Source organism: Nilaparvata lugens, chromosome 3, assembly GCF_014356525.2.
Source record: "Nilaparvata lugens isolate BPH chromosome 3, ASM1435652v1, whole genome shotgun sequence".
NCBI classification, from domain to species: Eukaryota; Metazoa; Arthropoda; class Insecta; order Hemiptera; family Delphacidae; genus Nilaparvata; species Nilaparvata lugens.
In genome coordinates this window covers 60,992,732-61,136,910 of record NC_052506.1, presented here as the reverse complement: position 1 = coordinate 61,136,910, position 144,179 = coordinate 60,992,732, and the positions used below count along the sequence as shown (strand labels likewise).

The 144,179-nt window shown below is 35.7% G+C and overlaps 1 protein-coding gene across 1 annotated transcript; it reads left to right on the top strand.

Annotated features, from left to right (window-relative positions):
- Positions 1–46,591: 46,591 nt before the first annotated feature.
- LOC111046344 (T-box transcription factor TBX20) lies at positions 46,592–134,037 on the top strand. Its single transcript, XM_022331870.2, has 6 exons — positions 46,592–46,747; positions 63,073–63,418; positions 113,591–113,864; positions 121,550–121,708; positions 122,037–122,113; positions 131,805–134,037. Exons 1-6 carry the CDS (start codon positions 46,627–46,629, stop codon positions 132,268–132,270), a joined length of 1,443 nt encoding a protein of 480 aa, XP_022187562.1. The 5' UTR covers positions 46,592–46,626; the 3' UTR covers positions 132,271–134,037.
- Positions 134,038–144,179: the final 10,142 nt, after the last annotated feature.

Sequence of the window (144,179 nt, the reverse complement as noted above, 5' to 3'; positions counted from 1 at the left end):
AAGGGGTTACAAAATTATTTAAAAATGACTTTTGCTTTATAAGAGCATCACAAAGTCTTATAAGAAATTTAGTAATTCAATTTAACTTTAAGTTATTACAAGATATAGCAAGGTATTACGCTCTATCATTTTTAGTGACCTCTCATGGTGGCAGTTGGCAGGCGAGTGTTGTTCTCGTTTCTCAATTTTACAATTCTCATTTCCGATTTTCAAATTTGCATAAAATTTGAATATTTTGGTCCTCCGCCATTCAAGGCTCAAATAGACCGTGCTAAAATATTAAATTATTACTTATGTTATATATATAATAATTTCTTTGCCTTCGGGCCATATCCAAAACATAGACTATATAACAATTTTTTTATAAATTCTATTTATTTGTAGAAATATATACAAATATTTTTGAATCGGCTCACCATTGCCGCCTATCAATTGCCATTATTTGATTGGTGCATGCAAATTATTACAGTATTCATGCGCCCGGTAACCTCCTACTTCCTTAATACATTTAATTATTTTTATTGGGTTTTTAAATATGATCTCTACATGCTAAGTAATTTTTTATAGGTTATTATTTGTTTCATACCTCATAATAATTAGCCACGTGAGACCTTTAGTTCCTCAAATTACATACCGTTTTGCCACAATAAATTTCTGCCAAGGTGTTTGGTCAGATTCTACGTTGTATGGCTCGGTCGATCGTTAGGTCGCCGATCACTAAATCTTTATGCCTAACCTCAATTTTCAATATTTTATATAATATTATATATTAGCAAAAATTATTTCCATCCCTCTTAGGCTGTTGTACAGTTTAGCCAGGACGTCTGATATTATCTAATCTTTATGTTATCTCTTTGGCGATATTAGCCAATTACTTCACTTAGACCTATAAATATTTCAGCTAGGGATTTTTATTTATCAATCCAAATTAAATATGTTACAAAGTATAAAAAAGTATAAGCTCAACCTGCTCCATAAAAACATAATCTTTTACTTTCCTTGCCCTATTACCATAGGTAAGGAAAGTATTGCTTTCCAAAAAAATTTAAGGTACCCTAATTTAAATGTGTGTGTGTGTGTGTGTGTGTGTGTGTGTGTGTGTGTGTGTGTGTGTGTGTGTTGTGTGTGTGTGTGTGTGTGGTGTGTGTGTGTGTGTGTGTGTGTGTGTGTGTGTGTGTGTGTGTGTGTGTGTGTGTGTGTGTGCGTGTGTGTATACGATATCTCATCTCCCAATTAACGGAACGACTTGAAATTTGATACTTAAGGTTTTATACTATAAGGATCCGACACGAACAATTTCGATCAAATGCAATTCAAGATGGCGGCTAAAATGGCAAAAATTTTGTCAAAAACAGGGTTTTTCGCGATTTTCTCGAAAACGGCTCCAACGATTTCGATCAATTTTATACCTAAAATAGTCATTGATAAGCTCTATCAACTGCCACAAGTCTTATATCTGCAAAAATTTCAGGAGCTCCTCCTCATCTATGCAAAGTTTGATTTTAGATTCCCAATTATCAGGCTTCTGATACAATTTAAACAAAAAAATTCGTGAGGAAAAGATTGATCATAAAAATCTCTACAAATAATATTCAGTAACATTTTCACCTAAAATTGAAAATAAGCTCGAAATTGGAGAAAATGTGATTATCCAATTATTACAAACTGTTGGCAACTGTTGATTCTATTAAATGATTCACTATGAAGAGATAGCAGACCTGGTGTGTCTCCAGCATTATTGCCCTGTCACCAGCTGGCTCAAATCTTTGAATAGTAGACTTGAGATGCGCGTGTACACTAGCGTCAGGTGATCAATTTTCATAACGGCAAGAAAGTTGTGTGAGTTCAGTTCAGTTCAGTTCAGTCAGATCAGTTCGGTTCAGTTTCAGTTCTTCGCCACAGTCAATTGACCGGGGAATTGTCAAGTTTTATTATTTATCTCAATATCAAAATTTGATATAAATAAAAAAATATTTATTTATTTTTAATATAAATAATCTAATTGTCAAATCTTAATAGTTTATTTTCGCAAGTGCTGTAAAGTATGCTCCTCTGTGTATTCAGAAACTGCATAATATGGCCTTACAATCAAGTATTTTTTTAATTCTGAGACAAATAATTTTTTGCTCTCAATAGTTTTGAGATTTAGCGGGAGAAGGTTGAAGAATCGTGATCCCCTCCAGGTGCGCCACACCAGACTTTTAGGTTATGTAGACAGATTGAAATCCACCCAATCTGAGATTCTCTTCCTGTCGTGGTCAACGACGGCATTTACGCATAAAGGAAAACCCAGCTTTAGGCTAAACACACCTGAGGAGGCGCGGATTGGTGGTACAAAGTGTTGATCATATGGAGATTGCCTTATCTCACCGTTCCACGCCATGCTCGACTCAGTGTGTATGAGTTCTTCCATTTTAATCAATAAGCTAGAATCACCGGGATGTAGAATGCTGCATCGCGCCTCCTCAGGTGTGCATCCAGCTAAAGTTTGTCATGAGATGCATTAACTATTTGGCGGTACGAAGTTCGCCGGGCCAGCTAGTTACATATAAAACTGACGGGAAAAATTCTTTCGGGGCTGTTTCCTGAAAAATGACCATTTGACTGGTCTGATCTTTCAGAGCGAAAGAGAAAAACATAAAAAGAATGCTTAGATCTATCTCCGATAGACAGAACAATTTATTGTACGTAAAGTTACCAATACGAGCTATTCTTTGGAAAATGTATGAGAATGTATTTGAATCTATCTACATTCTGATGAAATTCCCTTGAAACAACTCATTTTCCATACAAATCTATTCTCATACATTTTCCAAAGAGAAGCTCGTATTGGTAACTTTACGTACAATAACTTTTTCTGAGGTACAGTACACCTATGTGAAGTGATTGCGTTTCTATAATAATCTTCTTAACTCAAGATTTTGCTTCGTTCAAATGCTTGGTTCGAGCAGCTCTTGAAGTTCACAATAAAATAATAAAAAGCAATACATCCACTTATTCCCGTTCTATGAGTTACTGGGAGAACATTTCAAATCCTATTATATGATTGAAAAAATATAAAAAATCACAGTAAGTCTATATGAGTGCCATTTTGTCATTTTATCGATAAGCTTGCAGTCTAGTGAGAGCTTTTTAAATTTGATTAGTGACTGCATCACCTGTGTGAATGGAATATATTGAAAATTGAAGACTTCTTTTATTATGGGCCTCCATTCATCTTTCACAATAAATATTATGAAATAGGACTGCAAACTAACGCATTTTTATGTAGAAGCTGATCACCTGGCTCCGGCTTACAAGTTACATTTAGTTAGTTTGGTGATTATGTTCTATGATTATCAATTCAATACAACTACTCTTCAATAAATTAATAATCAATAATTCTATATGAATTTAGTCAGGAATTTATTGCAGTAAGACTGGCGATTAAAGTGGAATAAATGAATTCGTAATTAATTGAAACAAGTTAGTAGGATACAATGGGGAGAAAGCGCAATGATTTATTATTGGTGTGACCTATAGACCCAACTTATTGGCCCAGCTTTGTGCTTCCTGTGCACTATTGTGTTTAATTTGAATTTATATTCACACTTTTGATTCCGCTGCAAAAATGGTACGCCACAAATGCAAGCATGTGGAGGAACAGGTAATATTCAGGTAATATTCGCGGTGGTGACCACTTGCAATTGAAAAAATAGAAACAAACCATGAAGTGTTCGATATTAATTAGTCTTGAATCGATTATGATTCAGAAAAATGGATGTATGATATCCTGTTGGAGGATTCCGTTCTCTTATTTCCATTCCGACGCCCAGTGCTTGAATTGTTACGTTGGAGGTGGTTCAATTATTCTCGAGAGGGAGATCTCCCTCACTATAATTAAAATCGCTGATCATCAAAAACAAAATGGCCGATTCGTTTCACCTCCTAACTTAAAACAGTAATCCGGCTGAGAAAGCATATAGATATGGACGGCATGAACGTGAACTTACTTCCTATAGTAATACTTACTTCCGTGATTGGTCGAGAGGGTATTAGGAACGCAAAGAAGAGCCGAAGGATGAATTCAATAGAGAGGGAAAGGTGCTAGCGAAAAAATAAATTGCTTTCTAATGAACGGTTTTCGTAACCTAAATCATGTTTTATTATTCGTCGGCTGATCTGTTCTGCGAGGAGGGAAAAATCGACGGAGAAATTGAGAATCTGCTGTGTGTGCAAGTCGGCCTCCGATACATGGAGTAGTCTAATTCCATTAAAATAACTGTTTTGTGCTGCCTCCATTAGCCTACTCGAATGTGGCGGCGGTTCTGTATTACTATTTCATAATGGAGATTGGACCTTTCTGGACGCCGACTCCATTAATTTCGTTACGCGCCAAAATGTAGTTGAACTTGTTTATAATAATTATTTATCAATTGACAGGGAACGCCTAAATCAAGCATCTGAGCCGACAATTGGGTTGGCCTGCAAGTGAGAGCCTGCTCCATTACCGCCCACTCGCTGCCCTCCACATTTGTTGCCACTTATTTCACACTTCTAAGTCGCAAATTGAAATAACACGCTCTCTGAAAAGCAAAATTATTCAACCAATATTGCTAGATTTTGTGTACATAGAACTGCAGTCAAATAATTCTTTTCAATCAGAAAATACTTCTTGGTAGTTACTTACCAGCAGAATAGTAGTATCATTCTGATATTTCTCATGACAAACTGATGTTACTAATTCCAATGCATATATAACTCTGCTTCTACTTTTCCAGGAACTATCTCCTATATTCATTTTGTTCAATCATACTACAAAAATTAGACCCAGCCGGACGCTGAAGTAGGAGTATACTAGATAGCATTGGAAATAATCATTTTATTTTCACTAATAGAGAATTTATTCACTGGTCAAAGAAGGAACCCCTCTTATTGAAGGAACTTATTGAATAATGAGTATTTGATTATGAGAATCAAATTTGATCATGGTAGGCATAGTTGCACAATTATGACCCATTCACTGGGTTATACAATTAATAATATTTGAAGACATTTTTCTATCGCACTCTCTCATTTCATTCCAAATCAACAAAATTGTATTACAAAACTATATGATAAGATTTCTACTATCTCTGTTGAAACGTATTTCATGATGAATTTATAGCAAATAATACTTAGTTGTTATTGTCTCATATCACGTTGCTCTTTCTTTTGTTGATCGAACAAAATGAATTAAAATTTGATTTTAATCATGAAAATGGATTGCTAGAATTATTCTCATTTTTTCTGGTACTGTCCTAAATCTTCTTAATGAATTATTGCCTTCCAAGCATATGTGTGTAATATTCTGTTTGGTGTGTTTTTGGACTCCCATATTAAGCTTTTAAAATCCAATTTAAAAATGTATGTAGTGTTTTGTTTCATTGTGGAAATTAGTGAAGAATTTAAAAGTCTTACATAAACTTTATTTGGATAATTCATCCTATGAGATTGGAATAAAAAGAAGTTTTGGTTTTAGTCTGTTTATAAATAAGCTAATGGAATACGATTCCTTCCAACTTTTCAATTTTTTCAAAACTTCGAACGTTTCACTCCAACTTATCTCATTATTACTTACATGAATTATAATTTTAATATATTTGCTGAATGTGACCCGCTTCATGAATTCGCTACTGGTGAGAACTGAGTACAGCTACAGGGCGGTGGCGGTGACTGAGCATACTCAGTCAGTGGTGGCGGCGGCTTCCTTTGTTCTATCCGTGGTAGCCGTCGGCTTAACAGACGTTAATTATATATTTTATCGAGTTTATAATTGTCAACACATTAGCTTGCAGATGAGCAGAGGTTATTAGAGGATGTTACAAGTGTAGACAACTTGAAATATTCTCCACCGCCGTCTTCGCTAATGGAGGGTGCGAGCAGGAGCGAAAGTGAGTGAGGAACTTTTTGGATTTAATATACATGTATTTAGTACATATTATATATCCTAGATAGGGTACGGCCAGAGATCTGGCTACTCATGTGTCAGGGCAACGAAAATGAGAATAATAAAAAGTATCCGAACAGACGTCAATCAAAAGACCAGTTTGGGCTGAGTCAGCATTAAAGCGGTAGCCTTTGGTCAGTATGAGCGTCAGAGGCTAATAAGCATTAGCATCAGCATCATCGACTCTTGACTACTTGCCAGCTTATGATAGTTGGCTGACTAAATACAGCCGCTAATGACTGCTGTCAAATACTCTTGCCTGATTGTTGATTCCGAACATTAATTATCGAAACATGTGTCGACCATAACTGAAATCACCATTGATTGGCCACTACTACCTCATATCGATATCAATGACACTAGGAAGCATCTTTCAGCGGTGATATTGATCGATTTATTGTTGGTTAATTATCATTGATGAGAGTGACTGAATGAATGGCTGTATTTTGTGAGTTCATTTCTTCACTGTAACTGAAAACGATTGACGCTTTTGAAAGAGTAGGCTAACTACCTACTACTACTATCCTTCTAGCCAATAGTTCAACCTGTGATTGCAGGAGGATGACTGAATAGTAGGTGCACTTCGAAGTATTGAAGACAACTCTATATAGAGGTGATTTATGCTACTTATCTAGAGTATTCTAACTAATGAAGAATATGTTTCAGAGAATCATCAAGTTCTAATGAGAATCAATCTCAAGTTTATGACATGAAATAAATGGATATGTAATTACACTGGAAAATGGCGAAAAATAGAGCTCGAGATAAATCTCTATCTTCAAGTCATGTAAGAATTTAAAATGTAACTGGACACTGATTTTTACTGGAGGTATCGCTCGCATGGCTTTTGAGTAACCGAATAAAGGAATGATTATGAAATATCAATTCACAAATAGTTTTAGAATGGCTTAAATCATGAAAAAATTATTTTGAAAGAACTAGCTTTGCGGTGCTTTTGAAAAAGCGGTCATCTATACAAAATTTGTACAAGACGCTTGTCACTTTGTAATCTGATCGATAGATACAAACAAAATACAAGAGATTTCTTGAAATAATTATACAATTAAACACCAGTTGAGATCTAGATCCTCTTCTACTAAGTTTTAGTAGGATTATTCTTTCAGAATTGTTATTATGCTGCTTTTTCAGTAGCTCATTGCACGATGATGTCATCGTTGTAGCATCTAGGTGTCAAGGATGAATTTGCATGCAACATTTCTGTCACAGGCAGTATGAAATTTGCTGTGAAGTGTTTGACCGTGAGCAGGAGTGCTGATATTTATGTGTCCAGGGATTATGGTGACAGTTATATATGGAGGAGCCGCGTCGTCGCCATCATATGGACCAGTAGCCTACTGTTGACGTACAACAGTGCAACTGCACAGTGCACTGCACATATCCCCCTGTGTACGCAACTCGCATAAATAATTCCTAGTAATATGATGACACGCTAAAATATATAGTTCAGGTGTTATGTGTTCACGTATAGGTATGGTATAGAATGGGAAGTTCTGGTCGTGACATATCCTCCTATAGCATCAAAGCTTCTAGGTTCCAATGGAATCATCATTTAGTAGTGGGTTAACTGTTATGGGCCCATTGGGTGCATAATATGTGTTCAATATCATAATATTCACACATTTTCTGTAGGGTAAAACTGTTGTCAACTCTTTTTGGGTAAATGAACCCACTTTCGACTCAAGGCTCAAAATCGTTGTACGTCTGTTTGTTTGTACTAAAATTAGGTTCGAATGCAGCTTCAAATTTGAAACACATATTTCTTTGAACCTTTTTATGAATCAAGTTTGTTGGGCAAAAAATTCACCGACTCCATCGTTTTTTTCAGACAAAGTACGATAGGCTCGTATACTTTATACATTATTTACTAGCGGAATCATCATTTAGCTCATCCTCATTGCTATTAACCAATAAACTCAAATTATATTAATCAAAATAAATATTTAATTTGTGATTTGAAGTTTACGTAACTATAAAAGCCCAACCAAACAGGGCTTTCTCCAAGTGACTTCGTACTTCGTAGGTTGGTTGGTAGCGCGCGCGATTCATGAATCAAAGATTGCGGTTTCGAGACCTATCAAACTCATTAATGCTGAAAATGTTTAACTCTTATCCAGATTATCCATGCAATTTTAACAAAATAATGAATAATTATTCTATTTGTTCATGTTTCCTGGACATAAGGAGATTGCATTTTACAACACTAAATTCTCCCCGGTGCAAAGCACGGGTTACCTGCTAGTATAATAGTTGTATTTCTAATTGAGACCAACCAGACATTTCAAAAGAAAAGCTGTTAGAATATCAGCTTCATTTTAGAAAATTATTAAGCGAGATTTTCTCAGTCAAGAAAATGATACATTTTCAAAAATGGACAACAGATGATAGAAGGCGGCAATCTCCGACTTTTTGGAGGTTGACCCTTGGTGTGTATGCTACATCATCCTTGGTCAGAGTGTATGCAGTGTCCATCATACACTGATTGAAATTCACAACGAATTTAGGTCTGAAATGATTGAAAGAAAAATGAAAGTAATTGGAAAAGACAGGATTTATCAGGTAAAGTAATTATTGTAGTAAAACACACTGTAGAAAATATTAGTATAGAATAACAACAACAATGTAGGTAATACGAATCATTATTTTTCACAATAATATAATTGGAAGAAGACAAGAGGCATAGTACAAAACTGTCCTTCTCTCAAATTTTGATGAAAAGAAGTTTCGAAAAAAGAATGAGGAGATTGTCTGCACTATGTACTCAGTATAAATAAAAGAATATTCTTTGGCGAATATTCTAACATCTCTTTGCTATATAGCTGAATGGTCTTTGGAGAATATTCATAGATGGAATAGTGTAAGAGGAATACTCCTATTGAACCGAATTGTGACATTACTATTTCCATGATGTTCGAAAAATATGCATTTATGATGTTAAGGAATGACATTGCTAGAATCTGGCTTGGAACTCCAAGTATGCGGAAATATCCTTACTTATGCATCTAATGGACAAGTATGTATTTCTGCTACTTGCAGATAGTTAATAGTTGTGGCACGTAAGCCATTTTGAAAGAGACGCCATCTGGAATGTGATCATGGCTACTTGTGTGCAGCAGGGCCAGGGCACTTTCTTCCGCGCAAGATAACGACTGCCACGAATGTAAGTAAAGCCTAACAACAGCAATTCGTGTGTCTTGGAATGGGGATGGGATGGAACAGGGGTTGGCACCCTCACAAGGCGTGGCTAGCCGTCGAAGAGTCCCCTGGATCGTGAAAATAGCCGCATAATGAGCGAGCCCCCGATGTTGGCCCGGGGGCAAATGGTGTGAAAAGAAATTAGACGGAAGTAATCAAGAGGGCAATTAGAGAGGCAAATGGCCGCCTCCCTCTCCTCAGCCAGCCGAGACTGTTTCTCTATGCAAATTTAATTTACTTTTCAACTCCCTGCCCGCACAAAACTCTAATGGCTTTTTTCGGATGCAAGCATTCTTTCCTTCATTTTTTTAAATTGCTAAAAAGCAATTCCAGCAGAATTTCCAATTAGATGTCCCTGCGTTGTTTCTGTTGAAATTACCTTATTCCCTTCCAATTGCCAACCAACGAAAGTGCAGCACAGCAGCAGTCGGTGGTTGGACGTGTTATTCCACCCGATAGTGCTGCAATCACTACTGAAGCAATAGTGGTGCACAGTGCACAGTGCACAGCTCTACAACACAAGCATGCTCTCTCAGCCCACCCCACATTCTCTCTCAGAGGGGAATAACCACAGCACTTGAGAGAACTTTGCTCAATTCAAACCTATTTCTAAGACAGTTCATTCCATTCAATTCCGAAGGCTCTGACAATCTGAAAAGATGTTCATCTATCTCAATTATAATGAGTTTTGTGATGATAAAAATAGCTGTGCTTGAACATTGTGATACTATCATACAATCACAATACAACAAGGAAAAGAGATGCTTTCTCAAACACCATTGAGACGTTTCATTTGTAGCTTCGAATGGATTAGTAAACTAGATTTAAAATCTAATCTAGTTTTGAAAATAGGCTTTAGTTCTGAAATTTTATTCAATTACTTGATAATGAGGAATCTGTACATGTTTTAGTGTCTCTTTTCATGTTTTTCCTGTTTCTACATTAGTCCTTAAACGTTGAATAATTACTTTCAATGACCACATTAAAATTAAGTGATTTAATTAGGTGATTTTAATTAAGTCACGTTAAATTCCTTCACACTGATCTCGGAAATAATAGGAAAATATTTCTACAAACATTCTTAATAATTAAAAAATTATGTGAATTATTTTCATTAACAGTTAATTTTTTTAGTTACTAAAAAAATCGATTGTATTTATTATAGTAGTAGAATTCGATAGTTAATTTATATGAGGATCATTACTGATCTATCTCAATCTATATATATAAGCGAAATGGCACTCACTCACTCACTGAATGACTGACTCACTCACTCACTCACTCGCAGAACTAAAAATCTACCGGACCAAAAACTTTCAAATTTGGTAGGTATGTTCAGTTGGCCCTTTAGAGGCGCACTATGAACGGATTTATAAAAATTTCCAAAGATACGCCCAAAATCTGCGTTTTTAAGCGTTTTCTCAGCTTTATCGAACGAACAAGAAAATGTTTAAATTCAGTACAGAAGCTCAGCTAGGGTGTAATAATGTTGTATTAGAAGGGATTTGTAAAAACGTCAAAGATACGCCCAAAATTAGCGTTTTTACAGCGTTTCTCAGCTTTATCGAGAACAAATGAACAGAAAAAGTTCAAATTTAGTACAGGAGCTAAGCTAGGGTGTAGACTAATAATGTTGTGTTGGAAGGAATTTGAAATAACGCCAAAGATACGCCCAAAATCTGTTTTTTCCAGCGTTTTTCGCTTTCTCAGCTTTGACTTTCCAGTGGAATGAAGCATGCTCAAATGAAAAATGCAGGCGAGTGAAGCGAGCCCGCTGATCTCATTTTTGGACGATCCCGTCAGTGGTCCAGGGGGCGGAGCCCCCTGTCTAGACGAATATGGCTAGTAGGTAGTATAATTTCCATGCGTTGCTGGCATCTAACTTGATTTTTGAAACACTGTTATTATGTTTAATTGATTTTTATTCCAATGTCAGTCAACTCAAATGTGCCCTGAATGTAACTATGAGTAAAATGTCACTGTTCCTGTCACTGTCACTGTCCCTGTCACTGTCCCTGTCACTGTCCCTGTCACTGTCCCTGTCACTGTCCCTGGCACTGAGAGTGTAACATGGGGGAGCTGCTTATATTTTGATTACACTACTTTACAAAACAAAGAGTAGGAATTGAAGGATCTGTGAAACCTCATAATTGGGTGTGAGTTGAATATGTTTACGATACGGTACGCTAATTCATTCTATGATTGACCATCGTCCGAAGATCGAGAATATTTTCCAATTTCCCAATTTCCTGTTACAATAAAACATTGGACGTTTCTCCTTTCAAATTCAACTCACCGACTTAGCTCAATGCATTTTCAGTTGATGCCTCATTTACAAAAATAGAACACTAATATCCAATTTGTTTGAATTGATTTCAAATTTTCCGTGAGATATAGCAATATTGGATGTGGACTTTATTATTTTAGACACGCCAATACTACTGATTTGAGTGACTATCTATGTAGGATATTTGGTCTGCAATCATAATAACGACGCATTTAGAGCAATAAGGAAGTATGAATTGATTTCGGCTGGAGGAGAGCAGTTTCTGTGATGCCTGATAAGTGGGTGTGCGATGAATCCTTTTCAACGGATAATGTGTACCGGTTATGAACCGGTATGACGGTAAAGGTTTTTGCGGGCGCATTTTTTAGACGCAGGGTTTTACGAGTCGACAAATGGTGACTTCTGATGGGGAGAACGGAGCTTATTCATTAGCTGGTTCATTGTGATAGCAGGCAAGGTGTCGCGAGGCGCGAGCCTACCCGTTTCAACAAAGGACTCACTCGTAAACCGTAAATCTTGCTTTTGTGTCACTCGTGATAATGACGATCTCCTCTAAACAAAAACGAATTCGAATCGGAGGATCGTTGCAGGCAGAGAGACCCGAAGACAAATGGGCAGTGGACCACCTACCGCAGAGTGCACGCTCGCGGTTCACTGCAAGAACTGTTAATCTGCTGGCCCTTTTGATGAGTGACGAGCACGTGATAAATACCTTGTTTACATTGTATGATTAATCATCGTTCTGGTGAAAGGAGATGGTTAGAGCTATTGTGTGCTGTTCAGCCCACACACTCAGGCGTTCGTCCTCAGCCACAATAATGTTCTTCCGAGGGAGTCAAATCGACTCTGCTTACAACCACAGGAATGCCAGGGACCCATCCTCGTTTGGATCGAGATAAATATCTCATTACACCTATTCATCAGGTGTCTTCGGATGGTGCTCGCTCGGCCAAGAACGGTAGTTCGAATCGGTCTTCATCATTATCTCATTATCAATATGGCTACTTAACGCCATTGAAACCAAGTATCCACAGTTCCCTAGGTACATTTACGAATATGGTCACATCAATCATTCCTGAATCATTCGCTTTTGACGTCGCTTTGTTGTAACAGTAACAGTATCAATGGACTGATGGAATATGGGTGTGTTATAAATATATGTTGTGCTACTGCATGAGATTGTGCATTGAATATTAATGAAAACACGTATATTTTCTAATATAAACCCAATAAATATGTCAATAAGTATAAGTCTGTAATGGTACCATGGAATGATATAATAACCATAGTTTATTACAGCAGGAAAATGACCTTAAATTATTGTCAAGAAACTTGTGATGTTAACCTCATCACCAAAACGTATGGGGAAGTTGAATAGTATATAAATATTGTCATTTTTTCAAATCTGTAATGCACATGCCAGTACTATACTGGGAGAATATTTTTAGGAGCTAAACACACTATTCCTTTTCTTTAGTTGTATGTGCAAATTGATTTGACAAAGAGCTTTAAAAGGAAAACTATTTTGTAATTGGATATATTCTCTATATTTATTCCAATTACATTGGAATTACAAGTAGGCCCACTTTAAAAATTGCTGAACCGATTGATGGATTATGTACCATGGAATGATACAATAACCAGAGTTTATTACAGCAGGAAAATGACCTTAAATTATTCTTAAGATACTTCTATATTATATAGATTATATGATGAAACTATATTAAAATAGGTAATAGAGTTCAGTTAACATAACGAGAAAATGTCTTGTTAGTTTATTCAGTATGTCTACTACTTCTTCTTGAGTATGTTTCCAGTAATGTCTTAAGTATTGGTTTTCTTAAATATTATGATTGTTAGTCCAGTTGCATTGTACTACCGCGCAACATTCAATAATTATCAGCTACATCGCAAACATTGAGTCCATGACCTCATGCAATTACAAACTAAGAAGGCCGAGACTTGGATCTTGATAGCCACATGAAATCGATTAAAAGCAAGTTCGTACATTTATAGAGAGAAATCTCAGATCTTAAAGTTTTTATGCTTGACTTTCATGATCAGTACTCACTCCACACACATTAGTGAGAACCGCTATTGAGTTATTATTCACCATTAGGACGATTCTTGGACCTCAGTTTCAAACGGTGGAAGTTACAAAAATTACAAAGAATGTCGAATGAAGAATTTTAAATTCTTTTTAGAAAAATCAACTCATTCCATTCACATCTTATTTAAAGAGTTATTACATCCCATTCTGTACTGAACAACGATTCGAATTTATCGCAATGTAATAGAACACATAGTAACAATCTATTTGTTAGATGATACTTCAATTCATTGCAAATAATAATATGGAAAGATTCATCTAATTATAATCTTCAAAATTGTATATTGTTAATTTTCATTTCTTGCAAAGACAGGTGAGATTAGAAGAAGTCAGGTAGAATCAGAAAAAGACAGGTCTAGAATTATTGAAATGTTCAGAAGATAGATTACATATGAGTTATAGAATTTACAAGTTTGGTGTATTAAATATAATATGAAACTCCTCATCCGAGTGATAAATCGAAATGTTATATAACATTGATTAGAATCCACATGACTCATTAATGAGATGTGTGGGATGGGAACAGCAATACGTTATCATTGAAGCTATGAAGTTTCAATAAATTCTCTTCTGTTGCAAATAAACGAGAAAAGAGATAAGTGGGAATGATTGTTTGTGCTTCCCATTATCGGTGATGAGTAAGGGTCAGCCACGAGTTATCGTTGAGGCTGAAGTCTTTCTAGTGGAGAAATGGATTTTCTCCTGAGCAGGCGTTTTTCATTTAGTGCAATAAGCGCGTGTTTTGGCAAGAGAGAAAAAAGCAATCGACGTCTTGCGAAAAATAAAAAAGGGGGAATAAAGTTTGGGCGTCAGGCTGAAGGGTGGAAAACGTCTTTACCAAATTTGAAGGAGAGCTATTAGGGTGGTACGAAGAAGGAGGATTATCATTTTGCAAGAGCGGCTGGGCTGGCTGCCACAAGGGGCAAACAAATAATGACTGTGTTGTCTGAGGCATTATTAAAATGTGAGATCCGGGATTTGTCAGGGCAAATGGGCTTCGATCGGGGCCGAGTCGCTTGCCGCAGCTTGTTTTAAAACCGAAATTGCTTCGGCGACGAGGAGGTATTGTGAGGCTTTTTTCAGCAGCGCCCATATTGACTTTATTATAATCCCAGCCTCTCACCCCTTAATTCATCCGTCCCTTCTCGGGACATGTCACACGAAGAGCTTAGTTTGCAGCACTCTTTTATGCATACAAAACACCCAAGTGAAGGCCCACAGCCTACTCCCGCTCCTTCAGCCTGGCCAGGGTGCTTCTGCTGTCAGAAGGGTGACAAAGAACGGCCACTGACAGTGATTGAGGTGATCACCTGGGCGTACACCACTCCAACACGCACCACCACCACCACCACCACCACCACCACCACCACCACCACCACCACCACCTCCATCTAACCAACTGTATCAACGTTTTTCTCATTTCTTCGCTTTCAAAGTATTCAACACAGACGACTAATCTCAAATTTATATCTGTCGTTCAATCAACTGAATCCAATTTCTACAGAGATCTCGGAAAAGTTTGGATTAATAACGCATTTAGGAAATCGTGACCGAATCGCTGGGGAAGGAATTCTGTATCTTTCCACTTTTTTTCTGTTTATTTACATTCAACTCGATTCAATTACTCATCAATCAGCAATAGATTCTTGAATGGGAACATTTTTAATGTATTTTTTGTTAGATTTTCCTGGTTCTGAAGTACGTATCTTCTACGTTACTTTTGCATGTCACGATTGAATCTCTCTTCTCGCTATACTATTTTCGATTAGATAGGATAATAAGAATGTTCATGAATTGGGTATAGTAGTAAACCAAAAATTTAAAAATCGCTACTAAAGGGCTCTTCTGTATTACTATTTTGAGTTCATTTTCATCAATAAAATGCAATAGTTCCATAATGTTGACTATTATGAGAGGTAACACATACTATTGGTGAGGGAACTTGCATATAAGGAGATCTATCACAAGATTTTATGAGTTTGAGGAATCCTATATTTTCTTCTGTGAAGAGCCTTGTGGCATCTATAACAGAAGCTAGCAATTTCGTGCAGCAAGTGTAGGTCTATATTTGTGCCAACTGCCATACCCATTTGAATGGGAATCGTTGGTCAGCCTTTTCTTACTCTCATAGAGCAGAGCAATAGAAAGCAACTGACGCCAAAGCAACCCTTGCCTTGCTCGCTCGTTCGCTCATTTCGCCTGCTGCTTATTCTTGTCACGTGGACAACTTCTCCACAACCCACATAGCCTACACAAACAAAGCGTCCAAGACTAGCGTTCCAGAATATCTTTCACACTGGACCCTCTTAATGAACATGTTCTTCTGAGCGGCACTCCCATTGTGTTATTACTGAATTGCTAATTCAATAAGCTCACAAGACACAGAATCAGCCTCTATCTGACCCCAAAGCTCCGTTGTTGTTGGTGATTATAATCAAATTGGTTATTTATGCATGAGAGAACGTGCTGGAAGAACCTTCTGAAGATCTCGATGAAATTAACTTGGGATTTGTTTCTTGAGTGAGAGATATTGTATCACACTGAATTGGTGACTTTTCACATAAAGTTCTTCTTCCTTCTGATACAAAAAACCCACTTATAATGTAATAATGTTTCCATTCTCAGTTATTACTAGTAAAATTATGATTTTTTATTGTGCAAGCTCCCATTTGGTCAATTATTTATTCAAAAAATACCTGACATTCAACGATAAGAGACGATCACTTTCTCCTGAAAATCCCTTTCTATAATCATAGTACTATAGTAGTATTTATAAATTACCTACTGTTTTCATAGAAATTTACCGCTATTAGAATAGTATCATTGAAGATGCATAATTAATGTTGTTGAAAACTCTAGAGGTTACAATCAAGTGAAGAAGGTTAAAATTCACAAATTAACTAGTTAGTACTTACATTGCTATCTTTCTCTTTCTACAGTGATACTTTTCCATCTCAGACAGTCGACCCGAAAATTTATTCCTTCCAGAGTAAAATTAAGCCTAACGGTGAAGTTGCGCTAGAATGAGAGAACCATCTTTTAATTCTGATTAGATTGGGGTGCGAGAGAAGTGTCTGTTATCTTCTTTTTTTCTGAGAAGGGTAAAATATTTAATAAGTTGACTGCTTAACTCGACGTTTATTTGGGGAAAGGAAAAGGAGCGAAAAGAAACGGAAGTGCCATGAAATAAAGAAGGAAGTGGAAAAAAGAAAGGGGGTTTGATAATGGCGGCGAACACTGTTGGTGATGGCTGTACACATGGACTTGCCTCAATTAGGAGCAAGCAGCACCAGAGCCACCCTTGTCATCCCCAAAGCAGTTTTGTTGGCATTTATTTGTTGTTTTCTTTTCACAATTCGGCTTCCACTGTGTAAACTCAAGTTCCCTCTCTTTTTCACGTACCGTTAAAGTCAACCCCTACTCCATCTGTCCTAATTCTGGCACTTTCGGCTCCACAGTTTTCCCTTCTCGACGTGGACCAACCAATTTTCTTTAAATCCTCTCCGTCACTCTTTATATCTCTCTTCCTTACTCAATTCTTCTTACCTTATTTGCATTTTTTCTGACAGTCACCCGTTCCTGTGTGTATTCTTTGATCTTCCTCCTGTCTACCAAATTATAATTTCCATTTCCAACTCTTCATGACTTCGATTCTCTTCACATCAAGTCATGCCTCATTCCTTAATGTTCCATTTTTTCTTCGATAATGATAGATTCATGCTGACGCGTAATGTTCATTCCATAATTTCGCTAACGATAATACACTTATAAGCTCGAAGCTTAGAATTTTATTGACCTACAGTTTGAGTTGGATACCGAACCACCTAGGAGTAACTTGAAACTTTATAACTGTATCAATGTTTGGCTATAAGGCAGAGCTGCCCTCAATTAGACACCTTTCCAACCGGAAAACTGAAAGCCTTCATTATTATCGCAATGCTGAAGGCTCTGCCTTCCAGAACTACCACTTCTCCAGTTCTTTCCATCAATATTTATTTTTCATTTTTTTGAATAAATAAATATTCCAGAAGTCTTCTATTATGCTCGTGGTTTTGTACATTGATCATCGAGTACGATTGATCAATTTTTACGATTCATTTACTTAAAACAATCAATCGTTTTTGTCCATTTGACTTTTGTCATTGAGGAGTTTATTCCATATGACATCCTTAAAAGTAAGGCGTGATGTTAGAACGCTTATGTTCCTCTTTGGAATCTCAAATAATGAAATTGACTCACCATATTTACTATCCAAAATGAATATATATATTTCACCAGTGACTCGGCGCTCTGAGTTTTCTTTTTCGGTTCCTCGATCAAGAACCCTTGAAAATTACAACTCCCCTCTTAATAGAGTACAAAGAAGTTATAACAGTTTGTCTGGGCACCTGCATGTCTTCTGGTTTTCTCGCGCTAAATTCCGGAAAGCGTTATATCATAATTTTGTGTAAAATTCTGGTGTATTAATGTGGATATGCACATGGTTTGGGACGTCGTTCAGATAGGAATGTTATTTATTCTATTGATAGTATATTCTTTGAATTTTTGTTTTCATTTTTATTTCTTATTATTATTATTTGTTAATATATCCTTCAATTCCTATTTTTAGCAAAATAAGTTTTGAAATGTTTGAACTCTTAATATTTTTTATTTTTACTTTTCTCCATTAGTATTTGAAATTTTTGTATCTCTTGAGTTGGGTACTATTTTTGTGATATGTACTATATCTTTTTACATAAGTATTATTTCTTTCATTTGTATTTTTTCATCATTTTTTCATTTGTATTTGTAAGATTTTTATTGTAAAGAAGACATATTTGGGGAAACCCGTTGTCTCCATTGTGAATAAATAAATAAATGAAAGTATTGCTTTACAGGTTCTCAATTGCTCTTTAAATTTAATATTGTATTGGAGGAAGAGTGGAAGATGAGTTGGTTTCCTGAATTGATTGGGTATAACTTCCATTTGCCACATTTTTCTTACTCTGAATAATCATCAGAATACCCGTTAAAGAAATTTGTTTTCTATAAAATGTTTCATCAAAAATATACTACTTCTGTAAGACAGTGATAACAAACTCCACCAAAAGCAACTGAAATGTAAGCTGCTCATCTCAAAAATCTTAAGTATTTTCCCCATAAAACAGAGTTGTCTTCAAGCATGGAATCTGACCTATTATTGTGAATTTCTTGTCAAATAAAGCCGTTTCACGTGAGGGAATGAGAGCTCCTTCGCTCCTTCGCTCCTTCCATGGATGTCTATCTACACTCGAACAGCGAGATGAAATAAATCATGCCAGTAATTTCTTTTCGTACTGTTGAAAAAGGAATATCGTACGGCCTGCTACATACACGTTCTTGCTTTTGAGATTGAAGTATGCCGACGATTTCAACTCTTGTAATAAATACAATGAGCGATAAATCACAGAGAAATGGATGGGAGGTACACACACCGAGAAAGAACGCACACCATAAGAAAACGTTTAGTTACGAGTCATATTTACAGCTGGGTGTACGTGAGATGGAGAAGGGAGTCTGCAAGGGAATCTGGCAATAAGCAATAAAGTTGGTTCGGGGGTCTCAGTCACTCTGTATTCACCGTTTGCCGCTTAATATGGCGGTGAATGTCTCCTTGGTTATATGTTTGCATCTTGAGACAAGTCCAGCAGATGGTCCAGTGATTCTATGGCAACCGTCTCATAGGCTTTGCTGTCGTTTTTCTAGCAACGATCAGCGCTTGAATACAAATTCGCCCTGCAAAACCAACAGCAACTGGCTGCACTTTATTTATTGGCTCACTCATCTGAGTTTGCATTTCTCCTTACTTCTGTATCGATTGCCCCATTCATATCTGGCCACTGCCACAAGGGTTTTCACCCTCTTCCATCTTGTTCCTTTTCCACCTATCGCACTGCTCCACGTTATCTATCACCACAACGTGGCTCCGTTATTCAAATGTCCGCACCATAAGCTTGGAAGAACTTGGATAAAGAAGTTGTTATTCTAAGATGAGAGGGACATTCGTCTTGAAACTCTTTCATTGATGAATTTGATTGAAAAATTCAAAATCCACTAGGTGTATTCAAAGAAATATCAGGACTGTTCAGTTTATGACTAGAAGTATATAATTATACATCTACAAAAAAATCATACATTTGATGGGTTTTAGAATATCCTCTGAGATAAGTGTATTTGAAACAAAACTAGAGACATAATGAGTACCAATAATAGATTATAATAACTAGCTAGAGTTGAAATATTATTGGTGTTTCCAAATTTAGAGGCTAGGAAAATGTGGATTAAAAGTCAATAATGATCTGTGGAGATTTCTCAAGATAATGTCTTCATGAGTGTCAAACACATCAAACTGAAGATAACCAATGTGTTATAATAATTAGCTCAAGTTCAACTATTATTATGACGTTTTGATGACTATTTTTACCCGATTCGACTCCTATTCAAACTATTTTTCTACTCCTCGTACTACTGATATGTCCATAAAAGGAATCCAAACTGAAGGAATCTAGTATTGAATAAATAGAAGATTGATTTGTTTTTCCCCAGTGATGGCAAAACTGCAAAGTTGTACAAACTCTGTGTTGATAATATTGTCTTATTTCTAAGCAAAAAGTGTGGAATGATATTCTAGATTTAATCCAACCCACTGATCTACTGATGTAGCATAGAAGATGTTGTTACACCATTCAGGCATGCTGAAAAATTTTGAATATTTTATTGATAATTTCACTTTTACCGTACAGTCAATATCAACAACATATCTACAATAATCATACAAGGTATTAAATTATTAATTACTAGGTGAGCCATGCTCCGCAAGCATCTATTGAAAGACTTGACCTTTTGAAATCTTGAAAAAATCAAAATAGGCCTATAACCATCCTAGGTGAACTAAGAATCTATATGCAAAATTCAAATTGATTAGTTCAGTACTTCAGACGTGAAGATGCGTCATTCGTGAATTTGCTATCCCCTACTCGTATAAGCCGATTCTCTCCTTTATTATATTATAGGTGATGTTTACACTATTAGTTGACTAACTGCCGAATGCGACTGATATTTTTATTCTGTCACTTTGCCATTCAGATTTAAAAAAAAACGAGAGTGTAGTCATGAGCCAATCTACTCGTATGCAGACAAAGAACCAGGAACAATTGTTTAGTTATGCTGGACCAATAATTCTATTCAGGAATTGTCTTCAACTGATATGAAACAATAATATAGCTACTGTCTTGCAACTTTACTATTGTGTTATCAACTAGGATAGCCTGAGGAAACGAATATTCCAAGCGAGACAATAACATTTTAATGCCTGATTTATTAGGTTGTATAGTGTTTCATAACATTCAAACCGTGCTGAAAGCTCTTTCAGTCTGTTAATATAGGTTGATAGGGTTGTAAATAAGCCACTTCGTGTTTTATTGCGGATAAATTACTTCGTAATAACCACTTTTCGCATCGGAACCGTGAATATGAAGAGCAGATACCAGATAACTCGAGGTTGATATTGTGATGCTAGAACCGCTCTCAATAATTAATCGACTCATTTTCATGCGTGTAGACTCGAATTGAGTAATCAAAACAGCGCAGCTAGTAATTTTATAAGTTTTTATAGATGAGTTTCATCTTGTGAGAGTAATGCTTTCCATCCGCAAGATGAAAAGTGATAACCTTTTCAAGGTTGAGCTATCATGGAATTCTAGGTGATTACTTTTGCTGTAAAGTGTACAGATAAGGTAGGATCATTTTAAACAGAATCTTAACAACAATTTGTTATTATCCAACCTTTAATGATAATATTTATTTTTGCCAGCTTGTCAGGAAAGCTGGTAAACTAATAATAAATTATGGGTTATGTACACTTTACAAGAAACTATACTCTTTGTTAAAAGAGAAACTAGACTACATTTGGATAGACAGCAAAAAGATGACATACACTCTCAACTCATTCTTTGAGTCAATTTATTATTCTCAACACAAATCTACTGTTTTGGAAAAATCTTCACATTTTTTATACTGTGTATTATATCATCAAAATCATTTCAGAAAAATATAATAATAATCATCCATCTACAAATCTCTCGACCTTATCAGAGGAGAGATAAAGCAAAATAAAGGTTGTCTACCCACCTGTCCAGCTCCTATCATCCTCATCTGGCAAAAGGCTTTACATGTCATTGAATGCTCAGGATTTTTTGCCGAAGCTAAAGCTATCGCTCTCGTCTCGTTTATCTTTTTCCTCTAAAGTTTTCATTTCTCACAATGAGACGAACCACATCCCATTCACCAGTATTGTAGTCAAGTTTTGTTTTGGTGCAATAGAAAGGTGGGTGGTCACGGTCATCTCACAGAAAGCCTTGAGTCGGTCAACAGCTCTGCATGTCATCGGTCAGTTCAAATTTTGTTCGCTCAGTGCTTTCCTTTTGAACCAGATAAGATGAAAAACCCTCACTTGATGTGGCTTTGTGGAACAAGAGAACTCCATGTGGTGAGACAACAACGAAGTTTCAAGCTAGCACTGAATTCGCTACGGAAATCCAATTATTTTATGGTTTTTATTGGTATTCAACATTCGACAATATTATTCCTAGCTGTGACACTATGTTCACTATGTACACATCACCCACAGGGAGAGAGAAAGAAAATTATTTTTCGCAGAAGAGGATATTGTGCATCTGAGCTGGAGTTTAGGTTTGGAAGTAACATCATCAAGTGGAGTATAAAACATATAATACAATATCGTGGAAACGATATGAGAAAACGGTGAGAAAAGTGATATGATGAGTGTCATACACTTCTCAAAGTTAATCTCTCCATATTCTACAAATAACATTAAACATTCATCTAAAAAGAACATTTAAATAGCATTAAGAACATTGAGAATAATCAAATTGTTAAGAACAATTAAATACATTAATAAAATTGAGAACATTCAAATAGCAGTAGCTAACTCCTGTCAGTTACTATATTATTATCCTCAACAATTATCTTCAACACATACCGCTTTGGTTTGAAAACGAACACAGAACGCTCTGTGTGAGATATTATTAGCTAGGAGTGAGCCAATATTATATTTATGGTACTTTGTTATCGTCTACACGATTAATGTTGAACTGATACAACAAACCTTATTATTTGAATCATTATGTTCAACATTACTTGATTCATACATATTTGGTGATTGCAAATTTTATCTTCAGCCAATATTGTATGATCCTGCTCTCACGAATGAAAGTATCATTTTCTTGTGTTATCAGCATCATTAGATAGTTTTCAAATCAGTAGCATCATTTAAATTAAGTTCATTGGTTCAATTCTATGCATCTTTTCTGAAACCTACAAATCGGTACAATTAGTTACTGAGTTCTAAGTGACGAAACTAGATGCAGTACTACATATTCGAAGTTGTGACGATCCGTTTGACACAATAAAATAATAAAATTCAGAAAAAAAGCAAACTATCTTTAATAGAATTATGAAATTGAAAGAACAATTAGCATAGTCAAGATAACACTCTAATAAAATCGAATCTTCTTTTTGATAAGAAGCAGTCATACTATCTATAAAGCGATAAAAGAACAATGGAAAATATAATTATGCACTAGTTTGAATTCTTTGGCAGAAATAAAATCATAAAGTGACTTAGTTATTTATTGGCAGATTATAAAAAAAAATCATTTGCATGATTTGAGGTTAGAATTCTTTGTTTTGATTTTAGCATGTCACATGATCTTAGATCAGCCAACAATTTATTGATTTATTATGCGAGCAAATCAGCTGACTGATCACTCGACTATTATGAATATATTTTATCTGGATAATAATTATTAAATATTATATGTTAAAGAAAGGTTTATGTAATGGAAAAGCAATGATCATTATGTTATTTTGAATATTTATTGGTATCTAAAAACATATGAAAAAACAAGAGTGGACAAAGCTCACATAAAAAGTAAATGTATTTATTATTATATTAGCATATATTAAGATTTATTTAATTGAAATGCTTATGGTCTATTATATAATTTATTTAAGTAGGGTACAATCTCATTTATTATTGTATAACAAAAGCTAAGGAAACCCTGAATCTTAAATAGCCAATCACATCACGTCTTACAAAGACTAGAAAACCAATCAGATAAGTCTTACAAATTTTAGAGGAAGAGATGAAAATTTTTCCAAGAAATATTTCGACCAATATGGCAGCACATGAGGATAGGGTTCTTTTTTAATTATTAAATAAAAAGCATCAAGCCAGCCCCATTTTAAATTTTCAAGTATTTGTAATTAATGTTTGATTGTTTATGAACTCAGTGGATATTGAAGAGTTCTTAATTGTAAAATATTCCCATATACATTTAATACTGATAGAGAATTGCAAGCAATCTGGATAGATTAACTCCATCCTGACCCCGCCATACCTGACCCCAGCAGAGTCGAAAGGATTCAACTAATTAATTATTGGAGATAATTAATTATTCTACAAGAACTTCAGCGAACGTCATTTGAGTGAGTGTTAGGTTTTAATGAGCTCATCAAACTAAGGCCTTTTTAGTGAATTGGGGAATTATTCAAATCGCTATATAAATTTGATTCAAGTTTGAAAATTTCGCAACATGTCGAACACTATAATATATTTAGTAAGAACTTTTTTTATGAATTTATTTGAATAACATAGAAAGCTTATTTCCGTGCATGGCATGAATCCCATACCCTGAGATTTTAAATGATTATTTTGTTAAATATTAATTATTGATTGAAATATATTCTATTCAACCTATAGACTGAACAGGTTCCAATTTGTCAAATTCTGAATCGGCCTGAAGTTTTATATACCAGTACCGGTATTAATAAAAAAATATATATAACTAGCAGGTAACCCGTGCTTCGCAAGGGTCTTTCTTAAAACTTGGCTTAATGAAATCTAGGAGAATTCAAAATAGGCCTATAAGAATCCTCGGTTGATTAAGAATTTATATGCTGCATTTCAAGTAAATCAGTATGACCACCTTTCAATTGAAAAAAGAAGTTGGATTCAAAATGGCGGAAAAGATTTGGGTGTGATGGAAAACCTGTTTTTATCATTCGAAAAGGTTTCCCAATCATACCTTTCTTCTAATTTCCCTTTGAAGGAAATCTTCTGCTGCTTCCCTACAAACTGGAAGCGTGACAAATAATTGAAAACTTGACAAACTGAAAACTTGATGTAATCAAATCTTGAAGAATTTAAAATTAGCAAGAATCTATATGCAAAATTTCAAGTTAATCAGTCCAGTAGTTCTGACGTGATAATGCGTCAAACATAATTCCCCTATACTTTACACCTGTATAAGCTACGTTTATAATCCAGTTCTTTCCTTTATTATAGTATAGAAGCTGATACATGGATGGATGATCATTGTTATTTTACTAAAAGATAGAATAAGTTGAATAGTTTCCCTTCCAGAGGGAGTTTTGACAACCCACAAAACTCATTTTTCATTTTAAGATATAACAAAAAGGTGCATGTGACCTTAATTTTTCGCTCAGCTTGCCAAAATACCCCTCATTCCAATATTAAAATTTTCGACTGACTGTACTGACAGTAAGTCAGTCATTTTATCAGGGCTCAAATAATTTTGAAATTTTAATTAAATAAAAATGGAAGAATATGATTTCTCTATGTAAATAATAACAACACCTTCATTCAAAGACATATTAACTGCATGCGTTTTCATATTGCCGATACAGCATTGATGAAACTGTAGAAGTTTATTTAGCACTTTGTCTCAAAAATTGTTCTATCTGAAAAATTAATAATCCATGCCACGTGTATAGTGAGGTCCACTTTATAATGGCAGTGGATAAAGATAGGAGAATAGCGATGCCGATTCTCTGCATTAATTAATTATCTTTCTAAACTGTCAAAAACATAATTGGCATCGTTGTGGAGCTAGAAAACGATAGTACCACCGGCTTTGTCGAATGATAGACAAGGATAGCAATTATTCCAAAGTTGAACAACTACTCTCATTATAACGTGGACCTCACTATAGGCCTAAACATTACATAAGGAAAACGAAGTTTCAAAACTATGTCTTTCAGGTAGAAAGCAATATAGAAACAGATGTTCATTTTTTTAATTTCGACCATATGATTTGGTGATTTTTTAATGAAATCGAATGTACCATTAATGAAATTTAAACATTAATTCTGAAAAATCTAGAAGGAAAATAAAAATTTGGGCTTTCAGGTGCACGAGATTTATATTTTTTGAATCTATGTGCAAAATTTGGAGATCTAAATCATTCCCGTTTTTCCGGTATGCAATCCACAAGTTGACATGTTTTGATGCAAACAAACGAACACATTAACAAACACAACCCTACTCTCCCTTATTATATAGATAGCTCACAGTATTGTGAATGCTAACTACTCCTGTGATACCAGAGATATTAAAGAATTTACTTATATGGAATTATATTTATAAAAATTTATATTTATATTTTTATGGGAATATATTTATGTTTTTTGTCAGCATACAAAATATTAGAAGTTTTTATTATTTTCCTGATTCATCTCGCGATATACAGTTTGAGCTGTCTTGGTACCAAGCATTTTATTTTGCAGTACATATACAATTAGTGAATTATTCAAGATTGATCTTATTCAGAGCAACTATTACTCATCATCCTTTGATAATAGTCATATTATTGTTATGTATTCATGATGAGCGTTTTGAAACTCAATTAGAAGAATAATAGTTGATTTTTATTATTCTTGATTGAATATATGGTTACTGATAATCAGTCACTGACTATCTTTTTGATTTCCTTACTGGTATTCTTCAATATCTTCAAGAGAGCGGCGGTAAGAATTATTAATTATCAGTTATTTAAACCCATGGTGGTTCATTATGGTGGAAATATTCATGCATCTATCACTGGGCTAAAGCTGTGGTCAGAACCCCAGTATATTTGCGAGCCAGACGGCCTTAACTTTTTGCAAATTTATTTGCAAGCTAGGGATAATAGCAACAATACTGGTACATCCAAATGCAACATCAGAAAGTATATATGTGATAATTCGACATAGTGTAAGTTTTTTTAAGTCAGGGTTTAAAAAGTTTGATTCTCAATAATATTAAGAAATATAATTTTCTTAAAATACACTGTTCGTATATACAGTAGAATGAAAACCATTGAGATCAAATGATGGTTTTCAGTTGAATACTGTGCGATGATGAACTTGCCCGCACCCCACAACCCTGATACTACGCGCCAGGTGTGATTGCTTCAGACCAGGTAGCGATCTATGGATAATACCATCACTGGCTGCCGACTCCCGGTGAGAGGCCCGGCACTCTAATACATAAATTGCAGCAGCCCGCAGTACACCCTGCACCACACACCACCACACAGTTTGTTTTCATTACCAGATAAATAGCGAGGTGAATCGACCTTTGCAAGTTGACACACTTTGTCATGGAAATGACACACACGGGCACGGGCATGTTGTGACAACCCCAAGCCCTCCAAGCTAAGGAGCTCCCGCTGACTCACAACACACCCTATCGATTTCTCTCTACATCTCTTATCCTCACTTTATTTCTCTCGTTCACTCTCTCTCACTCTCTCTCTCTCCCTCCCTCTCTCTCGTCCATACATCTCTTATCTCTCCACTCTCTTCCTTTTCCTATATCTTTCTTCCTCTCGCTCTGCTGTCCATCTCCACTCTCTCTTTTCTCTCTTTTCCTTTCTCTTTCCCTCTGTCTTTTATCTCTCTCACTCTCTCTCTTTCTGCTCTCCATCTCCGCTCTCTCCGCTCAATCATCTAGCTCTCTCTCCACACACACTACATCTTTCCTTTGTATCTCTCTCTTTCACACGTTGTAATAGAGAGGTTCAAAATTAAGGTTTAAAACTAGTTTTAAAATAAAGGGTCAAAGCTTGGTTTTAAATTAAGGCAGCAATTCAATTCTCTCTTCTTCTCTCTTACTCTTGTCTCTTTCATACATCTCTTGTCTCATTCATCTCTTTGGTAGAGAGTTAGTGGGGAGGATATTTTTAATATTCTTTCCGAAGAATGGACATTGATATGTCCAAACCTCCGCCAATTTATGTAGATGCATAACAATATAATTATTATCTACAGTTATTATATTACAAATTGCTTTTTTCATATCATATACAGTTCAACAATTATTTTCTTAGTCTATATAATGTAAATTCATCTATAACTTTGCTGTATTGTAAGCTATTGTATATAAGCGTACAAGCCTGTATAAATTGTGACATGCACGAATAAAGTAATTCAATCAATCAATCTTCCTAACCCTATCCATCTATTCATATCTACGTGTATCCTTATTCATCTCTCATTGCTTTTCTTTCTATCTCTCTCATTACTTCTCAATTTCACCCTCTCTTTCTCAGAAGTCATTCATGATTTTCTCGTCCTATCTCTCACAGCCTCATAGCCTCTCATCTCCGATTCTCGACAAGGAATCTGTCCTCCTCACCAGCATATAATTTATCTCTTGTATCTTTCTGCTTCATGATGAAGGGAGGGAGCCAGCAGCAGAAGCAGCAGCAGCAGCAGAAGCCTCTAACATGGTGGTCGATTCACAACTCAGGTGAGCATAGCATAGAGGTGGCAATCACCGAAGGATACAGTATATACTATCAGCAGTATAGTATATAGCCTTGGTGATCACCTCCCACATCGGATACAGATATCAACCAGGTTCCCTGATAATGTAGGTGAGAGGTGACACACATATCATTTCCAAGTGGTGTGGCAATAAATTTCATGGTGGAAATAAGAGGTAGGTGGGTCACATCCAGTGGATGAATCAGATTTCCTAGAATGATTATCTCCTTCTGCTTGGGTTCCTGGATACTTCCAATTTTGTTGAGCTTCCAGATGAGGTTATTTGTTGTTATGCTACTTACCCTTACATCCACTAGAATCAAACGTAATTTAGATACATTATTTAAGGAATTGTTGATCGAATGACATTGGCCTACTTTATTTCTCGAAACATCAATTCACGAGAAATTTGTTCCATTTTTCAATACTAGGTTACTTGAAATAACTGAAATTTCTTTATTTAAAAAAATGCATTCTATCTCTCAAGAATTTATATTTTGACTAACCAAATACATAATTGATAATTATAAAACTGAGGAATGTGTTCTCAGTATCCCATTAATCTATTCGAAAATGCTACCAATTCTGAATTATACTTATTTCGAAGATTTCAAATCTGGGCGTTCATATCTCAAAAAGTGAAAATGATAAAACATTTTCCTTGAAAATAATTTCTATTTTGGCAACATTAATAGTATCCAAATAGTAAAACTTTGAAAAATAATGTCATCAGTGAAGGCGATAATAAAAAGCCTGGTGCACAACCTCAATTTATCCAATCAAACACATTTATTTCAACAAACTACTTTAAATGATATTGTTTACCGCGTGCCAGCTCACAATTAATCGATGTTAAAAGAACAATTATTACTATTTATAATTTCCATTTCGAAGTAATATTATCAATTCAATAGAATCATCAATCAATCAATATTCATTGCGGCCTGCAATCGAAATAGAACAGTGAAGAGAACCAGCTCAGTGGGGAATTGGAATGCAGGTGCACTGCACTGTGCACTGTGCACTCTTCCGCAACACGAATTGTTTTCAAATTTGAATTTCAAATTGACTCATTAATTTGATGTCAGAATTGCATTGCAGCAATGCACCATCTGCTCATCAAAACTTTCCTAGGTTCTACGTAATAGATTAGAAATTAAATGCATCCACGTAATACATCGCCTTTGAAATCTATCCATTGTTTTAATTTAGCATAGCCTACTTTATTGCGATGATTAGTTTTAAATATCTCATTCGTAAGACAATTGTAAAACATTGTGTACGACAGAAAATGAAGCGATAGGCTACTATTTCCTTGACAAGAGAACTAAATTGGATGTCTAAATAGTGGATTTTGTGTACCCTATCAGTGGATTCTTACAGGTTCCTATATTCTCATGGTAGTCCGATAACACCAAAAATGGCAGTATCCATTTGAAAAAATCATGAATCTATTGAACTCTCTAATATGCCAGGTTATTCAGTCTCATTTAATTGTGAAGGTAATTCCATGAACGAGTGTGTGAGTTATTGAAATAACTTAATGAGCAATGATGATTGATTATGAATATTGATATAGTTACAGTCCTAGGTGCATTCCTACTTCCGATTCACAAAGAAGATTTTTAAAAAGTAACTAAGAAACATGACCCGGTGTGCGAATGTTTTCACCAGTTTAGCTAATCAAATCACACATTATGGTTCGATTCAAAAAATCAACCTAAAGAGAATGAATTTCTATATCTGAATGTTAATTTCAATAAAAATATAGAATCAATTTCTACTTATCTATAAGAGTCAATCCTCGAGCTTCCTCTTCCGAGGAAGTAGTTACTAATCTTTTATCTAGTGAACTGGTTTCATTTTCACAGTCTACATTTTACAGACTATTGATTTCTCTCAAAGGTTATGAGGAATAAATAAATGAATAGGCCACTCTGGCCCTACTCAAAATCATATAGGCTAGGTGAATTGTATTGTGAAACTACCATGCATTGTATCTTTTATAGCCTGTTTGAATCTCATTCCCAAATATCTTCTAGTAATTTTCACAATAGTCGAGACTTTATTGAGTTGTCTCCAGGAGAGTTGAACAAGTTTCTCACAATCGAGCTGGAAATTACCATTTTCCATTGTAACTTGGAACTGACCTTCTTGTCCATCACAATATTTGTTACTTCCGTTGTGCATTTTGTCGTCTCTTCACACCTTGCTTCGACCTACGAGAAGACACCTCCGTCCCACGCCTATCGGAAAATTATATTGAGTGAAAATATTGCCGGACGTCTCTCTCATGGTAGTATACTTGAGAGGAGGCGGACTCATAACCAATAAACGTACAACAAATTTACATTTCAAATCACACAAAGGTGATAAATTGAATAGCGATTCTATATGCTACAATAATAGCGCGTTATTGTTGTAATGAGTCATCGCATTTGAAATAATGGAGAAGGCTAATAGGTTGTAATGGTGATTAGAATCATTGATTAGAATGCTCCCATTTCGAGGTATCGTACGCTATTGGATATTTCAGCGTGGGACTTTGGTGCCACATTAAAATAATTATAAAAAATAGTGAAACATTGAATGGGAACAGTGATATTGTGACAAAGGCAACACATGCTCCCCACGAGAAATCAGTTGAGTCATGATGTGAGGGCACAGGGCGCTGGCGGCTCCCAAACAATTTAATGCATTTTATCAATTTGCATGTCCGTAAACAGCCTACTCATTCCACTTGTCGCATTCGGCATTGTGCTCTGTGCAAATGTTTATTGAAAACTGCCATTTAATTCAGTATTGTTCTCAATCGATTTTCGCATTTGTTTATTTTTATATGACGTTCTAAACGGTCCACTTCACTTCATCCTGATAATAATGATCTTTTGTGAACGTATCCAATAATTGTTCAGATTCAATCATTAGAATTCAATATTGTAAGTAACAAATCCTGTATTATCCAATAATTGCTCAAATCCAATTATTAGAATTCGATATTGTAGCCAACAATATTGTAAGTAACAAATCCTCTATTCAAATTTGGTGCAGCATTGTTAATTTTTGGCCTACTACTTCGAAAGCTATTGATTTTCAACGACATTTACATTCATTATTCCATCACACAGAAGTACCTATTCGAGATTGGAGTAGAAATCGATACTGCAAATCAGTAATTTCATTGATTATGCTGAAAATGCCATTCAGCTAGGCTGAAATAGAGAGAACGATCAATGTTGTATTTCCATTTTTAATGAAAGTAGCACTTGACAGTGGAATGTATAAAAAATTCCCATGTTGGCTCCCGTCCCGCAAAAGAAGTTTCCTGTTCATCCACCCAAGTACGATTTCAATCCTAACTAAATATAAGTAATTATTCTTCGTATGCATTACCTATTGAGATTCGAAACTCAATAATACGATTATGTACCAGTTTTACTTTTGACAGATCTGGGAAGTTTCATGAGATGCAAAACTAGATAAACTTTAAGATTTTTTTATTTCAAGAACTTTAGTCCACTACACAATACGAGATTTTAATCACTTTAAAGTCTGCGATACAATACGAGAGATTTTTACTCGTTGCAATGTTTATAATAATTATTGTGATGTTTATATTATGATTGACACATAGACTTGACTACTTTTGGTTAATTGAAGATTGAAAACTGTTGAAACTGCTTACAATAATAATAGGCCTACTTTGTAGTTTTCATCTTGATGAAGGTTTTCATTGTCTCTATTGTCCAGGGAAGAATGGATTCAAGCAGAATGAGGAACATAGCATTCATAAAATAGTGTGAAATTGAGTGTATTGGTTCTGGAAATTGTCGAAGAATGGAGAAAGATATACCTTTTTGTGTTCTTCCCACTGGGACAAGGCTCCCACGATTATAATTTACAAGCTGTTGATTTCCTCCTCACAAAGGTTCGAAAGTAGATGATCCCTTACAGTGCTGTCCACACAAATTCACTAACAATACTGACTTTTTTCAAGTTGAACAGTTCTTTTTTCGTGTACCGTTACGTTTCCAGATGAGATGTGAACTATACCACCCACCTAACTGACGGAATGATCTCGAAAAATCCTTTGTCAATGATGCTACTGTCATTTTTCTTTTAATCCTTTCATCTCCGCCTGCAGATATGTAGATCTTTTCTGTCCATATTGAGGGTTGTCACTTCTCATTCATCCTTTTATTAGCTGCCGGAGACCAGAAACATGTATCAGTTGGAACAAATACATGCTGGTAGGCTAAGCTCCAGGCGGAGCTGTATCTGCTACGAGATCTCTCAAGTCTCAAGAATGATTCTCTTTTCTACATTCTACAACATCTGATAACTCAATACTCACCTTCATTCATCTTCATGCGAGGTGGATGGTGAGTGGGAGGAGTGATTCAATAAGCATGATATGGTTGATGAGTAGTTATTCTCCTATTTATTTCTGATGTATATAGAATGCATTTTTTCTCTATAAAAATAATGAAAAATTCACAAATAGTGAATGATAGTTATTTATCAAATCGAACTTCAATTTCTACAACATTGAATTATTCCATGATATTTGTATCTCAATAAGTGGTTCACATTCAAATTCACCCGATATTCCGGCCTCAATGTTTTTTTTTTTTTTAGTTTTGCAATATCTTCAAAATCTAGAGCTAGAGCTTCCGGTTAAGATTCTATCCACCAAAAACTAATTATTTGAATTATATTAATGAATGATCATTGATCTTGCAATTAATTTGCACATTTTAAATGAATAACACGGAAAATATCAAACACATTGGAAAAGTAAACTATTCACTCATAGAGCATCATAGTAGCAGCAGATAGCGCATCCTTGATATTCAAGGATCAAGTTAGCGCGACTAACAATCAATCAATTATTATGAATAATTGGAAATATAACAATGATTGAAAATTATTTTCAAAATTCTGATGATAACCTGAGTTGCATGGTTATGAAGGTTAGCATGGGACATGGGGAGAACACCAGATTGTTATTCATCTCATCTCCATGGGTATGAGTTATACAATAGTTATCAACTATTGTGAATGTCACAATTATTTTCAATACATTCAGGCTCAAGGGGTTTGAATATGTGCTCAATTTATATAGACCACCTAAAAAAGCGACGATAACTGGAAAAAGTTATGTTATTTACAAAAATCTCCAACAGGTGTGAATGATTTGAAATCCTCAAAAGACTTCTCAACAGAAAATCGTTTGTGGAATTTATTCACAAAGCAAGTCTATCCTGAAATGGATGTGACACGGGTTGTGTAACACCTTTATGTTTTATTATGAAGGGGAGGGGAGGCCTGCCAACCAGGTCTGACTTCCACAACTAATCCCTTTATTGATGGCTTATCATGGTATAATGTGGTCGATTTTAGGCCATGTTGTAGTGCGACAATGATTATAAACTACAACGAACAATGCACCCGAAAATGTATCCATTCACATCTGTTGACATTCACAATTCGCTCCAAATTGTTGGTTCAGTCACAATAGCATTGTATTGTATCGTTTTTCTGCTTCAACCCTTTTACCATTTTCAAGCCTCAGTAATAGTGGTTTTTTCGTTGCTCGAACAACCCAACTGAAGTTCGAGACCATACTTTTGTATAATGATAATAATATTCGTGAAATACCTTTTCAACTATTTCCAGCTTGGAGATATTGTGATACGCTTCACATTTTAAACAAACGCAAATGTTTTCACATTACTTTCAATCTCACTATGGTTCATGAAAAATGTTATTATTAATTATTATTATTCATAATATCTGATTTGGGATTGCAGACAAGACTTATCAACCAGTAGCCCACTATAATGCCCACGTATAATATTCACTAGTAGTTCTGTGAACAGTAGACCTCGCGCAGCTATAAACCGCAGCCTCCTCTTATAATACTGTCCATCAGAGTAAATCCTCTCTGTATGTCGTGTCGGCGAGATATCGATGTGAAAACGGCTAATGGCTGTTGGGGTCGGTGTATCAAAAAAGCTAACATCAAAAGCTAATCTCCTTCAAGACATACTGGCAACAGGACAGCCCGAGTTCAAAGCAGAGAAAGTTCGAGAGACAACACTATGTTATTTTAGTTATCAATTGCATGCGTTATTGCACGCAATCAATAGTTCATTTATTTATTTATTCACAATGCAGACAATGGGTTTCCCCAAATATGACTCCTCAACAATAAAAAATGTACATATACAAATGAAAAAAGAAAGATAATGATAAAAATAATACAAACTTATGCAATAATAAAAAATACCACATAATTCAAAAATTAAAAATACAAAGATTTCAAATACTTATGAAAAAAGTAAAAATAAAATAAATTGAGAATTCAAAATTCCAAAACTTATAAGAATTAAATAATATAATAACAATTAATGAACACAAATTTTATCAATAGAATAAATAACATTATTTGTAACTGAACGACGTCCCAAACCATATGCACATCCACACTGATACACCAACTATTTATTTGATCAGATCATGCTTACACAAGATTCAATTATGATATTATAACGCTTTCCGGAATTTAGCGCGAGAAAACCAGAAGACATCTAGGCGCCCAGACAAGCTGTTGTAAGTTCTTTGCATCCTATTTAATAGTGCATAAAAATTACATGCAATTTATAGTCTACACAGCTGCTGATTTTTTACCAAGTTACATTGAGATATTGATTGCATGCGTCATGGCTTGCGATTTATAATACACTCGATAGCTGATTCATTATGAATAATTCTATAGTCTGATTTTTATTCTAATATTGGCGTATGGAGGAGGCTCCTTTTTCCTTTTATATTATCCTTGAAATGCAAAATTTCCAAAAATACCTTGTATATACGTCGACGCGCAATTTGAAAAGGAACATACCTGTCAAATTTCATGAAAATCTATTACCGCGTTTCGCCGTAAATGCGCAACATATAAACATTCAATCATTCAAACAATCAAACATTCAAACATTCAAACATTCAAACATTCAAACATTCAAACATTCAAACATTCAAACATTCAAACATTCAAACATTCAAACATTCAAACATTCAACATTCAAACATTCAAACATCCAAACATTCAAACATTCAAACATTCAAACATTCAAACATTCAAACATTCAAACATTCAAACATTCAAACATTCAAACATTAAGAGAAATGCCAAACCGTCGACTTGAATCTTAGACCTCACTTCGCTCGGTCAATAAGCTTCCTTAAAAGTAGGTTATAAAGCTTATAAGTTCCACCTGTCTTCCATCATCTCACAACTAACATCCATCTATTTGTCCAGAAATTAGCCTATTCACGTTTGGGAAACATCATTCTTACAATTTTCCTCATACCTTCCCTGATTTCATATTTTCAGAGAAAGTCTATCAATCTGCTTGTATATATTTATTAATTGGAAATCTGTTTGTTACTTAGAGCTCAGTTCTTCATTTTGCAATCTCCCTATTGGATCTCAATTTATCAGCGTTACTCTGTTTTTAATAGTAATTAAACTCTGTGTTTATAATGTAATTTTGATTATAACGTTTCATTCTTTCTAATACGTTCAATCAACCCAATTTTATCAGCTTATTATCTTGTATATACGATCGGAATAATCCAATTAGAAATTCTGTATATGTATGATTTTCTTAAAAAAAATATTCTGAAAAACACAAACGGTTGGACCCTTATAAACCTCCTGGGTAAAACACAACCTGCTGGAACACATCCTAGCCTCTTATTACATAGGCCTACCTTGATAAAGTATTCACCAGGACATCGAAGAGTATACAGTAAACACAGATCTGATTTGGATGCTAATAAATTCGGATTTGCTCCAATTTTCTTTGTCAGGTAACATCACAAATCGAACGGTGCATTTCCTAATGCAGCTTGCATGACCGAAATTCGGATCAAGGTGATTATGAACAATAAACAAGAAAACAAATGAGTGGCAGAGTGAATAAATTGCATTGCGAAATTTCACTTGCAAATACAATATTGAATAGGTGACGCTTACACAGCACTGGTATATTAATTATTCTTCTTCGACAAAATTATTGCCATAAAGATGGGCATTGCATCATGTCAATACAATCTTGCAATACATTGCGGATTTAAGAATCATAATGAATCATGTGAAAGATAATAAAATATTTTCTATTTCAAAACTCGTTTCATTGCAAGCAACAATTGTGTAATTTCTATCTTCAGTACAAGTGCAGTATCAGTATAAAATGCTTAATACTTTATAAATGCAGCAGCTACTGAGCTCTAGTTGTAGAGTGCACATGGTCATAAACGCACTTGTCTTGATGAAAAAAAAATCGTCAAGTGAATCGGGTGCAGAAGTGCTACGTATTCCAGCAAAGGGTAGTTACAGAACAATGTAGCCGGTCGTAGCCAGGAAATAATAATGATAATGTCACCCCACGTCAGCATCCCTTCTGTGAAATAAACGGAATATGAGGCTGGGAATCACTCGCGTAATGTTGAAATGGAGCCAAACTTACATACGTAATTGGCTGACATATTCTGTCATGTCGTTCGGCACCCCACATTGTGTTGAGTGAATGTTTCTCACGCTTTCTTGCTTCATGGAAAGCATTCTCACTTTGAATCCAATCCAATATTCTCACAGATATCGGTTCGTCTCATTTCAATTTCCCTGCTGCGTTGGGCGGCGACTCCCAAGTGTATAGGCTACTTCCGATGGGATTAACGACTGGCGGAGTCGGTGCGCTCACAATTCAACTTACCAACTCCAATTTGTGCAATGAGAGGGTTTCAATGGCCAGCATATTGCCCTGCTAGCAAGAGAAAAATAGGCAGAATAAAGGAATAGACGGAATAAAGAAATTAAGTTTCTGTGATACAGTTTTTCTTTATACCCCTTCACCTTTATTATCTTAGAATTGATAACATTTATCATTGGTTCTAGGAGAGTGCATGCTAACATGAAAGTATAATGTACATTTTCAATCTTATCGTTACAATCATATTGTTCGTCTCACTGGTCAATTATTAGCTGACTGTAAGACTATATTGAACTAGTAGAGAAAACTGTTCTCAACATAAACTCTAGAAAGGTATTCTAGTATTACTTCATGGATTCTTGAGATACTACTTTATAAATACTGGAAATGACTTGCTACGTTTTACTACACTGCTACCATCGCTTCACTAACTTTACCTCTTGATCGGAAGCTTGTATTGGAAGAGTTTTGAAATAACGCAAGATGTTTTTGAGCGTTTTTCCTGCGTTTTCCAGTTTTTTCAATAACTAATTGACAGAAAATATTCAAATTTGATACAGAAGTTTAGATGGGGTCGAGCTATCTTGTCTTGAGAGGACTTCAGAGTTACGGTTTTACTACGTTTTCTCAGATTCTTCAAAAACTAAATAAGATAGAAATGTTAAAATTTGCTTCAGAGTTTCAACTAGGATCTAGAAATTCTGTCTTCAGAAGACTTATAAATTACGCCAAAGATACACTCAAAATCGGGGATTTCCAGCGTTCATTAGCGTTTTCTCAGCTCTATCAAGAGCATCAGAAAATGTTCAAATTTGAAACATATTTTCAGCTAGGTTCTTGAAATTCCATGTTAGAATGGCTTCAAAATTTGTCCGACGAATCGGCATTATGAATATAATAATGAATTTTATTTCCACCATAAAAAACAAAGAAATTTCACAAATTTTTTTGGAAATTAACTGACCACTACATTAAGTAAGTATTACCAGTGTACTTGAGCTATTGTAATTTGGATAACACAAAATAGTTTGAGTCTAGTTCGCATAACTGTACATAACATAGATACTGCATGCAGCGCAACACAATTAATAAATTTGAAATGAAGCAATAGAACAAAAACACATAACTATTACCATTATTCTATCTTAATATATTTCTCAAAATCCAAGTGTCGTTTATTTCAAAAAGCCATTCCTTAGTTCCTCTGCAGAAAAGAGTTGGCGAAGAACATGTCCTTAGGTCATAATATGGTAGTTTTTTAAGAATGTAAGACCCTAAATACAATAATGAGTGTCTAAAAAGATCTTTATTGACTTTTGGGGCTCTATACTGCAGTCTATACAGTCAGCTTCTCAAAGTTGTCTGTCCCAATGTTCCCACTTTTCAGTTAAAATAGTTTTAGAACCTTAAAAACAAAAATAAATTTTAGATAGGCATAATCTTCAACTGGCAATATAAGGGAAAAAACGTTCTCTACGATCCTTGCTTAATATCATTCTAAAGAATCAATTTTGCGAAACTCGTAGTCTATTTATTAGTCTTGAAGGTCCCACTCCAACATAATAGCCCATATTGTAATCTCAAATGAATTAAAGCTGAAAAGTTGATAAGCTAAGGAGCTGAAAAACTAAAATCAAAGTTGATAAATTTTTGATAACTAGACATCTACCTTCATTTTGTTTTTGAAGCACGATTCCAGTAGTATATCCAGATCATGCAATAACTTATGCAATTTTTATAGCTTCTTTATTTTTATTGGAATAAAAATAAAGGCAATGTCAGGCAGAGTAAAAGCTTGGATTTGGCCTCTAAATTTTTTCTCTAGCGAATTATTAATTAATATGATAAAAAAATAAATTGCTGAGGAAACGGAACCCTGGAGTACCCCCACAGTGACCGGGAGGTGCTGACAGAGCACTGATGCAGTTGCCCGCCCGCACTCTCTGTATTCTGTTAGAAAGGAAGTTTTTAGAAATAAATAGTGTACAGAACTTGAGAAAATTCATTCCATCCTTTCAAATTCCAATCAATTTGAAAAATATAGAAGAATGCATTGAAAAACTGTAGAAAAAGAGCCCTCACCCTCAAAAGTAGCATCGCCAGAGCCCAAAATTAACCTATAAATCGACTTTAAACTTTCGAATTCAGTCATCCCTGGAAAATATTTGCAAAATCTTGAAGCTCTCTTTACACAATCTCTGTAGACTCTGGCTGAACCTCTGTAGAACCTCTGTTCTTGGAAACAGATCTCAACGTTTTCTGATTTGTTCTCGAAAAAGCAGTAAGTATATTCTAAGCAGTAAGTAACTATCAAAAAGCAAAAGTAGGAAGTATCTTTGGCGTCATTTCTAAGCGCTCTCCATACAACATTTGTGTCCTTTAGTTAAACTACTGCACCAAATTCCAAACTTCTCTGTCACTCGCTTCTCATAAAACTGAAAAAAACAGAATAATAGACCTACAGTATTTTTGAAAATACTTTAGAAACGCTCGTCAACGCTATAAAAACTTTTCATGTTTATTTTTATTTTACGAGAAGTACTAGTCAACGCTGATACTTGTGATAGTATTGTTAATAGTATTACTACAACTACTATTCATTGTAATGTATCAAAAAAAGAACCATTCGAGTTGATTTAGGTTATAGTCCAGTCAATATAGACATAAAAAGGGGGTGTGCTTGCAATTTATATTGTAGTTCTGATTTTTTAATATATTATTAGGGTACATAAGAGAAGTCCAGAACCAATTTCATCATGCAAAATTTCCTTGTGCTAGATACAGAGTGGCCCAAAAACCTCGTATTTTCGGCTCATTTTCCAGTTTTCAACTACTTATGCCAAATCTCGTAATCAGACAGAAAAGTTTACTCTCGCCTTTTTTCTAGATTATGAAATTCTGAATAAGATGTGATCATTCGGAACTCTCTATTTCAAATGAGTACTGAGTTATGATTTTTCAAAAATGAGTGAAATTTGAAGAAAAAATCAATTTTGATGAATTTTAGTTTTTGATCAACAACATCTTCCGATTGTTATCATTTAGATGTATAATTCGAAATCCCTCTGGGCGTATTTTTGTGCTCTACAATCTGAGATTAGATAGAGCGCTCTATCTCATATGGATTTCCAGGTACACCTGACAACAATACTCCTTGTATTGTGAAAAACACCTAATTGATATTTCGCACAATGACATAAGTTCATGAGATTATGTTCTATGAGAATCACCCGTTAGATGCACTTCATTTCAGTATTTCCTAGTGGAGAGGCGCCCTTAAGGACACCTCAGGGATCAAAATTTCAAACACTTCTGACACAATGCTCAGATTTCTACACTTCATTCTCCTCGGCTCGTCAAGGCGGTTCAAAATCATGCATCATAGGTCAAATTCGGTGGAAAAATAGAAAATTTATTGTTGAGTGTGCTTAAGCCCATATTCCAATACACAAAAAATGGCCAATTTCTATATTCAAAGCTATGTATCTCGGTAACCCCTCATTATAAAAGTCATTACTTGATCTCGAAATTTACAATAGAATTTTCTCTCTCATCATGAAAAAATATGTTCGTAAAGTGAGTTTTGATTATTGAAAAAAATCCGGAAATTGTAGATATTTTTATCATATTGACGATTTTTGCAGTACTATGGTAGGGAATAGTGATTCAAGATGGATTTTAGACAACTGAGCTTGTAGAGGATGAATTTATCTACAATTGAGAATCAATCGTGAGTTTCAATGATGTATCAGACTCGTTTTGGAAACTCTTGATCAACAGTGAAATCACGGAAAAAATGTAAAAACTGAAATCGCCATTTTTGAAATCTTCTGTAACTTCGGAATGGTATTGGAATTGAAAGTATTATTTATTGGAGTGGGTAGAGGGGGACAATTTTCACATCCTCACTGTATTTGAGAATTTTATCAGAAGTATTTCAAAAGACATGCAGCTTTGAATATAGAAATTGGCCATTTTTTGTGTATTGGAATATGGGCTCTAGTACACTCAACAATACATTTTCCACTTTTCGACCGAATTTAACTCATGATGCATGATTTTTGACCGCCTTGACGAGCCGAGAAGAATGAAGTGTAGTACGTTGAAATCTGAGCATTGTGTCAGAAGTTATAAGTGTTTGAAATTTTGATCCCTGAGGTGTCCTTAAGCGCGCCTCTCCACTAGGAAATACTGAAATGAAGTGCATCTAACGGGTGATTCTCATAGAACATAATCTCATGAACTTATGTCATTGTGCGAAATATCAATGTGAAGACTATGTAGTTGGTGATGATGGTTGAAGCTGAAAATTAGGTGTTTTTCACAATAAATGGTAACAATCGGAAGATGTTGTTGATCAAAAACTAAAATTCATCAAAATTGATTTTTTCTTCAAATTTCACTCATTTTTGAAAAATTATAACTCAGTACTCATTGGAGATAGAGAGTTCCGAATGATCTCATCTTATTCAGAATTTCATAATCTAGAAAGAAGGCGAGAGTAAATTTTTCTGTCCGAGTACGAGATTTGGCAGAAATAGCTGAAAACTGGAAAATGAGCTGAAAATACGAGGTTTTTGGGCCACTCTGTATCTAGCACAAGGAAATTTTGCATGAAGAAATTGGTTCTGGACTTCTCTTATGTACCCAAATAATATATTGAAAAATCAGAACTACAATATAAATTGCACCAATGTATATAGTGACTGGACTATTACAGATATCGGGAGTTACAGGTATCTCTCGTTGGTAATAACAAAGAACCTAATGATGTAAAATAAATCTTCTCATAAAAGGTTTATATCAGAAATATATGGTTTTGATAATTGAACAAATTTCTGCTGGATTTTGATTAGAATAAAATAGGCGAAAAAATCGAATACATCCACATTTTCTTTTTCAATAATAGCGTACAACGTATACAATCAGAAAACTATATCAAGCTTTCAAACTCAACTTCACTTGACATCCGATCAAAGCTTGCTTTGAAATTCTTACTCATCTAGATTCTAGAATAATGACATGGCAATTCACAGGAATTTGCAGTGTTAGTGGAGAGTAGATGTTTTTAGAAAACAATAGCCAAGCCTTAATTGAGCTCCTAAGTGGTTGGCCGCACTAAGCGACCTGCACCGAGTATGTAATTGCTTCCTAATTACACACGGCAAGCGGAGAACAGTGTCAAGCCAGCTAATATTTTCAGCCGATGGGATGAGAGGAGGAAAATCGTCGACGTGAAAAGGCCAGAGGGAAATTTCCAAGTCGATAAGAGGAAAAGCAGCAGTGGATATCGTCGCTTTGGTTAGACGATTTCCAAGGCTTTAAGGATGGGAAAGGGATTGGAAGAGGGAGATGGATGGGTAAACTTTGGAGAACGAATCAGAAATTTGGAAAGAGAAGAAGGAACAAGAATTCGCCATCAAGAGAAAGGATTGAAAGAAGAGATAATAATGAAGATGAGGAGAAGCAATTGCAAAGCAGGAGGAGAAAAACGTATAGGGAGAAAGGAAGGAAAGATGAGGGGGAAAGGAGAAAATAAAGAGAAGGATCAGGGGGAGGAGGATAAGAAGAAAGAGAAGTAGGAGAAGGAGTTGGAAGTAAAAGTTGGATAGAGTCGACTGCGCGAGGCAGTAAGTGGCATTAGCACTACGCCACATGCAGGACTCTGTCTGAGGGCGGCTGTCGTCTAGTCTGGGGAAGGGGGGCGTCACACAATGTATTTGAATACTGTGCCGGGGTTAGTTGTTTTATAAGGGGAGGCTTTGCCAGCCAATATTGTGAAAGCCCCGAGCTCATTGCATCCAATTTTCCTCCCTCAACAGTGTCGCGTCCCCTGTAGGCTGCAATATCACGGGAGTCGAACTCCGCCGATCGCATCGAATTTCTCGCCTCGACACTTTACCTACACGTGGGACCCCCAAAACCCTCGAAGCACTCCCCCCTCCCAACAGGATCGCCACGTGCACTCGACATCACTTCTAATTCGAGAGCGGCTCGGTCCACCAAACTGCCCGACGGCCCACCGGATAATGCAATTTATGGCATCCCACTGCTCAAACACCTGACTAGCCTCACAGCCCTGCTATGTATGCTCTCCCCCGCAATCACCAGCACAGCACACACTCCACACTCCACGCTGTATAAACAATGATGGCATTCTGCAATGCAGCCCTCCCTCCTGCAAGTGTATGAGAGTGGTGTAAGGAGGGAACTACGCAGTTTTCGAGGGTCTATGCTATTCAATTCAGAGCACCACGATTGCGTCTGAGTAAATCACTGAACTTGAAGAAACATTTATAATATTGGAAACGTATTACTCTCCTATGTTCTGGTTGATGAAGATGGTTGTTTTTATCAACATAATATAAATGATTGAGCAGAATATCATTTTTATTTTTACTTAATTGGAATGCATCGTGAATACACAGTACAAAGAAACTTCACAAGGGAAGTCTTTGCCTTTTACTGACGACGCGAAGAAACCATATAAATTTGAGGATTATTCTCAACGAAACCAGTTGAAATTACTAAAAACAATGTTGTTCAATCATGCCACCATTCTTGTCTAGTTGAACGTTGTATGCGATTTAAAGAAAATATGAAAAAGATTCACACTAAATCTGTCCAAATACAAATTCATCCATCTCAAATACAATGCAATAGATCCAGACGGAAGTAATAGAATTGGAATTCCTTAGTGAGTAATTCTTTTGTTGAATATTTCCTCTCAGGAACCATAAAAAGTGTTTTGAATCCCTTTTCTGATGACTGTAATTGTAATAACGGCGGTAGCCTATTGTATATCGATCTAGTCTATATTAGTATATTACGATGTCTAACATCTGTTGATACAGCGCGGAACCGCAAATATAGTTGTCGCTTAGGAATTGGACCTGAAGATGCCAGACTTCAAGCTAGCTACTTTTAAATCATTGTGTTCATGATTGAGAAAGATAATTGCGTTCATTTCAACTCATTAAGAAAGATTGAAAGCTTCAATTAGATTTTTACTAGGATTCAATAGACTACGTGAGCTCGATTAAATAATCATCTAGGTCAGCCATCAATGAGTTACAAACATTAAATCTATGGTTACATGTAAACAGGCACCAAGTAAGACTCCAATCCAGAGAGTTATACGGAGAGGACACATGCTCTAGCTAATTTCCTTCATAGTACAACGCACCATCACTATTACAATTTGCAGACTTGTGAAATGGTGTTACAAGTTAGGCCATCCCAATTCATTCCGGTTTATGGGTTGAGCGTCGCATGCATCTCAGCAATTACCCGTGGATGGCAAACTGGCGCCTGCACTGCACACTCATGGATGATAGTCTGGTAAAACACCATTACAGTGATATGGAGTGGTAGCCGATATGGAGGAAGCTAGGGTTTCGTGTCGCCCACAACCGCAGCAGGCGTTAGCGTCGACATTGACGAATGAAATTGCATTAGTTGAGGAACAATTGCCCCTGTCAGCTATTAGGAGCTCGTTGCCGGTTCCGCTAGACTATGTCCTAACTTTGTCAAAGTTGAAACGATGGATTTGCAGATGATGGAATAGGTCTGATGTTTGTTCGCCACGTCTGGGGAATGAATCGAAGGACGATAGAAGGCGTGTTGAACGCCAACTGATTTGTTGACGGATGCCAACACGGAATCAGTTGGCCAACTAAGGCCTCCACAGTGTGGATCTGCTTGCGTGACGATGCCTCATCGCAGATCCAAATGAAATATTATTGAACTTCTTTCGTCAAAATCCACCTCCCCTTGTTCTCAACCCCATGCTCCCCTCACAAACCCCTATTCATCAATCCATCCTTATCCAACTACTATCATTCCTGTTTTCTATCACTATCTTTATTCCAGCCAGTTTTTTTCTCCATCTGAACCTATTCTATTGTATCGAATCAAATTCCACGCCTAGTCACTTTTTTATAGACAGCACCACCATAACTTAGTAGGCCTCCTACAAAGTCTACTGACAGGAAAAATCGACACGTCAAACGGTGGACTGCGTGTTGAAGGTGTGTTTAATATCAAGAAGCTGGTTGTTTATTAATATCCATGCTGAAATGATTGCTTCAGTTCATCCTCCAGTTTTTATTTGTGCGGAAGGCTACACATTGATTATAACTTAACATGTACTAGCTTTTAAATTTTTTTTCTCAAGCCGTAATAATCAAGAAGTTTATTATTTAGGGGTTGTTGCTAGTTAAGAGAGTGATTCGGTATATCTAGAATCTTTATTGAATCAAAACAAAAGTATAGAAACATTAGTTCTGAAATGGAGATTTTTATGCAATCAATATCAGAAGAATTGAGATAATAAATATGTAGAGATGATAACAAGAAGGATATATCAATTGCTTCTTTTTCATTCAGCAAAGACAATTTTGAAGCTCTTCTTCAACTTCTGATAACATTAATATTTATAGCCTTACATGTTTATTGAAGAAATTCAGTCGAGCATGTATTGCAGCACAAATAAAATATATTACCAGAAACCTTCTGAATTTCATTTTTTACTCCCATAATTTGTACCTTGTTTTAATAATCAATCCACAACTCAAACTCATTCAGGATAGTGAATTTTTTAATCACTTAAGAGAATTCTTAAGGAATGAATTTCCAATAGTTGAAGAATATTTAATGTTATTGACAAAAAACTATTGACTTTCCAATATTATAGAACTGATTTCCATTTTCATCACATAAGTCATTCTTCTTAAATAGAAGATTTTCCTATCATTATTTGCATGTAACACCTGAAGAAAGAAGTTATGGTTAGAGACTAATAAGCTACCTAATTTATATTTTGACTTGAGTTTTATAATTACAGTATTATTATAAAGGTTGAAGGTATGATTCATTGGTTCAACCTGCTTAATGAAACACAAACAGATAATGCAATTTATTCTAATTCTTCAAATTGTTTTTTTTTATTAGAAGTGATCATACCTAAAAAATATATTGTTTTCTCTGGATCTAATAAATGAAGCAATGTAACAATAAGAAAAGTAGAAAGCTGCTTTTTCTAACGAATGGTGAAAATAAGCACTGAAGTTCTCACAAATCGACAAGGTACACTTTCAGACCTTTTGACGATCAGTGATTTCCGTGCTTTGGAGGTGGAGGGCGCTAAAGAGTGCTTGTCACGAGGAGGGAATTACTGGACCGGAAGGAAACAACCGAGTTTGCCACAGGTAAAGTGAGACGGTAAAGTAGATGATGAAGAGAGGAGGTGGAAAAGCTAAAACAACGAATCGGCAACTCTTCGTCTTTAGAGATTGCAGTTTGTTTCATGGTGGAGATGTTGAAAAAATAATAGTCATGTGTAGATCCCTTGTATGGTGAGACGAATAATAATATGTTGAAGTGTATTTTTTGATAAGAGGGGTAAGGGGAGTACGGTAGCTGGCCCCCTATGCGGTGTTGATGTCTAGGCGACCGCGTTCAACCATGCACAGCCTTCCATTTGTCCACATAATCATAAATGCCTAATTAAATAGTGTGGCGGAGTGGTGGGGCAAGGCTCCGCCCCCCTGGGCCCGCCCTCGATCGGCCTGCTGCCTAGCGGACAGAGTGAGGTTAGCGCGTCAGTGCGGCCCGTGTTATGTTGCTGGCCACAATGCAGGAGGGACCCAAGTCCCGCACCGACTTCTCCATCGCGGCGATCATGTCCAGGGATAGGAAGCCTCCAGCCTCCGCGGCCGCCGCCACCGCCACCGCTCACGGTGAGTACCTCGACTGACTCCACACGTGTCTTTTGTGTCTTCATCCCGTGGAATTTGTGCAAGTGACATGTTCAAACGAATCTGTGTAGTGCTCTCCCACCCAGTCAGCGATAAGATACAAGTGAACTAGTTAGTAATTAAGACGTAGGCTATTCAATATCATCAAACTAAATCAAGTAGAATCATAAAAACACTTTGAAAAACTAGTTTCCCTAGGAATTCTCCTGGAAATGGCTGCCTGTGAAAGAGAAGTTGTTTTCCTCATCACTGCTACAACAGCTAACCTCTCCGTAGCCCGTATTAAAGCTTTCCAAAATTTCCACCTCTTGTAACTTATTATTTTGTGAGTTGGTCAATTTCAAAATAGGCTATTTGTCAACGTGTCCACAATATTATGTTCAGAATTGTATGTGTTCTTAGATTAGGCTACCAGTAAGATATAGGCATAACCTCTGTTCTGCTAACTGTATTCCTTGTAGGATTGCTGCACATCACTCATAGTGGAAATAAGCTACTAATGTGAGCGTTGACTAATTAATCTCTTCACCAGCAGTCATTCATTGTTATTCTGAACCGAAGTAGCTTAGTCTAATTTGTTTTGTTAGATAGCCAATAGGCTATTAGGCTATTACAGCAATGCAAAGAAATGAGCCTGCCAGGTTATGCTCGTGCATCTGAAATTGAAGACTTATAATCTTTAAAAAAGGTTTATAGATGTCTAAGTTAGTTACTATTGGCTATTTCGAAAATATGATTAGACCCTAATAGTTACTACAGCCTTTAGCCAAAGACCGCTCCTTGCTAAACGGAAGCTAATTTCATGATATTTCCTTTTCATGATGTTCAATTCAACAATAGGCTAGATTGCTAGATCTAAAAAATAATAGATTGATGACATTGATGTTTTTATTTACTCAATCCATGATTTCGTTGCTTCCTAGAGTTTGTTTAGATCAAGCATGTATTTTTCTTGTTTTCAACTTGATAATTCAAATTCATTAATTTTCCATATCATCTATCCTATTTACTAGTTACTCCTATCCTACCAAGGATGTTGTTATAGCTACATTCTAGTCACTTCTGATTAGATAGGATTTGTGTGATAATGCTTATTGTTAGATTGAGTTACTTACCGTCTACAGTTATACTTTATTCAGATTCACAATGTATTCAGGATTCAATGTACTATATTGTTTGAGGTTTAGAGCGTAATTTATACAGTATAACCTGCGTTATTTATTAACTTTCATGAACTGCCCGGTTCATTGATTATAGGACTGTGTTCTCTTATAGGCCTACCTCCACCTTCACATAATGCTTTTCTAATGCATAATGCTAGACATAATGCTTCTCATCGGGTTACTAGCATGCATACTTTATTATCTTATTCAACGTACTTGAGAGTGAGTAGTCTACATAGTAGATATTCTCCGGTTTGAATTATGATTGATGAATTTGAAGTAAAATAGTACATAGTAGTACAGAAAAGTGTACTACCATTACCATGAACTCTCTGTGTACCGTACTTTATAGTAGTGAATGAAAAATTACTATCACTTGCATTGAGGAATATTCTGTGAGAGTGTAAGACATACTGGAATTCCTTAAAATTGAAACTATAATACCAGTAACATTATTGAATTTTGAATTCTTCGTTGCTACTTGATAAACCTCATATGGAAACCATCTTCACAGAAAATCTAATCCAGTCATACCTACGTCTAGGTTATACGAATTTCAACCTTTAATTTGTAGATATTACCGTACTTATAAACCTTAACATGAGTGCTTGCGAACTTTGTCATGTATTTTACAAATTTATAGCAATTAGTATAATAGTTGTGCTTCAGTAAAGTATTTCTGTTTCCTATTTTATTAACTTGAACTGATAAATTTTGCGCAACCGAAAAACCTCTGAGCTTATTCGAATAGGAAGAAATAGAAGAGTGTTGTCAGGCACCAACCAGTAGACTAATTTCTGGTTAGAGGTAAGAGGCATCATAATATTCATCCTTATCTGTCGAATTGACAAGCACAGACATGACTCTTGAACAGTGTTCATCCGCTCTCATTCAAGTTACCAATCATTGCAATCATTATATAAGTTGGATTGTTTAAATAGTTTGGATTGTAATTGTTCACTATACTGTTACTTTGATTGTTCCGTATATTATAGAGGCTATGCAACTGTCAATTTTGACAATTTTTGGGGAAAAGTTATTCCAGTCAAACATTGAAAACATTATATTAAGTAGTAAAATGAATTTCTTCCCATAAATTCAAAAATCCCAATTTTTAAAATAATTATTTGAAGATGGCGCAGAGTCATAGACTTTGTATGAGAGATGCAACTGAGCGCAAACTAGAGGCATTTGAAGTGTGGCTCTACTGGAGGATACTATAAGGATATACTATAAGGATCTATGGATACTATGGATCTATGGATTTCTATAAAGGATACTACAAAAGGACTATTATAAGGGTGTCCTGGGTGGACCATTGCTGTAGTAAAGAAATTCTGAGAAGAATGGGAAAGGGAAAATAAATTCTAAATACAGTAAAAGCAAGGAAGCAAGGAAGATATATTATGAGAAATGGAAGTAGATAGGCTACGAGCTATTACAGGTCCATTCCATCCACAATATCAATATAGATCAGATAAGTCACAATTTGGCATTGGCTTCATGCTAATCTCAGCAAATCGCCCAGTGATGACCAAAAATGATGTCATCCAGAAACGTTGATCAGTGCACATAATTCATTTGGAAAATAGATTCCCAGAGGAACCAACTCAATAAATAATTACGATAATAACTATTAACAGAAGATTCCCTATTATTCTAATTGGGGTGACAAAAATAACAGACAATTAATTTGATTGGCTATTTCCAAATCCCCTGTCAGAGCGCACGCTGATTCGATGAGTTGAATTGCCTCGCAATAAAATGAATCAAGCCTGTTATCAATTAGGACTACATAATCAATGTTGGAGGTCCTTGTGGGATTCGCTGCTCACCCCTTGCAAGCGGTGGCGATTGGCCAATGACGAAGTGAGTCTCATTGCTGCACATGAAAACGTCCATCATCCTCATGGCAGGCTGTATGACAGTGACCGACATTCAGCTATCACGTAATTTTGATGTCGCATGAAGTCTGAATCACATTAAATTCCTGCTTTAATTGTTCATCAACAATTTCTATGATTGTAAAGCTCTAGGTCTATTGCTGAGGTTAGGTGAGAAGGATGGAGAATGATTTGCTTTCAACACTAAAAAAGAATGCATTAAGAAATTGCATTAAGAATGTCCATAAACTATCAAAATTTAATTATTCACTAGGATTTTTAGTGAAGTTGTTGATGAAGTATAGCTGGTATTATGGTAGATATCATATCGATCTTGAATCAAATCATCAACTCTTCATAGCCTCTGGACTGTTTATTTTAAATTAAGGTTGAAAGAAGTTTTGGGCGAATGCCTGTTGTTTTCACCTGAATTGTGTCTATTGTCTATAAATACAGTCGAACCTCTCTATATCGAACTTCCACTCAACGAAATCCTCTACACAACGAATTTTTACCTGGTCCCATGACATTTTAGAGTTTTGGCTGCTTATTTACCTCTATTTAACGAATTTCGGACCTCTCATCAACAGAGTTTTTTCTTGACTTCAACATACAAAATGTAGTGTGTATAGGAAGTAAACGGTTATTTTCAAGGAATTGTATAGTTTCAGCCGAAAGGTCAATAGACTAAAAATAATGGCAATTCAGGTAGGAAAGCGATAGGATGGTAGACAGTCAATAGAGGGTGAAACACAAGTCGGGAATTGAATTCCAAGAACTGGTCATTATTGTAGACCAGGCAGGTGAACGACTGGGCTTTTCCCATTCTTTCTTTTGTCACACATTTCAATTCTTTGAACTGGGTCGATGTCAAACGAGGCAAACGACAGAAGAGTCCTGCGACAGTCGAGACCAGCGACGGTAGAGACCGGCGACATTCGTGGCCAGCGACGATACAGGACTCCTGAAAAAGAGGCCTCAAATGTCGCCTGCGTTAGGCGACAGTTGAGGCCACTCTAATTTTTGTACAGCCCCGACAGTCGAGACCTGCGACGTAGAGGACTCCTGAAAAAGAGGCCTCAAATGTCGCCTGCGTTAGGCGACAGTTGAGGCCTCTCTAATTTCTGTACACTCCCGACAGTCGAGACCTGCGACCTTAGAGGACTCCTGAAAAAGAGGCCTCAACAAACTGTCGCCTGCTAGGCTCTCCAGAATGGTAGACAGCACCAAAAGAATATTATCATTTAATTTGTATGGATTTACCAGCAATTGAATAATATATTATATCCCATTATTCCTTCCATATCATTATGAATAAGTATTGCAACTTTACAACTGTAAATAAACCTTAGTTGTTTCATCATAAAAAACGGAATTTTCAAACTCGTAAATACCTTTTTGATACTTGGATGTCAAATTTTCAGTTCATGATAGATGTAGGATATTATTCTATAATTCAATATCCTGTTACAAATCAATAACTTTTATTAATTTCACACATTCACATTTTACATTTTCTTCATTTATATTATACATTGAGCTTTTCTCATAGAAACTAAATTGCTCATTTATTTCAAATGTATTTTGTCTGGAATCGCAGTAGGATGTGTCCTTAACTGTCGTCTGCTGCAAGCGAGTCTCTAATTTTTGTACAGGCCCGACAGTCGAGACCAGCGACATTCGAGGCCAGCGACGGTAGAGGACTCCTGAAAAGAGGCCTCAAATGTCGCCTTCGTTAGGCGACAGTTGAGGCCTCTCCAATTTTTGTACAGCCCCGACAGTCGAGACCTACGACGGGAGAGGACTCCTGAAAAAGAGGCCTCAAAAATCGCCTGCGTTAGGCGACAGTAGAGGACTCTTCAATTTTCGTACACTCCCGACAGTCGAGGCCTACGACCGTAAAGGACTGTAAAACAGTCCTCTACTGTCGCAGGCCTCGGCTGTCGTCGGTCACGACTGTCGCACCCCCCTTTGAACTGACTATGATGATGATGATGATGATGGTTGTGACAAACCTGAGAAGAATCCGTCAGATCAAGAAGTTATAGAGTCTTTCAAAATTATCAGGCAAGGATTAAAACTGAAAAATAGTGTACCAGACATGTCTGTTTTAATAGATGTGAGTCGTTCATCGAACATAATGTTTTATTCAAATGCAAAATTCAACCGAAAATTACTCACTTTTCCTAATATAAAACATTGAAAAATAGGAAAGTTGAGTTATTATAGTATTATAGTGAAGTTATTGACAAGATAACCGTATTTTGCGTTCCATCTAATATTAGTGTTGAAAAATATTGCTACAGAGTATGTACTTTGATTAAACTCTACTAATAGTACAAATCAAGCTTTCTGGAAATAAATTGGTGAGTTTACTTACTTATTACATTCTATAAATATTTTAAAAAAACATGTTTTTTCAAACAGCATGAATTTTCAAATTTCCATATCAATATTGGCCTAATAAGTCTAGGTACCCTACAGTTCACAATGATATGTTTTATGTATCATATTCATTCATTTACCGCCGTGATACGATATTATAAGATCCATAGGATCGTGACAGTTTTCTTCACAGAACCACTCAATAACGAATACCTCTCTGCATCGATTTTTTTCGCGGGATAATCGACTTCGTTATACAGAGGTTCGACTGTAAGTTAAATAAATAGTCCATACTGGATTGAAAGGCGAAATTGTCATAGCCACTGAATTATTGAAATATTAAGAAAGTAGTTGTTGAAAAGTAACGAAGCTCCAGCAAACTTTGATTTTTATTAGAGACAAGCAGGTAACCCGTGCTTCGCAAAGGTCAAATTTTAATCTTGACAAACTGAATACTTACATACTGATATCTTGAAGAATTTAAAATAGGCCTATCATCCATCCTCGGTAAATTGAGTATATTTATGCTAAATTTCAAGCTAATCATTCGTGAATTTCCTATCCCGTACGTGTAGAAGCCAGTTCTTTACTCTTTATAGAATGATAATAATGGAACTCAATTTGAATGGATTAGTTTCTTAATTTGTTTAATAAGCCAGTCACTGAGGCAGAGACAATTCCTTGTTTCATTTGCTTAATTTGAGTTTCTATTAGGTCTGAACAATGGTTTTTACTAGACCGACCAAATGATTTCTCAATTTTTATTCATTCAACTTTATAATGAAGTTCGATCTCCAAGAAATTTTTATTAAGAATTCTTAATTTGAGCTTTAATTAGGTCTGAACACTGGTTTTTATACTAGTACTTACTATACTTAGACCGACCAAATTTTGGTAATTGGTATGATTCTTTGAAATAATTCTACACTAGCCTATTCAACCCTATTGAAAGTATCAATGTCATATTAATTATTTGACCAGAATAAAAAGCTGTGCTATTTTTATCGAACCACCCAAACTCGTTGATATTATTAGGTGGATTATTTTTCCTTTCAAAGTCGAATGGTCTTGTTATTGGTGTGACTATTGAGGCCGAATGTCCTTTAATTATTTCTGCTGAATTAATTGAATCTTCTCTACTGATGAGAAATACCTCTCATCAGTCCTTTTAAAGAGAACCTTTCGTGTTCTCTTTTGAAATAATCGGTGCGGCAATATTTTTCTTTTTTTGCTCGCAAGGATTCTGAAGCAATGTTTCGCCTATCTTCAAGATTATTCCACATTTGAAGCAATTCTTCATAATTCACCTTATAATTTTAGAACAAATGCTATAATTATTATCAAAATGTAACAATAATTGAAAAAAAATTCTACTGAAAGTTAACATAGGCCTAATGCTCATTCATCTCTATCATATAAGTTGGTTTTGATTAGTCTAAGATAAGTGGATGAAAAATATTATTTATTCCAGAGTTACATAGTTATTGCCTTGGCTTTGATAGGGATGTCACTTTGTGATGCGAGCTCCATTTTGATTTCATTGCTTTGAGCATTGGAAGACTTTTATTTGTTTCTGCGGGTTATCTTCACGCGATAAAAACTCAGTCCAATAGGAAACATTAAATTTAACTGTTAAGCTCTTATAGGCTACCAATAAAGATTGTGAAGGTTTTGACAAGCCGCCACTGTATTTGTTTGATCGTATAAGAGCTCTGTCATTGAGTTTAGCTTACTGTACACAATTTCCCGGAATTTTAAGATGAATTTGGAATTTTTAAATTTCACAATGCAGTACGTATTTTTGTGTGATTCAAATTGAAGTATGTAGTAGCGTTTCTCAATCAATACTGTAAATAGTTTTGTGCATTTCATACTAGAGTTTTCGGCTACCCTCAAAACTATTATTCTTCATTGAACTCTCTTCTCAAAAAATGGGGAATTTTAAAAAAACAGTTGAAGTTAAGGCAGAAGCGCTTTCCACAATTATTTATCCTGCCTGACCCAAGCAAATCCCCAAATTATTTATTATAATTGAAATCCAGTTGAGTTTTCAGTGTCATATGGAAAAGAATCACCTTTTCAGAATACTATCATTCACACTTAAATTGATCAATTCTGAAACATAAATATGATTATAGTAATGTTAATTAGTAATCATATACATTAGTAATAATTATATTATACAATGTTCTACATTAGTATTTAATCCTATACTGTTTAAGATTCACCGATAACTTGAATTTTTGATGATTCAAATCCACATGTTACCTGTACCGAGACATCCTATCTATATAATGATCCCTGTGGAAGCTTAAATTTCCTCTTAGTAATTCGCAAGAAATGAGTTTGTAGTAAACTTGAAAAATGTAACCTTTCTTTGTTGGTAATGATCACGTATTTATTCCAGAGTGAGTTGCAAATTAATTCACAAATGAATAAAATCCAAGTTTATGTGTGCGTTGAAGCTCCACGTTGTTGATTCAATTTGTTAAACAGAGGTTGCTGAATGAAGCGCCAATTTTTCATTAAGATACCTACAACACCATCCATAGTTGCCAGATGATGAACACTTTCCTTTTGATCCTAGCAGCTGAAAATCTATTAGAAACACGCGTATATATTTTAAGTAATGAGTGGTGTGTGCCAAGTGGGAAAGAGAGAGCAACTGGACTGTAGAAATGTCTCTCACGTGTTTTCATCGCTGCGTTGCCTTCCAACTATTTTCCATCCTCGGTGTATTGTGCGATGCCAGCCATCACATAGAATTCTAGACGATCTCGGAACGAATCTATCTTCTTATGTTAACACAGTACTTTCTTGGCCCTTACATTGGATGTTTGTGACATTTCAATCATTCAAAACACTACGTTGAATGTTTAAGACATTTGAATCATTTAATGTCGTCAACTTAAAAAGGGGTTAGTAAGTGCATTTCCTTTGAGGAAGGGCACTCTATGATGAATCTAATTGAAACTTTATGCATCTGTTGTTCCATAAGATTTTCAAGAAGATTTGAGAATCTATTAATTTTCCATTGGAGGAACGATTAACCTATTATTATTCTGAACGAGAAAAGCTTGACTCAGTGAGAAGAGGTGGCAGAAGCTCTATCGGAATTATACTTATTCTCACCTTCGTGGGAATGATAGTATTTTTCCAATTTTACAATAAGAAGATGAACCATGAACGTCAACCTTCCTGCAGAATCATTGAGTTTGATAGAAGTGATAAGCTTCCAGCACTTAAGCTTCCACAGGGATCATTGACATTCGGGATGAGCATCAGAGCTGCTTCTGTTTGTAAGCGATAATGTATAAATTATATTACTCTCCATATATATTGAACTCAGATTGAACAATTTGGAATAAGCACACATTATAGCAGAATACTGTGAATTATAATTAACAAATCTTAATGCATAGTTGGAGAATTTTCATCAGGGACGTGACCATCCATTCTAATATTGTTTCTGGTTGATGTTTGAATCATTTATCTGGTTGTCTGTTTAAGAGACATGCTAATCAACACGTGATGGGGAATAATAATTTATATCACACGCTTTCAAGCACTGTTTCGCGATGATACTGATACAATTCCTTTCGAATTTAGAACCAGCCAATTATTGTAAATTGTTTGGAATTCTAGTTGATTCAGTTTTAGTTGACACAAAAATTATTACTTAGCGTAGGCAATGCAATGTTTGTGGAGCATTGTGCATGGCTAGCGATGTGCAGCTCACAGCTCACAGCTCACAGCTCACAGCTCACAGCACCACCACTCACAAATGATGTTCACTTTTTATTTCCACTGCGCTAGAATTCAGAATGATAGTGGAAGTGTTTGGGACGTGATGTATGGACTCACACCGTGTCACTTGGCTCGAGTTATAATTTATTGAATGTAGACAGTCATAAATTTTTGCCGCGTTAAAAAATGTCACCGTGAGCTGTCATGGTTCTCCGCTAGCTCCTAGAGCTCAGCATTGAAAAGAGTAGGTAATGCTTGAATTGAACAGTCAACTCGCTAGATCACCTGTGTGTGAGGTCTTCTAAGCATCGTATAATAAACTGCTCTGTTTTGATATGATATTTTAATAATAATCAACACGACTCCGGCTTCAATTTCATGATGTGAATTTAGAGGTCCTTTCTGAACCTTAACACAAGATGTAATAAATTAAAAGATTAGTCTGCGAAAATTATAATTTATTTAACACACACTCTTTCAGTCAAGTTTGGTAACAAGAATATGTGAATCAGATTTCTTAATGTTTAGAGAAGCGTTGTGAAAGACAAAATAATTTGCTAAAAGAGCTCTTGCTACATCAATACTCCAAATGACAAACCTTTCAACTAGTAATTAATTATTTTGAAAGTTAAAAACATGTAAGAGATTATATAAGATCCAAAACTGTTTCCCTCACCTACTCTGCTACGGATTATTCATTGATTAGAGATAAATAATTATTATAATGTACTAGATACCTGTAGATCACTATTTTACTGAAACACATACATAGTTATCAAGTACACCTTGTATTTTATCAATAAATAACTACTTTCAACTATCAAGAGCCATTTACAAGGTGTAATTGATTTTAAATGTTATAGTGTTTCAATAATAATTGTAGTAGCCCTAATAAAACATAGTGTGAGTACTATTGTACCGTACTATTTTAGGTACTCAGGCTACTGTATTACTATAGTACTTGATGAGTTGCTTATATTACTTCAATCTAGTATGATGAAATATAAAACATATTTTTAGTATTTTGATCTCCATTGTTCTGTGGAATCAGCGTACTAATAACTACTTGAAGTGATAAAATTGTCAACATTTTAGCTATTGATGAATGGATAAGGATGATGGACAATTATTGTAAGAGTGCAAGTTGGTTGTGAAATAATTGTTCTTGTTGTTACCACGCTGGAGGCATCAGCCTGAGCACAATTAAAGATTATGAAATATAGAGGAAACATAAACCGCTGTATTACAAAAGAGTAAATCGGATTATTATCATTACATTGAATGGCTGCTATTTCAAGTTCTACCGCTAAGGCCTAGTAACATTTCAGTTATCTTAAATCTAAAGTGTTAACATGAAGTGGGCACAGTTGTCATGTTACAACTCAGCAATGTGGAATGTAGCAGTCAGCATGGCCTTGGAGCTCTTATTATTTATTATTATCAAGTTAGTTATCAAAAAGTGTATTATAAATATTGATGTATGGTACTAAAGAGTCTGTATGGTATCCTATGATAAATAATCTTGATTCACGGTAGTTTGAATTACGTAATAAATATTAGGCTATCAGGTATTCTGATGATTTTTGTCCATATCTATTTATTGCCTGAGATAGGAGAGTTCTCTTTCATGAATACACACCGAGTTTTCTATTATTTTCTCGTTTTTTTGTGGTGTGTGAACAGACCCCTGCCTCAGACATTCATAAATCACTACCGGGTGGTTAACTGACGTGATAATTATCGCCCAAACTTCTCTTTCAAGAGACCGCAGCCTGCCACTCATAAAACACTGGCAAGCATTCACAGTATAATCGCTTTTAACTTCCATCCTAAAATTTCATCCTGTAACCTGAAGAGAAATCCTATGAAAATTACTTGTCACCAGGGAAATTTCAATTCAATGTAGATAGAGTGAAGAACATTGGATAGGTCTGAATACAAAATAGAGAAATCCGTGTACTCATAACATAAGCAAAATCGTTTGCATACTTTTCATAGATAATATTGCTTTCCGAATCAGGTTGGTTAGCTATTATGAAAGGCTCAATGATTATTGATGATCCGACAAAGATTAAATTTATGATGTAGAGATATGTTATAATTGTTGGATCATGCTAAAAAAATCAATCTATTAGTATGATCAGAAGATTCATTTCTCATACCCTAATAATAATCATCTCTTATTATTTTACGTTTGCGATCATATTGGCTATGATAAATACCAAATTTTCTCTATATGGCTACCAGAATTATTGAAGTAAAATGAAAGTTATGAAGTACCCTATGATAAATTTCATAATATCCCACATCCTATTTAACTCTCTCAATCCAAGAATCCCACTATAAGTTCCATACATAATACCTTGCTACTTTGGAGTTTTGAATTTCCTTATTGAAACACGACGTATTATTTTCTATATTTTCAGTATTCAGATTTATCAGGTATTCAGAATAATTTTCATTTCTTAGAATATGATTAATTTGTATTCTTCAGCTACAGAACTTGTTGGAAACCCCACATGTATTGTGTCATTGAACCAATATCAGGATCAAATCAAAATATCAGGATCACACGCTTATTGCTAGTTACATTATTAGGCTGATATCCTTCAAATTACATTTGTGCTTTCGGTTCCTTGGAACGGTATCGGTATCGTTTGGTGATCGGGTCGCTTTCTTTTGTTCCTCTTTGAACGTAACCGATGCATGCAGGGGCGTACGGCAACAGCTGATTTATTAAGAGTTGAGGTCAAAGTTTTCAGAACGGCACTGCACCGAAAAAGCATCGTGGGAGGGAAGAGACAGGCGAAAAGAGGAAGAAGAGAGGTGGTTAGGGATGATGGGAGGGGGGGAGAGGCCTTCAAGAGGCAGCCGCATCAGGAGAGCAGAGCACAGATTATCCGGGTAGGCCTACCTTTGTAGGACGTGTAAAGACCCTAATGAAAGATATTATAGCGTGTACAATGCGTTCACTCTTTCTCCCATTCTTGCAGCTGCACCCCCACCCAACCGTCCAAATAGCTAAATTTTCCACTTGACCGTTGAGAGTTAATCAGTCTCTTTCAAGCTTGATTACTTATTTGATTGAAAAGTGAAAAGCATTCTGTGGAACTAATTCGGGTGCTCAAAGAAGTGACGACACATTGTAGACAATCCCGAAATTGATTTCTCAATTCGTTCGTTGATAGAGATGAAATAAATTTGACCAAGCAGAAAAAGATTAGAAATCAACTGAGAAATTTTTGTGGAATTCAGTTAGAGTCTATAAAGAAGTTTTTCTAATCCATGAACTATTAGATGAATTCCACTGGATGTCGTGGATGACCATGATGGTTGAGGTTACTGATTACTGAATCGCAATTTTATATCTATCTCTTGGAGTGATAACCATGCCATTCCTTCATTCTCAAAGAGTGTGTCATTCTCAATTCGGGTTATGCCTGAATTTAATTCTAGAGAAGCATCTATGCGAATAATGAACTAATGGATACCTATTCATAATCAATATCGACATTGTTTACGTCAATTGTAGAACAATTCTGTATTCTGGAGTAGAAGTTCATTATAATGTTAACCATCCCTTGAAAGCTTAGATTTCCATTCTAATACTTCTTCTTCTTCTTCTCTTCTTCTTCTTCTTCTTCTTCTTCTTCTTCTTCTTCTTCTTCTTCTTTTTCTTTTCCCATTAGCAATACATCGATATTTTTTCTATATTATTTTAGACAAATCGACTAGCTTAGATATTATCAATCTTAGTTTCATGAAAAATGAGAATCTAAATTGAGAAACTTTATAATGTTAAGTAGAAATAATCACTTGAATCAAAATATAAAGTAAAACTAAATTCCTTAACTCTTTCCTTATCGTACCCATATCGGCTCATACTTTTGAAAATTAATCTGGCTTTGTTATTTTTGTGGGAGAGAGTGTATAATTCTATAGCTCCAATATTTTTCACGTGCTAGTAAAACCATAAACTGTGAATTTGCTACCTTTCTGGTTGAAATTATTTTTAATTGTATCAATTAAAAAGCGTTTACGACCCAACTATTAAAAGTGAGCATCTAGACTTCGGTAAAAAGAATCAGCCTTGAGATACAGAAACGCATTGTCCCTTGTTCAGAGGATGTATCTTTTTAAAAAAATCGCCTCCAAGCAGGTAAAAACCATATAATGAAGTTGGAGACTATGGAGAACGGAAGTTTGAGAATCGTAAATCATACAATCTTTTATGAAATATTCTAGTAGCATGATACTCAATTGGAGATGGAAAGTAGAACTATGTTTACTTAATAAAGCTTTTATCACGATAACACTTCACGAACAATTGGAGTGAAGTAGAATGGTTTTCTAACGGTAGTCTTTTACAAAAAGATTTTAAGAAGATCCCCCTGCCTTAGCTTGGAGACTAAGGAACAAGATGTTTGATGGATAAGAGAACCAACTAAATGATAATATTCTCTTGTAACGAAATTACAAAAATATATTATTGATGAAGATCTAAGATTTAATAAGGGAAATGGAAAGTGATTTCAATTGTGAGTAAATACTTTTTACGGTTGATACCTATTCTATGAAATCTGAGAAAACATATGAGTAGATGAATTATCAATCATAAGGACTGTGGTAAATATTAAAAGGAAACAGAATGAATACATAGAATATTTTGTGAGGATTGGCCCCATCGAATTGAGATGATAGACTAAATAACTTGCATAATAATGATAAATATGAAAACTATGTGAATACGATTTGAAATTCTCAATTGCAATGATGTATTAATTAGAATTGCATGATAAAAGCGTTTCCAAGGAATAGTGGCAGGGGGAAATCAGCTATGTGAATCCCATACAACAATCAACATTTATTTTCAAAGAACAATGCGAACACTCGCTGTCGACATGTTCATTTTTTGGTAGGAGTGTTGATGATTGTCAACATTGATTAGCATCACTTGAGCAATGACTAAGACAACTGACATGACTGTTGTATGATGTGTGATGCAAACACATGACAATCGCAACTTAGTGCGATTTAATGAATTTTGTTATTTTTTGTATCAACTAAGCTGGATCTTGAATACACAAAAAAAATTCTCATCAATAGTGATTTATGCTATTTAATTCTATTCTATAATAGTGTTAATACAATAGAGAAAGATGCAGGAACCAATACTTCATTATAGAGGCTGATAATGTTCTTTAACTGATAGCCATACTCAAATTCTTATATTTGTGAGATTTTTTCCAAAACTTTCTCTGTTATCTGTCACTTGGTGTATGAATTGGGTAATAACTCAAGTAGACCGAATCAAAACCTCTCCAGCAGGGATTTCATCATCAATTTTGACTAGAATTTAAATCCAAATATTTCATAGGAACGATCCCCTAATAGAAAAGTTATAGTTATAGATTATAAAAATTGGATAGGATAATGTTATAATATTTCAGAAGAAGGCGTTGTTCAGTTTCAAAAAATACTACTGTCCAATGTCAAACAAAAAGTTAATCAATTTCACAGTTGAAGAAACTACTTTAATTATAAATGCAATTGAAACGGAAGCAATAATTTCAACGTTTTTTGATACTTGGATGCACGAGTGCGCTCTTCATTTTCATTGCACCACGAAAAAAACCGATAAGCATTTTATTGATGTTTTCCCCATTCTACAACTGCGTCAACTGTTATAACATCTTAAATACCCAGCATAAACTGATATAAATGTCGTATAAAATCATCAAGTTTATTGCGAGGCAATGGTTACATTGATAATTTATTTCCTCAATCTACTTTTATTGCAGTACCAAGTCCAAGTGAACTCTTCTTCTATTTGCTTCGAGTCACAATATAGGACTGATGAGGTCGGTGTGGGAGTTGAAAAAGAGTTCAAACATCTGCTGTAAGCGATCAACTTGGAAACAATACTGATAGTTCTACTGGACAGGAAGGAGGCGACTTCTCTGAATCACTTAATGGAGGATCGCACTACTATACTGCTCACATGCTAGTGCTATGCACTTACCCCTATCATCCGATTACCTGACCTACCTCTACTACGGATAGAGCTTTCATGAGGCCATCGTTGGCTGATATTTATTGCTTGTACAGTATTCACGCTCTCATTCCATTGCAATAGTTGGTTTCCCTCATACAGAAAACTATACCTGCATGTTGCCATAATTATAGGTGTATAGCAACACATACTATGTTATTTGAAGTGTTTTATCTACATTACAAGTTGAACAAGAAAATGAATGACTACATATTTTCAATGTTAACATCGGTCGGAACCTCGAAATTTCAACCAATTCCATATTCAACTGCTATATCATCCCTTTTCAAGTAATAAGTAATCATATAGCATCCTGTGAACTTCGTATCGGCTATTCTAGATATTCCATCCGGTTCGATGCAATTCTCCAGCTTGAAAATGTTTTCTCATTTCATCTCTTATTTTTTGAAACTATCTTCAGCTCATCAAAATCCAGTACATAATAAAATAATTCGCATGATTCGAAGACTGAATAGTTATAATCTTAGTTGATAGTATAGTTATTCATCACCGTGTGGCTATTATAAAGAATTAAATTGTGGAATATTTGAGAAACAGAAGTCAATCAAATTAATATGAAATGTTCCATGAAGACTCGGTTTTTATACTCTATTTTCATTAAAAAAAATAAAAAACAATAATAACAATAATTATTATTATAAGTAAGAGCATGAAAGAGAAAATTTTACATAAAATATGAATTTTAGTGGGATTTTCATGTTGATTTTAAAAAATATTTTAGCTGGAAGTTTCTAATGACTCCAAACCTAGTCATTATTATCAAGGAGTATGGAACATATATTTCGATTCTGTTCATGAATGTATCGGAGTTCTCTATAGTTGCAAGCTATTGATAGAAGAGGTGCGTATCATTTGCTGTTGTTGAAGAATGAACATGAATAGATCTGGATTTTTCATGACGTACTGTGAGAAAACTCACCTACTTCCCCACATTTGACATGATTTATTCTATTGCTACGAAATTACGCAAATTCAAGCTTGCGTCGGTTTTTTTGGGTGATCGAATGCATAGGTTCTACTATAAGCAGTTGATTTTATTGTTTGATTTTTGTACAGAGCGACTCGGCCACGGCAGGAGAGGAGGCAGTGAAAAGCTGGCGGAGGGCGAAAGCGATGAGTACGAGGAGGCGGAGGAGGCTGAAATCGAGGAGGACGTGGAAATAGACGTGGAGGAGTGCTCGGAGAGTGAGAGGGAGCCGCGACCTCCGCCGTCGGAAGCGCCATCCGAGGAGCTGTCGGAGGAGGACCGCGACTCACCGGATCCGGCGGCCGTCCGCGCCAGGGTCAAGACGCGCTGCAATTGCCAGGAGTTGCTGCTAGCCGACTGCCACCTCGAGACCAAAGATCTCTGGGACAAATTCCACGATCTCGGCACTGAGATGATCATCACCAAGTCTGGAAGGTAAGCCCAGTCTTCAACAGCTTTTTTCATTTTCAAATTTTTTCATGTAATTTTCCAGCCATTCAAGTATCAAAAGCTGTTCTATAGATATTGCAGAATTCAATAATATTGTGCAAATCCAACAATTTTATACCTCCCATTCATAATATTCAATCAAGGATTTTGATCAACCTCTGTAACTTATATTTTGGTTTGATTTGGTTTATTTGGTTAACCTAATTCTCTAGTTTGCAACCACATCCATATTAGGTCTCCCTCTTATCTTGATTGTGTTCCATTTCCATCATGGAGCAATAATTTTCTTTATAAACAGAATAATCATTCACACATCAATCTGAACTTAATTAGGTATTCTCACAGATACGTTTTCAGATCAATGCTACTTACCATCAATCATAATTAATTGGTCATTATAATAAATGCATTATTAGTCATTATTTAGATCACAGTAGCCTCTTACTGGGACTTATGTAATTTCTTATACAAGTATTTTAGATACAAGTATCTATCAAAAGAATCCCCCTGCTATGGCTCCACATGAGGGTGGGTAAAAAAACTCCCAGAAACTATGGAATGTATATTTTGTGAGAACTGACTGGAGATTATAGTTGAGAAAATGATAGAACTAGAGAGGACAGATTTAGAAAGAGCATGTCCAGTGAACAGTGACTGGCAGCTGCTAACGAAAAGGTCACCGGTCCAGTTTCCAGGGAGTTGAGGAGTGAGAAAATACGAGAGAGAATGAGAGGGTATGATTGTGGCAAAGGTGCCATTCGAAACGTGGCTAACTCGCGGAATTGTGAATAGACAAATCTTGTTAGCAAGGCTCTTGTGTATCATAAACAGCACTTGTGCCTCCTATTATTTGCCTTTCGGATGGCTAAACGCTGGGGTTTTGTTAGGGCTCTGCCTGGGGGGCCGATCCGACCCCAATAGCCCCGATCCCAGCTTCCGAACAGTAGCAATACATTTCGGCCTTTTTCGGCCTGTGTTGAGGCTGCGGCCGGCGGTTGGCCTGTCACCTCGCTAAACAAACACACCTCCGAAAAGCCTTCTCACAACAAACCGTTCAACTGTGCGGCCTAGTGCTTATTTCGAATTAAATGGGTTTCTTTTCTGAAATTGGAATTGCTGACTCCTATCCGATAAGCATCCAACCAAAATATTCTATAAATATCCAATGACAGATAATTCAATCAGATAATGACAAATGAAAGGTTTGAATTTAATATCTGTTATATCAAGTAGAACTCCAGCAAAGAGCAAAAGGTCTTAGTTTTTAAGAATTTCTTCAGTAGTTTTCATTTCTTGATAAGTCACAAGAGTAACTAAAGTTCATACCTCATGATCGTAGACTATTTATACATGCTGAATAACTTAGTTCTTCCCTACACGTTCTCTCAAATAGGTAGAAGCTACAGCAGTGTGTCATAATAAGAATAATACAACATGATCGAATATTCGGATATCAATTGAAGTGGAATCTGGGATGTTATCAATCATTAACTTTTCATAGGTCTTTCTACGTCACTCTTCTTCTGTTAGTTAATCTATTCGACTCAGTGGATCAAGAATCAAGACAAATATCTTCTCACGGGAGCTGATTAGTAGACTATCCAATTTCTAAAACATGATTCGAAATGTTGAAGAGTCAAACTACAATGGAGCAACTGATCGCTGAGTGCACATGTTGCAGTCCCAGCTCACCTATACAAGCCAATCACGGCTCGATAACAATCTGGTTGATGTTTCCTGCTACGACATCATCGAAGACAGGAGTCCTGTATAGTAGAAGAGATGACAGATACATGACCTATTTCGTATTCGGATTCCACTCATCTAAACAGCACGATGACTTTCGAAACCTAGCTGTGGCTTCTTAGCTGCTGCTGTCATCGTTCACGAGAACTGAACGCAGCGTCTTTTCGTCCACGAATGACAGCCAGCTCTGATTAATCGAGCATCTCCAGCGACTTGGGCTAAACAGGCATTTTCGAGTCGCTGCCTCATCTCTTAGCACCTTCCATTTGCTCTAGACAGGTGTACCTCGCATATGATAACATCAGCTCACCTCTATAATCCAACCCACAAAAACTCAACACAATCATTTACTTTCAAATAAAATCCGTCCTTCTGAAATTCTCCACTCTTGGCTTGCACTTTTAGCTAATAAGTATTGGATGTTTCTTTATAACCCAAGATTTTTATCGGTCGCTGGGGTAGAACGTCTCTACTCCGCTGCATACAGCCAAGTGAGAGTGGATCGCTGTTGAATCGAATGGAATGATGTCCTGAAAAGGGACCAGGCTTTTTATGAATTTTTTATCGCCTTACCTTGTTATATTCGCATTTTTCGAAAGATTTATTTAGTCGAGCTCCGTTTGCAGCATTCAGCTAACGAACCAACCAATAATAATGTCAATGTATCAATTTTATGAAGTTGACAGTTTTCCTGGGGAATAAATATATTGAAGCATAGAATCATATTCCAACTGTGTCCATCTTCCTGCAAAAGCATTAAAAAATACATTTCTAGTCCTCATTTTCAAGATTATCATCATAACTAGTATAGTTATCAGTGTTCAGTTCTATTGATTCTTTCATGCACTTGTCTTATGGAATAGGTATGTTAGGAGTAAGTATAATTATTCATATAAACTTTGGTTGGAGACAATTTATAACATAGAATAATAATATTTAATTCATGTAATTGAAAAACATTTCTAATAGACGAGATTGTAATATTAGATTGAAAATTAACGAATATGGATTCTGCTTCAGATACTTTTACAAATTTGCAAATATTATGAGATGGGTTCCTGGAGTAGTCTGTTCAACCATCGATTCAGAATTTGAAGAGTTTGTTGATTGGTGACGCAAAATTTATTACTCTCTCATTCCCTTACAAATAATCTATCTTTGGCGTATAGTTATAAAATTAATAATGTCCGTTGAATCTCCTCTCAAGGCTAAAATAGTAATTCAATGGCAGATCTCCATCACTCGAGAATTGATTAAGAGGCTCCGATCAGGATTAGTTCGGATCGTTATTGCATAATGTGAAGGTGTAAATCAAAAGAAATGTTTGATAATTCATGGCCTTAGCAGCTCATAAACGATTCACTTGCCATCAGCAAGTGGTAATTTGAAAGTTATTGATACTCAATACTGTAGACCTTTTCTTTGTATTCTATCTAACTATAGCTCTACTGGTCAATCATTATAAAAACAATGCATTGATGTGAGATATTCTTTGCAAATCATCGATTCTAGTGAATTATTTATATGTCATGATGTCTTTAAAAATCCGAATCCGAAGTAGAAGTCCATTAGGAAGCCAAATAGTTAACTGGAATACATAATTAAACTGCATTCAGTGATTTCGAGAATAGCTAACTTTGGAAAAATACTATTAGTTTTCCGTTTAAAATCTAACAATCATCTAGAATTTGATAATAATTCACCTTTTCCCCATTGAAAAGTTATTGTATTGAACAATTGAAGACATAAACACGCTTGAAGGCTGTACTTGATGAAGAAAAAGGGGCGTAAGTTGTTGAGCTACAAGTATGTTTAAGCTGGTATCTTTCGGGTCTTGAAGCGTGGAAGTATATTATTAATCATTGCACTTATTCTGTACGGTCTCTCAGGAGATTAATATTAGGCGTCTTCTGGCCAATGCATGAGGGAAAAGAGCAGGTAGCCTTCGTATTCAAGTGCAATCCCGACTTCCGGTCAGGCGGCGAGACTCGAGCTCCTATAAGAAAGTGAGCATTGAACCCCAGGACTCCCTGGCCGGCACTAAATATAAATTATGACGACGAATTAAGTTCCAAATATTAATTAATATTTCGCCTGTTTTCCGTGCTCATAATGACTGTGGAAAGGCATTAGTCAATGTCAGCAACTAACCTAGTGGGCGGGACGGGGACGGGGACGCTCAGTTTCCCAACTAAATCGAACTCACACACCAACATTCGCTCTCTCACACACCAACATTCGCTCTCTCACACACATTCACAACATCAACAAACGGTTCTAGTCCTCCAGGTGTGGATTATATCAGACATCATTATTATACAGTGTAACAAATCTAGGAAATTATTACATCTAGACAATTTCTGTCCCAATGTAATGAATCTTGAAAAACTGTATTTAGCTCAACTTTACCTCTAGACAAAGAATAAATAAATATAACTGTTTGCATTATATAAAATAAAACATTAAGTAAATAACTAGAAGTTCACTTTCCTTTAAATAATATGAGAATATCATATTCTCATTCATTAAAACAGCTTTGATCAATAAAAATTTGTACATTCCAATTAGTTATAATAACAGCGCGATCAGAAAATCACCTTTGAGACTTTTACCATCAGGTTGGACCATGGGTGATTATGAATTAAAAGAATAGAATTTAGAAATAACTGCAATATAAATCAATAACAGAAAGTTATTAAACGCCTTCGACTGAGAAAATCTTGGGTGGAACAAATGTAAATTCGAATTGTTGATGTGCGCATACTTCTTTTCTAAGGTCTCCATTGAATTTTATGTCAATATTATTCAAATTGTGTGAGCCTACAAGTTTATCGGTTGAAGTGCATGTGGTCTCGTGAGGAATATACCAGCACTGGACTTGAGAGTATTCGGACATGTCCGATCTGCTTACTTAGCTCATACCCAACATTCTCTATTTGTTTCTTCTCTTATGACATGCAATCTCACTGGATGTCCGTCAATGGATGGATAGAAGGAGAGAATGAATAGAGGAGTGATACAGGTTCCCTGCCAGTCCGTGTGATGGCCGTAAGCTACAAAATGTCTCATAAAGTCTATGCCCGACGGGTGGTCTTGTTATGTGTGACTATTCTCAAAGGTGAGAGCTGAAAATGTTGTTCGAACTTGGTGTTGTTTCTAGAGCTCAGCAACAAAACTTAATGTTATCTTGTTCTCGCAATGGAACTAGCTGACCACGTCGACTCCTTGAAGCTCATTTAATGGTTACTTGAATTCAGAATTTATTATTCAATTTTTCATGACTTAGCCTAAAGTGGGATCCTTCGCTTGCTATGTACAAATTGGGAATCCCATGTAGGAACACCCCCACAACTAAATCTTTAATTTTATTGAGATAAGTAACAATAGTTATTAGTTATTTTACTTGCATATTGGAGCTGAGTTTTTTCAGGCCAAAGGTTGTAGGTCAATGTTACAAGGTTAAAACAGAAAATAATTATGGAGACTTCCGAGTCCATGGTTTTAGTCTATCACAATGAAAGCACACTTTATAGATGCTTCCAGATATCATCTCTCACGATTCTAATTGTGAAATTGTTAATCGCATGAATTATGAGTTGTTATCATTCAAATAGCGACAAGAAGTATTACCATTGGGAATAACTTTGAGATCACAAGATACAATGCCTATTTATTTAAACCAAAAGAAATTTGTAGAATAGCTTCAACAATATTCCAGGGATCTCCTCACGTGACTAATCTATTCAGCATACAACAAAACTTTTTTTCTAGTATCAAATAAACTAATATGCTTTTATTATTACTCATTCTGTATAACATAAGCAACTGAAATCTTGATCTTGGAGTTTGTGACGACTCATTGTTGTTGCAGTATCATTTTTGATAGTGATAATTTCACAATTTTGATTTAATTGCTACTCACTTTGCTAGTGATGTGATATAGGTTTGTTATTACTTTTCCTTACATGAAAAAAGAGACAGACAACTCCAGGAAGTATAACTATTGAAAAGTAGACTAATTGGAGACATAGTTTGATTTTGTAAATGTTCTCGAGTCTTGTTAGCCACTGCCAAGAGGCGAGGATTTTCTCAGCAGGGCGTCAATGAAGATTTATAAGCGGTTTCAACGTCGATAATATGACTTTTCACAGTAGTTGACACTCGAATTGAAACTCGTGGGCGAGAATATCATAAACGTTAGCCACCAACAATGTCCAGGGAGAAAACTTGTTTCGTTGCTCGTGTTTTCTTCCTTTTTGCAAGCACGTTCCCAGCCTTCATACTCTTTTTGTTTTTTGTCTTTGTCGGCTGCAAAACGATTAGGGCGCTTGCCTCTTTAGTTTGTGCACTCACCAAATTGTTCTGCTCCGATGAGAACTTGGATTTTTCACGTTTGTTTCATTCGAATGTTTGGGGATTGAAGCTTATCCGATGTACAAACACGATTTCTATGCTGATGATTATCATTTAGACCAAGCTAATATCTACTGTTTATATGTTTGACGCCAATAGAGAGACCCGAATCTAATTCCATTGCATTCCAAATTGATACTTCTCTAATGATGATTTTGAAATAGCATAAATTGTGTTTCTTTACTATGATACATCAATTCCACTATAATGATTGAGTCCGAAGAAGGTTAAATCATGAAGAAGGTCCAGGAATAATATATAATGTAGATACTGTTTCATTGTGAAGGCTCTATATTATTCAACGTTTGTTCATTTCAAACAACCGGTTTACGAAGTAATAATTATCTTATGTCATATGTATTTGAAATGGAAATCACAATTTATACAAACGGAAGAGAGAATTCGGTGTCGCTGATTGAAACAGAAAAATTGAATAAGCTTGTTTTAACCTTGAGTGGGCCTCCTCTCTCTCTCTCGTCAGGTTGGAAGAGGGTTGCGTGAAGCCTTGCAAGAAGTGGAGTGTGACAAGTCTGCCAATCAAACGACAAAGCTGTTTTTCTGTCCGGCTCATAGTCTTTGGCAGGACGCTAACAAGGCCTCTTGTTCGACCACACACGTGGAAAAATAGCGCATTGTATTCTCATACACGGATACGGAACGCAAAAAAAAACCGTCACAATGAGCGAACTGGAATAGATTTTCTCTTCTAGCCAGGGTCTCTCAGATTTGGTGTGTTGTTGGAGTCGGGTTGACTCCGGTTTGCTTTTCTTCCCCTATCGTTCAATTGACTCGGCTCGCCCGTGCTCCACAATAGCAGCCGGAACTTACTCATACAGTTCACACCTTTGCAACCCCCTCTCAGGGCCATTTGTATGGTGGTGAGAGGCGGGGGACCACATCCCTTGTACCACTACCCGTCGCACCCACCCAAAATCAATACTCACCTCTCGCCGTTCAATCTCACCCCCACTTTCAACCCCCAACCTGGCCACTCACTCTGTGTTGATTTGCAAATTCAACATGTTTTCAACTCCCTTCGCACTCCGATCTCCTTTCCTTCCTCTGCGTTGTATCATGTTCGCTCATTTCCTGGAATTAGAACAAAAAAATGTGGGATGTAATCGATTGGTGCTCGGGTGGAGACAAGAGGTGTCATCGACCATGCACATCCACTGTTTGCACGGTCACACACTGACATCGGCTCTTTTCAACAATTTTTCCTAGTATTTACTGTGTTGACAATCAACCTCCATTCAATTCCGCAACCCTTCCCATGATACGCCAACATAATCATTCCTACTACAGTATAGTTCACTCCAGTTCTCACTTTCTCAGTCACGAGATAAATTTGTGATAGCAAGTATAATGGGGTTTTCATTTGAAATATGGATAAATTTTGAGGGTTCTACCATTTTCCACCCTTCCGTGAATCAAACTCAACAAGATTATTTGCATCCAAAAAACTATTCCAGTTCGTAACACGATGCACATTCCAATAAAAAGCAGCAAACTTCTCATGAGAACTGTAGGTTTGTTTTGTACTATGATTTAATTTGATCGCGTCAACTGTTTAAGCAGTCAGACTCGCACACAGCTGAAGAGAACCGTGTTAACCGTTTGTTCACAAGCGATGTGAACGAATAATATTAGAAGCACAGCAACAAGAAGGATGAATAGAATGGACAAATGAATGTGTAGGAGAGCGAGAGAACATAGTCGTGAACTTGTAATAATTAATAACTCGGAGTATTGCCGGTCTCTCCATTTGCATTAGCGATGCATTATTTGAATAAATTACATACTAATTGTGGCGTGAGGTAGGGGAGCGAGGGGAGATGCCGTTTTAGTGGCGGTTTATACCGCAGACGTTGAGCCTCGACGAGCAGCGAGCAAGCGTGAGCATGCTCAACTGGAGTAAGTTTTGGCCCGCGGTAACTGCATGATGGGCCGATCGCGTGACATGCTAACCAACGGAACCCTGCCAGGGAAACACCTTTGCTACAATTGTACAAGTAACAGAGTCGAAGCTTCCGGTTGTCAAGTTTCATCGTCGTCGTTTGTTATTCTTTGATTATGTTGCTCTCTGGCTAAGTAGCCAACACCAACAGTCGGCCAGGTCTGCAGATGCAACACTATTTTCTACTTCAGTCACAACTCGCAACTTCTCAATCACCACAATTACAGTTCTATTCAAGGGCCAACAAACCTTTTCAGCTGAAATTCAACGTATTTGGTGTATATGATACACACTTTCAAATGCACAGTATTAAAAACGTCCAAATCATTCCCATCTCAATGAGCAATAAGTTCCAATACTATCACAAAGACTAATGTATTCAATTAATTTACACTGTATAATAACTCCTTCCAAATTCAATGATTTGAGAGCTTCAGGATGAACACCTTCTTCAATACAATAGAATAGAGAAAATAGTCGAAGAAAACAGTTAAGTTTGAAGGATTGTTCCTATGAGACAGTTTTCCTGCAATCGTTCAACCAATCATTACGTTGATAGAAGTCTGAAAAAATGAACAATACTCAAATCTACGAGAGTTTAACAGTTAGCTCCCTTTTGTTTGGTAATGGAATGAATGGATGACCTAATGGACCAAAATTAAATGCTAGTGATCACTCAAGAGACCAACATTTCTTCGCTTCAGTGCCTCAAGAACGTTATCGTTCTTTTTAGACAAGCTCTATTGCCAGTTGATTGAACATTTGAAGAGATTTGAAAAATAACTACATATGTTTCTCACCTGATTGAATTGGTGACATCTTAACAAAAATGTCACCGTCACCTACAGAGCATAAAATATTCATAGGTGAAGAAATTTTCTCACGGTAAACAAACGAAATACATTTCTGAACTGATGATACTCCTGAAAAAACTCTGAAATTGAAGAAGAATGGTTGTATTCACTGCAGCTCCCACAGCTGCCATAACAATAGAAAAAGTTTCAACTTGGGTAATTTTTGCTGGATATTCCGTTATCTGGAGGCAGAAGATTATCCCCTTCTAACAATGGAAAAAGAATTTCGACTAATAGCGCTTGTCAGGCCGAGTCCACTCTAAAAAGGGACAAATCCTCGTCTGGAGTCATCGAGGGAGAAAAGTGTCAATTATAATGGTGGAAATATTTGTAGCTTCACCATGAATCAGGTTATGATCAAATGGATGTTTTAAAAGCCTCAAAATATGACGGAATTTTTCCCATGCAAGCTCTGAGCTTTATTAATCTTCCACAAACAATCTACTCAACTTGTCTCATTGATAAGAACTCATTCTGCTCCACTGAGCCTACCCTTAAGTCAGCAAAGACATAATTTATGGAAATTCTTCAATAAAACATCATAAACTGACATTTTCCAAGTTATTTTTCATGGTTTAATATATCGATTGCTCCTGTTTCTTTCCCATTCAAACATATTTTTTCTATAATTCTCTTACCCCTAGAAACTATGGACCATAAGAGCTCAATTTCTAATCAGTTGAAATTTTTAAATTAAATTGGAAAAGGAAACTTATTTCATTAAATAATCGATATGTGCAAATATGCTCTTCAATTACAATACAGTGATTTGTGAAAGGAAAGGAATCAGGTAATCGCTCCATTCCAAGGCGACTAATCAATCCAATGAATGTTTAATATGACTGGTGACTAGTGAGTGCCAATAATAATTTAGTAAACATGTTAATGATCATAGAACCTCAACTAACTATTGATTCTTTAGATTATCTTTCAACGAATCAGTAAAAGCTTGTCTATTCATTGACTTGAAGTTATTAACTTGCTAATAATCACGTTTTTCCAACATCTATCATAATTATCAACACGTTTATTGTGACAACACATGATGCATCAAGAAATTGAAAACATTTTATTGGTCTTATGAATACGTCATCTTGAAGAACCAGTTTAATTTTGTTCCCAATTATCATAAAAAGTAATTGCATTTAAAAATTTATGATTTAATGTGTTGCCAATACTATTAGTCGATATAATGACTGACTTATATTGCATTTCAATTGGAGAAAACAAGTAATTGCTAAAACTCTGTGATATGGGAATAGACAAAACAAGCGATACTGTCATTGAGTAATAAGTTACTGGTTGATAGTAATCACCCGTGAAATGCAAATCATCTTTTATCTATTATGAACAATAATTGAACCGGTTTACACTTTCAAATGAGCTGGTTTTAATGTCAGTATAATGTTTAGTGAGTAGGTATTGGGTATTGATGATAAAATCAATAGATAGGCCCATCGAAGGGCTTCCCTGTGTGAAGAGGAACAAGATTGAGAATATTGAATGCTCTCTTTATAAAACAATGGAGGATCGAGATCACTTGGAAGGTTGGAAAATTAATTAATAATAAAATATCTATGAGTTTTCCCTCAAAGAACATAGTTTCATGATTATTCCCATCGAAGTTCACCTCAAGCTAGTTACAGTATGTGTTTTTCTACTGGAGAATTGGAAAATCAGTGCGGAAAAGAGATAGGCCCAAGCCCAAATACGATTGTAGTATAAAGTTGGTAGTGTATTATATCCATTCATCAGTCATTGAATATAAAATAATCAGAGAGTTGAGTTGATTTGGACCACAATGCCATGATTGGTTCACATAAGGTTTTCCTCACTTCGCGAGACTGGTCTCTGGTAAGATTCTATTTCTTCATTCTTTATTCATGGAACAGCAATGTTGGTATTCTTGTGGATCAACAAAGATATTGTCATTTCCAATGACCAATAATTATCATGCTATTTCCATTCATACCAACCATGCTAACTTTATGTATACTTGTACTAATATACTGTACTTAGGCCTATACTCATACTAATACATCTCATATTTTATATTTATACTAATTAATGCCACTTCAGCTCTGAAATAATAGCACTATCCAGTATTGCACTGCACATTGTTGAGTAAAGCTATAAATTCAAGTTCGGAGCTCGAGTAGAGATTGTGGCTTGAAGCTTAGAGAGAGCCGGCGTGACGGTTTGCCGTTCTAACTGCCGATTCACGTTAATTGTGAGAGTGAGCTGCGTTATTCTATTAGCGTTGTGCACATTGGCATCGACTAATGCCTCTGCCTATGATAATGGCTCCGCGACCAATCACATTGCACGGTGGACTGGTGGAGTAGGCCTCCACATTCCCTCTCTTTCTCTCTCCCATATCTATTCCTCTTCCCCACTACTCACACACTCACACATATTCAATTCTATGCATGGGCATCATACCTTCACGCCTTTTATTATATCAGAGGCGGCTGAAATGTCAAACACTAAAAAGATAGTGAAAGCTATTGTTAGCGATTCATCAAGCCATTAGCCGATGTAGGTCCAAACCCCGCAGCATTCACGTGTTGAATTATCGCCGGCCATCAACAGAATGGTTATTGAATATAATATGAAGTCCATGTAATTGAATTGGCTTGATCGGTTTAAGTGATTTCCAATTCGCTAATTCCCATTCAGCCAACATTTTTCCGAATTGAATGCAATGAATCCTAAATAACCGTCGATGGAGCTGCAACACTGAAGTTGCAATCAATTGAACTATGAATCAAATGGATTAAACTTCTACTTATTCCTCTGGTAAACTAATGATTTCGGATACCTTTGAAAAAGTAAGAATGTATTGGAATATCATCAAGTTAGTGTGACCTGCATCTTTGGGATTCAAATATTTCGACTACTACAGTAATTCAAATATTCTCATCTTAATATTTTTGAAATCAACTCTCTTACTCTTATATCATCCATAATGTTAATCACAAAGATTTTTCTGAATAGTCCACTTATTTGAATAGATTGATGTTGCAGAATGACGATCGATGGGTGTTGAAACGTTGTGTTGGCTTGCGCAATTCAATTGTAAGAAGTTAAAAAAGATCACACTGCAGAATTCAACTAGTGTACAATATGTGCATTGCGATTGCCTACCCTGCTCCTTCCAGCTTCTCTTCCCTCGTTCAATATCGATGAAAACATAGACTACCCAGACGCCGCTTATAATAAAGTGGAAAGATCATTCCACAGCTTCAACCCCTTTCGACTGTGTTACAAGTAAATTATCGACGTCCTGAAGGAAGAAGGGAATTAATGGAGTGTAACAACGAAGCAGGAAGGAAAATGGCAGACAGCTTGGGCGACAGATAGGGCTTTTAGGGTGGCAGCACTGCTAGGTGAGAGGGTGCGCAAGGTTGTTACGGCGCATCAGTGGCGTCCCGGCGCCCCCACGACCCCCGCTTCCCCCTCAAACCCACCCCCTCGATCATCACGCCATCATCCGGCCCGCCTACTGTATCAAGATATCACGCTAAATTGATTCCTTCCATTTCCGTTTCCTATTGCAGCCAGTCAGTCAGCAAACAATCCTGGTAATATGGTGCTGCTATTCACTCTACACCACAACATTCATACAAACATCATGAATGGCAAATAATGCTGGTGCTTTGCATAACCGTTCATCCCGATGCAAGGTCATGGATGTGCAATATAATTGAATTCCAGTCTTTAAAATAATTCAGAAGTTGTGTAATTGTTGTACAGTAATAGTGAATGACAATCAACTTCTCAGTTCGAATTTAATAGTTGTAACAAAAAAGTAAGCGTTAAAATGCAGGGTGCTTCTACTACCTTCTACAACCTCACTTTGCTTGGAGTCGATGATGACAATCTAAAAATTTAGACTCAGCATTGTACAGACAGCTTAAATGAAAGATAAAAATCAAGAGAATAGTGATGATCCAATATGATTCTATTTTGAGTGAAACAATACAATTCCATGAAAATGGAAACTACTGAGTCATATTATAAAAAAACGTTTTGTTCTTTACATAACAGATAGAGAATTTTTGCGTGATGATTCTACAGTGACTTATATAGTATTGCATTCTTGCATAGTAGAAACTGGTACAACTTCCTTGAGAAGATTTATTGCAGTTAATTTATCATTGTGTTCTGAATGTGAACAGTCACTCAATGCCTGAAGATCAAGAGATGTAAACTAGTACATCAAATATTACATAATCAAAATGTTCCACATGCTGTAACTAGATTTTAAATAGTAATTCTTTTTGAAATTCAGGATAAAATCAATTGGAAAATTGATAGGTTTTTTTTTGTTGATCGACAACTTAAAATTTGTGTTTTTAATATTTAATATTATTCCTGTTACTCTAGATTTTGAAGCTCTATTGATAGATTTGAGGTGATTACTAGAAAGGTTTCACGCGATGAAAAAATAATAACTAGTATGTGAATCTGAATATCAACAATCATTGACTAATTTTCTTGTATCAAGGAGATATAGATAAGGTGCTAATTTCACAAAGCACACTTTATAATAGTCAGGTACCCCCACCCATAACTGTAGGCTGTTGCTAGTTATTAATGCTTATCCATGGCCAAGCAGGAGGGTTCCCTATTGTTGTAATTTATTCGCTTCCAATACATACTCAATTACTAAGGATTGCCAAGAACAACTTCCCTATGGCAAGTTGAGAAAGAAAAGAACATTACATTTTATGACACACAAAATCGGTTACACCTCAGTGCAGTGTAGCAGTGTTTTAAGAAGTGTATTTTTTATTGGATCACTCTTTTACACTCAAACCAAGTGAGAATAATTGCAGAGAAATTCGTTGTGGCACATAATGATTATCGCAGTCATAATAAAAAAATGATGGGCGGAATGTGTGTGGGTGGTCCACTCTCCTTTACAAAAATTACCGACAGCATGGAAAAAGTGAGCAGGAGAGAGTTTAATGCAGAATAAAGGCGAGAAACAAGGAGAGCAGGTGGTACTTTGCTTCCATTCAACTAAAAAACAATAAATTCAATAAGCGAATGAACGGAATGTGTTGCCGAAACGTGTTGTCAATTCTAACCTCAAGGAAGTAATGTCTATGCCTGCTTCATTAAAAAGAAATAGAACCTAATGGTGTATAATGGAGAGTGAATGTGATATGGAGCCTGGCTGAGTTGAGATGAAATTTCGTGAGTGAATATCAGAGCAAGAGAAAAGGGCCGAAAACAAGGATAGAAATACAGTAGTTGCCGCTTTGAAGCCAAGGATCATCAGCATTGCATGATAAGGCGTAGGAAAAAGATCTGGATGCTCTGCGTTTCTTTTGTTCTGACAATTGCTTTTGAATTTGTTTTGGATCTTTTATTAAATTATACCTCGACTCAAGTTTGGTGATGAGGTTGAACGAGCTAATCCTACAGGGCTTGAACTGTTATTTCATCATGCCTAATTGTATCCTGAATTCATTGATCTATAGAATATTCTTTCGAAGTCTTTAAATAGGTATTTTTATGATTTTGAAGTAGAAGAAATGAATTCACCAACATTATTCATCGTAAAATATTGATAACGCTTCATTCAGGATCGAATAATGCTCAAGCTAAAGAACCGAATATCACTATCAAGTTCCATCATTCCATTATTAGCTCTGTTGGTTTATGGTTATTCTGCTCGATGTTCCATATTTTGATATTCATTTGTATACATGGGTCCAATTCATCTGCACCCATGCATCAGTCACAAGAAAGGCAGGCAACAATCCCACATAGAGCTGCCTGCAATCCTCGTGCTCAAAAGTGCGTGGAGAATTGGTCCCGGTGTTGTTGCTAGCTTGAATCGTCTGTAGACTTTTCACAAAGCAGCTTGACCTAAGCATTAGCTACGCTGGTCCGATCTATTGAAAACTGGCACCGCAGAAAGAAAATATTTTGGCTCGTATAATGCAGCAATAAACTCTCTCTATTTCTTTTCTTTTGTATTTGTGTGTTCGATGAGTTTGAATTGTTGTCCGAAATTTCCCACGTTGGACGACTACCCACACAGTGATTTATGATCAACAGTCTCATTAAGTTGCAAAGAAATTGGAGGACAACGAATAAGTTTGTGAAATGTCCTTCAAGCTGTCCACACTTTATTCTGGCACATCCCTCTGGTACCACACACGCAGTTCTCAATATCAAGAATTCTAGAATTTACTTATTTGTAGCTTTTCATCACATACTTATTGACATTTGCGACACGAGAAATTTGAAGTTAGATTTTTTAGAATTCATGATTCCTACAGCTATGTTGCTCATTCTTGATCAATATCACCTCTGACATCAAATTGAATAATCCGTAATGCAAGAGAAAAAGTAACACTAATGCTTTTCCTGTTCATCTATAACAACATAAAGGTTCAATTTCAAGAAAATAAAAGTAGTCATTTCAATTGTAGGCCTACAGTAGATAATATTGAATTCCACTCCAGCTCCACTGTCATTCAATTACATTATTACACCTCCCGTTATAGTAGAGAGTAACTAGATTAACTCTATTATAGTATAGAGATAACTAGATTTGAAATTGATCACATCTTTCTATGATGGACACTGATCAATTTTATACAGAGCGTTCTGAAAAAAGGTGCGCTTAAGGGCGTGTCAGGGCGTGATTCCTCACAGCAAAAGAAGAAAAAAACTACAATTAACATAGGTCCGAAAATGCTTGGTTACCAAATTATACAGAGTGGAAGATTTCGTCTGAATTTCTGTGCCCCTGCTGAAACGAAATCCTACGGGTATTTGTTGGCTGTTAATAAATTAAGATGTACAATTTAGCGTACTTTATGTGAAATGAACTGAGAAATAGAATAAAACCGTTTCCAGACCTTTAGCTACTGTAATTTTTAAGATATGTGACGAAATACGCGAATCTGAGTCCCGAAAACAAGTTCATTTAAGGTTTGTAGCAGATTTACTGTGTAAATGCACAATAAACACAAAATATTGTTCCACAGTACTTGTAGCAAATTTAATTTCCAAGAGAAAGATGTAGAATAAGTCTATAATAGACGAATGCAACCTTAGAAAAATAATCCTTAATTACATACAAAACGCATGAAAAATAGAGAGCTTAACAGATTTTGTCTATTTTTCATGCGTTTTGTATGCAATTGAGGATTATTTTTCTAAGGTTGCATTCGTCTATAGACTTATTCTACATCTTTCTCTTCGAAATTAAATTTTCTACAAGTTCTGTAGAAGAATATTTTGTGTTTATTGTACATTTAACAAATACCCGTAGGGCTTCGTTTCGGCAGGGGAACTGAAATTCAGACGAAATCTTTCACTCTGTATAACTTGGGAACTAAGCATTTTTGGACCTGTTAATTAGGACTTTTTTCCTTTTTTTGATGGGAGGAATCACGCCCTCACTTATGGGCACCTTTTTTCAGAACACATTGTATAAGATTCATTCAGCACGGTGAATATTTTGGGATATTGGATTAAATTCAGCATGAATCACTCGATTATTAAATGAAAAGCATGGAAAACCTCCAACAAGGGTAACTATGTCTGATATAATGGTTAGTCTGATCTCTATGAAGCATTAAATAGAAATCAGATGGTTAAATAATCTCATACTCGTATTTAGTTGGGATTTATCCAATCCTAGAAAACTCCATACTTGTTTATCCCCTTGGTCTAGTTCTTAGTGAATAGAAAAGCTTTGCGAGAATGTATACTACATTGGGGAGGATGGTCGTCCTATTGAGCATTCCCAGTCACCTCCCAGGTTGTTGTTTGCCGTTGAAGATTTATGGTGCGACGAAGGGCTGCTGTATTGAGGCCATGTTTACTCAACAAAATTAAGGGCTTTTATAAAGGAATTTATACGGTCACAGCATGATAATGGTTATCCATTCTTAAAACTTTTTCACGACATTAATCATTCCATTCACAATACTATAACAAGCCGTATTCCAACACACAAGCATTTGGCTTTCTCCACTACGAGCTCTGAAGCTGAAAAGCCCCACGCAGGTAGGATTTCGAGGCTATCCATTTCTAGGAATGGGGACAATCTGCATCATCAAGTGTGTATCAAATTTCCATTGTTACTCTCAGGAGCCGATTTGGTGATGATTTCTCGAAATCCTCCCCTTTTTTGCACTAGCAAGACCAAGCTATCCAAGTATAGCTCAAATGATGTGTTTCCAACATCAGAAATTCTTTGATTGGTATTCATTGACCGAGCGGAGTGAGGTCTAAGATTCAAGTCGACGGTTTGGCATTTTTCTTAATGTTTAAATGATTAAATGTTTATATGTTTATATGTTGCGCATTTACGGCGATACGCGGTAATAGATTTTCATGAAATTTGACAGGTATGTTCCTTTTTTAATTGCGCGTCGACGTATATACAAGGTTTTTGGAAATTTGGCATTTCAAGGATGATATAAAAGGAAAAAGAAGCCTCCCTCATACGCCAATAATAGAGTAAAAATCAGACTATAGAATTATTCATCATAAATCAGCTGACAAGTGATTACACAGATGTGTGGAGAAGCCGTCTATTGCTGTATTTCCAGAGGTCTATAGTTTCAATCAGGTACTTGTGGATGAGAATACTGCGTGAGGTCTACTGTTAACAGAACTACTAGTTGTAAGGACTAAGAAGCTAGCCCTTTTCTAAAGATAATTTATCAAATTTCTCCTTGAGTATAAAAATTGAGTTTGCATTTCAATGAGAAATGAGCGAAATACATTTATTTTTTGGGCCTGAAATATCATATCATCTGGAAATTAGCAATTACGAGTTTTTTTCAACTATTCAAGATATAATCATTATAAAGGTCAACTTTGGAGTTCGTTTATCATCGTATTTGATGTATCAATGGCTAATGCTCTCATAATTTTTTATTATCATGTACGTCACAATGAGAAATGCACACATATATGCACATGCTTATGAGTAGACAATGTCCTGTTTAATTTGTTTTGGTAATTCTCCATTTTTTGGTGACATTCAAGCTTTTCAAAAACGTCAATTCAACTTTTTTCACCCGATTATCTATTCATTATTGCTCAATTCTTATCAAGATTCACCAATCGTAATGATTGAATAATTTGAGCTCCACCATCAGCAATCAAAGCTTCACACACGATATTTTATTGAGGCAAAATTACATTTTTTCTTCCATGAATATGATTGAAATATGTTGTGACTTGGATGATAATATTTCTCGAATGAATTAATAGATGCTTGTGTGAGCCATAGAAACCGCTAATCAACATGAATTTATTATAATAATCATTGTGATTCCCAAAAGATAATGAACAAGAGATAAGTATTTTGAAGGGAAAGAAAATGCGTTATTTGAATGATAACATTCATGTTTTGCAAATATAAGATCATATGCAGATAAAATCAATATCACAAAAATATGAACTAATCATTAAGAATAATGACGTGGTATTTTTCCTATCCTTGTTCTATTCTAACCGAGATGGTATCAGTAGTGTTTTTTCAATTCCAGGATCTAGACTAGAAGTAATAAGGTACTACAGTATCTGTATTGTACTGTAACAAGTACTATCTGTATTGCTGAGAAATAATTATATTTTCCCAACTAATCTATTTTTCAATTTAGTGGGCGGGAAACCTCTTGTATTGCTTGTTAATGTGTGAAAATTCTTTTCAAAATGTATTCAGAACAGGCGAAATTGCGTGCTATCTCCTTTCAACTTGTAGGTTGTGGCAGTAGGCCAATCAAGGAAAACGCTCTTAATTGATTGTTAATTTACATTACAACAGGAAGGATAGGCTACAGGCGAAAATTACTTTTAATTACCAGCAGAATAATTAAATTTTTAACCACTATAACAACATAATCAGCTTCCTAGCGATACAAAACCGACACGTGATATCATCTGTACAATCAAGAACTTATGATGAACATTTCGTGTAGCTCATTTTTTTAATCATAGATTGATGGAAAATACTAAAGGTGATGAATAAGTGATAAGCTAATACAGTACACAAGTACACTGCAAGATAAAAATTGTTAACTGAATTTAAACTCTACAAATTAAAAGTTGGATTGACATTCCAATTCTTATTCTAGAATATTGTGCAATTTGATTCTTGAAAATTGAAGAAAAAACAAGAAGTATGATTCCCATATTGAATTAAAGTACTAATCTAATGTAACCACTCGTACTGATTTACAATTTTTTTTCTGTAGATATTTGCTGAAAGATTATTGGGAAAATCTACCTACTGAAAATTGAATAATTTGTGTGGAATAAATCTACACCACGTGAAGTTGAACTCGATTGCAACTTTGAACTGGAATAGAATGAAGTTTTTAATGTTACACTATTATGAGAAAAAGTATTAACACGTTATTCTTGAAATCGTTTTTCAATCTGAAAATTGCACTCGATTACAACTGATTCTATTGATTCGTACTCAACAAACAATTGTAAGCAATTCTATGATTCAATCCAGGATGATAGGCTTGCTACAAAACATCCTGTGAGCGTTTAGAAAATTACTGCGTGAAGTGAAAAGTCATTAGAGCTGTTTCCTGTCTATTAGTCGGCACATTCAGAAAGGCATTCAATCAATAGCAATAGGTGGATTCCACTCACAATAATAATTATGACAGTTACACGAAACTGGAGAAGAGAAACTACAGAGATGCAATTTAGCACAGTAGTAATTAATGTTTGCTGCTATTGTATTACTTACAGCATGCATATATTTATTCTCAGGAGTGGGCGAATGTGTGGGTCGGGTTGGGTGAAGAAAAGGGAAACAATTTTCAGCAATTGCTACTGTTTTAAATGGCGGCCGACTTCTCGAGTAATAATGGCGTATCAAATTGCAGGCCTCGCGAGTCGTCCGGTCGGATTTTGAATCGGATTCTCTCTTGTTTCTTCCAACAATATACCCTGGAATCTTGTTTTGCATCTGTGGAAGGTTCGAGAAGGTGTGAATGTGGGCTAGTGCGCGTGCGCGAGAATGTATTTTGGTGTTGTTGTGGCAGCCGCGTGCATTAACATATCTTCAAGAGACCTCTCAGCGCAAATTATCACAGGGCACCGACAATTTGTCGGAAAACGCCGGATGCATAATTAATATACTCACACCTGTGTTGTAATTAACTTCGGTGGACAAGGCGAAGGCGAAGGCGCGCTCACTCAACCTGCCTCTCTTCAACTTACCTATACCTGCATGTAGCCTATACCATTGTACAGCTTACCTGCACATCTCTCGTTGAATACCTTCACATTCTTACCTCCGCATCTTTTATTATCTTGAAATTTCTGCTTTCAATTCCATTATAAATTTTTTTAAAACCCAGATAACTGAATTATATCACAGAAAAAGTTGTCAAAATCAATCTTTACCTTTGCAATTTTCTTGGAACCATCTAAAGTTCAAACCTATATTTGATAAGGCAGGATAAATCGCAAGCTTCCTCCACCTACTCATAGGCCTCTCGAATACGTCATTCCTGAACTTGAAAAATTCACGTTCATCTCGAGAAATCCATATTCTCTTTGGACACAAATGATGAATGGATCGTGATATCTCAGTTCATAAAAAAGGCTGTGATTATGTATGGGATCGTGGTGTATCATGTAAACGTTATCCGCAATTAAAGAATAAGCTCCAATGAGTTTTGCATTGAAAGTCAACAACATAGTCATGGAACTAACCGTAACAAGGGAATGTTCATGCAGCTTGCTGAGGGATGGAAATCAGTCTGATAAAATGACGCGACCGTCAATTTGCGACAACTGTTAACCGCTGTTAATGGCTGCATTATCTGGCCAAATATCTTGCATGTGCCTTTATTCCGTGTTGAGCATGAATCAGCATCCAATCACTCAGAACAGTTATCGCGACACACAACAATAATAGTTATCAATTCAATATCGTCAATATTGCTGCCCAATTCATGAATGTCGTTTAACGCTTCACGATTGCATTTATCTCCTAAACTGATTAATTCAAACTGGGAATGATGCATTATAGCAATGGCAAGTAGCGTGATAATTGTCATATCGGTTATCTCATGTCACTTTATTGAATTTGGGTCTACGGAAAAAATGTATATTATAATGGAATCAATAATGGTATGAGAAAACTTTCTCCCTCGATCAGAAACTTATCAAGCTAGCTGACGTAGCTAGCTTGTTCAACAGTTGAAACAGCATGAAATTCTTGTATGAAATGAACGTGATTCGAGAACAGAATGATGAGCATTTGAATAATTCTCTAGAAAAATATGGAAGTTGTATGAAGAAGATAATCAAGTTTTCAATGGAAAAGGTTACTGTATTTTCATTTGGCTTCCACTGTTGAAAAACTCCAGCTACATTTTGTATAGTTAAAGGCTAATGTTCAGCTCTGAACATGCAATGCCAATGTTCGGCACTGTAGAAAATTAAAAGGTGTAATTATTAAAACGACTATGGATCATTGCTCTAGGAATGATTGGAAATAGAAATAAATATGAAAAAGAATACAAAATTCGATATTATGTCAACAGTATAATGAAATGAAGGATATGGTTTGAAATATTTGATTTCAACTGCCATAAAAGCATCCAATTTCATGATTTTCGTTGCAATCGACAAAAGTATATTATACTTCATTGAGAGTAAACCACCATATCCTGAAGATACTAATCAGTCGGTGCCTAACAATAAGGTGATGGATTTTGAATGGATTTTCCAGAGCTAAATCACATATCACAGAACAGCATCATGAACAATAATAGAATCAACAATAACAAATATGTTATATTTTGTAATAAGTTCTATTGCATCAGAGGAAATCACGGTCGATTCACGTCAGAAGACATCCGATGTGTTGGTTTTAACTTGATTAGGAAAATTACAGTGAGTGGTGTTGTCTTTTTGATTGGCACCAATCAAATTGACGAGCGTGTCCATTGTTGGGAACGATAGAGTCCAAGTCCGGCGAGAAATAACTGAGTATGGAGAATGGGTCATTGAATCGAGTGGTCTGCCATTAAGCTTGTCTCTTCATTTTCATAATGGACCTGTGTTGCGTGTGTGGATGCGATGCGGTGTGCCTGTGCCCATACACCGAATACAATTACAATATTAAGCACAAGTGACAGTGACAAGCCTAATCGTGCTCCACCAGGCCAATAGAAAGCACTCTATTGCTTCCTGTAGGAATTGAATTGTTATTGTGTCATCCAAATCCATGATGTGGGCTGTGTGAAAATGTCAAAATAATCAAACCTCATAACTGTTGGGTCTTCAGACACCATGAAATTTCTAAAAGGGATATAAAAGTAAACTTCCTGAAATATTCGATCCCGTAACTTTCTGAACATGGAAACTACTATTACTTTCGAGGAGCAACAACGAAATTGTTCATTTTAGAACTCAGGCTTAGATGAGGAGGATATGGATATCAGGATCTTGGAAGAAGGTAACAAAAAAAGTTGAGGCAATCTTTAAAAGTTGATTTATCTGAGATAAATGATTCAATATGGAATAAGTGATTACTCTGGCTATTGGGCTGCAATAATCATTCATAATCTATAATTTATTATAGACCACTGTGGTTGAAATTGTGAAATTCGAGGTTACTACCACAATCAACTACAATAATAAATTGGAGAAATCAATTTAACAACTACATGTAGAGAATATTCTTACTTGTTCGTATGTCCCTATTATTTGTGCTTAGAACATTGGTTTGTTGTGCAGAGAAGAGAATTTGAATTCTATTCTGGTTGAATAGATGCTGTTTCACACTTTTCTCTATATTATTGGAAAGCTTGTTCGACACACTCAGAGTCAGTATCCTTCTCTTTTTTCTGGCTGTTGAACAATTTTACTAGAGAATTGAATGTTCCCAAGTTTTTGCTTTTTTTCTGTTTGAAGTGGAAACAGGCAAGCTCTGTATAAGGAGTTATAAGTAACTCAAGCGCTGAACAAGAGAGAACAATCATTCGACAATTTGTTGTTTGATAATTGGCTGCTTGACAGGTTTCATAAAGAGACTGACAGCTGTATTTGAATCCACACTCAAGTACACAGATCCCTTTAATTATACCAGTATAGCCTGCAAAAATATTAATAAGTGTATGATGAATAGCCTGCATGATGGAAATATTTTCCCAGCTATTCTTAAAATTGGCTGTGGGATAGTATCATTAGGTGTGATGTCGTTCTCCTCATAACCTCTCTTGCAGTAAGTTTGGACAAAAATAAACTAAACTTATACCAATACCATGCAAAAGTATCACCTATCCTTTACACTGTATAATAAACTTGATAATATTCTTCATGGGAAAATAAATATTTGATGTTTAATGTTAATCAATCTTGTATTATTCCAAATCAAGTCAATTTTATCCGCATAGTTCAAGTTGAGTATTTTTTTAATACATTCTACGCGTACTCACTAATTCTACAATTCCACTTCAATATCTATATCATCCATATTCATATTTATAGATCTATATTAAAATAGATCTATATTTATAGAGCTATTAAAATGAGATGAAAGGAGTTGGGTCTACAACATCTATATTCATAGATCTATCAAAATGAGATGAAAGGAACATCAAGTAGCCTTTTATAACTTATATGTTATATTTTAAAAGGTTCCTTGGTATTATTTTCATTTCATATCAATAGAATAGGTGGTCGTAGATAGGAAAGAGTGAATATTATTGATTTATATATTCATTTCTGCCCTTCTATCTTCATGTTCTGAAATTCCTTCTGAAATGAATATTCCTATGTTTCTTTTCTAACCAATTTAAAATCATTGCAAGTCAGTAAAATATTTTTCTTAATTTTTCAGGTGAGTCGAATCGATGATACTGGTCTCAGGTGTTAGGTATGTCTGTCACAAATTATATATTTGAGAAAAATCACTAAAATCCTCAACAATATTCATGTATAACATCATTGTTCCACTAAGTAAAAGAATAACTTGTTTGGAAATTGAGTCACCAAGACTCACGCCTGTGTGTACGCCAGTGGCCAATTCACAGTGGATTCTGTACGAGTGTACGTATCTGACTGTACATTCACGTTGACAGGAATGATGTAGTATAGCTTATAATGGAATTCACATGTACAATTTATCGACAATTCTTTTAAGCTTCAACCTATTCTACCTGTTCTTCAACTTCAGCATAATCGATAAAATTTGAAAATATACAAACATTTCAGAAGCGATAGTTTTAAGAGAACTGATCGTTTCACTGAGGTAACCTCAGCTCACATCGATCTTTGTTGACCAGTAATCCGCAAGCTCAGTGGATGAAATAATGCAAAAGCTGGGTTGCTGACCAGCCAGAAGCCTCGCTGTAGGCAGGCAAATGAATAACGCGGCCACCCACACACTGCTGACTACTGACTGCTGACTCCACTAGGACACGCAGCTAGTACGGCAGACACCCCTGAAAAATTAATGTCTTTCTTCCATTCCATGAGGTTTGTAGCTGCTGCTGCCTCCTCCCTGCTCCTCTGTCACGCCTATAAAAACCTGAGGCTACACTATTAGCGTTGCATATGGTGCGTGAATTTCAAATTAGAGCCCCGAGTTTGCTGCTTCCGATTCGATTTTTCACGCCTTTAAGCCGATCGTCCACATGATCATGCGCTACTGCAACTCTACCACACACCACACATATTATCCATATTTATCTTGCCAGCGTTCAATAAATCCTGTTTATTTGCATAAGAGGACCTACGGCATTAAGTTATCTGCATGGCTACAAAATTCACGGCTGTGAAATGTCTATGTATTGAACAATGACTGCTGGATCATCAATTGGATTAGAAACATATAACTTCATTCTGAATGATTTTATAAAACATGCACTATTATTGATGAATACTTTTTCCAAATACTCCTCGTTCGAGCCTGAATTTGAGCAGCTACTTACTATCTTATTGGAAAACTGACTACACTCATTGTCAGCTGTTGTAGTCAATTCCTGAGGATTTTATCCTCCTCCTGATTAGATTATTTTTCAAAGAATGACTCATTTTACACAGTTGAGTGTACAGGTTTTCCAAATCATTGTTTACTATTTGGTAGAGGACAGACAATATTCTAAAACCTCTAGTGATCTTTTCCCACGCATTCTCACAGTTCTGTTTTGTAAACAATTTGTGATGGTTGTCACGGTGAACAAAAACTCACGTTGTAGCTCGGCGTGTGTTCCACGTTGTGTTTTCTTGAACTCGAACTATAAGATAAAAACAGTATTGTTTCTTAAAAGTATTGTGTTACCATGTCTTATCCTCCCAAACTCCAAGCCACACATCCTTCTGGGTTCAGTCTTTATTATTTGTAAGTCCATCCATTTCAAAAACAATTTGTCTTCAAGGCGTAAAATTCAATAGAGTTGACAAAATTAGATGCAGTAGACTATATTCTGATAAGAGAGTAGAAATGTCAATACGACTGGTCATACAAAAAATGCTGCTTCATCGATTGTTATCAATAAAGAATAATATCAAAGCTGAAAAATATCTTGTCCACCTCTGAAGTTACTGCATCATGCTTGCCTCTGTGTTTTTGCCCTAAAAATCATTTTTTCTGTTCTTCAATAGGATGGGAAGTTGCCAATTATTCACATTAGAATTCGAAAATCTATGAACTGCGGAGCAAAAATGATCAATGAACAGATGTTATGAGCAGATAAAAAGGTGCCAATTTTTATAGTTTTGTGAAACAAAAGATAATTTCAATAATTGGATACACTACACAATATAGAATAGAATAGAATGTTTATTTCGCCAAAATTACATAATAGTTACAAAACATGAATGATTTGGCACAGCCAGCAAAGTTAAACTTGTGCGCTAGCTGTGAGTTCATAAAGCAAACAGTACGAAGTAGCCTATAGCAATACTGAAAAATGGAAAAAAATATATACCTATGTAATAAATATTAAAGTAATGCTTCTTATAAATAATACAATGATAAGAATTGAATAATTTCGTGTTAAAACCAATTATACAGGTGATAACCAAAAACAAGTCATACAGCCTACATTTAAATCTTCTAAATGCAAACTAATGAAGAAGAATACAATAAAAAATGAAATTTTCAGTTGTGAGCACATCCCAGTGCTTAATCAATTTTCATAAATAATACAAAAGATAGAAAGACATTCAAAACTCAAAAGAATCATGAAGAGATTTATTAACATTTAGGCATTGTAAAATATATATTCTGCTCAACCCATACATTTATTTCCTTGATAAGTGCTTTAGTAATTTTTGAATGAATTAGTTTTATCGGAATTTTGTTTGAAAATATATTGCAAAGATAGGTGAATTGGTGTCGATAAACTACTAGTTTTATTAAGTTGATATTGAAATTATTCAATGCTAATGAACGAGTCTGGTACGGTATATTTCTAATTAGATTACTTCTATTCTTATTTAAGTGCAAAACAATCCTAGTTACATACATCTGTCTTAGTGTGGGAACACTTAATTCTTCAAAAAGTTTCTTGCTTGGGTATCGTCTTGGTTTACCCAGTGCTGCCCTTATAAGATGCTTTTGTAGTGTGAAGACTTTATTAAAGTGACAATCATATGCACCACCCCAAGCTTCAATCGCATATTGAAACAGCGAGTGGGCATACGCAAAATAAATTGATCTTTTTACATACAGGTCTTTCAATTGATTTACTTTGTAGAAACTATAAATAAGAAATTTAAGTTTGGAAGATAGGTAATTCATATGAGTATCCCATTTCAAATATCTATCCACCATCACTCCCAAATATTTTATAGAATTAACTTTTTCAATTTGTCGGCACAAACAGTTCCACCCATCATTCAAGCTGTGAGGATCAGAGTGCATTTTCAAATGCTATGAGTCCTCAGGTTGACCTGCTAGTGTCGGAGAAAAGGTGATATACTTTGTTTTTTTCAAGTTAACAGTTAGAATATGATTATCCATCCAATTCTTCATAATTTTTAGACCCTCATTAGCAGATTGGTATACTTGGCGCCAGGATTCACCCGAAAAAACTAAGGCTGTATCATCAGCAAATGAAATTTGGGTACAATGTGGTATTTTTAATTTTAGAGCATCGTTCAAGTAGATCAAAAATAATACCGGGGACAGAACTGTACCCTGCGGTAGACCAAAACTAGATGATTGATCTGTAACTGATGTACCATTCAAGTTTAATGTTTGTTTTCTGTCCTGAAGGTAGCTTTTCAGAAGTTCATTACATAAGCCTCTTCTATCACTCGACTTCATGGTAAGGTGTGCTCATATACGTTGATTGAAATACAAACGATAGGCCTATAGTGAGAGAGAGGGAAAGGTCGGTAATGGGAATTTTTCGATCATCAACAAAATCTACTTTTGAATGTTTATAGCTAGGTATTCTGCACCTTCGTCACATGTAAAACTCCAGGCCAGAGAAATTGATTACGAGAGGATAATATAATTCGGCTGGTTTCCTAGCAGTGCAACACCACCTGTCGCCGTGGCTGACTACTACCTGCTCCCTCAGTCCCAGCTCTCAACTCCAAAAACTTCAGCCTGTTGTTTTTCTCCAGCTATTAAGTCGTTGGTTTAACCACAGCAGACACCTACATAAACATTCGATTTTATTTTATTTCCTCTCCCAACTTGATTTACGCTGTTAACATGCTCTGAACATGCCGTTGCGTCCGCATGCATCTGTGAAGAAGGCATCTCTTCCACACCTTTCCGTATTTTATCACTATTCTTCCAGCTTCCAACCTCTACGTCCCCGAGAATTATGAGATTCGAATACCACTCTTTCTGCTTGTATCGCTCCAGGTGATATCCTCTCTCTAATTGATGACTCACTCATGAACGCTCTTACATATATCTTCTCCAGCAAAAAATCCCCCATTGTTTCATAGAGATCTTGCCCTTCTCCATAGTTTCCCATGGAGTCTATGGGAGTCCATGGAGTCTAATAATAATTCAATTGAATTATTATTCCATTGAAAAGCAACATGGTTATTTATTTAAATAGTTCATTGATGATGGATGTCAGTGATCAATCTGGATCCAATATGCATCACAATGCTAAATATTCGATCCTTGGGTTTGTACAACAGTTTCAGAGCAGATCATGAGTGGAGCAGCCCATTATAATCTTGTACGATAATAATAAATTTACCGATAAAACAATCAATACAGTACTACAATATTATGTACTCTCTGTACTTTTTTGTATTCTCTATGACCGAATGAATGATCATTCTCAAGCAGAGTTTCATTTTAATAATCAATATCAGATTAAATTAAAATAATTAAAAAATTAAAGATAATTAATAGAGTTTGTAACGTCCTTCTTGGGGTTACATATGCCCAGCTGGCAGTAGTCGGTAGAGCAAATGGGATTAAAAAATTTTTACGTTCACTCCTGCTGAAATTAAAATACCACATTGTTCTTACCAGCTCTTCAAGGAGCTTATATAAAATTCTGCTATCAATCGCTGCAAACTGCTGCCGATTTATCAATCTGCAATTCTTACAGCTGCTCTGAATAACTCCACAATTATAGATGCTGAAGATATAGATAAATATAAGGGTTCTAAATATTGTACAAGACAATTTGATATCGACACCAATCCAACTCGCTACCATCTGACAAAGGGGTCAGCAATGTGAGATAATACTGAGTGGGATCGAAGGCGATACTTGATCAGAATTCCTTATAATTTATTTTAATTTATAGTACTGCTTTTACTCAATTCTATGACCCTGTGTCTCAGTCAATTCAGTTTCGGTAATGATGTTGAACAATTTAAATAAATCTTGAGAACGTAATATTTCTGAAGATTTAATGAGTAATGCTGTATATCGCTGATATATCCAAGACATTCAATGGAGAATGTAGTTGTGTAGTTGGTTGATAATTTTATTAATTTGTAAATAATAAGAAAATATGCTAATACAAGATTGGTCATGCATGAAGACAGGATTATAAATGAGAGGTACACCATTCAACAAATAAAAATAATATAATTTACATAGAGATTCAACGAGCAATAATAAAATATGAAACAATAAATATGAAAACAATATGAGAAGATATGCAAGACAAATATCACAGGTAGCTCGAAATCTTACTATGGTTACTAGCATCAAATAATAAATCTTGTCTGTTTACTATCAGCATAATAATATATATGGCTCAATCTGTCGACTTGCTTTCGCTTGTCGAATGAAATTTATAATTCTGTATTCCAACAATATCATAATTATACTGAATACTATTAAATCTCAGGGTTTGAGTTCGGCCTTCAGTGGAATTTAGATAAAATAAATTATCTTAGGAACTTTGAGCTTTCTTGTAATTCTTTTATATAATACTGATATTAGAAAATATTAAAATGAGCATATAGAACAAATCAAATATCGATAGATACTAATTTTGTGAATACCCAAATCTTTAATTCTCCTTAGTGTTCTTAATAAGACTTTCCCTTATCTTTAATTAAATGCGCAAGTAATTTTAAATCAAGCGAGCTAGCTTTATTATATTCACAAATTTGTAGCAATAAGTATCCTCTAAAATATTTTATAACTCACGTGAGAAGATTTTTCTCAAACTTAAAGATGTGGCATGAATTCCGCCTCGTGTGTCCCGTGCCTTATTGGACTGGTGAGCCTATGTCGTCTTCTCCAGTAGGGAAATAATTAATTTAATAACTCTAGTCATACAGCGACTTCACTGAGTTTATAACTGAGTTTTAATCAATTACAATTCAAATTAAAACTATAGCATAATTTACTTTGAAAAAGGGTTCAGTCTGTGTATCTCAATTTTTGCTGGTGACTCTGGTGACCCCTGGCAAGCAAGTGAGAGATCTGTCTTTCGTCATTCCCTACGATACTTCTTTTTTACAAATTTACATAGGCCTATAATTCTAATAAGGGTTATGATTCGTAGATTTCACCAAATCCCCATGACTCTAATGACTCTAGCAAATACTTCGCAATACGAAGACAAATTGTATTATAATAAACAAATATTTTTCACATTCGAATCCGGCCCTATTCAAATCACACTTATACATAAATTTTACAATGATAGTATTATATTTTTACAATTTTAAAAAGACCACGTGATGGCTTTTTGAAATATTTATTTTTTTAGCGCCTACCAAATACTAGATTCTGATTGGTACATCACTAATTCTTGTACAAAATGTGTTACTGTATTACTGCGCTCATTAAAACTAAATCCCATTTCCTTTTGTTTTTATTATATCTTTTATATGTTTTGTTTACTGGTATTTATATAATAAATATTCTTGTGTTTTCTCAAACGTTTTATGTCCCTTATTTGGCATGCTAGAATTTACAAAACCCCTTTGTGCTCGTTTTATTGAGTACTGTATGCTTGCAATTATTCTGCTGGAAGGTAACTGGCTGAATTTCAGATACACGGTTGGACCGCTGTTGATGTTGCCGACAGGCGCTATTACCAAAGCAACTAACCTCAATTCTTTATTATTACTTTTATTGAATATTCATAAAATGACTTCCATTTTCGTACTGTTGCTAATAGTCATAGTATTTATCTTATCTCTCTTATTCGACTGATAATACAGTTGATGATAATATTTCTGGTTTCTTTCAATGAGACCTAGCAATTCTTTTTACAAATAAATTTGAGGTGTATTAAAATTCACCATTATAAGTTGTATTCTTGATAAGAAATATAGAGTGATAAGTGTCGAAGAAATAATAGGAAACAAAAATAATATATTCACTTATTTTCGAATCCTTTAATTCTGAAATATCATTATGACGTTCTCTTGATGACTTTCTAATGGAAATTGAATTGCATTCAATTTATCAAGATTTATCCATTGTTATTTGGGCTGAGTAGCTTATCAGTACATGTAGGGTGAATAATAAATAATTCGGTGGATTTTCAACATAAGAATCATGAGGAGATCGAATGCCTTCAAAACAGATGCGTTCTCAGACTCTAAAACTAAACACTCGAAGCTTTCCATTTAATTATTCAAGCTTAACTGAAAAAAACGTCTAAGCATGAGTTTCGTCGATGCCTCAAGTGAGAAAATTTCATATTTTCGAAGTTGAAATATCATCAAATTCATAATTTATGATTCAATTAGAGAAGAAGCAAGCAGGTGCGAATAAGAGTCAAACTCAACACCAACATCATCATCGCAATCATCCTCATCAGCATCAACATCATCGCAATCATACTCATCAGCATCAGCAGCATCACAATCATCCTCATCAGCAGCATCGTATTCATCGTAATCGTGGCCAGTAAAACAAGCTGACCGACTAATTTCTCTTGACAACTCTGGCAGCTGTGGATGCAAGCGCTAATACTAGTTTTGACGTGGCTCAAGACGGCTGGCTTTTTTACGGTGCCTACATGCTCTTCTGTGTCTTGCTGCAAATTATCACAAATTGATATGTCTCTTCAGTGATCACTTCTTTTGTTTCTATCATTTGCTTCAGTCATTGTGACAACACTAAAATTGTGTGTTGTCTATTTTACTGAGTGAATTCTATCATACTGCGACATGTGAACTAGAATAATGCAATCTGGAGAACTTTTAGTCAGAATTTTTACTGGCTAGAATTTATGCCTTCTGATTCTGATACAATACCAACTGAATCTTTGTTTGAACTTCTCATTTTTGATTGGGGAAACTCAGAGAAGTAAAATGAAAATAAATGTTGAGTGTTTTTTCATGCCACATTATATTTAAACAGTAATCAAATTTGTATTTGTATTTTGTATTAATAAATTGTAGTGTTCCTGTAGAGCGTAATATTATGAATTCATTACTGATCGATAATACAAGAAAGGAACCGAAAGAAGTCGAAAGAGTATGGAATTGGCCTAGCGGAAGGAATAGACTAGAAATTACTAGGTATTGAAAGAAATAGTCCAATGTAGGCTCATAGGAGGAAAGCACTTCTGGAACGTAGGAAATGGAAAAAACATTGGAAAAAACAGTATGCGGGAGGATGAAAGGCGATTGAGTTCGTCGGCTTTCTTTGTTCTGACATAATTTCCTAAAATTGACCAATTAATTTCAAGCGTCCACTGCACATCTTCATGCCCAGAAGGGGTTGCGTGATGAGCATGTACTACATGCGAACATGTATTATATACACACACATACAACATACAATAGGCCTTTGGTAAACTCTTTGAAATATACCTAGTTCTAGTCAGGATGAAGAATATGTGTTGAGATTCTAGTCGATTTCCATGAATTCTATTTTGTGAAGAGTTTTCTCTTGATTCTCCGGGTTGGAATCTGTTGAACTAGGACGAAATAAGATATACATACAAACTTAACCTCAGATAGAAACTCATTTCAAACTCATATTACAGTATTTCATTATGAAAATGGGATCATCCTCTTGAGCAGAAACTCTTGCTCTTCTTGGATAGCGTTTAGTGGAGGATTATAAAATATTTTTTCCTTAACAGAATATAAATTTCAAAAAGGCTCAACGAGGAATGCATCAATTCTATATTGCGAAACTAATTATTTCCCTCATAGCACACTATCAGAACCAAATCTGTTTATTCAAACAAATCTATGGAGCTATAATACTATATGGGCACTATATTCATACAATACATTTATTTGAAAAAATCTACCCAATGATAAAATAATATTATGAAATACATAGTATATTATGATCAATTATATTCAATTGATAATGTTGGGGTTTATAATCTTGAAATACCAATTTAGAAATATCCACTACTACTTTGTCCTATTTTTATTGAATAAATTTAAATTAGTTCCATATTTTTATATTTTAAAAGGTTTATTGTATTTCGTAATTGCTCCGAATAACTCAATCAATTAATCAATCAATCAAGTTACACATGTGGTGGTGATGGAATATGCAGGAAAATTTGGCAATATATATATATTATTGATCAACTCGGTGAGTTATAATATAGTCCTCATAAAACCGGTCGACACGATACGACAACGACATATGTGTTATCTCTCCTTCACATATGAAGCACGTTCAGTTCTCAGCACACCATCATACGGCACGATCCGACACATACCCGACAAACAATAAGATTTTTTTCTCACCGCACTCCCGAGATGTGACGTCACACTCAATTGCCAAATTAAGGAAGGAAATAGGATAGGTGGTGAATGGAATTTGATATTTTATTTTATTTCGAATTACTTCAATTTTTTAATAATTTGGAAAATATTATCATCTGTAGAATATTTTTGTTTTTGGCTGATCAATCTATCAGCTGTATGGAAGGAGCGCTCTCTGTTATCGGAAATAGGAGATAATGAACTCATAGATTGGCGCCTACTTTCAAAATTCTTTTGATTTAGGCTGTTTCTATTTTTATTGGAAAATATGCCATGACAATAATAAGCACGTTAATTCCTGTTCCAATTATTTTCAAGAGCCTTTCCTAGTTTCCTGTTCAAATTTGATGTGCTTTGTGGATGCTAGTTTGATTAAGTAATTAGGTTGACAGGATCAGATATCGGCGACGAATCGGCGACGAGTTGCGTTGACACGGTGCCATCCCGATCGCGATCGCGTGACACCGCCTGATAAATCGGTCACCAATCCTATCGTTATTATCGCTGGAGAAAATTACCATTAACACATGGTACGGAAACGATCCGAACATGCAGCACCACCATTAATGTAATGGAAAACAAGCTCGCGTATTGTCGGTTATATAATGGCATATTTCAAGTTACGTGTTGATTTTACATCGATAGACATCCGTGTCCTTCCTCCATTATTTATGTGCTCTGCAAATGTGCCTGTGTCCGTGAGAATATGGATTTCAGATGTCTACTGATAAGTTGCTTCATGGGATACTGAATAATGAAATTATCTTTCTTGTATAGTTATCTAGTATTTCTCACATTTGAATGAAATTAATCCTCTAAGAATCTTCCCTAAACAATCATGAAAGAAAAATATCTACAGGAATAATTATTATATTATATTCAATAAACTTTATAAAGCTCGATGACTTTTGTATGTTGGCTGACATTTCAAAATGTTATCGGAAGAAATCAAAACGTACTTTTCATACTAAAAACACATCCAATAGATTTTTGTGTTTTGGAGCATAATATCTATTCCATTGTGATGTAATCAATTGAGAACTGTTCGAAAATGAAGAATAATTTTATAACTTTCTTATTAAACACGAAAAAATATATATATTGGATGGTTAATATTAATTAGTGCAGAATAATTTCTATTTACCGTAAGGAAATCCTTTCATTGACTTTTACATTATATTCACTGAAATAGATCGTGGACATTGGGAAAGACCAAATGTTTATTTAATTCATATTCTTTGAAATGTTATGTCTTGACCGAATCCTCTCAATATTTTGTATTCTCATTCTAAATAGTCTTCAACTAGGATGTAGTCCTCTAAATTCCAAGTACACTGTAGAATCACACAAGACAGTACTTGTTTTAAACGTTTTCAGAGAGTGGACAGACTTCAGGTATAAATTTGAAAACATTGAGTTTGAATATTTTAACTGTACACGGTACGTGGCTGCCTGGGTTTGATAATTTTGTAATTACCTAACAGACACGGTCTAATTGATCTAGATCTTTCATCACAGTTCGTGTGAAAATTTTGTTAAACGCTAATATTCTCACTTTAAACTTTGCCTTTTATCTATAATTTTAGACAGCTTATGTAAAAACTTTGAATGAGTGTGTGTTGGTGTGAGTGAGTCTATGCTATGGCCTTCTGATAGATTACCATATAAAATTGTTGTTCACACCCAGTACATATAGCCTATAATTAAGTGACCGACATTTTTCCCCGAAGCATTTTTCTCGCTCTTACCCCCCTCCCCATGCAAGGCAGTCGGCTAAGAGTGACTATTATCGCCCACTCGGCTACCGATCAACACGCGATAGATGATAATTTTCGATAGCCGGACAATTTGAAGTGAAGAACCGAAAAGAACGAAGCCTAAGCTCTCAAAAATATAGGGTCTCAGACGCAATTATCTCGCATTAATAATATTATTTAGACACAAATACCGCCACTCACTGGCTCGAAATTTAATCGTGCGGCTTTTAGGCTGGATTTCGACAGCTTCAAGTGAATTTTTTGATGTCATTAAGAAATCATGTTCATAGCTGTTGACCACGGAAGTGAATTGATTTATTGAGAATCTAGCATGAATCACTATCGTTCCGTGAATATGGGCAATATCGTGTATATCCTTCTCATTTTTCAACGTAGAATATAATATTAGATTTTGGTGATCCGACTTCCCTGGAAATATAATACAATTTTTTGAGAAATTCAAGAGGGAAATTAGGTCGTTAGGTGGTAGAAACAAATGAAATCCGAGCAAATGGTTATAATTCATAACTAAGAAGTTCGGTCTGAAAAGTGCTCAGCTTCAAACAGTGAAATTTACATGTCTATAGAATTATAATTCAATATAATAGTCTAGTCTAATGATAGGATTATAATCTAATTGTATGCGATTCCCAATTTCGCCAAATCGTCATCATCTATCAAGATAACTTCCTATTATCTTAGAAGAGGAATAAATTCGCCAAAAAAGGAGAAGCCTGCACATGTTGAGAAAAAATGTAGACTATAGTTGACCGTGAAGTGACCTTGGCACATTCTTGGGCATGGTCAATGATTCATAGTTGATTCTGTGACGAACGCTGGTTATGGCTGTAGATGATGAGGCTGCTGCTGATGGTGATGTGATGGGTGGTAGGCCTAATCCCCAACACCTCAGCCTTTCTCCTAGCTCCTTAGCTCACTGCTCACTGGCAGGGACAGTGGATTGTCAACATGCCGTAAATCATCCAGAACAAGTTCTGAGTGTGTTTCACCAGGAGACCAGACGACCTCCCCGGCACCTCTTATATTATCCACCCTGCTGTCTCGTTTCCGTGGCTCGGCTCTATTCAATTGAAGAGCAAGACAGACGATGAAGCGCAATTATGAATCAGTGGCCGAAGTGGGACAGAGCGATACTCGTGAAAGGTGAGCTCTCTCTGTGTGTCCAGATTCCTCACCGGCTATCTTTTTATTGCCGTGATCATCTGCATCTCGAGACTTCTCTTTCATACACAAATAACCGGTTAACAAGGTGCTGCTAAGGAGTCACAGGAGCCTCTCACAAATTTCGTTTAATTTTCCTAATCTCACAAAAATTATGTCGATGTGTCCGTTCTCACACCCAGGCCTATAAACAGTCGTGTTCTTCTCCTCGGCTATCCCGTATCCTCACCACAATGTATTCATATCATCCCTTGGAAGCATTTTCCATTCAGAACTCTCTTCTCTCACATAACAGTTGTTTATAAACCTACACAGGTATTCAGACGAAGCCAAGTGCTGCTGTTCCAAGCACAAGCTGTATTCTTCACAAATAAAAAAATGTTTCCGGATTATATTCTTCGCGCATTTTATGTGACTTGGCTTGGTCCAAAGCTATTGTTAGCGGGATGGAGAATTCACCTATCATTTTGTAACGACTTCTTCGAGCAGCCACTACTCCTACCTATGGTGCGTTTCAGCATACTATTTAGGATCAGGCAAAATATACTAGAAATTCATTCCTTCATAGTAATTGTATATGAATTGATTATTTATTAAGCAATTTTTTCCAAACTCATCATACAATTGAGTCATTTGTATTCAGAATCAGAATGATTTTTGCTTCTGAAAATACCCTTCCTTGATGAACTACTGAGTACTGCATTACTTCTTCAACAATGCTGAAAATTATATTAATGTAAACGGAAACTATCAAATGAAAGACAGAGTGCTTCATCTGCTGTCTTACAAGATGTAGGCCTACTCGTACTCCCATTGTTTCATGCAAGTAGAAGGGTAGATCTATTGAAAAATCATTACACAGAATCAGTGAATTCATTTTTTCCAAAAAAAATATAAATTTTAGGTGTTTGAAAAGAGTTGAGCAAGTTAATTCTATTGAAGGAGCGTGTAGAATGAGGTTGTTAATACAATAAGATCAAACATTGCAGTGGATCACGTCAATGGATTGAAGTCTTATTTCATTTTCCGTCACGTACAAAGACAACCATAAAGATTTCAAAATGTCAAAAAGCTTTGGAGATTCTTGATTTGTTTGTTGTTTGGTTCTTTTCTCACCATAAAGCCACTTGATTGATACCAACAGCAATTACTTTCTGATGATCGATCGTGGTTAGTCCGTGATAAGCTTCCTATTTATTGCTTCTGAAAAATTGGGAGCAGGATTTTAACTGAGTTATGTGTGAGTAATTGTCGGGCAACTCTCGAAATTCAACAGCTATTACCATGTTGCACATGTTAAAATTATTTATGAGATCACAAAAGGCCACGACAAAAAATGTGTTGCATTTTATGAGTTGATAAGCTGATAGCTTTGTTTTCTCTGAGCGAGAACCGCTATAACCGCTATAACAGCAGCTCTGTGTAGATTGATTGGGGAAAAAATTGTATACAATGTTTCATGACGATACGATAGCCTATAATGTCATAAACTACATTTCTTATTCAACTTGTAACATGTCGGGCAATTATAAATCGCCTTATCAAAGTTCTTTTCCCTTTTTTTTTTTGAGAAAACATGCAAGTCATTCCATTTTGTTGTAGCTGTGATTAACCGAGATACGAATTATTCTATTAATCCATTTATTGACATTTTTCTCATATTTGATTATCTATTTATTCATTCAATTCCCAAGTTATTGGTAAATTTAGAACCCCGATCTTTATTCCTACAAAACATTAATATAAGAATTCAATTAATGGCCTATATTATCATAGCTTAAGACTTATTAGGTTTAATGTATCTTACTATTTCCAATATCATGATTCTGACTGATACTATCTAAATTCTTAGTTCACAACCGAGCTCCAGTTGGGGTACTATTCTATTTGAATTACTAGATTGCATTTAACCAAATGACAATTCAGAAATGTTTTTTCCCCAAAAAAACTTCAAGCTGATCGAAAAGCCTCTATTGGATGCAATCGTACTAGTTATGCAATGTTAGACTAGACTCGTAGGATAACATTGAGAACAGGAGACTCGGATGATTCGATGAGTACGTGCCTGGATTATCCACCCTTCTGGTTGGAAGCATTGTATCGAATACACCAAGAGCAACCACATTCACGTTTTGTTGTTGAAATGTACCGGCAGCAGCAGTAGCAAATACAAATAACGATAGATTAGAGACGATGAGTCGAAAATAGAGGGCGGATAGGAGACAATGTGTACTTAGTAGCTGGGCTGAGAGAGACAAGCTAGGCGTTGCGTTGTTAGCACACGGTGTTGAGTGAGCTTTTGTTGAGGGTTGGCTTTTGTGCGCACACACACACACACACACATACTAATAGTGCCAGCAAGCTTGTTACCTAGATGGTGACGGGGGGATTTGTAGAAGGGTTCAGGGGATCCCCGACATCTGCACGCACACATACACACACGTGCACACGCGCGTGTTGACGCTGTCAATTGTCGGCCATTGTGTGGGCGGTCCATATCGATCGGTGAAGCATCCCCATCCCCATGACCCTATCACCCCCCATCATCGTAGGGGTCGATTTCCTCTTCGCAACTCACAACACAAACATTGCCAGGACTCGGCACTGTGCACTTGGCTAGCCACTCTCGCTAATATCTATATTGCTCTTCACATTTGCACCTGGTTTATTGCTAGGTCGTGCCAAAAAATGCATCCCCTTCCACACACCCATCCAGTCCTCCAACAACGTGATCAATGAACACTCACCCTCCCACTCCAGCAACCCCTACCAGGAAGCATAGTGGCTTCTCCCGGCTCGTAACGTACGCTGTGTAGTATTGTGTGTAATTATGGGACAGTTTGTCGTCTGCATATTGAAGCAATACATTAGCAGCCTTGTATTCTGCCACAAGCACAAATGGTATTGTCCATTACTTCCAACGAACGCACAGCATTCGAATGACTGAATATCGCGCTCTTGGAGATGTATTTTCAATTATTCAGTGAGATTAGTAATAAATCGCAGGATATACCATTACAAATTTACTCTTCTCTTCTATTTGAGTTACTTCGAATTTACTATTGATAGCACAATTAAACGTAACAAAAAGGTTTTTGTATTAATAACACGAACGATAACTATGCCTTTGACAATACCTTTCTACAAAGTTCTTCCATTCAATTTTACGAAGCTAGCCTCTGATGTTTAACATCAATTTAAACAGTATTGAATACGATGTCCACACCTTAATGATTGAACTTTGTAGCCTATATTGAAAATGAGACGAATTCAGAAGAAGGCTACTAGAACTTTGCATAAGAATATCAACTGCTGTATTGCCTTGTAAAATTCATACTCTTACAAGATGTTTTTCGTTTGAGATTCAATTGAAATAGCTGTATTTCACCTCCAGTTTCATTAGCGGTAATCAATACTCTAATGTGGAACCACTATGGAAGACTCCATAAACACTCGTTATCGCTGGAGAATGAAGTAAATTGATATGTGTGGATCAATCTCAAGCTTTTGCAGTTATAGGTAGCCTTTAGATTTCTAGATTATATAACAAGGAAGTGTTCAGTTCTTTGATTGTGTTACACCCTGCACTGTATGGTAATAAGCACTCATCAACAAACCATTATGGCACACGATGTAGATTTAGATCGATGCCAATATTCTAGCACATACTTAGTAACTTTCTATTTGTCGATAAAAAATGGCTCACTACCACACAGTAACATCGGTGCAGGTAATTTATTTGGCTCATCAGTTATGACAGTGGGGAGTTTTGTTGTATGGCTTACACATACAGCCTTGCTAGAAGTCGCGTGTCAACGTGAAGGAAAGAGGAAGGCCACTCTTACGTGAGTCGTTGATGTGTGAGGGCGGAGTAAGGGTCTATAGGCTAATACAGAAATTGTATTGATAACATCGCATGCCACCATGACGCGGCAACTTGCGTGTAGTGTGACCCCTCTCCCCCAACCCACAACAAGACACCCTCCCGCACCATGATTCATTCCAAGTTATTTGACGTAGCCCATACAGTTGTTTGCCACGAAATCAAACATTTAAGTTTACTTTTTTATTGGACCACAGTCTTTATCACCTGGTGTACTTTCTCACTCTCTTATATCCCCTCTTCTCATGTCTTCACTTCTCGGTAACCCGGTTGGCATCACGAGAAAAAACGTAATTTGAAATCAATTTGCTTTTCAAGAAATTTCCGCGTGGAATATTCAACATCGTCACGTGATTGTTTGCGCGCGCTAGTCTGCGATTCAAACTTACGGTGAAAGCTTGCAGTCATTAATAGGATCACGCTCTACATTTAGTTTTTGACCGTATCACCACTCTCTAGTTTCTTTTGACAATTTTTTTTCAATGAAGAATGGTTTATGGTATAGAGAATATTCTTCATACTGTGAATCAATTTGAATGTTATTAGTAATTTCCTTGCACACCAGATGAGAATGTGATATGGACTCGAACTTCCACTCTGTCTGGAAGATACTATTTCCAGAAGAATTGTTACATAGATCTTTTGGTTTTTTGAGACTTGAGAAGATTTAGGAGACATTCAAATGATATTTGAATTTCTAAATGTATCGAAACTAGGAATACATGCATTGGATTGAATTGCCATGATAGTGACATGAACTCAATCCTATGTAAAAAAAGACTTGGCGATTTAAAGAGCTATGAGTTGCCTGTAGAGAGAGAGAGAAAGAAAGAGAGAGAGAGAGAGAGAGAGAGAGAGAGAGAGAGAGAGAGAGAGAGTGACCACCCACTCTGAATTTTTGTAAGAAATTCCTTCCTCATTCATCTCTCCTGGTATGGGGTAAAACATTTCACTAGACCCACCTGAAGCTCAGTACTATTATTCTTCGCTGATATACCACAAGCACCTGCTATTGTAGTCTGATAAAGGAGTGGTGTGACACTGTAGTAAAAGATAAAAGGAAGTAAATCCCAACGATGACTGTAGTAAATTATCACAAAAGCCGTAAATTTGTTCCAATTCTGAATAATTATTTTGTCAATGCACCTTCAGTTTTCAAAATTGAACAAGGAATTTATTATAGTATTTTACAATTATTTTTTACACGAGTAGAAAAACTACAAACCAGCTAACCCAATGTTGGAGCTTTGATCACAGCACTTACGAGACAACATTGCTGATTATGACAATGATTTTCCATGGACAACATTGCTGATTATGAGAATGATTTTCTATAGACAACATTGCCAATTATGACAATGATTTTCCATAGACAACATCCTGATTATGACAATGGTTTTGCACAGTGGATGTAAAGATGTAGGAAATGTTGAAATGTTGAAATGATGAAAGATGTATGAAAGGTTGACATTTATCTCGTCATCAGGAAATACAAGAGTGTTGAATTCCACAAAGCATGGCAGTAACCTGGAATCCAGGAAGTGTGCCTCATGTATGTTTGATCTGCGATTCATCAATGAGATAGTATTGGAATTTGATATGTTTTTAAGAGAGGAAACATTTCTATTTGCATAATTTGTATGATGTATGGAAACATACCAATGAGAATTGAGCCAGCCTGGACAATAGCATTCCTGTGGAGCACTGAAAAATTATTTATAAAAGTATTTTAACTAGTTTACAAGGAATGCTGTTACAAGAAAGAACTTTGAGAAGTGGCGACTATGGAATTCTTGAATTTGAAAGATTTGTTCCATTCCCAAAATAAGTTTGCCAAAAATAGAGTTGCATTATCATTTTACACAGTCAACGTATGAACAACTTTTTAGGTCACAGAAGGTGACTGAGATAAGATTCAAGCCAAACGTATTATACATCTCATTCAAGTATTTTCTTGAATACTTTGAGAAAACCAATTGTGAATGATTATCGGATTATTCTAAAGGATAGAATAAACTTGATAAGAAGAAAATGAAATTCATTTAGAGGATTCTCATTTTATGTTAAGGTAGAATTCTATCGTTTTCAATAATCGTCATTGCTAGATGATTCCAACTCACATCAGTCTATAATTTTAATTGTGTCACTTATAACAAAAGGCTTCCCAGGCGTTGAATATTCATTCACTTAGCCTGAAACATGTGAGCGCTCCTCATAAATAACAAAATATCGTGCCAACTGTTTTCGAAAATTACATCTACATCTAATGAACAGCCTGGAAGAATGGGAAAAACAAACGTCTGATCAACTAATGACCTAGTCTTGCTGTTGTTATCGAGCTTGACAGCGGTGCCCTTTAATAAATGATAGACTCCTCTACACACCTTGTGAAGTGAACTTGTGAAAGGAACAACAACTGACTTACGAGCTACTATTTTTAGTTGGTTGTAGTGTAGTTACTACAAGCTTCCAGTGTAGCTGGCTGACCGCAGATGTTTCAAATGAGCGTAATTTGGAAATTATCTTTTTTGTCCTCTCATCACTTACACTCGTTTGATGCCTTGTATCAAAACACCTGTAGACATCCTCAAACAGAAGCCTCCGTTATGCTTTACTTTGTGGCAACCGGTTTCAACTGCCTTCAAGGTATCTCTGTAGCTGCTCATGCTCAATTAAGCGTCCTATTATAATGCACAACGACAAATTCAATTTTAAGAAAAGTTTCATTGATTTTGTCAATGTGAATGATAATTATCAGCTTACTGAATTCATTTCAAAATCTAATTAGCAGTGATTATTCAATTTATTTTTATTTTTCTATCACGTGAAAAAGAACAAAGATTCAGTTTGTTAAGCATATAAAGCAGGAATATACTACTCATCATGGCACCAATAATAACGTTGAAATCAACTGATTAACCTTGAAATGATCTTAGAAGAATTTAAGAAGTTGTTGAGTACGACAAAAAAATGTGGGCCGGACAGTCTTCTGAAAAAAGAATAATGAAGATTTAAAAAATATTATATTTGAATGATCGAAAATCAGAATAATATTTTGACTGTTTTCCCATTATGGGTTATAAGAATCTCATGAATAAGTAGTCTGATGTTTTTTAAAGAAGAAACCTGATACTACTCTCCCTGTATTACAGAAACAAAGCAGCAGGAATCAACGATGCAGTTGAGAGAGTTCTCAGCTTTTCTAGACGATTTTACATTTCCTGTTGTTTTTCAAACAACACGTATCCACCATTCCGAGATATAGTTTCACATAGGCAACTGTAATTTGAAGAGTATGTACTTTGATTTGAAGGTAATTTTGAAACGCACCTGAATGTTTGAACAATGCGGCTTCAATTGAGACTTCAACTGGCTGATTGTAAAAGTTACAACTGGCACGGGAAGCCACAAACACACACGCACGCATACGCACGCGTGCACGAGTTGAAGAAATAAAGAGAATAATGTTGGGTATAACACGCGATCCGTATATATATATGCGCAGTGTGTTAATATAGAGGTATAGAATTCGTATAGTAGTATATGCTAATATGGGACATTGAACAGAGAGCAATTTGAAAAGGCGTTGTTGGACTGTTCCATTAACAACGCCGACCGCTATGAAAATTACGCTACTTCAAGTTCTCCCGATGACGAAGTGGGGCGAATTAGACGCCATTAGATCCACTTTTCCCTCAGCAAAGATTTCTTCTGTGCAATATCACAAAATTATTAGCAAGTTATTCCCAATGAATCGCCATGATTAAACTCATCGGTATTGTTGTTTCCTGCTACTATCTATTTTTATTGAATGCCGAATGATGAACGAGCCACTCGAATCGCCTTCGTTCTGCACTTTAATGGTCAAATAATGACCGTCATTGATGAGATAACTGCTCGGCCTATCACGTTCAATGTGCTGCTTCAGATGGAATGTTCAACGGTCATCTATTCCAATCAGCGTTGACTGATCGATTTCACATAGTTCCATTCAGTAAGTTATCGCTCCTTTTCACAGTAACGAACCACAGATAGACATCGTTGAAGTATTGACACATCGATCTAAAATAATGATATTGGAAGCTGATTATACATTTCCTGGTTGATTTGAGAGTTCAAATCCCAATAATCGACTCAATAATGGAGTATTTGAAATACTACAATTCCAATTGCTCCGTTTATGGTTTATTTATCTGTTTTTGGGGAGAGGGTGATACAGCTTCAGGATTCTCTGTAAATGAACTTTATCAATGCATTTGGGAAAAAAATGAATGGGAAGGAATTTCAAATAAAACGTCTTCAGTCGTACAATTTCTCATAAGAATCTTAATTTATGTTTTGAAAGAAAAATCTTGATCGAGTCAGTTTCGAGGTATTGTCTCTGAATTCCTGAAATGGATATTTTGATGCCAAAAGTATCAGGTTCTTAATGAAGAAACGTGTCCAAAGCCAGGTGTTGAGGAGTGCGAGAGAGTGTGAGAGTGAGTGAACTAGAGAGTCGTGTTGTCTCGGTTGCAGCGTGATCATGCCTTGGAACATCTGACTCTGAAGACGTTCACTCAGTCATACCTGAGGCCTGAGTTTGGTTAGAAGAGAGACAGGTGAATAAGTCGACGACTGTCCACGCAATATTATAAATAATACACGAGCAAGAATGCTTGGTTGAAAAACAAAGGAAGTGAGCAGAATGCAAGATAATCATCTCTGTTACTCGTGAAGAAGCTTGATGAGTGAAAATACGAGGGAGCCAGAGATACATTAACAACAATTATTTAACTGGACTGTTGATGATTTCCGAGCTATGATAAATTGTTCTCACTTACTGTGGTAATGTTCTTCAGCATGTTCAATCGTAGATCATCTTACAGTTATTTATTTCTAGCTGCTGTTATGTTGAAATGAAGTCCACTGGAAAATAAGGATATACCTGAAACTACGATTTTTTTTCAAACTAAGAATAATATATAAGTATTATATTTCTGATGGCATGAGTAGAGTTTTATTTAGGGAATGTGGGATGATAGATTTTCATGGATAGTGTCCTATTTAGAATGATTTCGAGAAGGAAAACAAAATACTTGAGGAAATAATGTGAAAGTTAACAATATTATAGTATGTGGGGAGAGTGGGGAACGGCAAGATGACAAGGGGAAGGAGAGAGAGAGAGAGATTAAAAGAATTATGAGAATGAGAAGTAGAAATGGTAGAATCAAAACACAGAATAAATTTCAATATGATGGGTTTTTAGATTCAGGTTCGATGACGAAGATTGAGTGCATGAAGAGATTATGATAAAACGTGTTGAATATTTTAATGACTCTTTTAAGTTATGATCCCAAGTAACTTGCTCGTGTAGTAGAATAAAAAAACAGCAGCTGAGAATGAAGCTGTCTGCACTAGAGATAGAAAGACGCGCTGAGGAGGAGGCAGGCGAGTAAATTGAATTTCCCAAGTCGATCGGAAAGTTGAATTCTTTCGTCTATCATTAAGAAGCTGTTCGGAGTTGTGGTCGTCTCGCTCTCCAGTTGCGAAGAAAAGAGATCAACACTTGATGGCAGCTGAGGAGTGAGGAGGGAAACAGAGAAGGAGATAGTGTGTAGAGAAGAGCGCTTTGAACGAAGACAGGCGTTATTGCGGCAGCATTCAATCTGAGTCAGCCGGCTTTCGGAACGTGCGAAATTACAAAGCAGGCAAACTGGTTAGTAGGTAATAATCATCGATTTCAAATGGAGTGTGTAGCGAGCGGCTCGAGAAGCCAAACTCTATCCTGCGCTAGATTTTCCTCCACATAACCAAACTTTGATCCCTCCTCACCCAGCTCACACTCTTCCTATCTCCGTTTCTTTCCACACTGAGTGAAATTTATTATCTTTTCTTAGCTTCCTCACTACTGACAAAGCCATCCACAACATCGCGTGCGAACGGAATACGTTTTTACTACCTTAAATTTCATATTTTTAGGCAACCCTGCCAACTGCTCATACTGGATTTATACTGTTCTACCTATCATGAATGGAAATCCACACTCTGGTTGAAAAAAAAACGGTTGTTCCAATAGGCATTTAATCTGCATAATAAGAAAGATAAATCCTTGAATGAATGTAGCTAGTCGAAAATAATGTGCAATTTAGTACATGATACATTCAGTATGATACTGTATTTCAACAATTCATGAGGATTTACGGGAGCAACTCATTTATTGAGAGGATAAGCCAGAACTCTTGAATTAGAATAGAATGGAAAAACTTAATTTTTCACAAAAACACAAACAATACAGTTTAAAATACAACAAAATTTAAAATGAGAATAGAATTGGATTATAATGGATAAATATTGTGTTTCATACAGATTCAAATAGAAAAGATAGAGATTGAAATGGAACTGTAATTAAGAATAAATACAATATAAAAAGATCTAATTGGGTATGATATTATGGTACAGCACCAAAAAGGATGGAAGAGAATGAGAAGGCGAGAAGAAAATAGTATTTTGATTAAGAAGTGAACAAACAATGCGATTGAGAAAGGAGAAAATAAGGAAAGAATGAGATGAAAGGAATGAAGGTGAGCATGAGAGGATGAGAGGGGGAGAGAGTCTCTGTAACTAATAAAATAGATAAGTTATGATCTCTGATCTCTAGTAGCCACTCTAGTAGAGTTGGCTGGCCAGTGTGATGACAGGCAGAGTCCGGCCGGCCAAGCCTTGCTACCGTCGCCCATTGTATTCTGTTCGCCTTGCCTCTGTTTAGCTTCTACATTTTCATTGAAATATTGCAAGTTGTGCATCCAGCTAATAGTGCGTTACATACAAACTTCAATAGACACTAGATCCATCAAACATTACATTTAGTAATACCACAGACAAGCAGAGTTGTATCTAAGGTGATAACTTTGGTTATACAGTGTTTTCAGTATGTGGAACTGTTCATCAATTAATTAAAAAAAAAAAAAACATTCTTCATTGAGCAAGTTGCATACTCGAGCTACCACCCTGCACTTGACAACATTGATAGTGTCAGACAAAGTTAGTAGAAAGACTAACTGTCTACTAACGTTGAGTGTCAGATATACTTGGAACATAACAAAAATTCTAAAGTGAAATTACATAAACAACCATAATTTTATAATACAAGATATAGAGAAAATTAATTTTTATCAATTAATAATGCAATACATTTTTCAATGCTCCAATAGAATACGTTGCTCCCCTTAGTAAACCTTTTTTATTTTTTCAACCATTTTGTGAAGAATCGATTCGTTGGGATGGGATGATAAGGAACAGCAGTTGAGAAGAAACTTTCCAATTCTTACCCTAATACGTTATTCCTGAAGGTTATATAGAGTTTATAATGTTGCATAAAGTTATTATGATCGACTACTATATTGGTGTTTGTGGAAGTTGGAAGGGGCAGAGTAGGCAACTGGCTAATAATAGAGTAATAATAACAACACTAAAATAGCGTATGCCACCTGATAAAATATATGTGCAGGGGCAGAGTAGGTAACATGTTCAACACAAAGTATTTATCCAAGAGTATAATTTATAAAACAATATTTTACATTATCCTCTTTACCTTCTCCTCACATTTCTATACTCGAAGATCCCTTTTTTATGAGCTGAAATATGTATTTATAGAATCTCTATAGAATAACTTTTAAATAAAGAACTACTGTGCAGAATAAACTCATGATTCTTGAATCATTTCCGCAAGTGAGCATTCATAATGAATAACGAAATATCGACATCGGTGGAGCATATCTGGCATTAACGTGTTGGAAAAATTGCAGAAAACTGCCGCGGGGGTCGCTGCTATCGGAGCGCGGCTTCCGGACCGTGGATTAATTGGATGAAGCAGGGAGGTGCTCGCGTTATCTGGCGCGTTGTTGCCGTTTTTATCACTTAAACGAGAAAGCGCGGTTAAATAATCGGCAACCGACGACCAGTGTTACCGCGGGTTGGTGGGTGGCGGCCTATTACATGTGGTGATTTATTCACGTAATCGCTTCCCTAACCCTTTTCGAATCGGGAATTTTTTTGCGCGCGGTTGATACCGTACAACGACGACAAGAATGGCAGGCATACAGTTCACGGAACTCCGCAGGGGTTGGCCGCTGGCCAGCGATATATTCCACACTGGGATGACGTGATGTCAATTTTTTCGATTACACGTTTACAAATTCGAGGGTTTGTCCGTCGATATCCGGTGAAAAATAGTAATTTATGCTGTCGAACCATCTAGCAACAACGCAAATTCCATCCGATGTTTTGATCCGTTGCTATGGGGGTTGATGGGTGTTGTCACAGTGTGCAAGCGAGTAGACTAACCACCACAGATGACGTCTGATAGCGTATCTTGACGGCTAACCAGCGGATTTATTGTCGGAGCCGTGTCCCTAATCCAGTTGGACAAAGCCGGGTTGAATTCGGGCACAGCGTTTCATTTCAACGGTTGAAATTAACCAAATGCTGTCGAGAAGTGACGCTCGGCCATCTAAAAAATTTGACAAGGTGGTTTCGAGCCACTCTGGCTGTTTTTCTGTTCCATCCGACAAGCAGACAACAACTTTTTGATAGTTCATAGTTCCAGTAATACTTGTTTATAGTAACACTAATGTTTGTTTGTACTCATAGTAACACTGATGTTAGACTAGTAGCATATATGTTACCTGATGTTCGACATTAATAAATTCAAAATTTATTCTTTGAGCTAACATTTCCATGAAAACTCAGAATAGATAATAAAGAACTTACTTTCAATTATAATTTCATCATAGTAAACTCAGTTCTATGAATAACGATACTTGCTATCATACTAAATAGTTTCTACTGTGTAATCAGGCCCACTCCCATGTTGATTAATAAATCTGAACGCTCTGTAGGCTCTGATAACATTTGAAGTTTGAAGTATAGTCACATACTCGGATAAACGTCACGCAGTGAGTCCACATACCAATCATAACGCAGCATTCGCATTGTAAGTGCCAAGTTGAATGATGGAATTGGTGTTTCGACAGATATCATTGCCTGGTAAAGGTTAAACGAGTGTTTGAGTGATTGGTGAAAGGTGTCGTAGTTATTCAAGCGATTTCATTATACAGTCCTAGCTATTGCTGTCGTCCTTCTGACAGGTGTTCTCCATAAAAACATTATATGAGAAATAAGGTTGTTGAGAATTGAAATGATACTGATGCTATCCATTTGACCTTATGTGCAGTTTGTTGGCCGAACTGGACCTTGTCCATTTCAAGAATGACCGTGCTTGCTACGCCATGTAACCAGAAACCATCCAACACCTCCGACTTACCGTCTCCCCCTTTCCCACCACCCATCCACCACTAACCACAATCACAGGTAATCACCGGCTGATTTATAACATTCACGTATCATAAATCACATGCCTCGTACTGTCGACGCTTCTATAAGCTTTTATAAGTTATAGCGACACATAATCTCACTCCCAGGAATCATAAGAAGATTTTCTCGGTCGAGACTTATCCCTTGTCCTTGCCAGATTATGTACATTCGTAGAAATATAAACTGATGATGGTTGACGGTGGTCTGCCCATTATGCTCTGAGTTATTATTAGAAGTCCGTTTGCAACCTTCCTTGTTAGGCAAAAATTTCCACTATTCTCATTTCAAGAATTATTCACTGATTCTCATATTTGGTTCACCCAATAAAGTTCTAGTTTTGTTGCGTCACGATCATTTTTGAAGCAACAAGCCATATATTAGTTGAACAATGAATACAGTATCCCCACATTTTCCAATTCCTATCGTTTTTGGGAGAATTCATTATAGAAATGCGAAATCTGAAATTTGATTTCGCAAGATCATGAAGATCGAATACATTACCCTTACATCCGCACTCAGTAAGCTGATATGCAGAACATTCTTGGAATATTTCCATGTATACTTGTGTCCTGTAATGAATCAATCATTTATATAGTCAATACAACATGAATGGAACTGAGAGTGAAAAAAATGCAAACAAGATAAATTATCACGAGAATTAGGAAATCTGATTTCAGCATGCTTTTTACATAAACTATATTATTTTTAAACTTGAATTTAAATTGAGGCATCAACTAACTAAACTATTTCATTTCCAGACTTGAATTGAAATTATATGAATCGATAATAATTTTTAATCAGATGATAATAGTGCTGATCTGTTTACTTGGTTTGTTGCAGGCGAATGTTCCCGACGCTTCGAGTATCGTTCAACGGACTGAGACCTGAGCAAAGGTACGCAGTGCTGATGGACATTGTTCCCGTGGATAACAAGCGCTACCGATATGCTTACCATCGGTCGTCATGGCTGGTGGCGGGCAAGGCGGACCCCCCCGCCCCCTGCCGCCTCTACATGCACCCCGACTCCCCCTTCACCGGCGAGCAGCTCAGGAAGCAGGTTGTCTCCTTCGAGAAGGTCAAGCTCACCAACAACGAAATGGACAAGAATGGACAGGTCAGTACAATCATCCAGCAACTGTTATGAAATAGATGCTTCACTTATCAGAGTTATAGAGTATTACATATATATCAAACGAAATCATTATCTGAAGGTTTTATGATATTCAAAGTTCTAAAAATAACTTTAATTTCGATATTGAAGTATTGCGTAGAGAGAAAAAGAAGTACAATTTTAGAGAGAAAAATTACCTACTTGTAATCTATTATTATATTTTTCATATGTATGGCCTTCATTCTTTATTCAAATTGATAAAAACAAACAAATACATCCCAAAATGCAAATATATCATTGATTGTTATTTTGTGTTCCCTATAGGAGGTTACCCTGTGTGGAGACACTTGAATACATATGATAAAGTAGTAATGTAAATAGTATACAATAAAGATTATAATAAATGAATATACTGTAATATAATATTGAGATAAATCAATATGTAATCATGAAACAGTGATTATATACTGACATGAATCAGTTGTCTCTTTGCCTGTTCACCTGCCATTTGATCAGTCCAGAGTACATATATAATCACAGCTTTTCATCCTGAGAGTGTGTTTGAATGGAGACCACCACGCAATGAAGAAAGCCCCTCCCCTCTACATAGTAGTACTGCCATTATTGTTGAGTCTATATGGTATTGGAGAACAATCAACATTCAAAGATTGTTATTAAATTATAATAGACAAGCCATATCTGAAATATCTTGCAACAGAACATTTTCCTGGAGGCGGAATTAATTTCTAGATTGAAAAATGAAACCCGTTATCTTGACTGGATGATCGTGGCTTCTCCCTTATTGTGAAAACAATGTTTCCAGCAAAAACAAGCGCCTGGTTCATCTATCCCTATTCAATTTTCACACCCAGTAATATAATCGAATAACCGTTGATGTGGATGAGTCATTTAATATTCAAATGTATCTCGATTAATTCCGGTCCCATCGGAAACATACTTTCGAATATGATAATAGTTTTAAACTGTTCAACTAATTAGCTGATATTAGATTGTTGCTTACGATAAAACCTTCCACCTTATTATCGTTAGATTACATACTACACCTTTAGAAACAGTATACCCAGGTATTAGGCGAATTAGAACTATTATTAACAAATCACCCAACCTATCTGCTTTCCAAAGTTCGTGGATGAGTTTATTTTTTATTGCACCACTATACAACCAAGGAACCAGTTTGACATGGAAATTTGAAAACACATTTTCACTGCTTTACTCTATAATCTTTCCGCAGAATTGTGTGAGGAGACACACATCAGTGCTATTCTCACTCCTTATTTCAACAGTTTGAATTTAAGTTCACAGCAAAAAAATCTAGAACAAAGATAGGATTCCCTAAGAACCAAAATCTCGAAAATAAATTTTTGAACTTTTGTACTATATAATCATGTTATTTTTATTAGAACAATTTAATGCTTCTCATTCATATTTGCAATATTATTCTGCAAATTATGATGCGTATTTGGAAAATTGTTGGTTATTCATAATGATAACGCAACTACAATGAATTATTTTGAGCATGTTATGCTTGAATATTTGAGTACAGTAAGTGAATTTTCACGTGCTAGTCTAATCAAACGAGCTGATCGCTCATGAGATTGAGTGGTTTTTTTTGTTTTTTTTCGATAAGACAAACCTGTACCTTATCTTGAAAAAATTAAACCTTAACACAAATGTTGGTAGTACAGCGTTGTTAGGCATTGAAAATAATTTTATTGTGACAAACTGGGACAAAGGCTAGACGGTTACATTTGAACGCAATTTATTTTTCGATCTCACCTACACATAAGAGTAGTAATCTCCGAATTTTTCAATAAATCAAAAAAATTGTTTTCAAATTACATGAAATGTGATCGTGAGCATAGTTTATAGTTGATATGGAACTGATCAGTTTACTAATGACTTCTGAGTTGTATCAGTTTATAATTAAGCTAAATGATATTTACATCTCAATTCCAATATCCAATACCCCAACAGTTGTATCTGCTTACAAGTGACAGTGAATATGCTGATCAATGCGCACAAAGACTAAAGAATTCCAATCAGCTTGTCCAATTTGAATGTTTGGCCGGTAATTGGTGGCTTTTGGCAGTGTTCTGCAATTTTAATCATTCGGGAATAAACAAACAGCCAAACTTTATTCCACACGTCATCCAGTTTTGATGTGGATTTTTTGTTGTTGTCCCAGAAGCGCTGGTTGCCAATTAGGCGGTGGGTGGCATGTGATGGCTGCGATAGGATGAGGGTTGACACGTTTGGTGTTCATCGGATCATTGTGCGGAGGGGGCCAGTCAGGGGGGAAGTAGCAAAGTACTGAATAAAAAAGGGAATTAGTCGACAAGGCTAGGGCGTTTCACGGCTTGTTATTGGCTTGCCACGTCCGCTACAACCTAAGCGTCAATACGCGCCGTTGCAGGCAAATTAAAAATTAATGGAAATCCGACGACGTCCATAGGCTTTCCAAACGTGCTCCACGAGGACAACTCTGAACGCGAACGGTGCTTGGCTGTTTCGCAGTTTTCTAACAAACTGGATTTCACCGGGAAGGCTTAGTATCATTTGTGGGAGAATTATAACGACATCGCATTTTTGTAGAATTTCACATCGACATGGTGTGCATACATGTTAATTTCTCAATTTATCTGTAGCATGAAATAAAACAGTCGATGAATAAACCAATCCATGATAGTGAATATTATAATAGAGACTCGTGCACCACGCATGTCAACGATGGTTCTACTTTACGTCAAAATAATGACAATAATTTATTTCTTATACACTGAATACTTTATCAGCGTATTTGTCTAATATTATACTATATACAAGGGATGTATGTAAAATAACAATTCACTGGTAATTTTGAAATATAAAAATATAAATTGCTATCAACGCAATCTTCCGTATTCATCACAAAACAAGAAACCTGCGATAGGACTGGATCTTCCTAACAACTTCATTTTTAGCGGAGAATTATACGTACATGCCGTATTCAAGTTCCTAATGATTCTCCCCACAGGTCTGTTATAAGCTCATGACAATAGTAGACTGAAGAAGCTTGATTATCATCTTCCTTCTTTAAATTGAGAAGCATCCCACTGAAAAGTGATAAAAAATATTCTCCGTTGTGTTATTCCACACTACCACTCTATAAGCCAATGAGATACAACTTGTTATGAAATGTGAAGATACCTTTATGAAGTATGAGAAACCACAGCTATAAAATATTCCCGAAGATTTTTTTCCACATTCTTGATAGGTTTTTATAACTAGTTTCTCTCGTTTTCCGATAAATTATTGCTTGACACATGTTTCCGGCTCAAATTTTATGACCGATTGATGTTACACTGTAGAAGTCTATTGAAATGTTTGGCATTGGAGTAACTTGATCTGCAAAAAAACTTATCAGAAGCTTGAAACATATCCTTTTTAATTAAATGAATAAATGAATGAATAAATGAATTTATTTCCTCCTCAAATTACAAATTACAAAAGTAGAAATTAAATAGTATCTTAGAAATTATACTGATCACGTATCCAGTTGTGTGATCAGATAATCAAAGTATAATTAACAAGGTAAAAACATTATCAACTTAAATAATAAATATCAAAAATAAAAATAAACTTGTATGAAAAAAAAAATAAAAATAAAAGCTGTGAGTCTAGTCTAGGTGATTAAGATTGCTAAAACAATACTGAAACTACTGCCTGTAGCGCATGAGATAAAAAAACAAATAAATTGAAACAGCCCAGAAAACCAAAAACTGGAATGAATGAAATGCATTTAAATGTAATAATTAATATAATACCGTACATGCCTTAGTGGAATAGTGATTCAATTGAATAATAATATTTTTATGAGAATGGTGCCGTTGAACAATGCTAGCTCAACCTGCACCATTATCTAACAACATTTCTAACCATCCATACTCGATTGACAATTAGATTGTCTTATCCTATCCTATAAAATTGTGAGATGATTTGATTCTATGGGTGTGAATCACAATGCCTGTTTCCAAGCATGTATCGGATCAAAGTTAGGCTACAGTTTTACATCCTTGAAAAGGGTTTATTACCATATCAATCACCAAAAAGTGGTATTTGTTTTAAACAGAATACCATTGATTTCTTTGTATTATCAAAGTTATAATGCATTAAACTTTGTAAATTGAAAATGTTACAATTTGAAATGTGATCATTTTTATTTTTGCATTAAACAATACACCAGTGTACAATATATTGTATGATTCACCAATGTACAATGAATAAGTTATTCATATTAACACTGCTCTATGCAATAGTAAATATTTTAAAGTTACTCATAATATCACAAAGCTTTTATAATTAGCTTATAATCGCTTCATAAATTGAATTGATAGAATTGTGGAGACATTTTTGAATACTTGATTGTTGGTCTAAAAAACGTACTTGAAGAGATGCAATAAAAATCCTATCATTTACCAATACGTAAATTGCTATCATACTTGTTGAGTAGGCTATCGTGAAAAAAGTGGGGTCTCACTACATATTGGACACGTTACCTGACTGCATTTTATTTATTCCTGTTTTTCTATCCACAATATCCAGTCTCCCTCGAATATGTCTTTCTCTTTTCTTACATCTTTGTTTTTCTGTATTAAATCACGCTGGAATTTGTTTTCATTTGAAGCAAGAGGGTAGCTTTAATATCGGAGCACCATCACCACACACGACGACACATGTCCTGCAACCTTGTTTGTTGGTTTACGTGACACACATGTCAAATATGTACAATAAATATTTGAGAAGGCCTCAACACAAAACAACTTTCCACACACACCGGCTGCTACGCTGCGACTGTATCATATTATGTTGAATTATATCAAGCCATTCATGTTAGAAATGTGGAATATTTTCTACACAAATCATGGTTGACTTGTAGTTCCAATCTTATTTCTCTCGACACACCCGGCTTGAACATTTTTTTGCAAGAATTCCTCCATTTTTCAAGCCATGATGATTTCGCAGTTCTCATAGATATGTTTATATTTTTGGATAATTTACAACTCTTGGTCGATTAGTTGATCATTAGTGATAAAGTTGAAGGATTAGTAATAGAGAAAGAATTTCGTTGGAGTTTTTTACCGAATAAATACAAACAGTAAGAAAAATCATTTTCAGTAAGAGAATAATTTGAAACTAATAAACTTTTTGTCAGAACTTTGTCGTCATTGATGAAATACTATTCTACAGCTATGAGGGTGATACTACCACTTTTTCATAATTTTTTAACTATATGAGGCCCTAATACTACACCTTCTTCATAATTTTTCAGCTTTCTTACTTTTCCTCTAATTTCATCAGAATGATGAATGTACGTTTGAAAGACTTGGAATGTTTTGCTATAGGTTTCCACAATTACCAAGCAAGCAGAAGCAAATATCACGAAGCAGCATTGTTGATCCAGAGATAGTCTCTGGGGTCTGGATGATACAGCGCTCGTCTCTATGAATTACAAAACCTATTTGTCCAGCTCTTTGGGCACGTCCAAGTTTCTGAATCATAAATTCACTAGAAAACTGATCTTCCGTGTAGATATTCAATGCAATTCTCTAATTTATCTGACAAACTAGCATCTCAGCGAGCAACTCCCGGATTCTTAACACCTGCGTTCTTAGCAGGCTGAGCAGAGCTGCTGTTGTGGCTGATAATTTAGTATAAATTACTGTGAGGATGAACTGGAGAATGGCAACGCTAATCCGCAGAAATATTTCGCTAGTGCTGTTTGCATATACTTGGATGTTGAATGCAGATGGGTAGACTGCGTGGCTCTTCTACTGACTGTAAGGGGGAGAAGGGGGTATTGCTGATGGTGATGGGGTTGGGGGTGGTCATTGTCTTGGCAGCTAGCCAATCACGTGTAAATCATCGTCGATAAACAATTAATGGAAGCGGGTGTTAAACTGACATTGGGCCACAACGGAAAGAGGTGCTAGTCGATGACGCGAGTCGTAGCCTCCGGAGGACGACAGTAAATTTGTGAGTTGTCACCCGCTCCACAAGCGGTCCAACGCTTCCAATTCGACGGGGGGCCTCTCCTCCACCCCACCCGTCCGCTACCAATTTATTATTTCATAAAATACCTGCGCACTCTTCTTCCCCCTCGCCGTCCCACTCGTCCCTTAATTTACGACCCAGTAACGTGTAATCAACATATGAAAAGCGAAACGTATCATTGTCCGTCGACCTCCACTGGCTTTATGGTGGACTGAGACGCGCGCGTATTTTACCTCTCTCACAAAATCCTCGATCTCGGATTCCACCGATCTGTAATCCCCCAACAGTCGTCCTCCTTCCAGCCCGGATCCTCCGTTTCGAACACAATGAGATGCTGCGATCTGATCTCAGCAACCCACTCTATTTCCAGTCTGTCAGCGTGGCTCACATCGCATTCCAGCTTGCTTCTGTTTAACGAGTTCCACTCACAAAAACTGATTCCATCTTTTAAGTTACTTGAGATAAAAAATCCACACCAACTCCCAACTTGGTCTTTAACAGTGACATTCAAATTATTCAACTCAAGTTGGATTGAACTTATGTGATAAGCCATCAATAAAAACATTGGCCTGTAGCTTGTAACTGATTGATAATCTTCCAATTCTATTATGATACCATTGTATAACAGGTTAATCTTCCACAATGATTCAATAGATTTGTTCATCACTTGTAATCAACAGATTTATGATACAATAGGTTTATGATTTAAGCTTGATAGAAGCATAATCTTGTTTTTCAAATATTTATTAATAGAAAGTATGTTGACAATTTACTAGTGCCTATGTTTCTGATCCTGAATCTGGATATTGTTACTGACACGGGAATAGAAACATACCGTATGAGAGAGTAGGTATATAAGATTTCCCTCTGTTATCGAAGTATTTTCAATCTCGAATCATAGCATCTGTTAACAGCTACGATACATACTGGGGCAAGTTTCCCATTAGTTGTAAGCTGATTGTTATTGTCAGTCATTCCAATCAGTTAAACCCTGCAGACGCGAGAGCTACAAATGTAACGAGATTCCATCACATTGAATGCCAATGGCGGAACATGATGTGTTCGGTTGAAGCAAGCGGTTTGTGCAGATTATGTGCTGTAGCAGCATTCTGTGAAATTATTGAATTAACAACGTATCGGCTTGGGCAAATGGAAGTCGAGTGTCCAGTGAGCTAGCTAAACACCAGGCAACCGGTGACTAGCGCGCTAAGCTTATCGGCAATTAGCTACGTTGCCTTCGATTCATGGGAATACCTCACTAGCGCTCTCTAGCGCAGGGTAAGCGAACCAATGACGTGCTAAGGCCTGTTCACAGTTGCACACCTGTGCCCTTCGCACTACATTCATTATGCTGTCTTCCAGTGAACTCCCCTCAGTTTCAAAGTTGATAACACGGTAACTAGGAAACAAAATATGAGCAGCATCAGGGTGTTTTGGAGTAGTAATTAGTTTGTTCCTGAATCAATTCATATCGAATTGTCTCTTTTGAAATTTGATTGCAGTTGTTTACTGCTACCAATAATGAATTCCTTTTCCTTCTTGAAGATAAAAAAATAATTTGGTATGAAATCTCCTTCATAATTCAAAGGATGCTTTGATATCAGTTCATATCATAAACAAGGTCTTTTGTGTTTCAGATTGTTTTGAACTCGATGCACCGATACCAGCCACGCATTCATCTGGTGAAGTGGAGGGATCACAGTGGTGCTATCACGGACCTGGAAGCTGAACAATTCAGAACCTATGTCTTTACCGAAACTGTCTTCACGGCAGTCACCGCATACCAAAACCAATTGGTGAGTATTGATTACATGCAATTATCAATAAGTAACCTTTCATCAAGTTTAAAGTTCACTTATATGAGAATGAGAATTATTTAAAATAATTATTATGAGCTCTATCAACTTCTAAATGGACTAGGAACTTAATCAGTCAATTTGGAGTCAGTCATTTTTTTCAGATTCTATTATTTTGCCAAATTCCAATCAAAATTGATATTTCGAGTTTGCTGACAAAAGTTTAGAGGACTTTGGAAGTACAATAGAAGTTCAATAATGGAATCTTTATTCTCCAGTTGTTGTTTAGTGTCATCTCAATAACACTTCGAATTTTTTTCTTTTTCAGATCACGAAGCTGAAGATTGACAGTAATCCATTCGCGAAAGGATTCAGAGATTCTTCACGATTGACTGATTTTGATAGGTGAGTTTCATCTTGTTGTCTCATTATTTAACCAATAACTAATAATTACTTTGATATTAACTTATTATTTAAAACAGGCTTCTCCTTCATTTGAGAATTATCAAGTAATGTACTACCAGAAAACATGACATAACCTGATTCAATCTTGTCAATTCTTCTATTTTGTTTTGATAGTGTATAAGTGTAGGATATGAGATTTTAGAGATGTTAATTCTATTTTGACGTATGATATAATATCATCATATGAAAGTAGTCATGTGATTAATTCAAAAAGCAACATCGTTGATAAAATTACTAAACAGGTTAGTTTTTGGGAGAAAAGCTCAATGGAGCTAATAATGGATAATAGATCAAGAAAATGTAAAATGTGAATGTGTGAATTAATAAAAGTTTTATTGATTTGTAACAGGATATTATTTTGTAGAATCCTACATAAGGAAGCAGAAAACTCATAACAGATAATTGAATTTGAGAGTGAAGAGTATGTTTGTAGTTGAAATGTGACTGGTGACTGAGGTGAAAAGCCGGCAACGAGAGAAGGAAGTTTATATGCAAGAGGTGATTGTTTAGCCATCTGTATGGTTGGCAAGCATCCGTCGTCATGTAGCAGGGAGACAGAGCAGAGGCAGAGCAGTCAGTCGCTCTCTCCATCTCCAAGCCAAGAGTGGCAGTCGCAGCTCAAGGCGTAATATGCCCATCTCGCGCAAGCATATAATTTGAAATCATTAAGGCGATGGAGAGGAATTAAAGCCGATTCAATTGCCAGGCGGCTCGAGATGAAAGGCGCTGATTTACTGACCACGGCCCTAGCCTGGTTTGCGCATGCGCGTAGAAACGAAATATTGTGCGCTTTGTTTCAAACGCACCCTTCCGCCTCGCACCCATGAACATGCGAGTCACTCGCTCATTAACGGTCATTAATATTGTCATAGACGCCTCAGACAACGACTGCATCCATCGACGCTTATTTTCCACATCATATGGCCCACGTCATCCCCCCCCCACTCAAACTTGCCATTATTCTTGTTTGCCTCTCCTCCATTATTCCATCTCCTCCTTCCTCTTTTACACATCTCTTTTCTATCTCCTTCTTTGAAGAAGAGACCCCGATCAGATGACTGGCTCAATTGATAAATTGGCCGTACCCTAATGAGCTACGCCACAACAAACGTAAACGCCTGTCATAATTTAATTACACCTCTCAATGAATCATCATCGCTGCCAGCGTGAAATGAGCTGCAAAGATTGATTGATGCCAATCTTTATTGAACTCTTTCCAAGTCGACCTCTATTTTTGCACATTATCCTGAGAACATACTACATGATAAAATCGTATAGACACTCTCACGATAATGACTTGTCCCATGAATTCCCAGAACGATGGTATAATTGATTTATTCTGATAAGTTCAATCTTGAACGGCACGATCAGCAAAAACGGTTTCTTCTGTCTTAATATATGTCAATGAAATTTCTGGTGCATGAAATTTTTTAATCTATCTACACAAGCCCAAATTCAATCAACTTGAGAGTGGTAATGGGTGCACTACCAATTCACAGCAACACACGATTGTTCAACTTGCTCTTTTGCAATCCAAATATATTTTCATAACAAAATATCAAGAACCAAGAGGAAGAAAGTGAGAAACACTTAGCATACTATCGTCTTTATGGAATCAATGAGATATTTAGTCATCACACACGAGTTGAAAATTGATATCACTCTATCAGTGCTGATAATATTTCATTTCGATATCAACCATAATATAATGAACTAATCACCATAACTGAAGTTAATAATTATTTTCCAAAATTATAACAATTTCTTCAGTAATGTGAAAATTACAGACGATATGGAGTGAAACACTTTCAGTAGAGGGAAACTTTATCTCATCAGTCTTCCCCCCCCCCTTATAGTCACTATAGTATCCATTACTTGAGCTGTTATCAATGCTCGTACCTCAAATTTCCTGTTGCGGTTTATGAAATGGATCCAGCCAACTATATAAGCTGCAGCCAAGTCAGCTGTCGTCCTTCCTGGCACTTTATTACATCAAATTTACACCTGAGAAATTGGTTTTTTCCTCAAGGAAAATTACAGAGCCTCTGTCTACCGCCCTATCATCATTTTGTAGGGGTGAAAATGAGCGCGAAGAGACACAAATTCACACTCACGCACACACACGCGCATGCACGATTGCACACGCAACTGCTGTCCGCCAGATAGGCTATTATTGTTATTAGACTCGGAGACAGACAGCCTCGAGCATCCTAATGACTATTCACAGTATGCTATGCTAGTAGCGACAGATACATAAGTATCATTTGCAATTATTGTTAACCATTTGCTGCTCAGCCGTCAATCGTAAAATGAATTTGCAATTACCAGACAACATACTGAATACGAAGTATTTTGCATTAGGTAAGGATGATACCCTAGTTGGAATTTTAAATCATGGGGGACAAGTAATTGAGGATTTGTGAAGGGAGAACAGAGTGGTCATCTCATAAAAATTGGTAGATTATAATTGAATCTTTTAGGGATGTTTCTCAAGTGAGCACCAAGTGTGTATTTGTCTGTTTGTTTCCTGATGACTAAGACTATGTCTATTGCCGTGTGTTTAATGACAATGAAGAATTCTATTCTATTCCAAGTGAATGTGGAATATAGTTGGACTAAGTTTTTGAACATCAATTACCTTTCATACTTCATAATAGGGACTCTGAAAAAGTATAATCCAAGTATTCAACTTTTCATTATGCAGTAACAGGCCTACTTCAATTCTAGGAACTTCTCTAGTTCACTAATTGCAACATTGTAACTTTCAATTTTTTGTATGTTCACAATAGTTGCAAATAAGCTAATCCTGAGAATGTCAAAATGAGATATCGCATTTTTACAAATAAATCATGATGCACAATGCTCAATGCAATGCGATTCCCAGAATCTGGCACATCAGTCTGTGTAATTATTTTGAATTATTGTCAAGTTTTCATAACAGACCATGCGAGCATAACACGGGAAAGTTCAACTTGAGTAACAATTGTTCGTCATTATTATTCTCACCGTACCCTCCCCTCACATGTTTTCTCAGACGAGCTAGGAAGATTTATTGTAAGTGGATATGAGTCAAGATACAATGATAGCTACAAGGGTAAACTCATATTCACAAGACAAGTACAGACTTTGAGCCTAAACTGAGTATTTTCCCACTTCATTCTAATTAGCAGAAGTGACTAGGGTAATCATAACTTGTGTAGCCTACAACCCGCAACCACTCAACTTGGGCATGCCTTATTCACCTAGTGATTATTATCTGTTCTTCCTATCATTTTTTTAATTCGAAGCCATCTTCCATATCAAACTTGTGACTTTAAAAATCCAAAAGCTACTCAACAGCACATTCAGGTTATTGGGAACATTTTTATATTCATCAATGCTCGTTATAGTATATTTCGCTCCTAGGGTCGAAAATGTACGTTTTCCGGCTCGAGATCGCGGTTTTCAAGTTCGAGACGAAGTCGAGAACTTGAAAACCGCGATCTTCAGCCGGAAAAACATTTTTGCCCGTGTGCGAACACTATTTTCGCCACACAAAAAAAAAAAAAAATAATAATAATGTTAAGTTGGCAATTTTGAAAGCAAAATTTTAAGGTTATGCTACTATAAATCATACAATGTTAATGAGGTTATGATTGTATCATCGTATTCTATTGTTCGGTATCAAAACTACAAAATAATTCTTATCAAGTTATAGAAATGATCATTTATTGATAGTTTAAATACCTATTTAATTATACTAGATTCATAAATACATATTAAATTATAAAAAATAAGCATTATTGACAGTTAATTCTTTGTTTTCCATGTAAAATAAATTATATAATCATTATACTTTTTATACAACAAATCTCTATTATTTTATTCTTTATTATTTAAATAGAAGTCGAATGTGCAGTTATGATTGTTTGAGAACATGAATCCTCTAGCAGTACTACTACTTTTTTCTGAGAGGTCGAATGTACATTCAAATTGTTTGTATTTACAGTCTATTCTGATTGGTTCTCATGACATTTAATCTCAAATATTTAACAGACTTTTGTGCTATCTGGCCTTATAATACAGTATTATAAATAATACTTCCAAAATAAATAATAATTCATCCATTTATCGGATGAAATCCATTTACCAGATAAAAGCGCATTGCGCCCGGTGCAATAACTCATGGATAAATGGATGAATAGAATTTTCATTACTATTTTGAAATAATGTGAAGAAAAAAAATTAATATAATTGCAGTTTTCACAGTTTTGTCTCAAATTACTCAAAATATATCTCAAAAATTGATTGAAATTTAAAAAAAAGTAAGTACGGTAATTTATATAAAAAATGGCTAATAAAAGTCGAAATTCATCGACAAAAAAAAATGTCATTGACCGAGATTCGAACCTTGATCATCTTAATCACCGAATTATGAGTACTGATGTATTATGCCTTTACGCCCTCGGCCATTGCATATTGTTGAACATAGGGGCCTGACTCATAAGACTAAGCAGACACGTAATACTTTACTGTAAACTAGACTTCTAAAGTTTACTTCACTCCTAAAAAGCGTACAACAGACTTTGGCTCATGACTTATATTATTAAAATTAATATATTATCTGTCTCACAATAAAATTTTCACTCTGAATTGAGTCAGGTAACGTATCTAGGCTACTAGTATAATATAGTGTATAGCGGCAAATTTGAAGCCGGTTTGCTGGCATTTTCACAACAAAATATTGCTCTGAAAATAGTTAAATCATAGAGAAAACATTCGAAGATTCAATCTTGAGTGGGCCTAATGTTTTCTCTATATGGTTTAATATTGAAGAAATATATTATATAACAGTTTTAATAATGAATTTCGGAAAAAATTACTAGGAATTTTCAGTCAAGGATGAGTTTCACCAGTAGGCTTACCTTAAACTTCAGAACTCTGCTGTATTTTCTTATTATTGTTGTTGATGTGTATTGCATTAAGAAGTGGAATTCGATAATAAAAAGAAACAATAATTGTTAATAATTTAAAATATTGATACAATTATTGTACTTTGATTTCAAATTCGATTCTTCACTTTTAAATACTAGCGATACGTACCTTTCTGACAATAGACAATGCAGCCAACATTATATATGTTGAGGCTATTTATAAATATTAAATTATGAAACAGTAATTTATAAAATATATTATAGACATAATACCGCGATTCACGATACATTATTATATAGATTATTACAGTCGTTATGAGATTATCTCTTTATGATTTGTGAGATCGGACACGATCAGCTGTTATTCAAGGTCATTTTACAGCCCTAGGGCCGTAAAGTTTTACCGGCCTGGTCGGAAAACAATCACTTTCGGCCTCCATATGACGCACGTAAACCTGCTCATTACATCCAAGTGTGGCGAAAAATATATTCCAAACCAGTCATTCGTTTTTCAATTTGGAATTGTCCGGATCCACAAATGCACAATAATCAGATCAGTTAAAAAATTTCTTCAGTTATTGATCTGTTGCTTGATATTCAATTAGTGAAATAATCACTCTGCAAATAGCAGATGCTTTGCAAGCAGAATCGTGCAATGGGAATGTCAATTATTATAGAACCAAGTTCTTGATGGGAGAACTCGAGGATATCAAGTATACCAACACGAAAGCATTAAGGAAATAATTGTTTGCAAAATGGGCGTCCCACAAACAGACGTCAAATCAACAAATGTTTGATTAGTTTAACTATATCTGACCTTAATGTGATCGAAGTAGAAATGTTTAAAAATATTAATACAAATAAACATACGTACAGTTGCGGGAAAATCTGACAATAGATCATTTTATAACTTCGTTTCAGTTTCAACTTGAAAATTATGCGTTCCCATTGAGAGGGAAAATTGATGCAGCGGCACTGTTCAAAATGGAAAGAGTGGAACCAAATATATTAAGACATAAATGTAATTTGTTTGGTTGTACCAGGCCAGTCGTAAAAAATGAGTGAAACGTGTTCTGCGAATACGGTAATAACAGGCATTAGCTTTGCTGCAGAAAAGTGCAAAGCGAACGTCCGACGCAGGCGCGAAATAAATGCAAGGCCTGCCGGGTAATACGGTACGGCTTTTTTTGTTCTGTTGAAACGACTCTAATACGCTCAACTGGAAGGCGGTGAGTGAAAAGAATGCCGCTATACCGAAATAAGTGTTGTCGATAAAGACTTGTGACAATTTCGGTCGGAATATTAGAATATTAGGTCATTGTAGGTCGATATCGATCTCAGATTTCTAGTATTATATAGAATGTGTTTGCAATGTGCAAATTAACACGCATGTTGTGCAGATTGCCAAGTCGCCCCTTCCGACCAAGATAGTACCGTAGAACCAATCAGAGTCAAATACCGTATGATTCTATTATTCCATTTTCTTTACATGTCAAAGTTTAAATATTCTGTATCTTCAAGAAATTTGTTAAGAGAATCTCCATGATTGCACCAATTGACAATTGCTCTAGCTTGATATAAGAGTTTTTACTATTGAATTTTATCATATCAAGAAATTCTTACTAAACTTATGGTAATTCTCACCCTCTCCCGATCTTACTAAGTGTTTGCTCTTTCTCTGTATACAGACTCAATTTTTAATCCATTTCCCTTCACTGACCACTCCAGATAAGCTACAAACTATACATATCTGATACATTTGTTTGGTTGAAGAAGAAGTAAATACTACTTGTAACTACGAATTTAATTTCTTCTGGCAACTTTGCAATGGAACATAAAGACTGAAAGTGTAGAAGAGAAATGCATAAATCACATAACTTCAGTGTGTCTGAAGACTCGTATACCAATCTGGGCAATGAATCATTGCAATCTGAGTTACGTTTAGCTCTTGAGTTGTGTGGGGGCGGCTGCAATAACCGCAAAAGGTTCTGGTGTTACTCTTGAGCCATTCAGCGGTCAGCCAGAGAGGCAGCCTCTCCTGCGCTTCTCACTCGCTCGCTCTGCTGAATTCTCAATCTATCAGTCAATCTCTCTCAGAGTTCTGTCTTTGTTGCTCTCTGACAAGTGTGCACTTAAAGACTGTTAAGTAAAAAATAAATGAGTGTTTAAGGTGGTATGAAAATGAGAGTAGTAATGGCGGCCGGCGGCAAGTTAATAACAGGGCAGGACGGCAGGTAGCGCCCCGATCTACACCTGGTCGGCTCACCAAAGAGCAATTGCGCTCTCACTTGCAACCCTTTCATCATCCATCACTCCATCTCGTTCGCTCCTCTCCATCTTCGGTAAAGCTATATATTTGCCGCTCATGCCTCTCCGTTTACCACTCAAACCTATGTTTTTCCTCACACCTCTCAGGACGCCTCGCCACCTATCATTTTCTTTTGTGATGCTCCCGACAATTCCCCCCTCACCCTTCATCTTCCACTTACCCTGCTGCATGAACCTCCCAATCATCTCCTGTCTACTGATACCTATTGTGCTTTTGTGTACCCACATATTCTCCACCAACTTATTAGTCCTGAATTTCAGGAATTCCAATATGTATTAGGTTATTATTGTCACTCAAATCGTTTCTCATCTCACTACCAAAATACTACAGTAGTTCCATTATTCATAGCTATATTTCTCCAAAATCATTTTTTTCTGGGAGACGTATGTTGTATAAAGAAACGCTTGGTCCACATTTACTAGTATTTGTTATAGTTTTCAATTTCAATTTTTATACTGGTTGATCAGGGGCTAGAAAATGACGAAATTAAATAAAATAATAAAAATAGTCTCTTCTGCCTTTGTATTTGCTCCTCACTCATCATCATAAGGAAATCTTCCCCCTCCCCCAATCGATTATGTTTATAGTTTTACTGTGAGTCATCACATGATATTCGGATTCAACAGCTGTATTTTGATCACCAAGAGTGAGACCCCTTCTCTCCTATCACATATGTTGGATCTATCAGTACCAAGGAGCGGGCCACAGGAGCTACAAATTAAAAGGTTTTTCTCCATATCATCCTCAAGCGCGATGTTTTGACAACAAAAAGATGCAATTTTTCCTGAAAGGGAATCAGCAAGCAAATGTCCATCAGCTTGATCTCGCTTTGTCCGAACTATATCATTAACTTCCAATTTGCAGACAGAAGGTGAGATTATTTATGAGAGATTAGACATCTGTCCTTAAATAATAGGATTTGAGCCCATCGTGCCGAGAGTCAGTCATGTATACGCTATTTTTCACGCTTGCTCATCTCCGCCCAGTCATTATCAATGTCTGCAGCGAAATCCAACAGCCGCTACTTTCTAAACGAAGGAGAAAAAGTTGCATGTCAAAATGAATATCATCAATCGGATTGAAAGACTTCAGTGAATGCCATTTTCAAACAGAAAAAAATATAATGAATTGAGATTATTCGAAAATCAAGAAACAAAAAATATCGATTGATTGATTGATCTTCAGTTAGGCTGCACAATGCATTCAAAATCATGATCATGATAGAAAAGCGAATGCTTATTCCATTCGTGGATTCTCCTTGATGATTGTCCACTAAGACAATTTCATGTTATTGAATTTAATGGACAGATCAGAACATAATTCAACTTAAATTATGCTTATAATTGGGAAAAATTTGGGTGTCCTAGAAATCTCACAATTCCTCAGAAATTGTTGCTAGAGAAGCTAGACGTAATAAGCACAGTCCGTCACTCACGTAACATAACTTTACTCACGAGAACATGAAGAAGCGTCTTGGAAATGTGGTGGTCGAGAACAGACTAGATGCCAGGGGCGGCGCCTTCCTGGGTGGGCTCGGACACCCCCTCCCTCATCATCACCCCTTCTGGCTTGTCTATGAATCCGATAAGCTGCTGAAGATTAGATGAGCAAAGGCCTGCGCAGCGCACTGCACTCTCCACGCCACTAATCCAGCCAACACTCCAAATTGGAGGATTACTCTACAGCCAGCAGTCTTCTATCACCAAGACGCTTCCACTGTCTTCAACCAAACATTCTCTCTCATATCTGTGCTGTCGTCTCACATAATGTTGAAGTTTGATGTTCATTGGAGTATAAAATGTGGAGTTATTTTACCTCGTTCATAATCTACATCTTTCAATCAAATTGCTCTACAATAAACCGATAATATTGTTACAATAATATTTACAAACTTTGCCTTCAATTACGGGATATTCATTTCTCGGGAACTTTGATAGTGAGGTAAAGATATCACTGTCGTGACTTGGAGAGGATTTATCATTTTTTCCTTGTTAATAAGTGATTTGTAAACACAATATTACAATTAATAGAAACATGAAGACAGTAACCTTTTTATTTAAAACATTTTAAAACTTAAAAAAGGGTACTTCATGTTTTTATTAATTTCAAAAAAGTAGCCCATAAAAGTGAAGTAATTTTACAATATTACAATTCTCATCAATTCTTTGCTGAGCTTGATGACCATCACCATCAAACTTTATCGTTTCATGATTATTTCTTTCTTGGTGGAAGTATTTCCAGCTCCCAGCCTTCATAATTCCCACCTGTATCACTCTATAATTTACTAAATAAAAAATATATCACTCTAAACACTCTAATTTAATAACAACTAATGCGTTTATGGAAAATTCGTTTATAATACCGTTTCGGCATTGCTTGTATGTTGCAGGGACCCAATGGACATGATGTTCATGGAACAGCACTTCCTTCGATCTCCACTTCGACTCTACTCCGACCTCGACGTTGAAAACAACAACCAGAGTTTCTTCTCGGCTGCCATGATGGAAAAAGCGAGAGCGCAGCTGCAGCTGTGGGGGAGAACGACGAGCGAACTGCCCCCGATGCTACAGGGGTACGGGGGGGCTCGCATTCCCCTTCCGGCGCATCTGTGGGCCGGAGCCTCTGGTCAACCCTGGCCGGGATCTCCCGGTCTGCCATCCGGACTCCTGGGCCCACCGATGCCTCCCCGACCCACCCAGATCACCCCACCTCCTCCCGGAACTCCATCAAGCTCGGGGTCGTCGTCACCCTCGTCCGAGTTGAGGTTGCCCCGAAGAGTCTTCCCCCAACCACGCTTCAGCCCCTACCAGTTAATACCGAAACAGACTCAGGAGACAGTTCCTGCTCGAAATTAGTGTTAGCTTGAGAAATCTGTCAACAATCGTTTTCGGACTTGGTGCAATTGACTGCATTCATTCAATTCTACAAAAACTCGTCATAGCTAGTGATGTTGAAATTCATTATTTCATTGAGATGAGATCTTCCTCGTTCAATCCTGAACCAATTAGTACATCTGTCATCCTTTGGGAAAGATTAAGTGAGGTTGAAAATATCGGCCATTCCCTGAATTCAATAATAAGGATTTGGGAAAATATCGAGTCTTCTTACTTCTTTTTAGTTCAACCGTGTTTCTTTTTTTAGTTCAATCATCAAACGCAAAATGTTGCAATGAAGAAAGCTTTCTACTTACCACTTGAATCATAATTCTCAAGTCCTATTTTCTGCCGCTTTATTTTATTTCTGTTAATTCCAATCAATCAAATCAGAGCAGACCAATTTTTTTTAAATAGTTCGACTTATAGAGCTAACTGAACTTTAAATGATTGTGATGTACATTTCAGTGAACACTTAATATGTAAATATAAAATTGATAAAAATTGGATTCGACAGATCATTAATATATTATGTGTCTAGTTATGATAAATAATAGTCTTTAATATAAGAGAGAAATTTTATTATTGTGTAGCTTATGGAGAGACAAAATCCCAATGTGTATTGATGATGTAGCACAATTCCAAATAAAGCCAAAGATCGAATCTTATCCATTGATTCTCTGTATATATTGTAACCATATTGTACAATAAACCATTATGTCTAGTGGCTTATCAGATGAAACCAGGAGATGTAAATTCAAGGTACTGGAACTCTCAATGTAAATATAGTACAATATCTACTCCATTCAGAAAATATGAATCCTTGTTCTATGAAACGATGAAAGAATTATTTTCTTCAACTCGAAAATATTATCGTAGATGGAAATGAAAATATTGCTATTGTACCATGAAAATAATATTAGTGATCTCATTGTAAATTTTATTACTTTATGACTATTTAACAGACTTTATTATATTCTGTTTGGAAATGATAATTATTCACATTTTTCAGAGAACCACAATTAAAATCAATTCTAATCCTAAGCCTTATTTAGTCACTCCAACTGAAGCTCCATTCTTCATAGAGGACGAATATCAAATTTATTTCAAAGATCCTATCATTTTTGGAATTTTAAAAATGAATGTAATTGTAAGGGAGTGGAATATAATGAACATAAATTACCAGTGAATAATCAACTTAGTTTTCTTGGAGGAGTATAGCCTACAATCTTGTGACAAAAAGTTTGAAAAAAAACTTTTTCAAATCCTTGAAAGAAACTGGTTACTATTTAGATTTACTGTACTATTTCAATGCTTATTAAGAAAATATCCAGTAATACAATGTACTGGTATTTAAAATCTCAAATTTATATTGATATAATCATTGCAATATTATTGTTATCCTGAGGTGGTATCTATGATTTATCATATGTAGCGAGTTGTTGATATTATCATTTATATTGAAACCAAAAAATTGCCATCGCCATTCTAAAAAGATCAAGAGTTTCAAATCATTGAATCAAATTACACTTTCAAGAATCATTTGGTGACATGATTCATAATAAAAATAATATTCATCTATAACCTTGTGTATTATGTGTTGTAAAATGGTATTTAGTCAAATTAAACCTGTCGTGTGTAAATATATTGTTAGATTTGATGTGTTTTCATGTATATATTCTGTCGAAAACCTGTATGTACTTACTGTAATTTAACCGATTGAATAATAATTATGAATCGATGGTGAAATTTTGTTTGATGTTTTTTCAAATCTCAGAATCCCTGTATCCTCATTTTGAATGCCACAGCTTGTATGTGATGGAGTTAGCTCTGATGTATTATGATAAGAAATGGCAGCTGTCATGGTACTGAAGAGCTTTTAGAAAATAATACAAATATTTTACTGTTCATAAACAACTGTCAACAACGTAAAACTAAGTAATGTACTAAGTTGTACAACTGTTAGCGTAAAAGATTTCACAGTTAATCAGAGGCCTACTGAAATTTATTAGATGGATGCTCAACAATCACAAATAACAAGTCAGTTTATTGATCTGTAAAAGACTAAGGTCCGGTTGCTCAAACGTTTGTTAAGTTTCAAATGTGATCAAATGACGGTAAAATACCAGGAGAAACAACCAGTGCAGCAGAAGATGTCAATTGATCACAGTTAAAATTGAACAGAATCATACTACCAGGCCATATATTTGATACTCACTATCTATGAGTTCTAGTATATGATAATGAATAATGAATTTATTGCTTAATACAAGAAATATTTTTACAAATAAAAATAATCATTAAATTACAATAGTTTATGGCGTGACTAGGAAAAGAAGCCTTGAGCTCCAGCCACGAGTTCTAAAAATCTGGTGTGGTACACTCACACAACTTTCCTTGCCCATTGAACTGTAAGCCTCATTCGAGAATAATTTAGGGGGGAAAACAGAATGACGATTGGCGGCAAATATTTGAAACTACGATCACTGTATATATATATATATATATATATATATTATATATATATATATATATATTTTTTTTTTTTTTTTCAGAGTAATTTTTCCTTTGTGTAAATTGTGAAACTCGATGATTTTTCAAGAGTCGTCAAAACAGCTGTTCTACTAACAGATGAAATATCTCGACTATGTGTTCCTTTTTATAAACTGCTCTACCTACCTACTTCATGCACGAGAAGGAGTTCACAAAGTCCATTTTCCATGGATGGGGTGGACCCCATCAGTTTCCCAGGAAAAAGACTCATGCCAGTTGATAGACCTGATGAATAACTATACAGGATATGAATTTGAAATAAAACGGTCAAGTCTTTTTTGAGAAAATCGTGAAAAACATGGTTTTCTAGTAATTATCTGCCATTTTTCTCAAGAATATTACGGAGCTCCTGCAATTTTCCCAGAAATGAGACTCAAGTCAGTTGATAGGGCATATGAATAGCTATCCATGGTATGAATTTGAAGAAAATCGTTTAAGCCGTTCTCGAGAAAACCGTGAAAAACATGGTTTTTTAGTCATTATCCGCCATTTTTCTCAAGAATATTACGGTTCTCTTAAATTTTCCCAGAAATGAGATTCATGTCAGTTGAGAGGGCTTATAAATAGCTATTCATGGTAAGAATTTGAAGAAAATCGTTAGAGCCGTTTCCGAGAAAAACGTGAAAAACATGGTTTTTTAGTAATTATCCGCCATTTTTTCCGCCATCTTGAATTGAATTTTATTGAATTTCTTACTGTCGGATCCTCATGGTATAAGGACCTTACGTTTAAAATTTCAAGTCAATCCGTTAATGATTAGGAATGGAGTTATCGTGTTCACAGACATACACACACACACAGACCAACACCCAAAAATCATGTTTTTGGACTCAGGGGACCTTGAAACGTATAGAAAACTTGAAATTGGGGTACCTTAAGTTTTTTTGGAAAGCAATACTTTCCTTACCTATGGTAATAGGGCAAGGAAAGTAAAAATAGGAAATACATTTTTTACTAATATAATATTACATGCAGAAGCGTTTCAAGGAGGACAAAACTGAACACAGTATTATTGTATCTGTATTATAAGAGCACGCTCAATCTGCATCAACATTATGGAATAAACATCATAATCTCCCACATAGACAATATTATAGTATTTTTAAATTAATATTCATTGGAAAATTTTATCTTCAATGAATACAGATCATTCTGATTGCTTTTCGAATATTTGACCGAGCGAAGTGAGGTCTAAGATTCAAGTCAACGGTTTTGCATTCCTCTTTAAGTTTATATGTTTATATTTATGTTCCGCATTTAAGGCGAAACGCGGTAATAGATTTTCATGAAATTTGACAGGTATGTTCCTTTTTAAATTGCGCGTCGACATATATACAAGGTTTTTGAAAATTTTTCATTTCAATGATAATATAAAAAAGAAAGGAGCCTCCTTCATACGCAAATATTGGAGTAAAAATCAGACCATAGAATTATTCATCACTAACTGGCCCGGCGAACTTCGTACCGCCAAATAGTTTAATGCATCTCATGACAAACTTTAGATGGATGCACACCTGTAGAGGCGCGATGCAACATTTTATTTATATAGATAATTTTCCAACTAAAAAATAAATAATTTACTGAAAATCAATTAATTCAGAACACCAAAGACATCACAATTATTCGCAACAAATCATGTCTTTAGAGCATGTAAATCTTTAAACTGAGGCCGCACTGCTGGATGGTTACACACAGAGCAGTCATTTTGTTTTTAATCGGGGCGTTTAGAATAAAATACATAAGCGGTTATGGAGCAGCACACACTACTATATACCGACGGCTGTTGGATGACGCAATGATTATAAAAGCTGATTTTTATTTCTGTGTGTGGCCAGCTCACAAATCTTCTTCCATAAGGATTACATGTAAGCTCTGAAGGACCGTAGGAAAAAGTCCAGAAGTCGGATTATAAATTTAATAGACCATAATCCTGAACATAACGAACATAACTAAAAAAATTAATCAAATTCGGTGCACACATAGAAAAGTTATTGAATGTCAAAACTTGAGGCTCGAATTCTATTTATATAGATAAATCAGCTGTCGAGTGGATTATAAATTGCATGCAATGACGCTTGCAATTCAATATCTCAATGTAACTTGGTAAAAAATCAGCTGCTGTATGGACTATTAATTGCATGCCTCATTGAATTATATTTTTATGCACTATTAAAGGAACTATTGATTGCATGCAATAACGCATGCAATTAATAACTTGAATAACATAGTATTGTCTCTTGACTTGCTTTGAACTCGGGCTGACCTCTTGTCAGTATGTCTTGAAGGAGATTAGCTTGTGATGTTAGCATTTTTGATACACCAACCCCAACAGCCATTAGACGTTTTCACATCGATATCTCGCCGACACGACATACAGACAGGGTTTACTCAGATGGACAGTATAAGAGGAGGCTGTGGTTTATAACTGCGCGAGGTCTACTGTTCACAGAACTACTGGTCTAGTGATAGAGATTTGTGATATGAAATTTATAGTCTCTAGCTTCTGTAAAATCCTGCTCCCGAGGGGACATAGATAATACAAAAAAATAATTATATTTGTTGGCTGGTATTTTGAATAGAATAAAATATTTTAAAAATTGTATAAATTTTTATTTTCTACTAATATTAAGAATATAATGATTATCATACAAACATATATTTCATGAGATAATCAAATTTCTGGTTGTGGTATTGAATTCAGTTGACTCAATGACAGACACCTCTATTATGCTTTCTCTTCTGAGCTTAGACCTTCTAACCTATTACAATGTAAGTTTCAAAATAGAGATGCTCCCCATGTTATTTAAATGGAGTCACTTTTACTCCTCAGGGAGTTTTTCTGTTTTTTACTACCGACAGCGAAAAAGTGACACTTTAGTATTAGGTTTCAGGGAGTAAAGTAAGTACTTTAGACAGTAGGTGGAGGAAAATATTTTTGATCTGCAATTCAAATCTGAACCGCGTGATCTGGAGTCAGCCATTTTTGGTAGCTGCTCAGCTGATATAATTGTTACAACTTTTGCCGATAGATAGCGCAATCGGCAGTGCCAATCAGACGACCGGTTTTTAGGTTTTAGATTTGGGTTATGTTGTTAGGATTAGGAATCATTGTCACCAATACGTAAGTTATTAGAATGATTTTATTTGCAGTTTCTATAAAAAAATGTAGATGGAGGAAAAATGTTGTGTACATCACGAGCGAAAAATACTTTTTCTCCCTCAGGAAAATTGCTGCCCTCGGCTTCGCCTCGGGCTTCAAACTTTTTCCCACAGGGAGAAAAAGTCGTACTTTTCACTCTAGATATACAAATAACTATTTTTGAGGTTATGAAAGTATGCGTTGAAATGATAGGTTTTGTTGATATTCGTATGGCTATGCGATAGCATAGGCGGTGGCAGAAGCAGTAGGATATCGGCAGAAGAAACAATATAGTAAAAAGATTTAATTCGAAAAGTACTTTCTTAAACTGATAGGTTGACGGTCTACAAAGTAGTCGATATTGGAACTACAATCTTCTTAATTGTTGCTATGGCTCAAGGTACAATATCAAAATATTAAGTTGAATTCAATGCCAATATGCAGTTCAATCTGAATCTGCTCGTTATAATCAATGCTGTTACCAAGATCAAGCAGGGATTTAAGATTTGGAATAAATTCACTCACTAGATAATGACCAGAATACTTAAAATCTAGTACCTGTTTTAAAGTTGGAGGAGATGTTAAACCGCACAAGACAACAAACCAAATGCTAACTCCATGCGAACCAAGTCTCTGACAAATACTATGGTTTATAATATTGCCTTGAACCAAAATAGTAGATGTTTCAAGTACCGAGTCTAATATGGATGCTGTCTATGCGATTAAATACCTCCCCTTGGAGCATTAGTCGGTTATAACTGCTGGATCCAATACACCTCGGTATGGTAGGTTGATGGCAGTCGATCTGATTTGATTTTTGAGGATATCTCCAATAAAATGTTTTATTAATTGATGTGAATATCGACTACCATCTACCACCAAATGGAATAATGCTCTAATACTAATTATGATATTCAATAATATCTGACTACTATAAAGCAAGTCGTGTCTTGCACGATCGATATGTGTCAGTTGAGAAAGAACGGATTCGAAGGTGTAATGAAATAAAATTTAGAGAAGTAAATGGACGATATAAAATATATTACTGAAATCGTTATAAATAATCAAATTGTGAAAAGTTGAATTTGCAGATAAATTGGTTAGACAAAATGTATATATAAGAACTGATAATGAATAAATAATAATGAAATTGAATTTTAAAATAGCAATTACTGTATAGGAATATAATGATATTAGACTGATTAAATAAACTAAATGATAGCCCTTGAGAAGGGTCATAGAACATTCAAAAATAAGTAGGTCAACCAGTTTTGTACAAAAGTTATGATTTGATAATATAATAAATGAAAAGAAAAATTAATACATCAGGGTGAGGTTCGCCTAAGGAAATTGACCCTTTGACTAAGTACATCGTGAATATTAAATTTTACTTATTAAGTAGGACTTATTCATAATATAGTTTTCGGTACCCTTGAAGCTACAGTCATGACTTTTCCCAGAATGACGAATTTATATGCTGTATAATTTTCGCAGAATAGCGGGGATCCCCTTTGAGATATTTGTTTGTTCCTTTTGTTTCCGCTTTTGGTAGTTGGAATATATTCGGCTGTAGAATATTTCCTACAGGCTGGATCCTTCACGCGTGGCGAAATTTCTTTGATCAGACCTTACTATTCAAATTTTAGGGACTCTTCTGATGAATTTTCAAAAATTAATATTACATATGATTTTTGGAACTTAAGAACAACTTCCAATACAGAAAAAACAAATATTGAATGACATTAAGACAGAAATTGAAGCTTTAAAAATATTAGTATGTGGACCAGGTCTGTATCCTCCACGATGATTTGTAAAAATGGCCTCTCAATTTCCACCTGGGTTTCTTCTAAGAAACTATTTCTCTCCAAATTTGCATACTAAATTCGGGATTGGTCAGATCCTATGAAGTGGCAAATACGCCACTTTAGTAATGCAAATAGATCCAATTTTAAAGCTTTTATTGAAATGAGTTCCGTTTTGTAAGTTGTTCTTAATTATCAGAAGGCTCCTTTGAAACAGAGTGAACATATAATCACGTCTACAATGACATAAATAGATTAATGAGAAAGTAATGTAGGTGGTTCAAAAGAACTCGTGCTGGCGCTAATTTTGTGAGCTTCAAATAGCTAATGCGTAGATTTGTGAAACGTAGAGCATAGTTTTTCTTTTTGAAAAGAAAAAAACACATAAATTGATATAATAATGAACATGCTTGTAATATTAACAATAAAGATTTTCATTGATGTCAACTTTCTCGTATTGAAAAGGCCTTTAAAATGATAATCACACAATGGGTGTTTACATTCAAAATATTCGAGTTACAATCCCTCATTTCTTCAAAAACTGAAACTTCAATCAGCCGTCATTTCGGATACAAGTATCATAGAACATTTTTATCGAAGCCATCTTTCATGTTTTAAAAAGACCTTCAAAATGATGTACTACACAATGGGTGTTCACATTTAAAATATTCGAGTTACAACCCCCAAGTCACCCCCTTACGAGGGGTTGAAATTCAGTTGTACGTCAAATGGTAGATTATTTGACCAATAACTTATCCTGAAAGTTACAGTACTATATCTACAACAGTCTCTAACTTATTGAGGAGTTCCCATACATATGACTCACTCTGTATATATCTTTCTTGTCAAATCTTTGATCAGCAATATGATTGTGTTCTAGAATCTAACAAATCTCCGATAAAAATTGGATAAAACTTATTGTGTAACTTGGCCTCTAATAAGCATGTCATAACTATTTTCTAAGAGACATAGCTACTTAGATGATTGTTTACAGTGAACTTGATTATTGGTAGGTGCTAAGCCATTGCAAAAGGAATGACTAACTAAGTTTACTTCCTCAAAATGAATTTGCTACGATTGTAAATTAAACAAATCTCAACGTCCTAGATCACAAACAATATTACCATATTCACAAATTTTACACAGTAACTGGATGCCTAATATTTTTCTAAAATTCAGAAATTGATCATATATTTTATGAGGCTGGTAATTCAATTATCATTGATATATTGATTTGTGAAATCTCTTTGAAATATTAGTCTCTCATAGAAAACTATTTGATGAGAGAATATTTCTCTGATACGATAAAGGCTACTACTCTGTAATATTAAAATGAACGCATACACTTTCTTCTCACTATAGTTCCACTCCTGAATATCCAGTTACTGTTCTAATGCTTCTGTAGCGTTCACTTCCTGTGTTAGTATCAATATAAATATATTGACATTTTCTCTTCTCCCTCACTGATTTTTCAAGTCATTTATAGTTTATCACAATCAGTTTGCTCCCTTTCTCAATGTTCCATAATGGTACAAATCTGGGGGCTTCCCCCCTATCCAGTGAGATGGGATATCCAATAATTACTGCTTTACAGTTCTGCTACAACAAGTATTATTCGTTTTATTCTTATTACACTATTCGCTATCACAAGTTGAAGCCACTTCAAGTTTTTCAACTCTATTCTCTCACTGATGAAAATAGCTAACACTCTTTCACGACGTTCATAGTGAGACGTACTACGTTTCTTTTAGTTCCTGTTTATTATGGGTTTCTCCATGCCCCTCCTAGCTAGTGTCGAAGTATCATTTTCAAAACGACTCTAGCAGTGCAGTCAGCTGAATGCAGTCGAAATGGGTGAGCAGCCCTTTTGGGAGCTGATGCCGTCTCTTTGCAAAGACGACAGTACCCGAGCCAAGGAGAAAAAATAATAAGCGAGCCTTAAAAAGGTGTCCGTGAAATTTATTACGTAATTGGTAGTGCTGAAAGCTATTAAGCGCACTAGCCTGGGTGGCCGCCGGAGCCTCCTAATAGCGTTTAGAGAGTTTGGGAGCAGAAAGAGCGGCAAGACAAAGAGTGGGAGGGGCAATGGGGCCTATTGAAACTATTAACGCGGTGGCGGCCGCGACCAAAGAGCAAGAGTTGACCAGCAAAGCACAAGTGAACATTTTTGTGCCTGTTCTAAGCGCCTGATCTATAGTGATGAGTAGCCGCGGGCTCTTACTTCACTTCTTTCGATGGACCATACTTCTCCCCTTCCCACAACTTCAACAACTTGCCTCCTCAACCTCCTCTTTCTCCTCGTCTCCAGCGTTTCTTCTTGACCCGAGCTCTCTCCGATGACATGGAAGCCTCTCTCCTCCAACGACCACCTAGGAAGTCCTCCATGATGATTGATCGTACACGAATGTACGCCGACGGTGCAATGTCCTGACGGCTTTTCTTCTAGGAAAACGTTCAATATTATGAGCCTCGGAATTGTTCTAGATAACCTACACTTCGCATTTGTAAATGTGGAAAGAAGAATCAGTGATTTCTTAGAGAAGGCATGACAACTACTGTGATGTGCTGTAAATCACAAATAATGCTTTGTTTCTTATTTCAAGTTGTTATATTTGAAACACTATAATCTTTCTAAGTACTTTAACTATCTGTTTCAAATATCACTACAGTATTTACTCATCTGAGCAATATCATTGAAGACTGTTGAATCTTTGAAACAATATTATTCAGACATTTTGAGTGATTCAGCCATGAAATTTCTCTCAAGAATACTAACTGAATTTACTGCATGAATTGTAGTATACCGCAATAAATTGTAGTATTTATGTTTCTGTGGGATGTCATATGTAAATTGTCCCTGGGTTGAAATTAAAGCTTTTCCCTTCACTTATTCATCTGAATTTCAAAATTATCACCCACATGTACTATAATCATCTCGTGAGAAAAATTCTGCAATGCCATAACCCACAATCGTATCTTTTCAAACTTGATCAGCATCTACTGTACTTCTAGCAAATCTAGAATTATATATATATAATGATCTTACTTCGCACATATTACTTAGAATGAATAATAAAATTGACGAAAGATTTTCATTTACTTTAGAAAATCGATTTTAATGTCAATTATAATATAAATCTCAATAAATCTTAAACTGTACAAATATGAACATTCAATGATTCTCTCCATCAGCTCTGCTGTTAGTTTGATAAACAACATTAGTAAATTATTAACAAGTCATATGGTTCATATGATTAGAAAGAAGAAGCGTGAATGTAGAGCAACCAGCTTCTTACATATATATATATTGTGATGAATCTTTCAAATAGATCTCATGAGAAGAGAGAAAAAATTGTGATTACCTTTTAAAATGAAAGAATTTGCTAAAGGAATAGTTAGCGACCGAGCGATAACACTTACTTATCAGTAACTGTATATTAGATAAGAGTACCGTTCTGTACTGAATATTTTTCTAGGAAAATTATTCAATAAAATTGTAATTATTTTGCGAATAAAGCACAAATTATTTATGAATCGCTCACTGATTTTGAGGTTACACTTTGTTTACTATCGATCAGATGTTTTTAAAACAGTTCGAACGCAGCTGACTGATTCAAAGCATTGTCAAATGTCATGCCGGTTTTCATGCAAGGTAAAATATCATTCCTAAAAATTATAAAACTATCAATAAAGGATCAAGAATTTCAAAATAAAAAATAAAATGTATGTATTATTGTTAAAATTATTTATTATTTAAGAAATTATATTATACGTCAGGTCTTATTGTAACTAAATGGGTCATAGCATGAAATTATATTATTGATAAAATGGCAGAAATTATTTATAACAATCTCAAACCTAATAAAAATTGTACAAGAGTATTAATTCATTAACGACTTAATTCAACTGAACCACATGGTAATTAAATCTCTATGGCAGGTCTAAGCCAATCACAGTGCATAGAAATAGCACCAAGACGGTGATCGTTTGAAAGCAACACATGTTAATCTATTATCAGACACCAACCCTGCCTTATCAGTTACACTAGCACGTGTACATTGTATGAGAGGAACTATGTCTAGAAGATTAAGCAGTTTTAAGAATTACATAAATTAAATTATTATTGTAATTAAAGGAATTGTATTCTACTGCTTGCCACTGACGTCATGTTTACGTCACAAGCGTTCTACCAATGGCAAATTTTTATGCAAATTATTACATTGAGATTCTGAGAAGCAAGGTCTAGCCTAAAAGCTTAGAGAAAAGAGCAGCACTTCCCTTTTGAAATCCTCACCGTGCAGATCTCTTTTTATAGTTACCAAAGACCTATTTGTGAAAATTTCTTGTTCGATTTTAAATGTTCTATTTGTGAGCCGATATCTTTAGGCCAATTTATT

Excerpts from the sequence above, each read along its gene's own strand:
- LOC111046344 (XM_022331870.2), top strand. The coding sequence starts at position 46,627 with ATGTTGCTGGCCACAATGCAGGAGGGACCCAAGTCCCGCACCGACTTC. Across the intron at positions 113,865-121,549 it reads AAATGGACAAGAATGGACAG|ATTGTTTTGAACTCGATGCA; the intron begins GTCAGTACAATC and ends TTTGTGTTTCAG. Across the intron at positions 122,114-131,804 it reads CGATTGACTGATTTTGATAG|GGACCCAATGGACATGATGT; the intron begins GTGAGTTTCATC and ends TGTATGTTGCAG.